Source organism: Oncorhynchus clarkii, chromosome 20, assembly GCF_045791955.1.
Source record: "Oncorhynchus clarkii lewisi isolate Uvic-CL-2024 chromosome 20, UVic_Ocla_1.0, whole genome shotgun sequence".
NCBI classification, from domain to species: domain Eukaryota; kingdom Metazoa; phylum Chordata; class Actinopteri; order Salmoniformes; family Salmonidae; genus Oncorhynchus; species Oncorhynchus clarkii.
In genome coordinates this window covers 24,849,344-24,971,239 of record NC_092166.1, presented here as the reverse complement: position 1 = coordinate 24,971,239, position 121,896 = coordinate 24,849,344, and the positions used below count along the sequence as shown (strand labels likewise).

At 43.0% G+C, this 121,896-nt stretch overlaps 1 protein-coding gene across 3 annotated transcripts; it reads right to left on the bottom strand.

Annotated features, from left to right (window-relative positions):
- Positions 1-19,958: 19,958 nt before the first annotated feature.
- LOC139376121 (pre-B-cell leukemia transcription factor 1-like) lies at positions 19,959-97,549 on the bottom strand. 3 transcript variants are annotated; one of them, XM_071118325.1, is made up of 9 exons: positions 96,841-97,549; positions 95,781-95,854; positions 29,174-29,421; positions 28,013-28,203; positions 27,561-27,696; positions 27,061-27,220; positions 25,878-26,011; positions 24,747-24,836; positions 19,959-22,665 (listed from the first exon to the last, which is right to left on the bottom strand). In XM_071118325.1, the coding sequence occupies exons 1-9, from the start codon at positions 97,023-97,025 to the stop codon at positions 22,573-22,575; spliced, it is 1,311 nt and encodes a 436-aa protein (XP_070974426.1). In that variant the 5' UTR covers positions 97,026-97,549; the 3' UTR covers positions 19,959-22,572. The 3 variants fall into 3 exon arrangements, with proteins under 3 accessions (XP_070974426.1, XP_070974427.1, XP_070974428.1); XM_071118326.1 differs by having other exon boundaries at positions 25,899-26,011; positions 96,841-97,514; XM_071118327.1 differs by lacking the exon at positions 25,878-26,011 and having other exon boundaries at positions 96,841-97,455.
- Positions 97,550-121,896: the final 24,347 nt, after the last annotated feature.

Here is a 121,896-nt window from a genome sequence, read left to right as displayed (position 1 = left end):
CCATGGGCGGCTGCCCATGTCGCCTAAACCTAAATCTGCCACTGCACCCAAGTACTCTGCAGCTGCCACCACAACATCTATCCTCTGTGATTTATGTTCCATCCTGCGGTACAATTAACAACCATGGCCATGAACACAAAAAAACAACCTTACTGAAGCACGTTATTCCTTTCACTCTCTGTTCACCTCGGCCTACTCACAGGGATCTTCTTAGGATCCCTCACCCTGGACCCACCTTCCTCTACTACTCTCTTCACTGCCTCAGCATATGACACCTTCTGCACTACTCTGACAGGACACCTCTAATCTCCGGCAGCATGGGTACCCCTACAGTTTACACACATAACTTTTTCCACCAATACTACAAATTCCTTTGTCTGATGTCCTCCTGCACACGTCTCATATCTAGGAATCTCCCTCCTACACACTGCTGCCACATGACCATAAACTTGACACCTAAAACACCACAATGGGTTCTGGACAAAAGCGTTCACGGCTCCCGGCCAATCACAATCATCGTAGCAACTTCTGCTTTAAAATTCGACCAATCGTATGACTCCTTAAAAAGCCGTAAGAGGTGGTGTTTTTGTTATTCCACTAGCTAGGTTACCATCAAATTGGCTACAGATTTTAATGCAAATATGAACAAATCTGAATAAAGAAAATATGTGAATTTTGCCACCAGTGGTGTGTTTCCACCAAATAGACTTGTTGTAGATAAAAGTCCGTGTGTGATCATGTAGTGCACACAATGTACTTTTTCACTTACGTGTTCCAAATAAAAATCAACTCTGCCGATAGTTTTGCCACAAAAACTGTTGCGTCAAATAGCAAATGTGCCTACTCTGGTCTTGGCACGTGCTCTCTAGCCAACAGCTCGTAGATCCAGTGTGGGTAGGCTGTGTGGGTAAACTAGTCTGCATTATCCGAGTATTATGGATAAGAGTGAGAATATTTTTATTTGCCAAATGACAGTCAAGCGTCATGTCACCAGAATAAGACACCTCAATATTTTTGGGAAACGAGCATCAAGATCACCGTGCACTTTCACCACCCTGTGAAGTATATTATAACTTATTCCATATGTAGCCTAATAAACTGCATGGTTTCCGGAGTCATCGTAGGAGAACCACACACCATATCTTAATGTGACTCCAGTTAAACTTCCATATGATGGTTATTATATAAATATTTGCCCATAAAGGCCATTTCTTGCTAAATAAATTCTACTGACACAAAAGAATCCCACCATGTCGAACAAACACGTTATCTGTCTGCATTTATAAAATTGTACCGAAACTTCCTGTTTCCATCACATCTTGATTTTTTTAATGAATAAAAACTGTGGATGGAAACGTGGTTAATAAACCGTCAGTTTCGGTAGATTTTATAAATGCCGACAGATCATTTGTTCGTTCGACATGGTGGGATTTTTTTGTGTCTGTAAAATTAGTTTCCCACCGGTGGGAAAATGTGCATATTGTCTTTATGCAGATTTTAGAATATAGGCAGGAAAATCTGTCACCATTTGGATGGAAACCTAGCTAGTGAGGCAGAAACCTTTTGGACTTTTTCACTTTTGGGGCACTCAAAGTAATAAAACTCAGAGGACTAAAATAGTTCTGAAATGCTCTGGCACCCCCTGAAAAATCAGAATAAAAAAAGAATACATGAATACATTTTTTTTTTTTTATAAATATTTTTTCACAAAAGTAGTGCCCTGGGCCTTTACTAATACTGGCGGACCAACATTTTTTTTCAGCGTATCTGCTTTGGCAAAAAATGTAGTTGTATAATTAAGAACAATTGCAGGATTCTATAGTTGGAATTGTAATAGTTGTTGCCCCGTCCCTTTTTCTGCAATTGTCATTCTAATGGAATCAAAGGACAAAACCCTGTCCTCAAACATTTACATCAAAAGGAGCAAAGTTATGGGCAAAGACACAAAACATCCACATCAAATAAAATATTTTTCTTGATCAAATAAAATGGAAAAACAACCACTTGTTATGCAGTATTAATTTACCATCCTTACAAACCACTTAATGTAAATGTACAATCTTGTATTGTACATAGGCTGGTCATCTAGGTTTGTACCTGTATACTTTCCATCACCATGAAGAAAAACAATACACAGTACAGTAATTGAATACATTGAGACATCAATTGGTTTGTGATGATGTGGCTCATTTGGTAGACCATTGCAATGCTATGGTTGTGCGTTCGATTCCCACGGGGGACCAATATGAAAATGTATGTCTGTTTGTATCTATCTCTGTCACACAAACACCTATACAAACACTCATACACCTATACAACAACTGCTTGGTTAGATTACAATAGTCACATGGTGGCTGGTTCAGTGGGGTTGGCATGTGGATGGCAGGGGCTGTGGAATGTTTATTCCCACTGTATGAGCGATAGAGAGAATGAGAGAGAGGCATGCACAGTTTCCACCATCCAATACAATCATCATTACCCTCTTTGGTTTTCCTCCGTTGTAATATCTGGCACATACACTGGCTGGGGTCTCCGACTGAATTGAACTGGAATTATAGCATTTAGGTTCTACAATTTTGCTTTTTCAGAGTACTTTGATGTAGGTGCTAGTTTAACCTTTAATACTTAGATATGTTTGGGGGGGAATTAGAATGACATGGTCTGTGTTATAATTTGTTACATTTTACACACACTCACACTCACACACTTGCACGCACACACAAACCTGAAAGGAGGGACTTAAAAGTGCTGTTTTTCTCAGGGCCCAGACAAATGTCCCTTTCATTCCTTCCCAACAGAAGGGACCACCTGTTCCTGGGATTGGTGGCTTTTGTCAAGGAGGTCATCCTGGCCAAGGGACTTTCACAATGTTGCCCTGCCTGTCCAGTTCTACCGCCAACGGCTGCCAGTTCTACTTCCAACGGTTCTGCAAGGGGCTGTGGTGGCAAGAGGAGATACTTACATTTTATGGGCATGCAGGGCCAGCTCTATTTTAGAGGTGTAAGTAACATGACATAAACAAGAATATATACATCTGGAAAGTCTGCTGAGGCAAGTTCAAAGTTGTCTGTTTGACCCATTTCTCCACCACAAGGTGAAACAACCAGAACCATATAAAGCTTCCAGGAAGACCAGGTGTTTATGACCAAGAAACTGGGAAAGGACAGAAAATGATGACAACAATTTTAGAGTTGTGTTGTCATGTAATAGTCGCCCAGGTATATGAAATATGCTATGGTATACTATCTATGGTATACTATGGTATACTATCATCACACAATTATTTTGGTTGAATAAGGTAGGACTTTCGGATTTGAATGTATCAACAGCTTGATACATGGTTAGGCCTAAGTGAGACGTGATGAACACTGGGTTTTCAATCTTGTGAGCAGCTCTATAGTGACCAAAGTAAAGTACAAAAAGCATACATAAAGACACTTTATTTTCTATGAAGGAAAAGCAATGCATGGTTCTCTGTAGCTCAGTTGGTAGGGCATGGTGCTTGCAATGGCAGGGTAGTGGGTTCTATTCCCGGGACCACCCATATGTTTAAAAAATTAAGTTGTTTGGGATAAAAGTGCCTGCTAAATGGCATATAGATTTATGTGTTTGTATACAGTAAATCACAGAGTTGGTTATCTAATTGCAATGTTTCATACCCTGTTCTATAGCATGGATGAATGTAACTTGAGTAAATCCTGAAAATCAGATGAACAATGGCAGTGAAGTACATCTCCTCCCAAAACAGTGCAATTCCCTTTTATTAGAAAAGCAGAATTTGTTTAAATTCAATGGGCAATAGAAATATGAATTCACTGGGGAGCCAGGCCCACAAAAGGGCTTTATTACAGACAGAAATACTCCTCGGGCTGGGGTGGTTACATGTGGTCTGTGATTGTGAGGCCGCTTTGGACATATTGCCAAATTCTCTAAAACGATGTTGGAGGCAGCTTATGGTACAGAAATTAACATTACATTCTCTGGCAACAGCTCTGGTGGATATTACTGCAGTCAGCGTGCCAACTGCACGCTCCCTCAAAACTTGAGGCATCTGTGGCATTGTGTTGTGTGACAAAACTGCACATTTTAGAGTGGTCTTTTATTGTGGGGCGGCAGGGTAGCCTAGTGGTTAGAGCGTTGGACTAGTAACTGGAAGGTTGCAAGTTCAAACCCACTAGGCTGTCATTGAAAATAAGAATTTGTTCTTAACTAACTTGCCTGGTTAAATAAAGGTCAAATTAAAAATTGTCCCCACCACAAGGTGCACCTGTCTAATGGTAATGCTGTTTAATCAGTTTCTTGATATGCCACACCTGTCAGGTGAATGGATTATCTTGGCAAAGGAGAAATGCTCACTAACAGGGATATAAACACATTTGTGCGAAAATATGTGAGAGAAATAAGCTTTTTGTGCATATGGAACATTTCTAGGATTTTTTATTTCAGCTCAATACATGTTGCATTTCTATATATATTTTTTTATATTTCATCGTTTTTGATCACTTTCAAAATAAATGTACTTACTTGAATCGGTTCTCCCACTTCCTCCGTTTTCTGGGTCCAACTAAATAATGGTCAATCTTCCCAAAGTTTCCGGTGGCAGCGAAACGCAACCAGCTGTGTGGACGATTGGAGGGCACCCAACAGACTGAGTTTTGTCTTCCAACATGGCGCCTGGTGCAGTTGCTAGGTGATTTGTGATGCAACTGCAAGCCCTCTTTACAGGTAACTGCCAAAATAAAGGAAACATGGGTCTCAAAGGAGAATAAGGGTGTGTGTGCATGTCTCAGTCACCAGATCTCAACCCAAATTATGGAATTTCTCATGGAAGAATGACATTGCATCCCTCCAATAGAGTTCAAGACACTTGTAGAATCTATGCCAAGGCTTATTGAAGCTAACATATAATAATGAAAACATAAAAGAAAAATGTATAGAACTGCTACATTCAATCTGGGAGACAACCTGAACCGTTTGGCACTCTCTTCACCAGCAAACTCACAAAGAAAAACAGGAGGCACACTCAACACAAGCATATTATTGAAACATCTTCAATATTTCAACCTGTAGTACACTGAAACTAAGCCCCTTTCTTCCTTCCTTTCTGTCTAGACTGTAAACAGGAAATTGAGTGACTTGGCGTGGGTCACCTGGTATGTTATGGTGTTAGTGTTTCTATGCCAGGACTCACCCTGCTGCTTTGATCCTCTTGGGCCTAAAGGCCTCCACCTGTTTAAGGAGAGTCTTCATTGTCTTGCCTGTGTCTACAATGGCCTGTCAACACTCAAAGTCAAAAATACACCAAGCTGAGAGCTCACTGGTATCTCACACGAACAAAACAAATAAGAGTGCTCTAAAAAATAAACAATATGTGTGTGAGCATGCGCACAAGAGAGTGTGTGTTTGTGTGTGTGCATGTGTGTACAGTAGCTATGTGTGTAGCCCCAGTTGCACTGAACAGTCTGAACCCACAGTTAAAAAGGGGACAACCAAAGTGTGACCCAGGGTAACACAGAAACCCATCTGACCCTGAACACCACTAGTGACACAGGTCAAATCAAATCAAATGTATTTACAGTATATAGCTATTCTTACATCAGCTGATACCTCAAAGTGCTGTACAGAAACCCAGCCTAAAACCCCAAACCCCAGGTGGTTTAAGTCATTCAGCTTGCGATGAAGGGGAAGCTGCATTGTGTGGCTCTATTGTGTAGCCCCTCTATTCATAACACGTGTGTGTGTGTGTGTGTGTGTGTGTGTGTGTGTGTGTGTGTATGTTCATGTGTGTTGGGGGGTTGATTGTGAGGGGCATGACATTGAACACATTCCCCTGTAATCCATCAATGCAACAAATGCAATGGCAGCCATTCTTGTCATACAGTCATTTATGGCATTCGATGACATAGGCCAACTAGTTCATGACACATTAGGTGCATTATTAGATGACGGTGAGACTAGAAATGGGAGAGTGTATGTCCTTTTAATATGGAAACCTATTCTATGATACAAAGAACAGAACTGCACAGGACTTAAAGAGGCTCATATAATAACTTCCAATAACTGCTTCAGTATCTTCCACTATTAGAAGTGCCATTTGCTTTGATTCTGTACATTTTGTAAGAGTATTTTGGCATTTTATTAATGTTTCTGTATAGACTACTAATGGACACAGCTGTATTCATATGCTTGTTCTAAGGATGTCTGCTTATGGTAAGCACGGACTGTTTTCATTTGTTTCAAAGATAATCTTTCCCAATGCAAAGGTCCCTATAATAGGCACACAATTACTGTGCTAAGAGGAACGTTTCTGAATCAATTCTGAGAAGGGACAATCAAGCTTCCCTAATGGACAGACTCAGACAATCAATTAAAAAGTTGTGACTGTCCAATTCAGGATTGAATTCATTAGGACACACCACAGAATTTTTTTTTGCATTGGTAAATGATAAGGAGCATTTCTTATTGGATAAGTTTGTGTAGTCCTTCTTTGTTTCAGTCTGTTTTGTTCTGTTTGGTGCCTAATGAATATGACCCTGGTCTGGTAGAACTCACACCTACATACAGAGAATGAGAGCTATGAGGCAATGTCCTCCACTCCCCATGACTTTGATAAACATCTGGAGAAAGTTATGGAGTATTTGATGGATGTACTCCGAGACTCCAGTAGAGGAGAGGAAGGAAATAAGCATGTTGACTCACCTCCACGATTAGGATATTATTTTTTGTAAGAGAGAACGGAGAAAGGAAGCAGTTATGCATGGGTAGGAATAGTAAAGATGTATCTGCAATCTACCACATTGCTGCACATGCATACCAAGATAACATTGACTGAAAAACTTGGTTGAGACGGATTTGCAATAGGTGCATACAGTATGAAGAGTTTCTTTCCAAAACGCTAGATATCCATTTTCAGAAATGTTGGTAAATTCTCTTTATTGTTTAAATAAATAATTAAAGACTGGTGTATTTCTTCGCCATCTAATGATGGCATGGGGTTGTCGAATGACAAACATTCGCTTAAAATCTATCACTTGATGGTTTCATTTCAGAGAGACACATAATGAAGTTTTTTTGCAAAATGCAATATATCCGACTCACTCTCAGATTAATAAGTAGTACTACTAGGTTTTACACAGTCAAATGTAACAAATAACTACATTTGTAATAAAGAACTGTAAAAATTATACATTTGTGAAATCAGTATTTACAAAATGTTAAAGATAATAATTTAATATGACATCTGTATGTAAAACCTTTACATTAGACATTTTTCTCAATTACAACATGCTCTTATCCAGAACAAGTGCATTCATCTTAAGATAGCTAGGTGAGACAACCATGCATCACAGTCAAATATACAGGATGTGAACATTCCATTAAATCAAATCAAATCAAATTGTATTGGTCACATAGACATGGTTAGCAGATGTTATTGCGAGTGTAGCGAAATGCTTGTGCTTTTAGTTCTGACAGTGCAGCAATATCTAACAAGTAATCTAAGAATTACACAACAATTACCTAATAAACACACATCTAAGTAAAGGATCGGAATAAGAATATATACATATAAATAGTATATGGATGAGCAATGACCGAACGGCATAGGCAAAATGCAATAGATGGTATAAAATACAGTATATACATATGAGATGTGTAATGCAAGATATGTAAACATGATTAAAGTGGCATTATTAAAGTGACTATTTATTAAAGTGGCCAATGATTTCAGGTCTGTTTGTAGGCGGCAGCCTCGCTGTGTTAGTGATGGCTATTTAACAGTCTGATGGCCTTGAGATAGAAGCTGTTTTTCAGTCTCTCGGTCCCAGCTTTGATGCACCGGTACTGACCTCGCCTTCTGGATGGTAGCGGGGTGAACAGGCAGTGGCTCGGGTGGTTGTTGTCCTTGATGATCTTTTTGGCCTTCCTGTGACATTGGGTGCTGTAGGTGTCCTGGTGGGCAGGTAGTTTGCCCCCGGTGATGCGTTGTGCAGACTGCACCACCCTCTGGAGAGCCCTGCAGTTATGGGCAGTGCAGTTGCTGTACCAGGCGGTGATACAGCCCGACAGGATGCTCTCAATTGTACATCTGTAGAAGTTTGTGAGGGTTTTAGGTGACATGCAAAGTTTCTTCAGCTTCCTGAGGTTGAAGAGATGCTGTTGCACCCTTTTCACCACACTGTCTGTGTGGGTGGTCCATTTCAGTTTGTCCATGATGTGAACGCTGAGGAACTTAAAACTTTCCACCTTCTCCACTGCTGTCCCGTCGATGTGAATAGAGGGGTGGTCCCTCTGCTGTTTCCTGAAGTTCACGATCATCTCCTTTGTTTTGTTGACGTTGAGTGAGAGGTTGTTTTCCTGACACCACATTCTGAGTGTCCTCACCACCTCCCTATTGGCTGTCTCGTTGTTGTTGGTAATCAAGCCCACTACTGTTGTGTCGTCTGCAAACTTGATGATTGAGTTGGAGGCGTGCTTGGCCACCCAGTCATGCGTGAACAGGGAGTACAGGAAGGGGGCTGAGCACGCCCCTTGTGGGGCCCCAGTGTTGAGGATCAGCGAAGTGGAGATGTTGTTTCCTACCTTCACCACCTGGGGGTGGCCCATCAGGAAGTCCAGAACCCAGTTGCACAGGGCGGGTTGAGACCCAAGGCCCAGAGCTTAATGATGGGCTTGGAGAGTACTTTGGTGTTGAATCATCATTCATTCAGTGGTTTGCGCTTTCAGGTGTGCACGAATGCTGCCATCTATCTATCCATGGTTTCTGGTTAGGGTAGGTTTTAATAGTCAGAGCAGGTACAATTTCTCCTATATATTTCCTGATGAGTTCAGTCATCGTATCTGTGTTTTCGTCAATGTTATTCTCTGGGCGTGAAAAATAAAGGCTTTCTATGGTCAGGACGTGACACTAGGCTTGCCATAACAAAGGGGTTGAATACTTATTGGCATTTCAGCTTGTCATTTTTTATTAATTTGTGCAAATTTCGAAAAACATAATTCCATTTTGACATTAAGAGGTATTGTGTGTAGGCCAGTGAAGATCAGCAATGGAAGAGTAATAGTTTACACACACATGAAGGTGCCCATAAGCAATCATTTCTGATTAAAAACACACATTTGGATATAGCATTTTGGAAATAAAGTCTTCACATGGGGGCGACTCCATAACCACATGAAATGCAGGATACTGACAAAATAAAGGAAACACCAACGTGAAGTGTCATAGTAGGGCGTTAGACCACCACGAGCCAGAACAGCTTCAATGCACCTTGGCAAGTGCTTGAAACTCTATTGGAGGGATGCAACACCATTCTTCCAAAAATAAATATAATCATTAGGGGTTTTGTTGATGGTGGTGGAAAAGCTGTCTCAGCCGCTACTTCAAAATCTCTTGTAAGTGTTCAATTGGGTTGAGATCTGGTGACAGATGGCCATGGAATATGGTCTACACCATTTTCATGCTCATCAAACCATTCAGTATCCACTCGTGCCCTGTGGATGGGAGCATTGTCATCCTATGGGGCATAGCCATGGTAGCCAAAGTAAGGCCTGCCCAAAATGTTTATACATGACTCTAAGCATGATGGAATGTTAGTTGCTTAATTAACTCAGGAACCACGCCTATCTCTCATTTACTCAAGTGTTTCCATTATTTTGGCAGTTACCTGTAATTATGCACATCATATATTGAGTGTCAGAAAAATATCAATGTTAAAACAATGTTAAACAAACATATTTCGGACAATGGTAAGCATAAAAAAAGTACATGCCTATGCCCACACAAAGGCACTATGAAGTCTAACATGGCATGGGACATATGGATTTAGAGGTAGAATACTCAATAAGTGTTTTCCCTAGACAAAGTGATCCGTTATGAAAATGTTTTGTTTTCTTCTAGTTGCAGAGGAACGGAACATTCCTGATATTGCAGAAAGTCTATCAGAGGCATGCCTCCCACTGTTGACCTATTGCCCTATGCAGGCAGGGACAGCCAGCCAATACCAGACATCACATGTTGCAGAATAAATAAGGTGGCCAATCATATTGGACAAAACAAGGGCTTTCTACTCAGTCGTCCAGGGGCATGATCCAACTCTTCCTGATTATTAATGCTAGCGGTGTGTGACTTATTACTTTATATTGGTGATTACACAAGGCATGTCTAAATAATGCCTTGCTTATCTGACTAGAAAGTCTGTGTCTTCTCTCTCTCTGTGGCTCTCTGTCCACTTGCATTGTCTGCAATTTAGCATGGATGTGTATTTGAGGAACTTTTGACGCAAATATGAACTAAGGTATTCTCAAGACTCAAGAGAAGACAATAAACATCCCAATCCTAAACATGCTGCCTGAAAACAAACATATCTACGTACAGTGGTAGTGCTGTACTGTACTTTAATTTCATGTGAAGAATGCAGTCAAGCAGAAATTAAGCCATGCTGAGTTGATGCTTTGTCTGTCTTTCTGGGGCTCAGTAGTTCCATTAACTTCTTCAAGACAGTAAACAATTACTAATCTTAATCCTCAATCCAGATTCCAGACAGTGTAAACTATATGGGTAGAAACTGGAATCTCTCGCTAGTATCTACAATACATCAGTGGTAGATATTGTGTCAACTTTCCCTAGGCCTCAATTACTTAACAATCCACAGTTTTACTCTATGTACAATAGCCAGTACCTGTCTCAAAGAAACAATAAACCACATAGTAACTCTAAATGACTTCACACACAGTCCTAGCATTATCTGTGTATAAAAGCAACAGAGAAATGAGTTAAACTCACCATCCCATAACTCATCAGTGGTTCAGCATTTTCTTACACACTAATATCTGAGCCACGCCTCTCTAAAGGCTGTGTCAGTGTGTGTGTCTGATTTATGTCAGCAGCGTCTCCCTCGCTGACCTATGATCCCATTAATGGCTGGACACGCAGACACAGACAGACAGACAGACAGACAGACAGACAGACAGACAGACAGACAGACAGACAGGCAGACAGACAGGCAGGCAGGCAGGCAGACAGACAGACAGACAGACAGAGGCAGGCAGGCAGGCAGGCAGACAGACAGACAGACAGACAGACAGACAGACAGACAGACAGACAGACAGACAGACAGACAGACAGACAGACAGACAGACAGACAGACAGACAGACAGAGAGGCACTGCAGAATAGTGACAAATAAAGCCAATGTCTTGTTCTCCCAAGACAATGAGCAATGATGCTATGTTTCTAGTATGACATCAGCAGCTATTTAAGCAAACAAACGTTGTATGTCGCAAATATAATATACAGTATATACTTTAATGGGTGGAAGGAGAATTGGTAGCAGCAGTTTGCCAGAAATGGTGATAAATTCTAGTCCTGACAGAAGAGGAAAGATGTGGTCATAGCTTTGTCACATGTCCAGGTTGTGGATTAAATCTAATCAAGGCCATAACTAACCACGGTCTTTGAGTTCAGCTCCAAAATTTGGGGAGGCTGAATGTGGGGAAGACTGCCACCTTTTGGTTGTTTAGAGATACTGCCCAACTCTTTTTCAGTTCAGAATAACAACAACTACTACTGAGAAGCGCCACGATCATATCAACTGCTTTCAAGACACATCATTTACTTTTTAAGTGCGAACAGGTCATAGAACCGGTCATAGTAGGGGTGCTGCAGCACCCCCTGATAAGTAAAAAAACAACATATATATTAATTTAAACAAATCATTTTAATAAATCAATACAAATGATTTGCCAAGTCAGTGAACTAGGCCTTTATTACTCCTGTACTAGTGAAGAAAAACTCTCGTCAGCAGCTCTCGTCAGCAGCAGCCTTCTGCATTTATGCTAAATATTTGACCTGTCCATGATGATGCCATTTGGGATGCAAAAACCCTCTAGATCCCCAGAGTAGTGTTTTGGATAGTTAAACAGCTCTAAACTGTAACCTGGCCAGTCATGATCTTGGAGGGAAAATATAATAGTCATCCAAATATTTGCATGCAGTTTAAGTGACAAGTGAAGTCCATACCAGGCATCTAACAGGCATGTGTAATAATTATGTAACAAGCAACCAAAGTCATTTTGTTTGTTTGTAGTAGGTTGTTTTTTTGTAGTAGGCACATTTATATGTAACATATTTAACAGCAAGTATCCACGTCAAAGTGATCACTAATTCAGGGTACATCCCATGGCCAAGTATGCTTTCTTTTCCAAACAATGTTATTGTATTTACCACAATTCCTCCACATTTCTGGAACCCAAATTGGTTTTTATTTTAATTTGATTTTACCTTTATTTATACAGGTTTTTCTTATTGAGATAACATCTATTTTCCAAGAGAGACCTGGTCCAATAGCAAGAGGGGGAGCAACATTTTAGACAAAACAACTTACATACACTAACACAACATTAAACAAAACTATTAACACACGTTCAGTACAACAAAAACATGTTACGTTAAAAACACAAAAGTATTGACTAAAAACAGCTGTCCTAAAGACAATTACACTCTTCTATGATATATACATCGATCAAGTGTTTAAACTCCACCAACAAAACTAGATCATCAAATTTTAAAATGTTCAGGAGACAATTCCAGGACCATGGAGCAAAGTAACTAAAGCTATTTCTACCATGACCTGTTGGGATCGTAATTGATATTTATTTACCGACCTGACTAAAAAAGAACAGCAATAAAATGGCATTTTACCCAATATGGCCTTGTAAATCAGTGTATACCAGTGTTTAAGCCTACGCAAGGTCAGTGACGACCAGCCAACAGCGCTGTAGAGATCACAATGATGTGTTAGACGTTTTCAGAGAGGTAGTAGTTAGTTGGAGATCATGGCAGGGCGTCACCGCTGAGCTACCTCAGCGGTGGTGCACGAAACTATTTTGTAATGGAAGAATCCCCTATACAACCGTTAGAGAAAGTCATAGGTGAATGGCTAAACTTGAAAAAAACAAACACTAAAGTAACATTATTATTCAAATGATGTTATAACGTTCGTCGAAATGGGTAGACCAAGGCGAGGCGTGATTTGGGTTCCTCATATTTTATTTAAATGTGAACCAGCAACAAAACAATAAAGAGAAACAAACAAACAAACATACAGCCTTGTAGGGCTCAAAAGCAACAATACAAAAACAAGATCCCACATACCACAGGTGGGAAAAGGCTGCCTAAATATGATCCCCAATCAGAGACAACGATAGACAGCTGCCTCTGATTGGGAACCATACCAGGCCAACATAGAAATACAAAAACTAGACTACACATAGAAATAATGAACTAGAACACACCCCCAGTCACGCCCCGACCTACTCCACCATAGAAAATAAAGGCTTTCTATGGTCAGGACGTGACAGATGTATCAATAATCCATCCAATTGCTAGTATTTCAATCTTCAAGATCCCTGTAAACACCCAGAGCAATATTATTGGTGTCTTTTTTTAGGCACTAACTCTGCCATGATTTGTTGGGCAAAGCCTATTGGCAAATTAATCTAGTTTTTGTAGGGTTTTGGATAAACACCAAAAATATGGTCCTTGTCTGGAGTCCATTCATTTTCCCTATAGGAATGGCTGAACGAACCAATGGTAACTCATTTCCTGTTTTTAGGATTACAAACTGGCGTGCTCTGTACTGAGGGATTAACATTGCCATCTTGTGGTATGAAAACAAACTTGCACAGAGCCCCTCATGTAGTGGTGAATGTACACCCATTCACCACAAGAGGGAACTCTGCTAATAAAGGGCCACACCACACACACACACACACACACACACACACACACACACGCAACCAATGTGTAACCGATGTGAAATGGCTAGAGAGGGACGGAAGGTATACTGTTACACACGCACACACACACAAAACTGCAGTGCAAACCTCTGCTTAATGGTCCACAGGCCCCACACACGTACCAAACACTATTCTTCCATGATCCCTTTTAAACATTTCACCATATAAATCCACCTTTAATTTTATCTGTCTTTGTGATTACTCTAATGAGCCAGATTCTAAGATTCCAAGACCCCTCTCCCCTCCCATGAAACCGTACGGGATCCTTTTTGTTCATTTTGTGTAGCAGCATGAGATCCGTTGTGGAATAGCTCTGTCGCTCCACATTAGTGGCGTCTGCTGGGAGTTGTTTAGGAGGGTTGGACAAGGTGTCTGGGCCACCCTCCTGCGCCGTGCAGCGCGGAGTGGGCCCATCCACATCCACGGCAGCTGTAATTATTAAACAGGGGTGTAACAACAGCTGGAGAGCCAGATGTCAACAGAGAGAAACATTTGATTTCTATCAGACAGTTTAGTGTGTCACCTCTAAAGAATGGAGTAATTTAACACTCATCTAAAATGGTGTTGCAGCCAGGGTTTCTGAAAATGATTTAAATTACTCAAAGCTTGTAGTCTGTATGAGTTCACTTTTTCTACTTCACAAACAACATAACACAAAAACACCAAAACAAAATGCCCACTATACAAAACTTTATCTTCAAAATTCTATCAAATGTCTCAGATTTTTATTTAACTTATAATAATAATAACATACAGTGCCTTCAGAAATGATTCACACCCCTTGACTTTTTCCACATTGTTGTGTTACAGTCTGAATTGAACATGTATTAAATTGAGATTTTGTGTCACTGACCTACACACAATACTCCATAATGTCAAAGTGGAATTAAGTTTTTAGACATTTTTACAAATTAATAAAAAATGAAAAGCTGAAATGTCTTGAGTCAATAAGTATTCACCCCCTATCGTTCTGTCTAAATAAGTTCAGAAGGAAACATTTGCTTAACAGGTCACATAATTAGGGGCTCCCGAGTGGCGCAGCGGTCTAAGGCACTGCATCTCAGTACTAGAGGCATCACTGCAGACCCTGGTTTGATTCCAGGCTGTATTGGGAATCTCATAAGGCGACTCACAATTGGCCAAGCGTCGTCCAGGTTAGGGTTTGGCCGCGGTAGGCCGTCATTGTAAATTAGAATGTGTTCTTAACTGACTTGCCTAGTTAAATAAAAGTTAAATAATAAGTTGCATGGACTCACTGTGTGCAATAATAGTGTTTAACATGGTTTTTGAATGACTACCTCATCTCTGTACCCCAAACATACAATTGTCTCTAAGGTTCCTCAGTCGAGCAGTACATTTCAAACACAGATTCAACCACAAAGATGAGGCACCTGATAGATTAAAATAACAACAACAACAACAACAAAAACAGACATTGAATATCCCTTTGACCAAGGTGGAGCTATTAATTACACTTTGGATGGTGTATCAATACACCCACTCACTACAATACACCCGGGGCGGCAGGGTAGCCTAGTGGTTAGAGCGTTGGACTAGTAAATGGAAAGTTGCAACTTCAAATCCCTGAGCTGACAAGGTACAAATCTGTCGTTCTGCCCCTGAACAGGCAGTTAACCCACTGTTCCTAGGCCGTAATTGAAAATAAGAATTTGTTCTTAACTTACTTGCCTAGTTAAATAAAGGTTAAAAAATTAAAAAAAGATACAGACGTCCTAACTCAGTTGCTGGAGAGGAAGGAAACCGCTTGGGGATTTCACCATAAGGTCAATGGTGATAGGAGAAAACTGGGGATGGATCCACAACATTGTAGTTACTCCACAATACTAACCTAAATGACAGAGTGAAAAGAAGGAATCCTGAATAGAATACAAATATTCCAAAACATGTATCCTGTTTGCAATAAGGCACTAAAGTAAAACTGAAAAATTGTGGCAAATAAATTAACTTTATGTCCTGAATACAAAGCTTCTATGTTTGGGGCAAATCCAACACATCACTGAGTACCACTCTTCTTATTTTCAAGCATCATGTTATGGGTATGCTTGTCATCGGCAAGGACTAGGGAGTTTTTTTTAGGATAAAAAGAAATGGAATAGAGCTAAGCACAGGCAAAATCCAGAGGAAAACCTGCTTTCCAACAGACACTTGGAGACAAATTCACCTATCAGGACAAAAACCTAAAATACAAGGCCAAATATACACTGGAGTTGCTTACCAAGATGACATTGAATGTTCCTGAGTGGGTTAGTTACAGACGACGATGGGCCGATTGTGCGCCCCCTCATGGGTCTCCCGATCGCGGCCAGCTGCGACACAGCCTGGGATCAAACGCGGATCTGTAGTGACACCTCTAGCATTGTGATGCAGTGCCTTAGGCCACTGCACCACTCGGGAGGCCCGATCAGCAACCAACTTGACAGAGCTTTAAGAATTTTCAAAAGAATAAATGTGCAAATATTGTACAATCCAGGTGTGCAAAGCTCTTAGAGACTTACCCAGAAAGACTCACAGCTGTAATCGCTGGCAAAGGTGATTCTAACATGTATTGACTCAGGAGTGTGAATACTTACGTACAACAATATATTTCTGTATTTCCTTTTCAATACCTTTGCAAACATTTCTAAAAACATGTTTGTACTTTGTTATGGGTATTGTGTGTAGATGGGTGAGAAGAATATAACTTCTGAATTCAGGCTGTAACACAACAAAATGTGGAATAAGTCAAGGGGTATGAATACTTTCTGAAGGCACTGCATCTAAAGGGATGTAACTAGACAGCTCAGTCCTCCAGTTTGTTATAGAGGGTGAGTATGATGCTTTCCAATTCATGGCTACACATTTTTCTTGCCGAAATTAAGCCTAGATTACAAAACTTTCTCTGATATTGATCACCAATATTTACACTTCCCAACAGATATAATAGTGGAGATGGATGAATCCAAACTCCTAGACACAATGAAATGATAGTGCATAGGTTACATTATCCCAAAATGGTGTCAGTTTGTCACAGGACAACAGCATATGTAATAGGTTCCTTTGTACTTTTGCATCTCTAACAGAGATGCTACATTTCTGGGTGTGTTACATGTATTCTGGCAGGAGTGTAGTAAGACCTATGAATTATCTTAAATTGCAGTAGTTTATGTCTTAGGTTGTAGGAGCAGGTGTTAGCATTTTCACATATCTGTGACCAATGGTTCTCCTCAATTTCTTCCTTTAGATCGGTTTCCCATTTTGTCCTTACAGGTTCTGAAACATCAGGTAGAGTTTCAATCAACCGCTGATATAACTTGGCTGTCACGACTTCTGCCAAAGTTGGTCCCTCTCCTTGTTTGGGTAGACATCACCGACCTTCACTGATCCATTTTTCATTTTCCATTGGTTTTGTCTGGTCTTCCATCACACCTGGTTCCAATCCCATCCATTACATGTTGTGTATTTAACCCTCTGTTTCCCCTCATTTCCTTGTCAGTGATTGTTTATTGTAAGTGTTTGTGTACGTCTATACTGGTGTGTGTCGGGTTGTTACCCGTTGATTTGTATTATTCTGTTTTCCGGTGGGTTTTTGTTAATAAACTGCGCCGTTGGAAACACAGTTATTTCTCTCCTGCGTCTGACTTCTCTGCCACCAGTGAAACACCCTTACATGGGCAATCAACTTCTTTTGAGTAGCAGCATCTTTCAGTATTGTCTCTATGCTAGATGCATTAGGCTAATCCAGATTCTGCTGAAGCGATTTCATTTAATAAAATGAGTTGAAAGAATTTAAAGAAATCGGCCTTGGGTAATCCAAATCTTTCTTGTAATTGATTGAATGACAGTAGAGATCCATTATAGTACACATGTTTCAAATTCATGTTGCTACTTCGGAACCAGGACTTTAAACATTGGAGGTCAAGTGGGATTATTCCATATAGGGGTGCGTGATGATCCATCTCATGAATTGATTAACATTTTCCCAAATACAAATGGAATTGAGAATCATTGGATTGTCTCTTTTTTTCTTCAACGCCTTGGACCCGAAGTAGTGAATACAGTGTATTTTGGATCATAAGGTATTACTTTGGTGGCTTTGATACTTCTCCATGAGTTCATGAGTTCACTTCTTATATCTGGAAGGAATGAGTTGTGACATTCATTGCAGGCCATTGTCATTGAATGACCTAAATGAAATGATAGGGTTGTTGGGGGCCATGACAATTTTGGGATGTCAGCAAGCTGTCAAGTACGGTGCTGTGAAATGGACTTCAGACTATGATCATGTCACAAACAGTATACCATAATATGAACATCTGGTGAGGAGCAATGCTCTCCTTTTGTTTTCATTCTTTTAATTTTGCCTGAGTTGAGAGGGATCAAGGTTTGGACACTGATCAAGTGTGTGTGGTCAAATCATTTTGATGCCATCTCTGCTCTTAGAGAAAGAGTCCTGTTTCCTCTCAGCCCTGGGGCTGGTGAGCAGTCCGGCTCTGGCATTTCACCATCCCTCAGCAGTCAAGCCTAGTGTCTATCTATTCTACAGCCCTCTCTGCCTACTGTCCCTTTCTCCCACCATCACACACTATATTTAGGCAATTATGAATATGCAGCAGTTGTGAAAGTAATTCTGCCAGACATGCCACTGTCCAGCCAAATAATGTCTTCATTGGTAGTATAGAGGGTTTTACCCAACAACAACGTGGCCACTCCAGCTCCACTGTCTGTTTCATTCAAGGGTACGAGACAACAAGAGGAAGTGATTGAGTTCCTGGTTGACCTACTTACAGGAGATAACACCCTCCACATGCTAGTAAGCACACACACACACACGCGCGCGCACATGCACACGCACATGTCTTAAATGTCCCCTCTGTTTATTGGAAAGGGTCTCACAAGATTTGACTTGTGAGATGTTGCAGCCTTCCATCTGCCCGTCCTTATCCAATCAACCGTTTGTGGAGAGGAAAAATCCCTCACTATCTTCATAATGTCCACACCATAGTACTGGTATCCATAGCAGCACGGACATCAACAAAGCCATGGTTTACAGTTCTATTTTTCAAATTGCCCACATTGGCCAATTCAGATAAACTGTGAAATATCACTGCTTTAGATGACAATGGTCATCTTCCGTCTGTGTGACTCTCTGATGTCCATTGCCTGGCTACGGCTCAAATGACCTTTACCAGGGAAGCTCTCTGAAGAACACATGCTGCCTGACGCTTTGTACTGTGGGCGGCCCAGTTTATTTCTATGGAAGGAGCTGTGGAAATGTCAGATAACATGTGACAAAGGGGGACCGGACCATTGGTTGTCTAAACGGTGTGAGGATTTGACTGGCACAAAAGCTCTTGGAAAACACTGAAATTGAACGTCCTTCATGTTTGGCGTAACAAAACACTCCAGGGCTTCAACATTTCCATAACCTAAGGGTTATGCTCACATGCATATAAACTGTTAGAGCCAAAACCCTTCACAATGCCCTCGTTGTCAGATGTGACTCCTAAGGTCATATAACAAAGCATGCTGCAGGCCTTCACATCAACTAGTAATGAAAATGCCTGAACGATGATTAGATACATGTTTGACTATAAATAAGCGACAGAATGTTAAAAATAGAATACAAATATTTTTCTGATATCCGTAATCCTGGCATGTTATTTCATAACTTTGACAAGACCAAGTGAACCAGAATACTATCTGAAACATATATATAAATGTATAAATGTATATATATGTATATATATAATGTATATATATATGAACCTCTCCTTTCAGCTATCAAAACAAAAAAAGCTATTTAATATGGAGTGTGTTATCATATTGCATTTATTGGCAAACAAGCATACGTATTTCTAAATCTGGATCCGGAGCGAATGGGTTGTAGAGCTCAGGGTCCCTGTAGAGTATCAAGTAGTTGAGATTCACTTGTAGTTAATACGGGAGTTACAGACAGTTTTATTGAGAGTTATTCAAAAATGAATAAATTATGAATACTTCTACTTTGGCACAACAAATCAATTAATTAGAGGGGACATGGCAAGTGAGCTTTTTTGAACTTGTTAGTACATTGTTTGGGAAGCTGAATTTACAATTTACAATTTGCAAATATCAGTATATTATTCTTGTTTTCTCGCTCAAATATTCAATAATAAAATGCCATTGTTTTGTCTTGATGTATTATATAGTAGTATAATAAGTTTAATGTTGAAAATGTAGAAATGATGGTGCAACAAAGAAAGTCAAGTACAATGTGGCAATGTTCACAGAATCACATCATGAGAGAGCTAATTGACAAGAAAATGGGAACCATGAAATACAATAGCACACTATAAAAAGTAAATAACAAAATACTAAAGAATAACTATAGTCCACACAACATAAGGACAAGTATATCAAATGTCCAAATATCTTTGTTTGTCTGAAGGAATTTTCACATCTCTAGTTTTGCTATGGACATTACAGACCTTTTGGCACAACATTCAAAATACTCATGAATTCTGAGGACTGATAGAAGTCAATTTAAGAAGTGAACAGCAAGGACACAGGTGACATTCGTGATACGGTGAAAGAAAGAATGCTGTCATTTACTGTAACATTTTGTAATACAGATTCAAATGGCAAAACAAAAAAGAAGAGAAACAGAAATCAACTCTGGGTTTCAAGAACAATATAGTTCCATTGCAGGAGAGTGCCTTGGAACAGTGGCTGAACAATGAACACTGAATCACAGGAAAACAATGTATCTTCTGAGCTATGTCATGGGGTAAAAAGCATCTCATGACCTGCGCATCACGGCTACTGTTCAGTCCTGGTGTTACCTGCATCAGCGGAGCTAGGAGTAACTGAACCATTTTAACGTAACGACTTCCCTGTTTAACTACATTCTGATTCCATGTACTCAAAAACAAACTGTTACTACACAGATCCTTGACAGAGATTTTCTCCAGAAAGGGTTTCTTCTACAATGGCTTTTTAATTAGGCAGCATTGTTCAGTTGGTTATCGATTTCATTTTCCCCCAGTTAGGATTGCTGCACCAGAATTGGGACAGTTGGCAAAAGGTAAAGTGAGAAATCTAATATATAAGTATATGAGTGAATGTAGCTAGATGGGTTACGACCTCTAAAAAAAACAATAGATCAACAAATATAAGAGTTTTGGTTAACAGTAGCATTTGGCGACTAAAAAAACAAATTAATTTGAAGTGAGACAGCGAACGAGGAAATTACATTAGACAAGGACAAAATGACTTGATGTTTTCGCCACTTTGCCCATTATGTCTGCTCTTATTGGCCCCCATAGGCTCCAAAACAATCAGACACAGGAAGTGATTCCAAATGACTTTCAGATTGAGACGATGTGTTCTTTTGTTTAGTTTATTCTCACTGGAATGAATGACGTGATTCAAACTCGTCTGGGTTGTTGATGACAGGTGTTTATTTCCTTTTTTCTCCTTTTACACATGACATAACTGTAACTTCACACGTTTACCTCTGATGAGACACTGATACTCAATGAGGTGGTTGTTAAAAAGGAAGGCTTTCCTCTAGCCCTCAGACAATCAACAGCACATACTCTGTAGCTTTTTCCCAATATCCACACTAGCATACTTAGAATGAAGCATGTGTTGGGCATGCATTCTAAGTGGTGCGTAGCCTGGCTGACACGCGACCCACGTGCTGTGACGTCGAGAGCCTGGTGTTAGCAAGACTAAGTGGCACGCTAGTATAGATATCAGAACAGAGCCCTATGAGTGCTTGTGGGCCCACAGGTCTCCTGCGTTCTTATCAAAGGGGTCATGGGGCAGAAGTTTATAAATCAGGAAGACACACATCTACAATGTATATTCAATTGTCTACTCAATTTCCATTAAATCCTTTAGATTCGCCAATGAGCATTCTCGTACCAGCATGTTTTCCTTTTCTAATGCCTTCCACCCAGATTGAAGACCTGCTAGTCAGGGTGAAGGGTCCTCAGAGTTCACTAGGCTGACCTGCTTTCCCTAAAAGTCCTCTACGGAGAAACTAATAGAAAAACATTTAGTAAATCAAGTTCTAAATCTTCTTGGTTATTTCCCTGTGGGAGAGGGGAAAGCGAACACAGTTCATCAAGCACACACTGTAAACAGGGGAGCAACATTAAAAGCCTATATGGCGTACCATCGAATAGGCGACCCACTGGGCACAGATGTTAATTCAACGTCGGTTCCACATTGGTTCAACGTAATTTCCTTGAAATGACGTGGAAACAACGTTGATTCAACCAGAATGTGCCCAGTGAGGAGGGACCGCAAAACAAAGAATGGCGAAGTGCTTCTTCCTTACAATGACAAAGTTCATGTTTTACAAAACAAATCATGTTCTTTCATATTTGTTTACTTTTTAGTCGCTGAGAGGTAGAATTAAGCATTTGAATTGAAGTATACAGGTTTGGTTGTCTAAATTTATTTTATCACTTAATATCATCGATATGAGTAAACCCATCACAGGTAAGTAAGCAATCCAGCCCTCTGAATATCCTGTGAAATCTGTACAAACATTTGTATTAAGAATTTTTGTATCGTTTTGATTTTTGCTTTGAAATTCCTATTACTGTATGTATGCATCTCAAATGTCCCGTAGTACTGTAGCTGAGGAAAGGTTGCTATAGTTATGGTTTTCACAGCACCCCTGAAATCTACAGGACACTGTGTAGTATGCCGCTATGTTTAGTACTGTGATTGGCTCTGCCAGTTCATCGTTGGGTTGTGGTGATGGTGTGTGTGGAGGGTAAAATAATCAATTGGAGGTATCCGAGTGAACACTTCCAGGTCCTTCTATGGGCGAGGTCACTGACGAGGGGGTCGGAGCATCCTGCCATCCACCATTTGACTGTGGAGCAAAAATAAATCAATCACATTTCTAGAGATAAAATTGTGAGACAATTTGTTGTATGCCTCAGGACATATTTCCTCATAGATACAGGAATAATTTCACATACTGTGTATTATTTTAGCTATATCTGTAGCTAACATGAAACTCTTGAACTGACAAACATCCTTTTGCACTCTGCGGGATTATGCATCTTCCAAATATATTACAAGTACAATTACTCTATCAAGGCACTACAATATAAGACTCCATCTCCCATCTGTCTCAAAATGGCCTCATGTACAGACAATAAAGAGACATGTTATTGAAAACATATAGACAGCTCTTGCACACAACCTCCAAGAGGGTTGATGGGAGAATCAATTATATCAAATTATCACATCCGCTACTGGGATGAAAATATAATGGGTTTGTAAAATAGGAGGCAATTTCAATTCCCAGAAGATAGGTAGGCTAAAGAGCATTTGGGACATTAACGGCAATTTCCATGCCATCGGTGAAAGCTGTTGGAGATGGGCTTTGGCACCCTCTTATTTTCAAAACCTGTTATTTCACATAGAGCCAGTCTTTCATCACATTTGAACCGAGAGGAGAGAAAAGAAAACGTTTAAAATCTTCAGCTTTGGTGACACCCTCCGCCTATTTCACAGCCGTAATTACTGTTCAATGATAGAAGAGGAGAGGTCTGCCATGTGAACGCTGCTTCCTGCCTCAGCTCAGTCATTAGAAACCTCAGAATGAGTGGAAATTGTTTAGCTGCACAATGAAAAAGATCCATCCAGGATCGAAAGCTTCTACAGAAAAAATAATAACATGATTTCTACAATTTAAAAGAAGAAGTGTTTTAGAATGACATAATCTTTTCAGTGTTTGGATTTGGCATAGGCCTATTTATTAGGCCTATTTATTCACTGCAAGTTGATGTTCGAATACTTTCAAAAATAATTGCATTCAGATTCGGCTCAGATTTTGAGGTATGGGGCAGAAGGTCTCTGCAGAGACAGATGTGTGTTTTAGACTGATGAGCTGCAAATGTGAATGCCCGTACTGTTTGGCCAAAGGCTGCCTCCCAGAAACCACCTTCTATGCATCCATTGACTAACATACCGCAACCGACCGTGCTCTTATCATCGGCCATTTTCATCAGCCCTCATTTAGCTTAGTTCTAACATAGTTTACTGAGGAAGCTAATGGAGGGGTTGAATAGAGAACGTCTTCCTTCCACCACTACATCATTTTTTGGCATCTTGTCTAGGATATTACAGGGCGCGCTGCTGTCGGCGTCATTGTGGTTGTTGGACGAATGATGCGACCAATGCGCTCAGACTGCTGGCCCAGACCCCCTCTCAGCCTGCTGTGACTGTCTTATTGATTCCCCTCTCTACAACACAGCCTGTCACTGTAGATCTTAACACTACACCCACCCCCTCCAGTGTTCCCAGCCCTGCCCTGCCCTGACAAAATACCCCTTTCAGAACGTGCTGTTCTTAACATCAGCTTGTCGAGTTATTTTAGGGTGGTAAATAAATTGGACTGGAGCTTGTACTCCAGGGCAATTTTTTATTTTTTTATTTTGACCCCAAATGAGGTCTGTGCTTCTTTTCATTTGGTGCCATGTGAGCTGAGTGTTGGACAGGCAGGGGGACACCTGTGGCCTTGCTCCTGTCGGCTGCAGGTGCCTCGCTAACACTAATGTCACCAGACAGACGAGCTCTAAGAGCGTCCGTACGTCCAGCCGACCGGCTTCTCGCTCTGTCTGACTCCTGCCTTGTTGCCTGGCGCCCGGGGCATGACCGGCACAGGGGTCGTTGCCTGGACAACAGCCCAGCCACCAACAGGCCACTGCTAACTAAGTGGCATCCCACACCCGTTGGCTTTGAAATAATTGGGCAAAGGGACAAACTGAAACCTAATAAAGGTATTGCATCGGAAACAAAAGAATAATAGCTACAGAAGTATAGTATAGAAATAGTTAGCTTCTTTTTCTTTTTCTTTCAAAGAGACCAAAGTAAGAATAGAAAGGCAATATTGTGATGAAATGACAGACGGTTGTTGTTGTTTTTTGGTGGTAGTGTTCTTACGTTGATGCCCTGTGGACTGTACATCTGGCTGGCGGCGAGACTGTCACTGTATCCTCCTGTCTGGCTGATAACATGGCGAAGAGTATCCACCTGGACACACACACACACAGAGAGAGAAATGTGTGGGTCAGACAGACAAAAGCTAGACATGACAAAGACCTTCATGCATAAGGTCAGAGAGCAAAAGGGTATCCTGGGAAAGGTTACAGCATCGGTTTAGAATGATCAGGTTCAACACAAAAGATATCACAAATGAACAAAGACAAATGACCACAAACACCATCACGAGGGATCTTCTATGAATATCTGGTTAAAATTCAAAGAGGAACAAAACTGCAACAAATTGACTATTTCCAATTGCTTCTACGACTCAAAATTCATCTTCACTCCTCAGCGTCTGGGAAGACATTTTGAAGTGCGCAGCCAAATTACCTTTTGACAAGGACATTGTTTTTCAATGAAGTATCAACCCAGGAGACCTCTTATCCACCTTAGGGGGTTAATCCTATGCATATTTATGAAACACCTGAGCATTTGGAGAGTTGATTTAAAAAGAAAGGAGAGACGGATGGAGGGATAGGGCTGGGGGGCTAGAGGGGATTGAATCAAATGAGAATGTCACTGCGGGTGGTAATCCTCCCACCCAACCTATTGTGAGTGAGACTCCCTCCCAATCCCAACACTCAGAAACTCTGTGCTGGCCATAGTTGTCCAACAGGGCAAGGTCAGAGGACTGTTGTGCACCAGTGGCTACGACAACTGTTGTCAGGAGTGTTGACGAGTCTTGTATTGTTTCCAAAACTGTCTGCAGTCGTCTATTCATTCATGAGCCTGACAATGGCCGCCATATTAGTGCTATGGCTAAAGGCCACGTATAACCTCTGTCTCACGGACTAGGTCAAGTGACTCTGCTCTGGGCTTTTGATGATTTCAATGGAACATTTCTAGGCCGGACAGTGCCTGAACCACTGAGCAGGGAAATTCAGTCTTATAATATAAGACCTTATATGGCTGTCCGCCGTGGTTGGTTGACTTAGCATTCAACGGGCCACAAATTGGCCACTGTATGACTGCTAGCTGGGTTCCTATCTACATGACAACTAGTGTACCAATAATTCATGGGTTACGTACTAGTTTCTGCGAGGATCCTACCTGGGACTGAACGTTGGCCCCTACCCCAGCCCCCTGGTATGAGTCCCCATTCAGAGCCTGCACACTCATGAACAAGTCTCCGGAGTTTGACATGTTAAAAGAGCCAGCAGAACCTGGAAGGACAGACAGTGAAAGAGAGAACGAGAGAGAAGTGGGGAAGGACGGTGGAAAGAGAAGAGAGGAAAGAGGAGTTAACACGATCATGCAACCGAAAAAGTGCAGTCAGGTGGGTTAGTGGGAGAGGGTTGAAAGCCAAATGTGGTGTTGTGAACAGGGAACGACATCAGTGACCAATCACCATCTACACTGACTATATGTACCTATGGAAATGTACTGGCAAGGGATGTTCTAAGCATAATATACTGTACTAATACAACTATACCAACTACTACTTCTGTGGTAATTATGATGATAATCATATTATCAAGAATATTGACGTTAGGGGTTAAAACCGGGGTGAAACAAATGCAGAATAGATGGATTGTCTTGCAGTTTAAGTTCCTTGCTACCGGACCGGTTGGCTCATTAAGGAAGTGCTAATCGATCAGCAGGAAGTACTGAAAGAATCCTCTTTGTCCTTTAATGGAGCCAAACTCCCCAGATGTTAAAGGAGAACGCAGCCTAACTTGATTTCAAGGCAGAAAAAACACAAGACTAGACCATAGCCCAACACAGCTGAAGAGTCAACATGATGACAAAGGACTAGGCTGGGACACCACAGGATAGTTATTTCTCTAACCAAGACTCCAAGAGTTCAATATGTCTACTGTGTTCACCCGACAAACCCCAGAGAGAGAGGGACTAGGCCACAGGTTATTGGGCCAGTTTAGGAAGGGGGGGGGGGGGGGGGGTGCAGACAGTATTTTGTTATTCAAAAGGAACAGAGCCGAGACTGGATTCTTGAGTTGGGGCCCAGGGTTGGGTAAAGCCAGGTTTTCTAATCAGTGCTCTACACCTCTCTGCTCAACTGTGTCATATTTCTGAATTGAATTGTCCATACTACTGTAGTGTGGATACCTTTCAATGTAGCTTATATAATGCTTCAGCACTCTATATGATCTAGCATTGTTCAGTTGGGTATACTATGCAGTCAAACTAACATTAACAGTACTGACTTGGTACCATACTGGTCAAATCCGTTATGGCTGGTATTGATACTGACCTGCAGAGTTGGGGGTGGAGGGAGAGTTGGCCTGGCTGCCATGGGCTGATACATTGGTTGCACTGACAGCTGTCTTCGCGGCGTACATGTTGGCTTCCTCTTGGAACTTGCCAATGTTTTTCTTGTATCGGATCCTCTTGTTTCCAAACCAGTTCGATACCTGTAACATAAAGTACATATTATCATTATGTTTTACATGACAAGAAATTAAACTAAAGTTTATTACAACGATTGTTTGAGCAAGGTATTATGTAGAAAACACATCTTTCAAGAAACCAGATTGTCAAGAAACCAGATTCCCATTGAGAGTGACACGAGCTCTGGTCAAAAGCAGTGCACTATGTAGGGAATAGGGTGCCATTTTGGATGCAGTCTCTTCTAGCGGACTTCCTGTGACATAGCAGTGTGAATGCAATTGTTGAACAAAATGGCCATGCTAGCTAGATAGCTCATAGGTTTATGTGGGTCAAGAAAGAAGACTATGTGGCGGCATAGTGTACCTGTGACACTGTGATGGAGCACTTCTTGCCCAGCTCTTCCTTGGCCTCCTCACTGGGGTAGGGGTTGGACAGGTGGGAGTAGAAATACTCATTTAGGATCTCTGTTGCCTGCTTGTTGAAGTTCCTTCTCTTTCGTCTGCAGAGAGAGAGAGAGAAATATATAAAATATCACAATTACAGGTCATTTCCTTCATTACAGTATATTAGAGAGAGATAGCTGGACTACGTTGTCTCCATCATCGCACTCTACAAAAATCTGTTGTCTTTGGTGTAGAGCGACCCAGGATACACTCTGTTTTTTATTTATTTTTATCAGCAGACACACGCAGAGAGAGACACACACAGACACGTCACACACACACACACACACACACACACACACACACACACACACACACACACACACACACACACACACACACACACACACACACACACACACACACACACACCTGGCATCGAGGAAGCGTGAGCGTAGGATCATGACGGCCTCGCAGGTGCTCTGTTTGAGCTGCATCTGGATGGAGCTGAACTTGCGGTGGATGATGCCCACCATACGCTCGATCTCTTTGGGTGAGATGGGCCGTGTGCGGCTCTGCTCCCTCAGCAGGTTCATCACATGGGTGGTGAACTCGTTACATGCCTAAAGACAGACACACTCATATGAGGCAGATAGCAATCGCACGCACTTGGACACAGTAGAGAAGTAAGACACTGCTAGCATTGTGCGTATTACCAGTATCATAAGTAGTAGTAGTAATACTATCGATGTACAGTAATGTGGCAGTAATGCATTGCGGTGCTGTGGCAGAAACAACAGCAGTGGATGGGGTAGACAAGCAGTGAGAATGTCTTTGTCTATTGAGGAGACCTTTTCTTCAATCGTGAGGAAGAAAGTGACAAGTGAAGACGTCTAAAATGACAGGAGGCTTTCATTCCTGTTCAAGTTCAGCAGGTTTGAACTGTCTTCCTGTCTCTCTCTCGCTCCACTTCCCTCTCTGTCTTTTCACTCAGTGTCTCTCTCATTCTCTTTCTCTGTCAGAATCAGTCACTGGGAAGTGTCTGCTGTGTTTGGGGACAGGGGAGTCTGTTGATTGTCAGCACCAGGGTCGTGTCAGTTGAAACGAGACTCAGTTCATAGCAAACAGCCGTTCCGCTCGTACACTCAGTTGCAGTAGTACACATAGCGGTGACATGAGTATTCTCAGGTGCAAATGTAACACTGTGACAGGAAGTGATGACGGGCCTGCTTTGAGATGATGACAGGCGGTAATATATTTGACATCAATGGGAAGGACGGGATGCTCTCTTGGCATAGGACTTGTGTGTGACTGATAAAATGATTGCCAGCTGAAAAGGGATTTCTGAAAGCGTGGTTGTGTGCACTGACTTGTGTGCAGTCTGAGTGTAGTGAGATTGCAGTGGGGTCGTCTATTGGAAGGGAGAGAGGACAGTTACAAGGGTCCTCAATATGTAGTGAGATGGCAGAAATCAGAGCTTAGGCCGAAAGGGGTTACCTATAGGAAGTGAGAGGGGTTGTGAGGTTCTTCTTAGAGCAGAGAGGGCTTATGGGAAAGGAAAGAGCGTTTACGAGGGGCGTGGTCTGTCCTCACCTGTTCATACTTCTCCAGCTCTGTGTGGTAGATCCCGCGGATCTGAGTCAGCTTAGCCCGGTAGTCTGAGTGTTCTGTTGAGTTGTCCTGGCCCACCCCTCCTCCCGCTGCTGCCGCCGCTGCTGCTGCTGCCGCAGACCCGCCCCCTTTCTCTGGTCCGGACACGCCCTCCGCCAGCAGCATGTTGTCCAATCGCATGAGCTGGGCATCTGGAGCATCGTCCTCCTGGGTGCCACGGATACTGAGCACTGTAGAGACAATAGTTAGTAAGAAACTTCTCTAGTGATGTAAAAACGAACACAACACTGATGCATTGCAAAGTCCGATGATCAGCACTGCAAAGAAAAGAGGCCCAGTTAATATGAATGAACAGTGTTTGGGTGAGAAGTGGAGTGAGTGTACCAGTCACCAACGGTGAGAATGCAGTCTACTACTGTATTTTCTTCTTTCTATAGTCTTCAACCTGTTCTGTGTGAAATATGACCATATCTTTAATAGCCCATGACTGTGCCATAAAAACCTGGATGTTAGTGAGCCTGGCAGCACCCAAGATAATAAAACTATCATCTCATTGATTTTGAATATCATTTCATGTAAATAATTAACACAGACTTCCATGAGAGTTCATTTTCCTTTGCACTCCAGGAGAGCAGATTACGATATTTACTCAGTGGCTAAAACAATAACATTGTGTCATAAAAAGATTAGAATCTTCCCGGTCAGCAAACTAATAATATCATCGTTCATAACCTAACGGGTTAAAATGGTGTAATAAATTAAATGTCTAATATCAATATAGATCATCTCAGTGATAAGGGACAAAAACAATGTATCAACACCAGATTAAGAGAAAAAGCTAAGATGCTGCCTTAGTCTTATTTATGCATCACAGTCACATCATGATAATTGTTTTTTAACTTAAAGATGCACTATGCAGAAATCGCTCCGCCATTTTCTGGTGGCTAAAATTCTAAAATAGTTTGCCTAATTTCAGTTTAGTGTAGAGAATCAATGTACCATCTTAACCGCCGCAAAATATATTTTCCATAAACCAAAATATTGTATTTTCAGCTGTTTGAAGCTGGTGTACAAAACCAAAAGTAAAAATAGAAATAGGGCGCATAGAACAGATCTACAGCTTCTTAGACCTGCTTTCAATGAGAATGACAGATCTATATATCACATTTCTATGTGCATTTGGTCGAGTTGCCCAAAAAGTTACATATTGCGGCTTTAATAAATAAATACTAAGCTAGATTTTGAGTAACGCTAGAAAACAGCAAAATTCAAGGACTCCCTATGGCTGAAGAAACGGTGCTAACAAGGTAGTTGTCAGACATATTTAGGCGACTGGCCCTTCTGGCTACTGGCCCACTGCTGTCCGTGTTCACACAGTTTGGGGTGTCCAGTCACAGTGATGGGTGTAGTGGCCCTAGTTTGAACCTTGGCCTCACCCCTCACACCCCCACAGACACTGAGCTCTCTGCTACCTCCCCCCTCCAGCCAGTACCACAGAGTGCAGAAGGATGTTTCATGGCACATACCCCCCAATGCACACAGATACCAGGCTGTGTTTCACTATGGTACTGGACCAGGGCTGTGTTTCACTATGGTACTGGACCAACAGGGCTGATTCACTATGGTACTGGACCAACAGGGCTGTTTCACTATGGCACTGGACAAACAGCGCTGTGTTTCACTACGGTACTGGACCAGGCTGTGTTTCACTATAGTACTGGACCAACAGGGCTGTTTCACTATGGTCCTGGACCAACAGGGCTGTTTCACTATGGTACTGGACAAATAGGGCTGTGTTTCACTATGGTACTGGACCAGGGCTGTGTTTCACTATGGTACTGGACCAACAGGGCTGTGTTCCACTATGGTACTGGACCAACAGGTCTGATTTACTATGGTACTGGGCCAGGGCTGTGTTTCACTATGGTACTGGACCAACAGGGCTGTTTCACTATGGTACTGGACCAGGATGTGTTTCACTATGGTACTGGACCAACAGGGATGTGACCCACTATGGTACTGGACCAACAGGTCTGTTTCACTATGGTACTGGACCAGGGCTGTGTTCCACTATGGTACTGGACCAACAGGGCTGTTTCACTATGGTACTGGACCAGGGCTGTTTCACTATGGTACTGGACCAACAGGGCTGTTTCACTATGGTACTGGACCAGGGCTGTTTCACTATGGTACTGGGCCAACAGGGCTGTGTTTCACTATGGTACTGGACCAACAGGGCTGTGTTTCACTATGGTACTGGACCAGGGCTGTTTCACTATGGTACTGGACCAGGGCTGTTTCACTATGGTACTGGACCAACAGGGCTGTTTCACTATGGTACTGGACCAGGGCTGTTTCACTATGGTACTGGACAAACAGCGCTGTGTTTCACTATGGTACTGGACCAACAGGGCTGTGTTCCACTATGGTACTGGACCAACAGGTCTGATTTACTATGGTACTGGGCCAGGGCTGTGTTTCACTATGGTACTGGACCAACAGGGCTGTTTCACTATGGTACTGGACCAGGATGTGTTTCACTATGGTACTGGACCAGGGCTGTGTTTCACTATGGTACTGGACCAACAGGGATGTGACCCACTATGGTACTGGACCAACAGGTCTGTTTCACTATGGTACTGGACCAGGGCTGTGTTCCACTATGGTACTGGACCAACAGGGCTGTTTCACTATGGTACTGGACCAGGGCTGTTTCACTATGGTACTGGACCAACAGGGCTGTTTCACTATGGTACTGGGCCAACAGGGCTGTGTTTCACTATGGTACTGGACCAACAGGGCTGTGTTTCACTATGGTACTGGACCAACAGGGCTGTGTTTCCAACAGGGTACTGTGTTTCACTATGGTACTGGACCAACAGGGCTGTGTTTCACTATGGTACTGGACCAGGGCTGTACTGGTACCAACAGGGCTGTGTTTCACTATGGTACTGGACCTATGGTAACAGGGCTGTGTTTCACTATGGTACTGGACCAGGGCTGTTTCACTATGGTACTGGACCAACAGGGTTGTGTTTCACTATGGTACTGGACCAACAGGGCTGTGTTTCACTATGGTACTGGACCAGGCTGTGTTTCACTATGGTAATGAACCAACAAGGCTGTGTTTCACTATGGTACTGGACCAACAGGGCTGTGTTTCACTATGGTACTTGACCAGGGCTGTTTCACTATGGTACTGGACCAACAGGGCTGTGTTTCACTATGGTACTGGACCAGGGCTGTTTCACTATGGTACTGGACCAGGCTGTGTTTCACTATGGTACTGGACCAGGCTGTGTTTCACTATGGTACTGGACCAGGGCTGTGTTTCACTATGGTACTGGACCAGGGCTGTGTGTTGTGGACCACCCTGCTCTCCCTCTGTCTGCCACTAGAAGGCTCCCTAAGTAAAGGAGCAGAGCTTTCTGTCTCCTCACAGAGGTGGTGAAAACAACCAGGTGTAGCCTGTTCATTTCATCCACCATCTTTACCAACAAAGACAGGCAGCATACACTACACTATCAGGACAGAGTGTCCTGCATCGATTCATCTGTATACTAACCAACTATAAGGGCTAAATCATTCCCTGTAAACATGCAGCATTTACAATTGCTAAGAGTGACAATTTGACAGAATCTCGGTAAATGACAGTGGCTTGCTGAGAGAGAGATGTGCTGGAGTAGACTGTCTGTCTGGCACAGGTTTCAGTATGTTGCTATGCTCTGGTCTGTGGCTTTGTCCATGGGATGAGCTGCCTGCCTGCTGACCTCTCCAGTGAGAGAGACGTCAAGATGGATTCCTAGGCCGTCACGGAGAACCGGTCTCTCCCATGAACCCTCTCCCCTCCTCCTCCCCCTCCCCTCCCCCTCCCTCACCCCAATCAGCTCCACCATCCGAGCATGCAGACTCAGGAGGCAAATGTCAATGGCTATCAGACGACTGGAAAGGTCAGGGGTTCAGAAAGGAGAGTGAGTGTGTGTGTGTGTGTGTGTGTGTGTGTGTGTGTGTGTGTGTGTGTGTGTGTGTGTGTGTGTGTGCGCGCGTGCGTGTATGTGTGTGTGTGTGCGCGCGTGCGTGTGTGTGTGTTGCGGGCGTTGACTTCTGTCAATATTTCTCCTGCCTGCATTCCTTCAAAACTTAAAAAGCCCTAAAGCTACACATCATTTCCACCTCAGTCAGTCAACTCCTAACTCATCTCTCATTCCTCAGCCGTAGAACCCTCCCAACAGACCAACTCTCAGACACTGTCTCTCCAGTCACAGTCACTATCTCTAACCTCCATGTCCCCTCTGAATTTAAAAGACTGAGACGAGATATAGAGAACAACAATATCGCCTTGCTATTCCTCACAGTCCAGTAGGACAACTTGACTAGAATACTGCGGGGTTCTTCTGACAACAACATGTAGGCTACTTCCGACTGGAGAGGAAACCTAATGGACCAAACTGATTTTTTAATTCCCCGTATCTTCCAGTTCAAGACTAAAAGCATGAAATGGATTAAATAAACATAATTAATAAAAATAATCATACAATTCACTGTGCAGTGACATAATAACTCAAACCATAGCAATCAGCTTTATTTATTCCTGTTCAGTAAGGACAATGAAATCGATTAAAGGCCTTAATGCCAGTCCAGCATCAGTGAACTCTGTCACCATAAAACTTTACATTATCATAATTATCTGGCAATAGGAGGCAGATTCATAATGCTACACCATAAATAAAATAAGAAAATGGCTGCCGGAGAAGAAGGCTGACGTTTTACGTGTCACCAACCGATTGTGTTTTTGTTAGTTTATTTGCGTTGTTTGCAACTTATTTTCTACATAGTGTTGCTGCTACCGTCGCTTATGACCAAAAATACCTTCTGGACATCAGGACTGCGAATACTCACCAAGGACTGGCAGAATCCTTTTTTTCCTTTAACGAGTCCGACGAGCCCGACGTGAATGATAGACAGCTTTCTCGGGAACAGGCCCAGATCCCTGTGACTTGCATGAAGAGGAGGCGGAGAAAAAGGGGCCAGAGGGAGGGCTGCCTTCTAAGAATTTGAAGGCGATCGAATTAACCTCCAATTCCTTCCATTCTGCTAGCAAACGTGCAATCTTTGGAGAATAAAAAAGATGACCTACGCGGAAGATTAAACTACCAATGGGACATTCCAAACTGTAATATCGTATGCTTCACGGAGTCGTGACGACGACACTATCAACATACAGCTTGCTGGTTATAAAAAATAACAGTGGCGTCTGGTAAGACAAGGAGCGGCGGACTATGTATTTTTGTAAATAACAGCTGGTGCACGATATCTAACGAATTCACGAGCTATTGCTCGCCTGAGGTAGAGTATCTCATGATAAGCTGTAGACCACACTATCTACCTAGAGAGTTTTTTTTCGAAGCTGTTCGTAACCACCACAGACTGAGGCTGGCACTAAGACAGCATTGAATGAGCTGTATTCCGCCATAAGCAAACAAGAAAACGCTCACCCAGAGGCGGCGCTTCTAGTAGCCGGGGACTTTAATGCAGGGAAACTTAAATCCGTTTTACCAAATTTCTATCAGCATGTTAAATGTGCAACCAGAGGGGAAAAAACTCTGGACCACCTTTACTCCACACACAGAGACGCATACAAGGCTCTCCCTCACCCTCCATTTGGCAAGATAACCATAATTATATCCTCCTGATTCCTGCTTACAAGCTAAAATTAAAGCAGGAAGCACCAGTGACTAGATCAATAATGGTCAGATGAACCATGGTCAGATGAAGCAGATGCTAAGCTACGGGACTGTTTTGCTAGCACAGACTGGAATATGTTCCGCGATTCTTCCGATGGCATTGACTTCATCAATAAGTGCATCGATGACATCGTCCCCATAGTGACCGTACGTACATACCCCAACCAGAAGCCATGGATAACAGGCAACATCCGCACTGAGCTAAAGGCTAGAGCTGTCAGGTTCAAGGAGCGGGACTCTAACCCGGAAGCTTATAAGAAATTAGAGGTCGACCGATCATGATTTTTCAACGCAGATACCGATACCGATTGTTGGAAAACCAAAAAAAGCCAATACCAATTAATCGCCTGATTTTTATACATATATTTGTAATAATGACATTTACCGATTGTTGGAGAACCAAAAAAAGCCAATACAAATTAATCGCCCGATTTTTATACATATATTTGTAATAATGACATTTACAACAATACTGAATGAACAATGAACACTTTTATTTTAACTTAATATAATACATAAATCAAATCTATTTAGTCTTAAATAAATAATGAAACATGCTCAATTTGGTTTAAATAATGCAAAAACACAGTGTTGGAAAAGAAAGTAAAAGTGCAATATGTGCCATGTAAAAAAAGCTAACGTTTAAGTTCCTTACTTAACATGAGAACATATGAAAGCTGGTGGTTCAATATTCCCAGTTCTTCAATTTTCCCAGTTAAGAAGTTTTAGGTTGTAGTTATTATAGGAATTATGACGTGTCGACTATTTCTAACTATACCATTTGTATTTAATACACCTTTGACTAATGGATGTACTAATAGGCACTTTAGCATTGCCAGCCTAATCTCAGCAGTTGATAGGCTTGAAGTCATAAACAGAGCTGTGAAGCAAGCATTGCTAAGAGCTGCTGGCAAACACAGTAAAGTTTGAATTAATGCTTACGAGCCTGCTGCCGCCTACCATCGCTCAGTGAGACTGCTCTATCAAATCATAGACTTAATTATAATATAATAAACACAGAAATACAAGCCGTGGGTCATTAATATGGTCAAATCCAGAAACTATAATTTCAAAAACAAAACATTTATTCTTTCAGTGAAATACGGTATCGTTCCGTATTTTATCGAACGGGCGGCAACCCTAAGTCTAAATATTGCTGTTACATTGCACAACCTTCAATGTTATGTTATAATTATGTACAATTCTGCCAAATTAGTTTGCAATGAGCCAGACTGTTGCATATACCCTGATTCCGCGTGCAATGAACGCAAGAGAAGTAACACAATTTCCCTAGTTAAAATTGCCTACTAACATTCATTTATTTTAACTAAATACACAGGTTTAAAAAAATATACTTCTGTGTATTGATTTCAAGAAAGGCATTGATGTTAATGGTTAGGTACATTTGTGCAACGATTGTGCTTTTTTCGCAAATGCGCTTTTGTTAAATCATCCCCTGTTTGGCGAAGTAGGCTGGGATTCAATGACAAATTAACAGGCACCTTATTGATTATATGCAAAGCAGGACAAGCTAGTTAACCTAGTAATATCATCAACCATGTGTAGCTAACTAGTGATTATGTGAAGATTGATTGTTTCTTATAAGATAAGTTTAATGCTAGCTAGCAACTTACCTTGGCTCCTTACTGCACTCGCGTAATAGGTGGTCAGCCTGCCACACATTTTCCTTGTGGAATGCAATGTAATAGGCCGTAATCGGCGTCCAAAAATACAGATTACCGATTGTTATGAAAACTTGAAATCAGCCCTAATTAAATCGGCCATGCCGATTAAATCGGTCGACCTCTATAAGAAATCCCGTTATGCCCTCCAATGAACCATCAAACAGGCAAAGCATCAATACAGGACTAAGATCAAATCGTACTACACCGGCACTGACGCTCGTCGGATGTGGCAGGGCTTGCAAACCATTACAGACTACAAAGGGAAGCACAGCCGAGAGCTGCCCAGTGACACAAGCCTACCAGACGAGCAAAACTACTTCTATGCATGCTTCAAGGCAAATAACACTGAAACATGCATGAGAGCACCAGCTGTTCCGCAGCCGACCAGGACGTGAACTGCGATGCATGCGTTGACCAACTGGCAAGTGTCTTCACTGTCATGTTCAACCTCTCCCTGTCCGATTCTGTAATACAAACATGTTTCAAGCAGACCATCATAGTGCCTGTGCCCAAGAATACTAAGGTAACCTGCCTAAATTACTACCGACCCGTAGCACTCACGTCTGTAGCCATGAAGTGCTTTGAAAGGCTGGTCATGGCTCACATCAACACCGTTATCCTAGAAACCCAAGCCCCACTCCAATTTGCATACCGCCCCAACAGATCCACAGATGATGCAATCTCTATTGCACTGCACACTGCCGTTTCCCATATGGACAAAAGGAACACCTATGTGACAATGTCGTTCATTGACTACAGCTCAGCGTTCAACACCATAATGCCCTCAAAGCCCATTAATAAGCTAAGGTCCCTGGGACTAAACACCTCCCTCTGCAACTTGATCCTGGACTTCCTGACGGGCCGCCCCTTAGAGAGTGAGGGTAGACAACAACACATCCGCCAAGCTCACCCTCAACACAGGAGCCCCTCAGGGGTGCGTGTTCAGTCCCCTCCTGAACTCCTTGTTCACTCATGACTGCACAGACAGGCACGATTCCAACACCATCATTAAATTTGCCGATGACACAACAGTGGTAGGCCTGATCACCGACAATGACGAGACAGACGGCCGTGTGGTGCCAGGACAACAACCTCTCCCTCAATGTGATCAAGACAACAGAGAAGATTGTGGACTACAGGAAAAAGAGGACCAAGCACACCCCCATTCTCATCGATGGGGCTGCAGTGGAGCAGGTTGAGAGCTTCAAGTTCCTTGGTGTCCACATCACCAACAAACTAGAATGGTCCAAACACACCAAGACAGTCATAAAGAGGGCACGACAAAACCTATTCCCCTTCAGGAGACTGAAAAGATTTGGCATGGGTCCTCAGATCCTCAAAAGGTTCTACAGCTGCACTATCGAGAGCATCACTGCCTGGTATGGCAACTGCTCGGCCCAGTACATCACTGGGGCCAAGCTTCCTGCCATCCAGGACCTCTATACCAGGCGGTGTCAGAGGAAGACCCTGTCAAAGACTCCAGCCACCCTAGACATAGACTGTTCTCTCTGCTACCGCACGGCAAGCGGTACCGGAGCGCCAAGTCTAGGTCCAAGAGGCTTCTAAACAGCTTCTACCCCCAAGCCATAAGACTCCTGAACATCTAATCAAATGGCTACCCAGGCTATTTGCATTGCCCCCCCTTCCCCTACGCTGCTCTCTGTTATTATCTATGCATTGTCACTTTAATAACTCTACCTACATACTACCTCAATTACCTCAACTAACCGGTGCCCCCACACATCGATCGACTACCCCCTGTATATAGTCTTGCTATTGTTACTTTACTACTGCTATTTAACTACTTATTACTTTTTTTTCATATTATTATTAATATTTTTTAAACTGCATTGTTGGTTAGAAGCTTGTAAGTAAGCATTTCACTGTAAGGTGAAATTTGTTGTTGTATTCGGCGCATGTGAATAAGAAAATTTGATTTGATTTGAATTGTAGCAACAATGGTAATAGCGATATCTGGAAATACTGCAACAGTAAACCAATTTCCAGATATACATTAATGTTAGCAAGCAATATATAGGCCTATTGGGGCCCTTCTTTGTGTAGGTTTTAAAACGTCTTCGTGTTCCAAAGGTATTGAAACTCCTGAAGGGGCAAGTCTACTGACCCCCCCCCCCCCCCCCACTGCTACTCTCTATTGTCATCTATGCATAGTCACTTTAATAACTCTACCTACATGTACATATTACCTCAACTGACCGGTGCCCCCGGAGATTGACTCTGTACCGTTACTCCGTGTATGTAGTCTCGCTATTGTTATTTTACTGCTGCTCTTTAATTACTTGTTACTTTTATTTCTTATTCTTATCCATATTTTTTTTAAACTGCACTGTTGGTTCGGGGCTCGTAAGCAAGCATTTCACTGTAAGGTCCAAACCTGTTGTATTCGGCGCATGTAACTAAAACAATTTGATTTGATTTGAAATAAATGGCTGTTCCACAACATCAAATGAAAACCTTGGTATTGTTAGAATGGTGTTGTTTCCCATTGGTCCAACTCATTGATAGGTCTCTCAGGCCAGTATTCTCAGACCATCTGTGCGTGGAGGAACATGGTTGGTTTGCAGTGGGTCTTATTTCAGACTAACAATGTGTTTCTATAAAAAGACTGCCATCATTTCATCTTGACCGTTACAGACAGGCTTTAATTGAACAGTGAGAGGACTCACAATCTCCCTCCCTCTGTACTCATGTTTAATTCAACCTGTTTAATATATCTCTCTCTCTCTGAATTAAGACTATTGTTTTGTTTTCGTTCAAATGACAGCTCATAGTCCTAACTTTTCTGTCTTATTGGGTTGTAAGATGTTTGCAAAGCACAAGTCTGAACAGAAACACAAACCTACCACGCAGCCACCCATACAAACACACAGAAAATACAAATCCTTAAAACAGCCCTCTCTGCATATTGGCAGACTACCTCTCTCTCAGCCCCCAGCCACGGCTCCCAGTGAGCGCTTTTAAATGAAAGCATGTTTAATTAATGATGTTGAAGTATTCTGTCACAATTAGGAAGATGTACGGCCAAACAAGGCAGCAGTGATTTCCCTGACAGCCATGATGAAGGTTTACCCTCCTCGCCTCTGACTGGCAGCTAGCAGCCAACGCTGGACCGGTTCCATTTCACGTCGATACAGTAACGCAATACACTCCTCTGCAGTTCTGTGTGTATGTGTGTGTGCGTATGTCTGTATGTATGTGTGTATGTACTGTATGTCTGTGTGTGAGTGTGGGTGCGTGCGTGCACATATCCGTGTGTATGTGCTTCCTCTGCCTTGGTCTGGACGAAGTCACAGTGCCAGGCATATACGTAGGGTTTGTATTGATTCTGTGGGCACACGTCATCCAGGGTTTCAGCGATTCATAAATCAGCTGTGCTCCTGACACAGGAGCGCAGTGCTGTCTGTGTGGGCCTGTCTCTGTGTGTGTGTGTGTGTGTGTGTGTGTGTGTGTGTGTGTGTGTGTGTGTGTGTGTGTGTGTGTGTGTGTGTGTGTGTGTGTGTGTCTGTATTTGGGCCACAGTCAGCTGGAGTGGTTGCGACAGCAACATGCTAATGGAACATCACTACCATTCATCCCTGCCACACGGCATTCTGGGACAGAAAAAAACAACAACCTGAAATCCTGAAGAAGCAGTTTGATGATTTACAATGGACATGATGAGTATCACAAACAACTAAAACAAATGATCAACAATACCCCTAGACCTTAAAGGGAAATTCACCTCTGTTTCACTGTATATGCCCATTAATATGGAATCATCGCTCAAGGCATTAAACTCATCCACTGCTCTGCATGTGTTGGTATCATGGTATGAGGAATCTGTCAGCATAGAAAGAATAAATTATATTAATTTCTGAGTGGTTCATCTGATAGAAGCATAAAGCTACTGATGCTAAGCAGCGCAATATTTATTACATGTATGGGTATCTACTGGCATGGGTAGCACAGTGTCTATTAGAGTCAGTCTACAAGCATGTTATGTTCCTTATTTTAAATCATCAAGCAGTTTTGTCCTTAGAAATGTTTACTCCCCACTGTGTTCACGGGAAAGTCTCCTTGGCCCAAAATGTCCACTCCATCACCAGATAATGGGGACTAGAACAACTCCAGTACACAAGGGCAAAGCCATAAAGAACCTCTAAAACACTTGCTTTATGCTTTATCAGCCATCTCCAGAGTCATGTTTGAAAGCGGGCAGAACCCAGAGTGTTATAGCTGACAGAGGCCGGGCAGACGACAAGGACAATAAAAAAATAAGGGAACAAGAAAGAGAGAGAGAGGAGGAAGAAGGAAGGTTGGGAAAAAAAGTGGAGAGGGATGGATTTATGGAGGGAGGGAGAGAGGAAAGTCGAAAAATAAAAATGGAATATGAAAGCGAGGAGGTGTCAATTAAAAAAATGAACCCCAGTGCATTTGGGAAGTGACAGCTGGTGGGAGACGAGCTGACAGGCGTCACATTAGGCGGATTTGGTGGCCGCTCCCTCCCCTTCCTCCCCTCCTCTCCCCCTCCTCCGCACTGGTGACTGATCGACCGACCGATGGTTCCTCATGCAGTTAGATGCAGTGAAAGAGGCCAGATGAGGCATGGCAGCGCAGAGCAAGGGGAGCAGGGCAAGACAAGGTCCACACAAGGCACCAACTTGGTGGGTGTTTTTCAGCGAAACTTTCCCCTAAATTTACTCCTAATAACGGTAATGATGGTGCCGGTCATCTGAGGCTTAAGCAGGCCAGGCTGAGTCTTGAGGGGCCGGTCCCGATAACGAGGCAGCAGCAGCCAAACGCCTCCCTCCCGCCAGAGGAGGAAAGACCATTAAAGACCCCCCCACCCCCCACACAGTTAAAGGCCTCTCCATTAAAATAATGTATTATTCAAAATAGGCAATACATTAGCCCCCAAGCAATCGTCTGTCCTTTCTTAAGGTGTCTTAAAATATATCGTCTTGATCTAATCAAACCCATGCTCGGGTTCATGCAGTTTTAATCGCCCCGGGGCGTCAATGGAAATCATGATGGCTGAATATCCTCTTCTTGATAAGTTGCGGGTGTTGTTGAGCAGGGAGCTGTATAGTCAGCTAACTATGAAGTATTATAAAGTGCATTCGGAAAGTATTCAGACCCCTTCCCTTTTTCCACATTTTGTTATGTTACAGCCTTATTGTAAAATTGATTTTATTTAAAAATCCCCATCAATCTACACACAATACCATATCATGACAAATTGAAAACAGGTTTTTAGACATTTTTGCAAATGTATAAAAAATTATAAACAGAAATACCTTATTTACATAAGTATTCAGACCCTTTGATATGAGACTTGAAATTGAGCTCAGGTGCATCCTGTTTCCATTGATCATGCTTGAGATGTTTCTACAACTTGATTGGAGTACACCTGTGGTAAATTCAAATGATTGGACAAGATTTGTAAAGGCACACACCTGTCTATATATACAATTGATAGTGCATGTCAAAGCAAAAACCAAGCCATGAGGTTGAAGGAATATTCCTTAGAGGTTTGAGAGAGGATTGTGTCGAGGCACAGATCTGGGGAAGGGTAGCAAAAACTTTATGCAGCACTGAAGGTCCCCAAGAACACAGGGGCCTCCATCATTGTTAAATGTAAGAAGTTTGGAACCACCAAGACTTTTCCTAGAGCTGGTCCCCTGGCCAAACTGAGCAATCGGGGGAGAGGGCCTTGGTCAGGGAGGTGACCAAGAACCCAATGGTCACTCTGACAGAGCTCCAGAGTTCCACTGTGGAAAAGGAAGAACCTTCCAGAAGGACGGTGAAGGATGGTAGTGCTTCACCGAAATTCTCGGGACCTCAGACTGGGAGCGAAGGCTCACCTTCTAACAGGACAACAACCCTAAGCACACATCAAAAAAACAATGCAGGAGTGGCTTCGGGACAAGTCTCTGAATGTCCTTGAGTGGCCCAACCAGAGACTGGACTTGAACCCGATCAAACATCTCTGGAGAGATGAAAACCTGCTCCAGAGCGCTCTGGACCTCAGACTGGGGGCAAAGGTTCACCTTCCAACAGGACAACAACCCTAACCACACAACCAAGACAATGCAGGAGTGGCTTCGGGACAAGTCTCTGAATGCCCTTGAGTGGCTCAGCCAGAGCCAGGACTTGAACCCGATCAAACATTTCTGGAAAGACCTGAAAATAGCTATGCAGTGACGCTCCCCATCCAACCTGACAGAGCTTGAGAGGATCTGCAGAGGAAAATGGAAGAAACTCCCCAAATACAGGTGTGCCAAGCTTGTAGCGTCATACCCAAGAAGACTCAAGGCTGTAAATGCTGCCAAAGGTGCTTCAACTAAGTACTGAGTAAAGGGTCTGAATTCTAATGTAAATGTGATATTTCCGGGGTTTTTTAAATGTAAATTTGCTAACATTTCTAAAAACCTGTTTTTGCTTTGTCATTATGGGTTATTGTGTGTAGATTGATGAGGGAAATAAACAATTTAATCAATTTAGAATAAGGCAGTAACGTAACAAAATGTGGAAAAGTCAAGGGGTCTGAATACTTTCTGAATGCACTGTATACCCTAGGCAGGCTCACTTTTGGTGGGAACATCTTCTGATCACATACAGCACAACAAGTAATACAGTGTCTGGTAGATTTAATTCAGTTTTACCGGTCAGGAAACATAAGGCTTCATTCCCAGAACCAATGGGAAACCTAGCTGGGCTATTAGTAAAAACAAGTTAATAATGCTTAGTTTACTCATGGTCTCTCATCTCAGAGAGATGAAAACAGCTGTGCTCTTGAGTGTAGTGAGTCATGAAGCTGGTGAATTACTACAGGGATTGTTTACCTGTTATTTTTCTATGTTTTTGTGTTGACCTGTGTTGAAATGTCATATATTTGACCTGTTCTGTAACATGGTGTAGGGATGATTCATTTGGGGAAGACCATACATATTTAAATCACATTTAATTATCAACATCCCTCCCAACACTAGATCTCATCAATCAAATAACACTGACCCGAGGAGTCAATTTTCTTTTAATGTTGTTAATTGTGTGTGTGTGTGTTCGTCTGTGTGACACTGATGTACCAAAGGGACCGGGTCATTGTGACTTAATCTCCATTCCTGAGGGTGGAATCAGTTGGGGGTACGTTCATTACCTTTCATTAAAAATGCTGCCTCCGGCGTTTACCATCTACTCATCCAGGCTCTAACTAATTATAACCAACACACTGACTGTCAGCATGGAAATGGGAAAATGTTTTGGGGTTCCCTCATTAGATAAAAAAAGATGGGTGGGTGTTCTAAACTAGTAACGTAGTGGCAGGAGTGTTATCCTGGTGAGGTCACGAAAACCTCAAGGCCTTAAAAAAATATGCCCTGAATGGTTTCCCTAACTTTCGGCAAGGACTTGTTAGCCTGAAAGTCATGCAGCAAATGGCAGCAGCCACCAGAGACAGACGCAGTGCTCCAGGAGTTGGTGAAGCGATGGATAGTAGTTAGAACCGCATGGAGCTCAGAGGTGACTGTCCATGAGTAGCTGGAGTCCTGCCCTTTACTGTGCCCCTACTGTGGCTCTACACGGTGCCTCTCCGCAACACACTGATCCGGCATCCAACGAGAGGCCAACAACATGCTCCTTCTGGGGTCCCTGTGGTGTGTGTTCGTGTATATGGCACGTTTCATAAGACTCCGCTCTTTGACTGGTGATGAGTTTATGCGAGGTAATTAACAGTAATTAATCCTTAATTACAGTAATTAGCCGAGTCGCAGTAAATTAAGCCACATCTGGAGGCAGGCAGGGAACTAGGCTGTACAAGCCAGGGCGGGCAGGTTTATTTTTGGCAAAGGGGAGACGCTGACTCCATCTGACAGCATTTGGTTAGGCCTACCTGGGACGTTCCACAGCTCCCTCTGTAGTTTAGGGGGTGTTTACACCCCTGTGTGGGGGATCCTGGGACAAGACAAGGATGAGTAGAGGGTTTGTTGGTGGGAAACAGATTCATTACAGAACAACATCAGCTGATCTCCGGGGGGGAAAGTCTCCCTGCAGCTAGCAGGCAGAGGACATCCACCATATGGCCACTCGTAAACAACCACATTATTGCCACACTGTTCACACTCTGCCTTGCCATTAGAACACGTGAGACATGAATGTGACGTAAGGGGATGCGAGAACACAGATTTCCCACTAACCGTTGTTTCATTTTATTTCACAATGCATCTTGGTTGGTAACAAGTATTTAGCAGATCCACAGAAAGCAAAGAACAAGAGGAAAGGAAGCTTCAATGAATGCCTGAAGTTGTGATACCATGACTGTAAGTTCTCTGACTCCTGTTTAGATTCAGACTCCCTAAACCTACAGTGTATAGAGTGATAGAGTGTGATGACCATTAATATTGTAAATCTTGAGCACTATAGCTGCTCTGGGTGGAAAAATTGCCTCATTGCATTTATCAGGGAGTCTCCAATCCCATCAAGGCTGAAGTCAGTCGGGAGAAAAAGAAACGCAGCAGATTTCTGCCGAGTGTGCGATTTGTTTGCAGGCTGTCACTAGCTGCCTGAGATTCCCAGGAGGGTTACTGTTGTTGCGACTGAGTCCTGCTGTAAAAAAACACTGCCTGTGCAGTAAAACAATGTGAGCCATCACACTGGATTACAGGAGGCTATGCTCCACACACTGAGACCGGCATTTAAACCAGGAGAAAAGAGGAAACCATATCATAATGTACAATACTCTCCTCCCTTCAGAGTGTTGTCTGTCTATCTTACACCTTAAAACTACTTTCAGTCCGTTTACATTACTTAAAGGAGAAATTTGACACAACCCAACGTGCACTACCCCCTGACCCTTCATTTATTTTTTTGCATTAGTCTACCACCATTAGCAGAATTAGCAATCTACCCAATCACAGTAATTAGCTGCATGGATCATCATCCACAGAGGGAAGAGAGAGAGGGAGAGGGTGAGAGGGGGCTCCTAAGGACTGGAGAGATCAGTGCTGTTGAAGCTGGAGATGGGGCGGTGGATACTGGATATGCCTGCAGGCCCCACATAGTGAGTGTCTCAGTCTATAGCAGACAGTGGCATGGGGCACAGGCCCCTCACACACCCCACACCCTTACTAAAACTACCACCAACGTAGCGGACCCAGCTAGTCATTAATCGTAGCCACAGGCCTTTGGGGGGGTTGAATTGATGCAAGAATAGTGGGTCACAGGGAGCCCCTGCTGTCAATCATCAGTGTGTGTGTGTGTGTGTGTGTGTGGGGGGGCAAAATCATAGGATTAGCCTCCAGCCATGGTGAGGGGGCAAAAAGTGTTCATGCAAAACAGAGATATAAAATGCAGTGCTAGACATAATTTGCATGAGAGACAGATCAAGTCAACTGTAATTTTTGCACCAAAAGCAAATCATCCCTTTTGAGAAGAATAGTCCAAATATTTGTCTTTAACTGTCAGGGAAAGTTCAAGTCTCACACCGACAGTACAGCTAGCCCCGGAGAAATCAACAAACTGCAGTAACACCATACAGAGAAAGGCCTGTTACTTCTGCACATTACACAACTAAGGAGGACCTGGCCCTGTAAAAACTCTGTTATCACGCAATAATATACACAGGTCAACACTAGCCTGGTCCCAAGTCTGTTTGTATTGCCTTCCCAACTCGCTGTGACAATGACTACAATGACTACAGAAAGAGTACCGACTCCGGCCCTGCTTGCTATGTATTAGAATCTGAGTGAAGATGTCTTTAAGACAGTGGGATATAAGCAGGGTTGGGTAGGTTACAGTCTAAATGTAATCTATTACAGTTATTAGTTACCTGTCTAAAATTGTAATCGGTAACGTAACTTTTGGATTACCCAAACTCAGTAACGTAATCTGATTACATTCAGTTACTTTGAGATTACTTTCCCCTTAAGCGGCATTAGAAGGCAAAAATGTATGTTACCAATTGGACACTTATTGCAGGATAAAGCAATGTTAAAGTTTACATAGCTGGCCATATTGTCACGACCTGACCAGAGAGACTTTTTATTCTCTATTTTGGTTAGGTCGGGGTGTGACTAGGGTGGGTGATCTAGTGCATTTATTTCTATGTTGGCCTGGTATGGTTCCCAATCAGAGGCAGCTGTTTATCGTTGTCTCTGATTGGGGGATCATATTTAGGCAGCCATTTCCCCACTGGGTTTTGTGGGATCTTGTTGATGCCTGTGAGCTCTACAGAACGTCACATTTCGTTGCTCTTTATTGTTTTTGTGAGTTTCAATTTATTAAACATGTGGAACGCTATGTACACTGCGCCTTGGTCCGAGTATGATTACCACGACAATCGTGACACATATATGGATGGTACATTTTACTTTATGGGTTGGTAATGTTGGTTTCTTCTAACCCATCGCTTTCTACTACATATAATACGATTTAAATGATATATTTACATTAAAACCAAATTCTATCAGAAATACAGTCATTCCAATAAATGTTATACCCCTTGATCTTCAAGAATAGGACTTGGAAATATGGAAGTATAGATTAGCCAAATTGTTTTACATGAGCATAACCCCAAAACTAAGGACTTATTGGCCAGCCCTACTCTGTTGTTTATGATTTTGTTGTCATGGAGGACTGATTGGGCTCATTGATTCGAGTTGAAAAATAAATGTCACACTCATGGAATGGCATGGTTTTGAGCACTACTGAAAAGTGCTATTTACATGTGGAAAATGAATTCAATATGCTGCATTTACTATAGGCCTATTGTTTACCTTTTAGTTGGTGACACTTTGATATCCTGATAATATGCAGATGTTTGAAGGGAAAATCCACAGATGAAACAATAACAACACGGTCGCCCCGCCTCTGTTTTGGTAAAAATCTGAGGGATGGGCTTGGAGAAATGTAACCAGTCTCAAATCAAATCAAAGTTTATTTGTCATGTACGCCGAATACAACAGGTATAGAGACCTTACAGTGAAATGCTTACTTACAGGCTCTAACCAATGGTGCCAAAAAAAGGTATGTGTGTGTGTGTGTGTGTGTGTGTGTGTATGTAAAGAAATAAAATAACAGTAAAAAGACATTTGAATAAAGAGTAGCAAGGCTATATACAGACACCTGTTAGTCAGGCTTATTGAGGTAGTATGTACATGTAGGTATTGTTAAAGTGACTATGCATATATAATGAACAGAGAGTAGCAGAAGCGTAAAAAGAGGGGTTGGCGGGTGGTGGGACACAATGCCCGGTTAGCCAATGTGTGGGAGCATTTGTTGGTCGGGCAAATTTAGGTAGCATGTACATGAATGTATAGTTAAAGTGACTATGCATATAAGATAAACAGAGAGTAGCAGCAGCGTAAAAGATGGGTTGGAGGGTGGCACACAATGCAAATAGTCCGGGTAGACATTTGATTACCTGTTCAGGAGTCTTATGGCTTGGGGGTAAAAACTGTTGAGAAGCCTTTTTGTCCTAGACTTGGCACTCCGGTACCGCTTGCCATGCGGTAGTAGAGAGAACAGTCTATGACTGGCGTGGCTGGGGTCTTTGACAATTTTTAGGGCCTTCCTCCACCGCCTGGTGTAGAGGTCCTGGATGGCAGGCAGCTTTGCCCCAGTGATGTACTGGGCCGTACACACTACCCTCTGAAGTGCCTTGCGGTCGGAGGCCGAGCAATTGCCGTACTAGGCAGTGATGCAACTGGTCAGGATGCTCTCGATGTTGCAGCTGTAGAATCTTTTAAGGATCTCAGGACCCATGCCAAATGCAAATGCCCATGCAGTGTGGAGTGCAATAGAGATTGCATCATCTGTGGATCTCAGGTTAATAGACAGAGCTATGGATGCAAGGACTGACTCTCCATGTGTAACGATGTGCGCTGAGAGTCGGGAAGCAAGTTCAGGGAGTGAACACATTTAATAAAAACAAGAAACAGGAATCCAAAACAAGAAACAGGAACAACGCACAGCCATGAAGCTGAAACAGAAATACTAGCGCCTGGGGAAAGAACCAAAGGGACTAACATACAGTATATAGGGAAGGTAATCAAGGAGGTGATGGAGTCCAGGTGAGTGTCATGAGGTGCGTGACGATGGTGACAGGTGTGCGGGATAATCAGCAGCCTGATGGCCTAGAGGCCGGAGAGGGAGCACACGTGACACCATGCTATCAAAATTAAAATGTCTACAGTGTTGGTTGCACAATCCATCACTGAACCACCAGTCGTACTGTGTCTTCAAAGTACAGTATCTTAAAATACTATTGTACAGAACTATTGTTAGTGCTTTTCTGCCTTGCCCTGCCTTAAATGGTTTTTAAGGTAAAACATGAATTATGTTCAAACTATCATAACAACAGATCAATTTCAATTCTCCCAGTGAAGAAAACACAATCTCAAATGAAGCTTCTCAAGACACATGGAAATCACTTTAAAATACATATACGCACACAAAACCTTGGCAACAGCAGAATTAAAAGCACGGCCCATTAAATCAAACTAAAACAATTACTATGGCAATATGGAAAAGGAACAAAAGCAGGAACACGTCAGTCAGAGAGATAGTAAGTGAAGAAAAACAGAAACATAACAAAAGACATAGTATACACTAATGGGGAAAAAACGATGTGCAAGGAAAGCTCCCAGTCAATAGCAGAAAGCAATAATGAGAGTTGTAACTGTAAACTGAACAGACGGACAGGAGAGCAGAAATACAACTGTAAGGCCACAATGACTGCCAAGTTCAGTTTAGAAAAGGAAGGGGAAAGGGTACCCTACACCTTTAAATGGTTTTTATCATGAAACAAAACATAATTGATGTCAGATAAAAACCTGGTTGCCTCTGCCAGGAGGCTGAAACTTGGCCGCAAGTGGATCTTCCAGCAAGACTATAACCCCAAGCACACATCGACGTTCACAAAGAAATGGTTCATTGACCACAAATCCACATTTTGCAATGGCCATCAGTCTCGGGACTTGAACCCCATTGAAACCCTGTGGTTGGAATTGAAGAGGGCAGTCTATAATCGCAGACGAAGAATGTCAAGGATCTGGAAAGATTATGTGTAAAGGAATGGTTCAAGATCCCTCCCAATGTGTTCTCCAATCTAATAAAACATTTTTGAAAAAAGCTCCATTATCCTCACAAGGCAAGGTGTTGAAAGGTAAACAAAACCTCTTTCTCTGAGCAATTATTAGTATAAAATAATATACATTTCTAAATGTTTGAGCATACAATATAGCTCAGCATTTTAATTATTTATTTTATAGTCTTTTTTTGTGTGTTTTTATCAAGGGTGCCAATCATTTTGGACCTGATGGACATCAGTGGAGGCTGCTGACGGGAGGACGGATTATAATAATGGTCGGAATGGAGTGAATGGAATGGTAACATCTTTTTTGGAGGGGTTTTCATGTGTTTGATATCATTCCGTTCACTTCATTCCAGCCAACACACTCCATTTCAGCTATTACTATGAGCCGTCGTCCCCTCAGCAGCCTCCGCTGCTGTACATAAATATATGGAACATCGATTCATCTTTACAGACGGGGTGTAGAGGGTGAAGTAGCTGTGTCTATTTGGGTCAAGCCCATCTCCTCTTTGTGACAGAGTCGCCAATGTTCTTTTCTGTGAGAATTTGGGGTGCCTATGTGTGGTGCTAATGGAGAGGGATGAGGGGAGTTGGGGGGGGATGTGCTCCTGCCAGATTAGGGCTTGGTCTGTGCCAAGGTTATAAACGGGCTGTTATCAGCCTTCCAAACAGAATAACCCTCCCTGTATCAGCACCCAAACATATGGGTGCACACAAAGACCCAGTCGCCCTGACAGACACCCCCATTTAATTACACACAAAGCAAGGCCCAGTACCCCTCTCTCGCGTGCACACGCACGCACACACGCACACACACACAACGTGAGAGAAAGGTGGATATTTTTTAGGTAGGATATATTCTCTAATGCCCAAAATAAGTATTATACCACAACACCCTGTGTTCAGCACTCCCAATTCATGAAGGAGTTTATTAGATCTGAACAGCAGACAGCCACATCAACCAACTTCACAGTCCGTTTCAGTTAGGTCTCAACTTCCTGAGACTGGGACACTCATCCCTTTCCCTCACTTGATATATACTGCCGACCATATTCTCGTTCAATAAAGTAGAAAATGTCACAGAGGTGCAATAACCGCAATCACATAAAATCGTGACGGCTTGGACAAGCTATGCAAAAATGACAGTGTCCCCTTCCACTGGTGCAATAAAGTTTTATTTGGATACATCTGGGGTTTTGAAGGTTGTCAATGGGGAATAATTGGTCTGGTTTATTGGTGTGATCATATTTCTCACCAGCTTTTTTCCCTGTCAACAGTATGACTAAGTCTTGAATAAGACGTGGAGGATCTGTAAAACAGCTGTTGTCTTTAACCCTTTAACCTCTATAACTGAGTGGATAGAAAATAAATATGAAGAAAAAAAAACCCAGAGATGCTATGATATGACAATCAACTGCTTTAGTACTGCAGTTTTCCAAACTCCCGTAATCTTAGATATAGAGGACAATGTCACAATGTCTATCCACCTCATTGGCTGATGTTGCTATGGGCACAAAGCAAATAACGGAAGTGATGGAGTCAAGTGGTTTGCAAGTGATTTCAGTTTTTCTAATTGTTGTCAATTCCTTTTCGGTCTTCTTTTGCACTGTGCTCATCTCTCTGCCTGTCCTGTTTGCAAGGCATCAGCGCAACAATGTTATCATAACCAGCCAAAAGTGATCACACCAATGTACTTTCTCTCCTCAACTTTCCCCGACAGTTAAAGTGGCCTATGCTGTCGGCCTGTTTTACATTCAGCAATTAGCAAGAGTCTATATCTTTACCTTGCATTTCACAAGAAGAGGAAGGGCCTATTGTGGAGAGGCCTGCGTAGGCTATAGCCTATTGTGGAGAGGCCTGCGTAGGCTATAGCCTATTGTGGAGAGGCTTGCGTAGGCTATAGCCTATTGTGGAGAGACCTGCGTAGGCTATAGCCTATTGTGGAGAGACCTGCGTAGGCTATAGCCCATTGTGGAGAGGCTTGCGTAGGCTATAGCCCATTGTGGAGAAGCTTGCGTAGGATATAGCCTATTGTGGAGAAGCTTGCATAGGCTATAGCCTATTGTGGAGAGACCTGCGTAGGCTATAGCCCATTGTGGAGAGGCTTGCGTAGGCTATAGCCCATTGTGGAGAAGCTTGCGTAGACTATAGCCTATTGCGCACAGCTGGAAGAGCTGATGTGAAGCCAAAGTAATGATGTGATGTGAACCCAAAGTCAGAAGGAAAATATAAGGTAGATATTAAGCCATTCATTAGCTAAATATTATGCAACCATTTGGATCAGTTTGGGCTTAAGGGCAACAAAGTCAAGGTATTGGAGTGGCCATCACAAAGCCCTGACCTCAGTCCTATAGAAAATTTGTGGGCAGAATTGAAAAGGCGTGTGCGAGCAAGGAGGCCTACAAACCTGACTCAGTTACACCAGCTCTGTCGGGAGGAGTGGGCCAGAAACCAGAAACGTTTGACCCAAGTTAAACAATTTAAAGGCAATGCTACCAAATACTGTGTATGTAAACTTCTGACCCACTGGGAATGTGATGAAAGTAATAAAAGCTGAAATAAATAATTCTCTCTGCTATTATTCTGACATTCCACATTCTTAAAATAATGTGGTGATCTTAACTGACCTAAAACAGGGAATTTTTACTTTAAAAAAACAACTAAATGTCAGGAATTGTGAAAAACGGAGTTTAAATGTATTTGGCTAAGGTGTATGTAAACTTCCGACTTCAATTGTATTCTTGGGAAAAAAATATGTCCACATTTATTTATATGCCAACAGAATGCAACAATGGCTAATTTATCATAACCATTACAGATAACAAATCCTAATTGCTAAATTGCCCCATATACACTGAGTGTACAAGGCATTAGTAACACCTTCCTAATATTGAGTTGCACCCCTCTTTGGGCTCACAACAGCCTCAATTCGTCGGGGCATGGACTCTACAAGGTGTAGAAAGCGTTCCACAGGGATGCTGTCCCATGTTGACTCCAACTCTTCCCACAGTTGTGTAAAGTTGGCTGGATGTCCTTAGGCTGGGGGACCATTCTTGATACACACAGAAAACAGTTGAGAATGAAAAACCCAGCAGCCTTGCAGTTTTTGACACACTCAAACCAGTGCACTTCTTAGGCACTAAAATATTCTGTCCTGCCCATTCAACCTCTGAATGGCGCACACACAATCCATATCTCAATTGTCTCAAGGCTTAAAAATCCTTCTTTAACCTGTCTCCTCCCCTTCATCTACACTGATTGAAGTGGATCTCACAGGTTACATCAATAAGGGATCATAGCTTTCACCTGGATTCACCTGGTCAGTCTATTTTGTTTGTATGTCATGAAGAGCAGGTGTTCCTAATGTTTTGTACATTCAGTTAATAAAAAAGGAAGTGACATTTAAGATGAATTTATTGAAACCATAATATCAACTGGTTACATTATGTTGTGGAACACAATCTTCAAAGAGTAACCTCAGCAGTGGTGCTTGCTTGTCGAAGCCTATGGCTGTGCAATGGCATAGCCTCGTTTTTTTAATTTAGCAGATAAGACGCTCTTTTTCCAGAGCCTTTATCGCAGTCAAGATACACCTATTTTATAATAAAAAACAACAACATTATGTTATATAACAGAATAAAACAGAACAGAAGATTTGGTCCAAAATTAAAAAAAAGTTGCCAGTGCGAAGTGACGAGCATCTTGTGCCTGGAACCGTTATTCTACAAGAGGGAACATTTGAAATGGGCCTCAATTTGGCGAGTTGAAATACATTTTTTAAGTGTTACAAACAAAATCGGTCTTCTTTTCAATATACAGACATTTGATTTACACTGAACAGAAATATATATGCAACATGTAAATGTTACGGTCCATGTTTCATGAGCTGAAATAAAAGATCCCAGAAATGTTCCATACGCAGAAAAACATTTTCTCTCTCAAAAGTTGGGCACAAATTTGTTTACGTCCCTGGTAGTGAGCATTTCTCCTTTGAGAAAACAATCCATCCACCTGACAGGTGTGGCATATGAAGAAACTGATTAAACAGCATGATTATTACACAGGTGCACAGTGTGCTGGGGACAATAACAGGCCACTCTAAAATGTGCAGTTTTGTCACACAACACAAATTTCACTTGCCCATTCGGGCAGCCACAAAGCACATCCCACCAAATAGTTTTACAGTATTTGAAAACAATTTGATCTCTGGTTCAAGATTGGGCTTTGGCGTCCGTTCGAGTAGTCGATTACTCATGCCCATTCAGATGCAGTAGCTTATTTTACATTCAGCGAGCAAGAGTGCATCTCTCCTCCAATAGGCTATTAATAATGAAAATACGTCTACAAGCTTTTATAGTCTGCCTTTTTCCTGGGACTCAATGTAAATTCAACAGCATCACGTTGCACCGTGTGTATTGCCAGTAATACGTCTATAGGGAACAGAGAATTATCCTCAGTAATACCTGGTTAACATTTTTTGTGAGGAGCCAAATTAACTGTTGAATCCTACAAAAGAGAGTGCGGTGGAGTCAATAGGTATTTGTGTCTGCCTGTCTATGTGGGAGTCCTACACGCTTAGAAACACCGAACACCTAAAAGGGTTCTTCGGCTGTCCCCATAGGAGAACCCTTTGAAGAACCCTTTTGTGTACCATGAAGAACCTTTTATACCAAAAAGGGTTCTCCTATGGGGACAGCCGAAGAACCTTATTGGAACCCTTTTTTTCTAAGAGTGTACTGAAACAAAGTATGTGGGCTATCCATCCTTCTGAGGGAGCATACTACGATGAGCTACTCATCAGATCACTATCGCCTCCTTGGAGCGGCACTCTGCCAATTTGCTTCTGCTACGGTGGGCTAGCACCACAGAAACACACTGACATCGTTTGTCTCCCCCTCTCCCTGTTGCACCACACAAGCACTGTGTCTCCCACTCCCTGTCCCTCCACACAAACACTGTGTGTCTATCTCCCTGTCTCCCCACCCTGATGGGGGCCTATGGTGAGGTGAGGGGGGTAAATGGCGTCAAGGCACAGCACAGGGATGGTGACGGTGGCTAATGATCTCCCCTCTGTTCCAGTGGGCTGAGAGAAACCATTACCTCTCGCCACATTACCCTGCCATCCCTCACATCCCCCTCTCCCTCTACCTCTCTCTTTGTTATTTCTCTTCTCTACCTTGTCTCTGTTTCCTCCCTCCCTCCCTCCCTCCCTCCCTCCCTCCCTCCCTCCCTCCCTCCCTCCCTCCCTCCCTCCCTCCCTCCCTCCCTCCCTCCCTCCCTCCCTCTATTTCTCTTCTCTACCTCGTCTCTCTATGCTCTCTCTCTTCTCTACATCATCTCTCTTCCTTTCTCCATCTCTCTCTCGCTTTGCTTTCTCAGGAGCACCTTGCTGCTGCAGTCACGGCTGCCTGGCGGTGCCATTGCTCACCTCCTTACCTCCCCCTCCTCCTCATCCCCTCCACCTGCTCCTCCTCCCTCTGAACCCCCAGCTATATACATCACATTTAACACTTTGACAGTAACAGTCTATAATGTTTCTATTCTACAAAATCACTCTGCCAACTCTGGGATACCAGAGCAGAGACTGAGGAAAATAAATACCACTCTCAGCCGTTGGCAGTAAATTCTAAGGGAAAAGGAACAAAAAGATACTCTTATAGCCTCTTACAATGGCTCTGTCTGTCTCTGTCCTGGCCTTTAGCGCAAACGCAGGGTAATTCCAATCAATATATTTATCAACCTTCACTGACAACAACAACAGCATCCATCGCGAGGCTTGTGACAGGACACGTTTAAGTGTTACAATGTGTCACACACTGGAGGGCACTTACAGGTGAAGAAAGAAACATTTCACCACATTCAATTATTCAATTCAAAACTAACATGAATAAAATACAAATAAATGTTGTAAATAAATGATGTGCCTTGATGCATGACCTCTGCACATGTCTTAACATGTCAGTAGCACCAGAGATGGAAAGGGACATGTGAACATTAAATATGTAGCATTAAAGTATGAAATGACCATAAATGCAATGAACGGCTAGGACAGGAGACAGAAAGAACTGAAAACAGATTGCAAAGAAAGGGAGTGATGAAGAATGATCTACACCATGACATTCCACAAGTTAGAAAAGGAACACGATGTTGTACGACATTTTGTTTTTCCTCCTCCGTGATTTGTGTTCTGAGGCAAAATGGATTTTGGTGAAATACAATCTTTCCATTCGTTTTACGTTCCCGGAGTATTAGCTTAAATGTATCGTCAGCAGTATTGGCTTTGAGGGGGCATTCATTTCAATTCGCCGATTTAAGCACTTCAGTTTGTCGCCATCCTTCATCGCAGCCCGCCACGAAGTCAACAGACACAATGAGCCTATTTTTCAATCTAATAGCGGAGCTTACTTGCCATTAACAGAAAAAATTGCATGTGCCTTTGAATGAGCCACTCCAAATTTGACTTGTGTTTCAAAATGAATTTGAATAATTAATTACACGTTAAAACAGACATGAAACCAAGAAACGAGCTCGGGATGGGAGCAGGAAATATATTTGCCCCGGGGCCAGTTGATTTCTCATCCTAGCCGAGCAGCGCAGGGCAGAGCAGGCCCCAGACCAGCCAGGCTTAGTAGGTAAGAAGAGCCAGAGTGTTCAATCTCCAGTGAATCTAATGAAACCAAGTAAAAGATAATGTCACCATTCATCACGTCAAAACCAGAGTACTGAACTTCCTCTGAGTGACCCTGGAAGTGACAGAAATCCAGAACACTGGGTACATCTGCCTTTTCAAAATTGCAGGCAGTATTTCAACTAGGCCTACACCGGATTCGGGCCGGACTTGCATGGTAATTGGTTGACGAGTAAATCCCGAGTGAACTTTGGCAATTTCAAAAGGCGAAAAGTGGTTGCGCATTCATATAAATGTTACATTTCATCATATTGCATCAGCCAGAATGACACCAGTAGTTTTACATCCATTCTAATACTTGATCATCCTTTTATCATATTCGTTTTGGGTGGATACAGTATTCACCAACACTGAAGTCCCCTTGTTTATTTTCTGCCTCATTTTATCGCATACGACTTTTGGCAAAGCTACCTCCTTCCGTGACGTGTCCTTGTCCCATTCCTTTGCAGGGAGGGAGGTTGTCTTTATTATTTAAGTCGCTACGGCCGTTACATTAATAATTGAGTGTGTGAGAGGAGACCCTGAGCAGCCGCGAGCGGGCAGTAGGCTCTGCCAGGCTCCCTCTGCATTGGGCTTCCTGGTGAGGAGTGTATTAAAAATGTGTGTGTTTATGTCCCCAGGGCATCTGTCCTGGCTGCATAAAATTGAATTGGTTATATCTAATATATCATCCCCTAAGGGGGAGTAGAGAAAGGGAGAGGGAGAGGGAGGGGAGGAGGTGGGGGGGGGGGGGGGGGTTGAGATGGTTCCATCCTGCCATCAGGGGAATGAAAGCCTCGTCCGCCTGGGCTTGAGGATCCAGAGAGAGAGAGACAGAGAGAGAGAGAGAGACAGAGTGAGAGAGAGAGACAGAGAGGGAGAGAGACAGAGAGGGGGAGAGACAGATAGAGATAGAGGGAGAGAGACAGAGAGAGAGACAGAGAGAGACAGAGAGAGACAGAGAGTGAGATGGAGAGAGAGAGAGAGAGAGGGAGGGAGAGAGAGAGAGAGAGAGAGAGAGAGACAGAGAGAGAGAGAGAGAGAGACGCATGGGGCCTTGACATTAATGTCCCCGAATCAAATCGATGGATGTCCGAATTCTCAATGTGTATGGCCTTAAGGCTCAGAGAAGAAAACAAGCTCCAGAACCAGATTAAAGCCACTCGTTACAGCTCTCTCTCTTTGTTCAGTACCGGTATCTCTGACTGGGTGAAGTATTCTAAAGCATCACTGTATAAAATGAAGGGAAGGATTTTTCATGGAACAGATTACCTCCAACACCACCAGACAAAAAGCCTATGACAGCATTCATTTAAAACACTAAGAAGATGAATGTTTGGAACAATGTATGTGGATGTAGTAGATCATTCTAAATCCATGATCCCCCCTTTCATAGACTGAGCCACTGTTGAAAGACGCTCATACCGCTCTCCTCCTCTGTTGTCTATCCTCTGTGCTCCCACCATCCCCCACTCCTCCACCTACCTATGGCCCCAGCTAGCTCCCCAGCCTCAATTTATTCTGCGCCGCACCTTTAAGGGCCTGAGTCTCCAGACTCCAGACAGATGAGCTTTTTAACACTACCATTAAGGTCAGGGCCTAAATTATTGATCCCCTGCCTCTATCAGCATAGCGGTCACGTAGCCAGTATCACAATCTAACCCCCCCCGGCCTCCCTCACCCCCGCCCGCACACCGCACCGCTGCCCGCACACCACACATCCACCCGCTCACACAATTAGAGAGTGATTCTCATTAAGGATGAGAGAGAGAGAGAGAGAGAGGGATGAGAGAGAGTCCATCTCACAGACAGTGCGGCAGGGTTGACAGGGGCACTTTATACTCTCTCCCTTCCACCCGCTCCACCCCTCCCTTTCTCCTCCACCCCCTCCAGACCTAAAATAGCTCCCCCATCCCTCGGCAGGGCCAAAAAGGACAGGTCTTATCCACGCACAAAAAACACCTGATAAGGTGGCTGTAATTTAGTTTTTATAAAAGAATAATGCATGGAGAATAAAAGAGGAGAGGCTGAGCCACACAGGAGGAAGGAGGAGAGGAGAGGGGGAAGCATCATAAATAAAGATGTGGTGAGGTGGAGGGTGGGTGGGTGGGGTGGGGGCAGTTCCACCAGCAGCTCTCATAATGAATCCAGAGGTCCTGGATCAATAACGTCAGCACGCTGCTGACTACACATCAGAAATGCCAAAGGATCTCTCTTTCCCTTGTGTTTCTGCTCCTGCTTTGATTCTAGCCAGCACTAACATAGGACTTATTACTCCATGTCTATTCCACAACTCCTATTTGAAACAATAAACCCGCAGTTGGCTAATTTCTTCATCTAGCTATCTATGTCGTAAAAGCTCTCGTAATGCAACGCTAAAAAGTTATGCACATTGGCTATGAATATAAATAAGAGTTTTGCACAATTTCATGACAAATTAGTTTGTGTTTATGACAAGACTGATTTTATTCACAACAAAGAAAAGACAAAAGATCCCCACGCTTGGCCAGGTACACCAGGGCTGTAGGTTTATGTAAATGAGTCTACTGGAAAGGTATCAAGCAGCCGCAGCACTGGCATTGACTTGGTCTGTGAAAACGTGCCCTCTCTCCCCAATTGCTCATACAGAATCATGGCCTAATGGCAAGCCATTAACATAATTGCCAACACAACTAGTGTTCCGTGTCTGAGAGTCATTCCCTTTACTCTAGAAAAAAGGAACAGAGGAGATGAAATTAAGCCAATCAGGGACACCCCCAACAACACACACTACACACTAGACCCACCCCCCCCCCAAAGCTAGCATGCTGTTATGTGGAGACCCCCTGGGAAGGCCTTGGCGGCTCCAGGAGTGTGTGTGTGCGTACGTGTGTGTATGTGTGCAAGCGAGAGAGGGAGAGAGCGAGCAAAAGAGAGAGGTGCTTCCTTCATGTTTTGGTATAGCTTGGTTCAACAGTCAGACACTGGGCGAGACGTGCGCTTCACACCTAACATAACCTGCCAGGCGAAATGAAATTCCCATTCTATTTAATGAATCCCTAATTAAAATATATTACGCCACAGATTCCAGAAATCTCTGTTAATATGGAAATGCAGCCAATTCAAAAGGATATTTACATATCATTAATTAAGGCGGCGGATTCTTAGTCTAATGAGCTGTGGCCTGAGCCTGCCAAGGAAAACTAAACACAGTGCTCAGGCAGAGTGCGTAAGAGTCAGACGGTACGCTGGATCACACACCTCTGTTGAGTCAGGAATGTCAGCCATCAAACCATTATTGAACTAAATAACAACATCAGGTAGCCCATATATGGGGCGGCAGGGTAACCTAGTGGTTAGAGCGTTGGACTAGCAACCGGAAGGTTGCAAGTTCAAACCCACAAACAAATCTGTCGTTCTGCCCTTGAACAGGCAGTTAACCCACTGTTCCTAGGCCGTCATTGAAAATAAGAATTTGTTCTTAACTGACTTGCCTGGTAAAATAAAATATAATACTGTGATCAGTGTTGGTTAGGCTAGTCAAGTATGCTAGCTTTCTAGTTCCAGGAGATAATAGTGATACCATGACTATACTGTACAGTCGCGGCCAAAGGTTTTGAGAATGACACAAATATACATTTTCAAAAAGTTTGCTGCCTCAGTTTGTATGATGGCAATTTGCATATCCTCCAGAATGTTATGAAAAGTGATCAGATGAATTGCAATTAATTGCAAAGTCCCTCTTTGCCATGCAAATGAACTGAAGCCCCAAAAAACATTTTCACTGCATTTCAGCCCTGCCACAAAAGGACCAGCTGACATCATGTCAGTGATTCTCTCGTTAACACAGTTGTGAGTGTTGACGAGGACAAGGCTGGAGATCACTCTGTCATGCTGATTGAGTTCGAATAACAGACTGGAAGCTTCAAAAGAAGGGTGGTGCTTGGAATCATTGTTCTTCCTCTGTCAACCATGGTTACCTGCAAGGAAACACGTGCCGTCATCATTGCTTTGCACAAAAAGGGCTTCACAGGCAAGGATATTGCTGCCAGTAAGATTGCACCTCAATCAACCATTTATCGGATCATCATGAACTTCAAGGAGAGCGGTTCAATTGTTGTGAAGAAGGCTTCAGGGCGCCCAAGAAAGTCCAGCAAGCACCAGGACCGTCTCCTAAAGTTGATTCAGCTGCGGGATCAGGGCACCACCAGTACAGAGCTTGCTCAGGAATGGCAGCAGGCAGGTGTGAGTGCATCTGCACACACAGTGAGACAAAGACTTTTGGAGGATGGCCTGGTGTCACGAAGGGCAGCAAAGAATCCACTTCTCTCCAGGAAAAACAGAGACAGACTGATATTCTGCAAAAGGTACTGGTGAGGACTGGGGTAAAGTCATTTTCTCTGATGAATCCCCTTTCCGATTGTTTGGGGCATCCGGAAAAAAGCTTGTCCGGAGAAGACAAGGTGAGCGCTACCATCAGTCTTGTGTCATGCCAACAGTAAAGCATCCTGAGACCATTCATGTGTGGGGTTGCTTCTCAGCCAAGGGAGTGGGCTCACTTACAATTTTGCCTAAGAACACAGCCATGAATAAAGAATGATACCAACACATCCTCCGAGAGCAACTTCTCCCAACCATCCAGGAACAGTTTGGTGACAATCAATGCCTTTTCCAGCATGATGGAGCACCTTGCCATAAGGCAAAAGTGATAACTAAGTGGCTCGGGGAAAAAAACATAGATATTTTGGGTCCATGGCCAGGAAACTCCCCAGACCTTAATCCCATTGAGAACTTGTGGTCAATCCTCAAGAGGCGGGTGGACAAACAAAACCCCACAAATTCTGACAAACTCCAAGCTTTGAATATGCAAGAATGGGCTGCCATCAGTCAGGATGTGGCCCAGAAGCTAATTAACAGCATGCCAGGGCGGATTGCAGAGGTCTTGAAAAAGAAGGGTTAACACTGCAAATATTGACTATTTGCATCAACTTCATGTAATTGTCAATAAAAGCCTTTGACACTTATGAAATGCTTGTAATTATACTTCAGCATTCCATAGTAACATCTGACAAAAATATTTAAAGACACTGAAGCAGCAAACTTTGTGAAATTTAATATTTGTGTCATTCTCAAAACTTTTGGCCATGACTCTACTTGTACAGTAGTAGGTATACTAAGCTGTGCAGCTCCCCCAGGACTGCCACGCAGAAAAAACACCTCTAAGGTGGGAATGGTGATCGAATCAACTTAATATTAGCCCATTTCAAACAAAGCAAATCTAACTATGCAAGACTTAGCCTGTGATTTTGATTAAGCAGAGCGAATCGGAGTTGGATTTTATTGCATTGACAGGAATGAGCGCTAGCGAGTAGATGCGTTTGCTTTCAGATCTTAACTCGCGTGTAGCCGCATGTACACATTTGTTAATATTCTTTGTTAGTTAGTGAGTTATTAGCCCAGTTATAGATCATTTCTGGTCAACAATGGGGGATTGATTTCTTCCTACAACAGCAAAAAGTATGTAGATTTCTAGCCATCTTTGTAAAGCGAGTCAGGTAAATAACTTTTTTTAATGTCGTAAAGGGGCAGTGTTGTATTTTGAGACAGACCTATATTAACGTAAAACTCCAATTAAACGCCAAGTCTCAAATAGCTGCCTGTCCCTTTAAATAGCCTGGCAATGGCGCAGATTTCAGCAAATAAACACCTGTTTCAAATAAACGCCGGGTCGAAATGAATTACCATGAATTGATTGCAGGGTTTAATGTTTGATTTGTTACATTAAATAATTCTGTAATGACTCTAATTATGGTAATCATCAGTATTTCGACAGTAGGAACTGCTAGCCATTGCCTGGTAACAGCTGAGAACTGCTAGCCATTGGCTGCTAACAGATGAGAACTGCTAGCCATTGGCTGCTAACAGCTGAGAACTGCTAGCTAACTGGCAAGCATAAAAACAATCAACAGCTTTAGGATTACAGACGACTAACGTCTGATGGCCAACGGAGATGGCAGCATTGCGACTAGCTCTTAAGGAACTCTGCAGTATTTTGTTGTTTATGTACTATTTTTTACGTTATTAGCTCAGGAATTGTTTTGTGTCATTACATACAGCCGGGAAGAACTATTGGATATTATAGCGACGGTTACTCACCAGAATTTCCAGCATTACGACCAGGATGACGACCTCCCTGGAGCGGATCCTTTGTTTGCTCTCCCCAGAGCAATTTAACTTATTCCAGAGGCTGACCCAGAACAATGCCGGTGGAGGAGAGGTACTCGAGGCTGTCTTCTGGTCCAAAATAGGAAGCGTGCACACCACCCACTCCCGAGTGTTTTACTCGCTAACGTCCAATCTCTGGATAATAAAATAGATGAGCTCAAGGCGAGAGTTGCTTTTCAGAGAGACGCCGGGGATTGTAACATACTCTGCTTCACCGAAACATGGCTCTCTCGAGATATACTGTCTGACTCTGTAAATCCAGTTGGGTTCTCAGTAAAGCATGCTGACAAGAACAAACATCTCTCCGGGTAGCAGTAGGGTGGAGGTATACGTTTTATGATTAACAACTTATGGTGTAACTGTGATAACATACAGGAACGCAAGTCCTTCTGTTCACCTGACCTAGAATATCTCACAATCAAATGCCGACCGTACTATCTCCCAAGAGAATTTCATCAATAATAACCACTGTCGTGGTATCCCCCCAATGCGGATACCACGACAGCCCTCAAAGAACTTCACTAGACTTTATGCAAACTGGAAACCACATATCCTGAGGCTGCATTTACTGTAGCTGGGGATTTTAACAAAGCAAATTTGAGGAAAAGGCTCCCGAAATTCTATCAACATATTGATTGTTGTACTCGCGCTGCTAAAACTCTCAACCATTGTTATACTACCTTCCAGAATGCATATAAGGCCATCCCCGCCCTCCAAATCGGACCACGAATCCATCTTGCTCCTCCCCTCCTATAGGCAGAAACTCAAACAGGAAGCACTCGTGGTGAGGACTATTCAACGCTGGTCTGACCAATTGGAATCCACACTTCAAGATTGTTTTGATCACGCGGCCTGGGATATGTTCAGAGTAGCTTCAGAAAATAATATTGACACATATACCGATACGGTGAATGAGTTTATCAGGAAGTTCATATGAGATGTTGTACCCACTGTGACTATTAAAACCTTCCACCACCAGAAACCATGGATAGATGTGAGAATTCGCGCATAACGGAAAGCACAAACCACCATATTTAACCAGGGCAAGAAGACTGGGAATATTCCCTCTGCAAAGCAATCAAGCTGGCTAAATGTCGGTATAGGGACAAAGTTAAGTCCCAGTTCAACGGCTCAGACACGAGACGTATGCGACAGGGTCTACAGACAATCACGGATCATAAAAGGAAAACAAGCTACGTCGCGGACACCGACTCTTGCTTCCGCACAGGCTGAACCCCTTCTTCACTCGCTTTGAAGATAATACAGTGCCACCGACGCAGCCCGCTATCAAGGAGCAAGGGCTCTCCTTCTCTGTGGCCGAAGTAAGTAGGACATTTAAGTGTGTTAACACTCGCAAGGCTGCCGGCCCAGATGGTATACCTAGCGCCATCCTCGGAGCATGCGCAAACCAGCTGGCTGGTGTGTTTACAGATATATTCAATCTCTCCCTATCTCAGTCTGTTGTCCCCACATGCTTCAAGATGGCCACCATTGTCCCTGTACCTAAGAAAGCAAAGGTAAATTAACTAAATGACTATCACTCACCTCTGTCATCATGAAGTGTTTTGAGAGACTAGTCAAGGATCATATCACCTCCACCTTACCTACCAACCTAGACCCACTTCAATTTGCTTACCGCCCCAATAGATCCACAGACGACGCAATCGCCATAACACTGCACACTGCCCTGTCCCATCTGGACAAGAGGCATACCTATGTTAGAATGCTGTTCATTGACTATAGCTCAGCATTCAACACCATAGTACCCTCTAAGCTCATCATCAAGCTCGAGGCCCTGGGTCTGAACCCCGCCATGTGCAACTGGGTCCTGGATCCCTGACGGGTCGCCCCCAGGTGGTGAAAGTCGGAAAACAACACCTCCTCTTCGCTGATCCTCAACACTGGGGCCTCACAAGGGTATGTGCTCAGCCCCCTCCTGTACTCCCTGTTCACCCATGACTGCGTGGCCAAGCACGCCTCCAACTCAATCATCAAGTTTGCAGATGACACAACAGTAGTAGGTTTGATTACCAACAAGGATGAAACAGCCTACAGGGAGTAGGTGATGGCTCTGGGAGTGTGGTGCCAGGAAATGTTGTGAAACTGCTAGATATTACTTGTTAGATAGTACTGTACTGTCGGAGCTAGAAGCACAAGCATTTCGCTACACCCGCAATAACATCTGCTAAACACGTGTATGTGACTAATACAATTTGATTTGATTTGATTTAGAAATCGGCTGATCACCTTCTAGTGGTGAAAGTAATAACTGCCGAAAAAGCACAAAAAGGATGAGAAATTATTTTTAAGACAAAAGAAATGTGACACAGTGTGTAAATGATAACACATTAGTGCCACAAATGAAGAAATGTATTAAAATGCTGGAAGTGTATGCTGGGTTTAAACAATAAACTATGCAAATTAGCAAAATTGGTGTGTATTAAGGAAATAGATGCCTGTCTCAAATAGAAGCCTGTCTCTAATGAGCGCCTATTGTGTTCAGAGATTTGAGGAAATAAATGCCTGGGCTACTCATTAAGTTTTAAATGCCTGGGCTACTCATTAAGTTTTACGGTAAGCAGCCACTAAGTAGGTAGAGGGTACCATCGATTCGTGTCAGATTTTCTGTAACAATAATGGTATGGGAATAATATGTCATTAAAATTGTATAATGTGGTTTCTTACTTCCTACAACACAAAACAACAACAATTTCAGTCACCTACTTGCCTGAAGGTCAAGTGGCATTTCAAGCCCTACATTGAACACCACACATTGACTGCTAATGTAGGCTTTATCATAGAATGGCTATTTCAATACCTATTTCCATGTGAAGATGTTATGATGGTAGTCCACTCTGATAGTCCTACATTATGATCAAATAGCCACAGTAGCCTACTTGGCCACTGTTATAACTGGAACTTAAAGCAGGTACAGCCTCAGTGTTCACAGTAAACTCGCACCGGAAGCTGCACAGAATGTTCACAAAGTTGAAGTCTCCGCTCAGCAGTCCGAAAATTTGCTCAGTGACCCCCCCCCCCTAAAATGGAAGGAACATTATGACTTGGCCGCGTGAATGGTAATGAAATCAGTTTTACTGTAGCTCTGTAGGTATTCTTTATGAATTTCATGTTCCATTAGGTGATTTGAAGGTGATTCAGAGGCCTGGATGAGAGAGGAGACGCTCCATCCCCATCTCCTTGCTCTCTCCTTCCCAGGCTGTTCTAATTTGACACCCTGAGCATAGGAGAGGGTCGGGTTATCTAGGTGGGGGAATGGGAGGACACATCAGAATTCATTAAGACTAGAAGCCTCTCCCCTCATCCAATGCTAATGGCATCAGAGGTTAGCAGAGAGGAGGCGAGCAGAGAGAGAGGGAGGGGAGAGAGATAGTAAGAGAAAGAGAGGGAAGAGAGAGAGAGATAGTAAGAGAAAGAGAGGGAAGAGAGATAGAACGAGACAGGGTTCATGGTCTTGATACTATTCCTTACGACTACGTGATATAACAGACCACCGTTTGCTCAGTACAAATATATTTCTGAATGTCCCTTTAAAATGCTAATTCTGAGTAGGTTGCAGTGTGAAAGAAGACCACTCTGCCTTTGCCAGTCGTAATGCACTATGACAACCCGAGCACTTTCCTGCAGTAGGCTATACGATGGTGAACTGCACTGCTGAAACGCAGAATCAAGTTGCTTGTGTTGCTTGCGTTGCTTGCGTTGCTTGTGTTGCTTGTGCAATCAGACCTTTTGAGTGTTTAATTACCCTACGCGGCTCCAGTAATCTACGGCCTCCAAGACCACTGAGAGGAGTCGTGTGTCAACGGCAGCCTCACGTCACCTATCTAAAAAAGGACCTGTCAGCCAGGTAAAGTGGCAGCTGGAGTGTATTGAAATAGCCTTGGTATTTTCACCACCAGGGCCTGAGCAGTTACCTGCCGCAACAACTAAGAAAATTGCGGGGGCAAAAGTGAATATCACTATTAAAATAACAGGGTTATCTAAAACATCATACACTTTCTTGTTTCCCCATTGAGCCACTGAGGAGATGGTGGAAATATTTTACAGCTTGATGACAGAAGGAAAAGGACTGAAAGAGGCATAATGATGAGAAAGCGTGTTCAATCTACACTGAGTGTACAAAACATTAGGAACTATTCGAGTTGCACCCCGCTTTGCCCTCAGAACAGCCTTAATTTGTGTAGTCCTGGACTACTAGGTGTCGAAAGCATTCCACAGGGATGCTGGTCCATGTTGACTCCAATACTTCGCACAGTTGTGTCATGTGGCTGGATGTCCTTTGTGTGGTGGACCATTCTTGACACACACAGGAAACTGTTGAGCGTGGAAAAACCCAGCAGCCTTGTGGTTTTTGACACACTCAAACCGGTGCACTCTTTTGTCTTGCCCATTCACCCTCTGAATGACACACATACACAATCCATGTCTCAATTGTCTCAAGGCTTAAACATCCTTCTTTAACCCATCTCCTCCCATTCATCTACATTGATTGAAGTGGATTTACCAAGTAACATCAATAAGCAATCATAGTTTTCACCTGGATTTAGCTGGTCAGTCTATGTCATGGAAAGAGCAGGTGTTCCCTTCAAATCGATGTTTCAGGGGGTTAAATGCCTCTTTCCCATCCATCCACCACAACCATTAATCACAACGTCTCTCCAGCCATCCGTCTGACTCATAAATTTAATTCCAGCCTATTACTAGTGAACTTTTAAAGCCATCCTTCATTAATGTTAATGTTTTTTTTAGTGGAGGCCAATGGTGGTTAGAACTACATGGCTGCTTTCCCAAGCTTGTTTAACAGGCTCCAGACAGAGATGGATGCTCTGTGCCACCTGATAGGCTCTGGGAGCCATCCATCACCCTGAGGACCAACCCACACAACCAGCAAGCCATAACAGGGCCAGGCGGTAGTGTGGTTGATTGACAGCTTTATATGTGTGGTGGCTGGAGTGATGGAGGCGAGACTAGATGTGTGGTTTGTGTTCCAGAACTCTCCGCTGGCCTACTTTCTGAAATGAGTTGTAAAGTGGAGAACAAAATCAAATCAAATCAAAATCAAGAGTGAGAGAGGAAATCAATCACAATGCTGCCATGTGAGCATACATGAGTGATATCAAACACACAAACAAAACACTTACACAACTTATAAGGCAGATGACACTAAAACAAACAAATAAAACATAGTGGCGCAGTGGTCCAAGGCACTGCATCTCAGTCACTACAGTCCCTGGTTCAAATCCAGGCTGTATCACATCCAGCTGTGATTGGGAGTCCTAGAGGGCAGCGCACAATCAGTAGGCCGTCATTGTAAATAAGAATTTGTTCTTAACTAACTTGCTTAGTTAAATAGAGGTTAACTATGTAGCATTTTCATAAGACCAGGAAAAAAAAGAGAAAACCCATGTCTGTCTGTCTATTGCTTCTAATGACACTCCGAATGAATTCAACGTCAACCGAATATTTCCTCACTTCCAGTGGTTGTAACACCTAACAGTACAAGCAAATATACAGTGCCTTGCGAAAGTATTCGGCCCCCTTGAACTTTGCGACCTTTTGCCACATTTCAGGCTTCAAACATAAAGATATAAAACTGTATTTTTTTGTGAAGAATCAACAACAAGTGGGACACAATCATGAAGTGGAACGACATTTATTGGATATTTCAAACTTTTTTAACAAATCAAAAACTGAAAAATTGGGCGTGCAAAATTATTCAGCCCCCTTAAGTTAATACTTTGTAGCGCCACCTTTTGCTGCGATTACAGCTGTAAGTCGCTTGGGGTATGTCTCTATCAGTTTTGCACATCGAGAGACTGACATTTTTTCCCATTCCTCCTTGCAAAACAGCTCGAGCTCAGTGAGGTTGGATGGAGAGCATTTGTGAACAGCAGTTTTCAGTTCTTTCCACAGATTCTCGATTGGATTCAGGTCTGGACTTTGACTTGGCCATTCTAACACCTGGATATGTTTATTTTTGAACCATTCCATTGTAGATTTTGCTTTATGTTTTGGATCATTGTCTTGTTGGAAGACAAATCTCCGTCCCAGTCTCAGGTCTTTTGCAGACTCCATCAGGTTTTCTTCCAGAATGGTCCTGTATTTGGCTCCATCCATCTTCCCATCAATTTTAACCATCTTCCCTGTCCCTGCTGAAGAAAAGCAGGCCCCAAACCATGATGCTGCCACCACCATGTTTGACAGTGGGGATGGTGTGTTCAGCTGTGTTGTTTTTACGCCAAACATAACGTTTTGCATTGTTGCCAAAAAGTTCCATTTTGGTTCCATCTGACCAGAGCACCTTCTTCCACATGTTTGGTGTGTCTCCCAGGTGGCTTGTGGCAAACTTTAAACAACACTTTAATGGATATCTTTAAGAAATGGCTTTCTTCTTGCCACTCTTCCATAAAGGCCAGATTTGTGCAATATACGACTGATTGTTGTCCTATGAACAGAGTCTCCCACCTCAGCTGTAGATCTCTGCAGTTCATCCAGAGTGATCATGGGCCTCTTGGCTGCATCTCTGATCAGTCTTCTCCTTGTATGAGCTGAAAGTTTAGAGGGACGGCCAGGTCTTGGTAGATTTGCAGTGGTCTGATACTCCTTCCATTTCAATATTATCGCTTGCACAGTGCTCCTTGGGATGTTTAAAGCTTGGGAAATCTTTTTGTATCCAAATCCGGCTTTAAACTTCTTCACAACAGTATCTCGGACCTGCCTGGTGTGTTCCTTGTTCTTCATGATGCTCTCTGCGCTTTTAACGGACCTCTGAGACTATCACAGTGCAGGTGCATTTATACGGAGACTTGATTACACACAGGTGGATTCTATTTATCATCATTAGTCATTTAGGTCAACATTGGATCATTCAGAGATCCTCACTGAACTTCTGGAGAGAGTTTGCTGCACTGAAAGTAAAGGGGCTGAATAATTTTGCACGCCCAATTTTTCAGTTTTTGATTTGTTAAAAAAGTTTGAAATATCCAATAAATGTCGTTCCACTTCATGATTGTGTCCCACTTGTTGTTGATTCTTCACAAAAAAATACAGTTTTATATCTTTATGTTTGAAGCCTGAAATGTGGCAAAAGGTCGCAAAGTTCAAGGGGGCCGAATACTTTCGCAAGGCACTGTATATCAAACAACCATAAATCATTAAACATGATTGATTGGTCATATTTAGTATGTTTTATGTGTTTTTAATGGTGTCCAGAAGCTCATTGTACTGCATTTAGTTTTCAAACATCAACAGTTATTATCATAAACATTATTATTACACTCCCATACTCCCCAATTAACTGTATAAATAGACATATTCCTGAAATGGCTCAATAAAACAGACCAAACTGAACACGCACACACACACACACACACACACACACGCACGCACACACACACGTATGTACACACACACACACACATATTCTGTATTCTCTCACACACATAAACACAAATGTCAGCGCACAAAACATTAAAAAGCTATAACATGAACAAGTACGTGGGAAGTGTAAAATTCTTTACATGGTACTAATGTTTTATGAGAGGCCCTATATCTACCCAGGGGCTGTATATTCTGGATGTGGAGCCGTCAAGGAATAGAAAGGGGGGTTCAGTTCGTTCACAGAAGACATAGTAAATTTGGACAGTAAGTAGTATCACCCCAGCGGCGCGGTACACCGCACATTCGCAACGCCCCATTTAACCGCACACGGCGCTCCCCTCTGCTGGCTTCATTTGCATACTTCAGCAGGGCCTTGTCGGATGAAGACGGATGGAAGAAAATCAGGCTCACTGAAACAACTGTTTTATCAAGGTTAAACTATCCACAGAGCTCTTAGGCCCCTTCCTTTATCCCGCAGAGGCTCTCCCAATATCAATAGGATGGAATTGGTGGAGAGGAGGGAAACGCTCTATAAAAGGAAGTCATGGGGACATAAAGGGTCTTTATGTATTTGTGGGAGGAGACTGCTAGACATGTTGTCCAAGGCCATCTCCTATAAAACTAGGGGTTAAGAGCGGGTCTGAAAAGGTCAAAAGTCAAATATCACAATAGAAGAGTTATCTTCAGATCAACAGTGACACATTATTGCCCACAATAACTTTCGATATTAGTGTTGACATTTGAAAGGCTAGAGGTCTGGAAAATGCATTATCATTTTGTGCTGCAGGACAACTCTACTTGTATGTCAAAATCTTTATGGCTACATTTGAGCCTCCCAAATGTCCTTTGATGAGTGTTGGCTACACCCATCAAAATAAAATGGAATCTCTTTTAATGGACGGTGCTCACTTTCATATGGTTTAAATTAATGGACATTCCCTTAATGTCTAAATTTACTTCCTAGTCACCGTGGTGTGTGTGCAGGAGTTAGCAAGCCGTCAATATGATCACAACATCTATTTACGTCCCTGTGTCATAAAACAGCCGTGTTTACCACGGAGCAGCGCAGTGACGACGAGAGAGGAAAGGAAACCAAGGAGAAATGACACACGGGCAAATGAAGAACAACACGGGATGATCAATCATCGACATTGAAACGTATACGGAGAGTCAGCTAGAGAAACAGGACCTGCAAAATGTCAGCTTAACACTTGACGGGGACATAGTCATGTGAAGTCTCGTTAAATTCGCAACACATGCCTCTCGACTCACTTTCCATTTTGTTATGCAATGCAGGATCTTGCCCCCTCCTCAAATAGTACATGACATACACACACATAAACCTGCCACCTGTGCCTTTCCCAACTGTGCTCCAAGGGTAAGGGGATGTGGTCTAATACTACATGTTAGAGAAGTCTATAATTTGCTGATTATGCTAAAAAAGGAAAATGACAGCAATTAACATCATATCAGTGGGAGTTAACTGTCCAGAACTAACACTGCCAAAGGCAAGCTGGTAGACAGCAGGGACGGGGAAACCAACAGCTCTACATCTTTGGGGTATATGGAGTACAGCTGGGGAGAATCATAGTGAGAATAAGCTGCATGATCCAAAGTGTATTTAATCACTTTCATCCTATAGGTCGTTGTCATGGTCAACAGGTATGGCTTGGTGCATATCACACACACCACCATTTTTAAAATTTTACCTTTATTTAACTTGGCAAGTCAGTTTAAGAACAAATTCTTATTTTCAACGACAGCCTAGGAACAGTGGGTTAACTGCCTTGTTCAGGGGCAGAATGACAGTTTTAACCTTGTCAGCTCGGGGATTCGATTGTGCAACCTTTCAGTTACTAGTCCAACGCTCTAACCACTAGGCTACCTGCCCTCCCAAAACATATCAGATTATACATTCCTATCATTCATTCTAACAACGGAACTCTGGAAATTGGTATAACACACAACACACTTAAACTACACCAAATATAATTTGTCCTCCTGATCCACCATCTGAAACGGTTTTCTTACTATAAAGTCTACGTCACAGGACACTCTTCAAATTCAGGTCATTGGGTTTCCATTCCCCTTTGAAGAACCCTCCCTGGGTATTTTAAGGGGACTTCAGAGGACCTCTACTATCTGGCACCCAGAGATGGCCTTTACTATGATCTGTAGTCAAGGAGCCAAGCCAAGTGCTGACCTGTGCTAACACTGCTGCTCTCACCCCACAGTGCTAAACACAACCTGGGATGTCACTCTTGTCCGCCCTGGGAAGTGATCCAAAACCACAGCTCTACTTCCTCCCCCACCTCACCCACGCCCCCACAGACTCACCAGCTAGCTAGCTATCACAAGAGACTGGGAGCTGAGCTTATTTCAATTCCACAGCTATACACACACACACTTACACACACTTACAACACACACACACACACACACACACACACACACACACACACACACACACACACACACACACACACACACACACACACACACACACAAACACACACACACATAAACTGAGTACAGAGACACACACACACACACACCGGGGATTGTGGATGTGAGGCGGTTTGATTCTGCAGACCCCAAATGATTCAGAATGGATACTAAATATATCATCTCTCTCTTTTCACCTACCTTCCAGACTCTCTCTCTCTTTCTTTCTCTCTCTCACTACATTATTCTTCGTATGTTCCTATCCTCCTGCTGAAGGTAGTGGGGTGACAGAGACTCATCTGTGGGCCTTTTGTCTCTCACAGCAACGGCGAGGTTTATTAACATGAATTAGAATAGCTCACAGAGACTCCCTCGTCGTTATGCGTTACCCACGGCAACCTCTCCCCCACTCTCAATCCACCTGAACATGTGTGTGAGTGTGTGTGTGTGTGTGTGTTTGTGTGTGCATGTGTGTGCTAGTTGCGGTCGGTGCTGTTTAAGATTAGGAAGGACTTTTTTTTAATGAGCATGGCCTTATTTCTATTACACCATATTGGATGACTGTCATTCATATTCCAATCACCCAGTAACATCGATAGGTTTAGTCTACTACATGATACTTGAATTTTCCCTGTACCCATCATGAGGTTGCTATAACCTACTCTATGAATGAAAGATTATAACGTAGGTGCGCACAGGTCGAGAGACAAATTGGAATAATCAAGGTGACAGATCGTGACACGTTCAACACCACCTTACACACTCTTGCCTGCTTCTAGCTGATCTAGGGTGTAATCATTAGTCCAAACAGTTGGACTCACCTTTTCCCTTCGCTTGTGGACTTCAGTGCACAACACAACAGCTGTCGGTAACTAGGCGAAAAAAACCTTTCCAAGCCAAACCTTCATACCTTAACCGCTAACCGCTACACAGCCTACATTGTTGTCACCATATTAGCTAACACAGAAGAACTAACGCGTTAGTAAACCCGCTTAAATCTCGCAGTACAGTGTACAGCAATCAGTTTAACAGTTACACCGGCGGGCTGCATTGCCAATAAATTAATAAAACCGAAAGCTTACCTTGACTTGGAAGAGTTCCAGTGTTGGATAGTCTTAGCCAGCTAGCTAACATAGCATCCCTCTCTGTTTGAGCCAGGTGTTTGAGTTGGCTAAATTAGCTAGCTGGATTAGCTAGCTAAGTAAGTGAAAAAAATGCAACGATATATAGATAGCTCTCTCTCGCTCCACCTCTCTCTGCTGCTTCTCCTTAATTTTTAAGAAATACATTTGTTCAAAACTGTTCAACTATTGTCTTGCTCTCTCTTTGAATCAACTACTCACAACATTTTATGCACTGCAGTGCTAGCTAGCTACAGTTTATGCTTTCAGTGATCCTTTGATTGAGTGGACAATATATCAGTTCATGCTGCACGAGCTTTGATAGGTTGGAGGATATCCTCCGGAAGTCATCATAATTACTGTGTAAGTCTATGGAAGGGGGTGAGAACCATGAGCCTCCTAGGTTTTGTATTGAAGTCAATGTAACCAGAGGAGGATGCAAATTAGCTGTCCTCCGGCTACACCATGGCAGTGGTGGGAAAAGTGCCCAATTGTCATACTTGAGTAAAAGTAAAGATACATTAATAGAAAGTGACTCAAGTAAAAGTGAAAGTCACCCAGTAAAATACTATTTGAGTAAAAGTCTAAAAGTGGTTTTAAATATACTTAAGTATGAAAAGTATAAGTATAAATCATTTCAAATTCCTTATATTAAGCAAACCAGATGGCACCATTTTCTTTTCTTTTTTTCAGATAGCCAGGGGCACACTCCAACACTCAGACATAATTTACAAATGAAGCATGTGTTTAGTGAGTCCTCCAGATCAGAGGCAGTAGACGACCAGGGATGTTGTCTTGATAAGTGCGTGAATTGGACCATTTTCCTGTCCTGCTAAGCATAACGAGTACTTTTGGGTGTCAGGGAAAAATGTTTGGAGTATAACGTACATAATATTCTTTAGGAATGTAGTGGAGTAAAAGTTAAAAGTACTTAAATAGTACTTTAAAGTGTTTTTATTTAAGTACTTTATTTCACTGCACCATGATGCTAACCGAGAGAGTGCTGTTAAAACTGTAGACCATCATTACAAAACAGTATGTTTTAGTCAGTTATTTTGCGACATTAATATATTTAGTATAGTTGTTTATATAGAAAAACAGAAAATTCACTGAGTAGGATGGTCCTCCCCTTCCTCCTCCTCGGAGTCTCCACCAGTGTGTGCGCATGTATCTCTGTGTGTAAGTTTGTATTTGTGTGTATGTGTGTGCGTGTTCGTATGTGTAGAGGCCCTAAAAATTGCCAAAGACTCCAGCCACCCTAGTCATAGACTGTTCCTTCTACTACCAGAACCCTCCTTTACGCTGCTGCTACTCTCTGTTTATAATCTAGTCACTTTACATGTACATATTACCTCATTTACCTCGACTAACCTGTGCCTCCACACATAACCTGTGCCCCCGACTCTGTACCAGTACCCCCCTCACTACTATTATTTTATTGTTGCTCTTTAATTATTAATTGTTTTTCTATTTCCTTATTTTCTTCCTTATTTCATTTGCATTTTTTTTTTAAACATTTTTTTTTGTTTTTTTTTTGAATTTTTTACCCCTTTTTCTCCCCAATTTCGTAGTATCCAATTGTTGTAGTAGCTACTATCTTGTCTCATCGCTACAACTCCCGTACGGGCTCGGGAGAGACGAAGGTTGAAAGTCATGCGTCCTCCGATACACAACCAACCAAGCCGCTGCTTCTTTAACACAGCGCACATCCAACCCGGAAGCCAGCCGCACCAATGCGCCGGAGGAAACACCGTGCACCTGGCCACCTTGGCTAGCGTACACTGCGCCCAGCCCGCCACAGGAGTCGCTGGTGCGCGATGAGACAAGGACACCCCTACCGACCAAGCCCTCCCTAACCCGGGCGACGCTAGGCCAATTGTGCGTCGCCCCACGGACCTCCCGGTCGCGGCCGGTTACGACAGAGCCTGGGCGCGAACCCAGGACTCTGATGGCACAGCTGGCGCTGCAGTACAGCGCACTTAACCACTGCGCCACCCGGGAGGCCCTTTTCATTTGCATTTTTATATATTTATTATTGTCTTCAGTTTACTTAGTAAATACTTTCTTAAAACTGGTTTAGATCTTGTAAGTAAGCATTTCACTGTAAGGTCTGTTGAAATCGGTTCATGTGGCAAATAACATTTGATTTGATTTTTGGATTTGATGTGTGTGTGTGCATGGCACGCGCACCTGTATGTGTGAACACCTGACAGCATTTAAATGGAAAACTACTCTGCGATGAGGGAGACATATCAACACTCATCTAACCCCCCTGTCCTGATTAAAATAAATGGTGCTATCTGCACTGCATGAGTCACTACACCAAGGCATTACTGTGAGTAACTGAAACATCCAATCACTGCTCTTCTCCATCTGATATGTAGCAACTGATTAATAATATAGAATACACTGCCTAGCTTTCATCTGTGGTGAACACCGCACTACAGTACATAAGAAAAATATGATGCATATGCAGACACAAACATTGATTTAACACTTTTACATCCTTCTTCATAGTATAGCTATTTCATGTTCTGTGCACTGGGATTTGTGTGTGTGTGAGAGAATACAGTGTGTGTGTGTGTGTGTGTGTGTGTATATATATATGTATGTCTGTGTGTGCATTTGTGTGTGCACGCACATTTACTGCAGTCCTGTTACCATCCTAACCAGCTCCAGTGAGAGTAGAGCCGGAGAGGGAGCAGCAACATCGATTGGTGTTGATTCCGTCTGGGCAGTGAGCAGCGACTGACAGTGCTCCTAAATCGCAGCGAAAGGCAACCATTAATCTTGGTCTGGTTTAAGTAGCGTGTATTAATTTGTGTCATTTTTACTAAGTTGGGCAGGGAAGGGCCTCTCGCCATTTCATGTTTGACTGTTCACCGCAGCCGAGGGGGTTTCTTTATACAGCATGCTGCTGGCTGACGCACTCGTCAAATGTGAGCAACGGGGCGCGAGAGAACCGTGATCCAAGACCCTTGAATTAAACGATATCAAGTCCCAGGGTGTTTAAATGGCAACCAACCAAGATATTGAAGAAAAATCTGAATGATAAGTAACATTTCAGGTTGAAATGCATGGTGGTACAGTACAGAGGCCTACATTACTACATTTTAGTAGCCTACAAACTACAGAAATAAATCATAAAAACTGACTTGTTCCACAGCTGTGAATAAGAACCCTCATTCACCCTCAACAACTAATTTACTGAACAATTATTTGAATTCCATTTCGTTCTGTTTTTTTTTTCTGTGAGCGCAATGTGCAGTTCCTCTAGAGTTAAATCAGATCAAGCCCGAACTGTGCGATGTAGTAGGGAATTGTAGTTTCCAACAGGCCAATATTCTACATAGTTTAGAGCAGAAAATGTGGTAGTTAACTACAAAGACCATAATTCACTGTGCGCCTACTTGTCTCATCGGTGCAGACACGGAGACAGAGAGTATGGACAGAATGATGCACCAATCGAGAGGGATAGAGAGCAGCTGCTTCGTGAGGTATCTCTACCTGAATATACATGATCTAATTGAGTGATAGCTAGTATTCAGCAGTCATAAAGGTATGCCTTATTTACTTTGAAGAACTACTAAAATAGTGGTTTTGTCAGACAGCAACTCTATAGAGATGAGAATAATAAAGTTGTAAGTGTAATATAAACATCAACTGAAATATTTTATTAAAGTAAAGAAATGTGAATAAATGATTGTTAATAAGATATAAGCAGTAATGGGCAATTACTACCATCATGGGACTTTAATGAATTGTTTTATTCTTGTTGTTACAGCATTCAACCCATATAATGCATTTAATGTCCCCCAAAAATAATCGAAAACCAAATCGAAAACTTGATTATTTTTGAATAATCAAACCGAAATCGAACTGACCTCAAAAAGCACTAATCGCTCACGACTATTAGTTACTGTGTAGTGACACTACACCTACTACCGATGACATTTTCATTCCACATATTAACTCCACGTTATCACAGAAACTGAGTGTGATTTGAACCTCTTTTCATCGAGAAATAAAGCGGATGGGATTTTCAGACAAGCTTGAAGGAACATTACATCTACCGTAAGAAAACCACTACACATTGCTCCCAAAATAAGAACAATAGTCGAGGAGGCTCTCCACTGCAATTATGTCGTTATTGTTTTCTAGGACTGAAAACTGCACTCGAAACAAACATCAGATAAAACAGAAAACTCCACTGCGCTGTGGAACAAATTTCCTCTATAAAGCAATTTAGTGTCAGATAAGTGGGAAGGCATTCTTACCGTAATGGTTCTGAATATGATATATGTCAGACAAGTAAGAACAAAGCCTTTTATAAAAGCCGCGTTTGCAGAATGGCCGATACGATACTGCTGTATCAGATAACCAAATTGAGAGGAGTGCAGTAAACATAGACTGTAAATAGAAATACAATACATTCATACTTTTTGTTGAATAAGTGCAATGAAATCTCTGTCTCTCGCGCTCTCTCTCGCGCTCTCTCTCGCGCTCTCTCTCGCGCTCTCTCCCAATTGCCGCAGGAAGTAGGGGAGAGTGCTGCAGCACCCTCTGAAAAATCTGAATTAATTAAAAAAAAATGTATATATACATATATATATATATATATATATACACACGTAAATATATAATACATTTATTTATTTTATTAGTGGACTGAACCTTTATTAGTAATGTACTATTGGACCAATATATGTGTCTCTGTGTCTCTCTTTTTGCACGGGCAAAAACAATTATTCTGAACAGTAGGCTACATGTAGATGCAGAGATAATGGAGTATTTCAAGAGGCAAGATCAATCGGAACCACTTCACCTTTAGCTTTATGAAATACTCCCAATATCTAGGTGATTTATGCACACTTACATTCACCTGAGGAATCGATACTGAAAAATATTCCTCCCAAAGGGAAATTACTCGTACTGGTTGATGACCCAGAGGAGGTACAGTACACACTACCTCCCACACACACACACACACACACACACACACACACACACACACACACACACAGACACACACACACACACACACACACACACACACACACACTTTATGTTCTTCTATCCTTGTGGGGAACTAAAATTATATTGAACAAAAATATAAACCCAACATGCAACAATTTCCACAATTTTACAGAGTTACAGATCATATAAGGAAATCAGTCAATTGAAATAAATAAATGAGGCCCTAATCTATGGATTTCACATGACTGGGCACAGACACAGCCATGGGTGGGCCTGGGAGGGCCCACCCACCCACCCACTTGGGAGCCAGGCCCAGCCAATCAGAATATGTTTTTGCCCAACAAAAGGGCTTTATTACAGACATAAATACTCCTCAGTTTCTGGGTGGCTGGTCTCAGACGATCCCGCAGGTGAAGAAGCCAGATGTGGAGGTCCTGGGCTGACATGGTTACACGTGGTCTGCGGTTGTGAGGCTGGTTGGACGTAAATGTCTTAAACAACATTGGAGGCGGCTTATGGTAGAGAAATTAACATGAAATTCTCTGGCAACAGCTCTGGTGGACATTCCTACAGTCAGCATGCCAATTGCGCGCTCCCTCAAAACTTGAGACATCTGTGGCATTGTGTTGTTTGACAAAACTGCACATTTTAGAGTGGCCTTATCCCCAGCACATGGTGGACCTGTGTAATGATCATGCTGTTTAATCAGCTTCTTGATATGTCACACCTGTCAGGTGGATGGATTATCTTGGCAAAGAGAAAATCTCACTAATAGGGTTGTAAACAAATTTGTTCACAAAATTTAAGAGAAATAAGCTTTTGTGCTAATGAAAAATGTCTGTGATCTTTTATTTCAGCTCACGAAATATGGGACCATAACTTTCATGTTGCGTTTATATTTTTGTTCAGTATAATTTCCATTCAAAAGTATATGTTCCCTAACCCCTAACTCTAACTCAAAGCCTAACCCTAACTCCTAACTCCTAATTCAAAATCTAACCATAATCCTAAACCTAAAACTCTCATAGGGACATTTCTCTCATGGGGATGTGTGAAATGTCCCCAAGAGGGAGACTTTTCCTTGTTTTACTATGCTTGTGGGGACATTTGGGGAACCAATGCACGCACGCACACACACACACACACACACACAAACACACACGAACGAGCACGCGAACACGCACACTATTCCACCATATGACCATTCCAACAGCCAGACCTGTTATCATAGCAAATTAACAACTCCCACCTCAGATATACAGGGTGTAATTAGCCTCTTTAAACATGATTAGCATGTCTCAATTACCACACTCACCATTTGCATAATTTAGAAGCTGTCCTAATTGCAAGTGTGGGTTCATATGATGGGAAAATAGGGAACAGGAGAAACACTGGGCATGTCTTGTCGGTTCTGAACAACTGAAGTGATTCTGAAGTGTGTCTGTCTGTTTGCACTGTCAAAGTGCTAACAATGTCGATAGGAAGAGAATATTCTTCAGGAAGGACCCAGATGGGAAAGACATTGTACTCATTTTCCCACCAGTAAAGGGGTCTAGGCTATTTCTGTAGAACATTTTATGAAAGTTAACGTCTTTTGTCAGGAGAATCAGCGCGGCCAATTATCGACCATTTACATTTCTAGGAAGCAGTGTCATGAGGTTTGTTAAAACTACTAATCAATTGAGAAACTTCAAAGACTTTTGGGAAACGTTATTTATGAAAGAACAGAGATAGTCGCGGTCACTCGTATTTCCATGGGAACTGAAATCCTGGCTAGAATAAAATGCTGCTTCTGCACTTCCAACCGGCCAGGCTAGATATACTGTCTGCCTGCTAACACGGTGGGGAAACCAAGGACATAGCCATTAGTTTCAGGACAGAACATGGCACATCGGAGACAAATGACTCCATCTGTCAAAAAAGACTGAAAACTAACCTCTGAACTCATCATGGACAACCGTGTCAATTAAATACTGAAAAACAGCAGCAGCAACAACACAACACTAGTGTCCAGTCCAGTCTCTCTCCATGGCTAAAATAAGTAGACCATCATTCACAATACTGATGTAAGTGATGTGTTTACTAGCTTACTGGGCTATAAAACCAACTGAATAGTTATCTGACATTCCATTATCACTAAATTTACTCCAAGTCCACCACTAAATCATTAACTAGCAAAAACATAGCCATCAAAGCAAATTTGTCAAAGAAAATATGTGCAGGTTTGCTCTATTCTAATGAAAGGATCCCAGTGTTCTCCAGATGTGTGCTACAGTATATAAGAACCACACCAGACTTCGACTTTGATCACAGGTACAATCTGCAATGCTGCAATATGCTCAACATCACAGCATTTCTATTATCTAGTATGTGAAAATTAGTAGCTTGATGACATGGGTCACTGAGTTCACCAGGTCCTTAGGTCTGACAACTACCAGTGGTATAATATAGTCTACATCTGATCATATTTGACATGCAGGAGCTATACATTTGACCTGAGTCTGGAGTAATGAGTGGCTGTCGACATACACTGGCCTGGTGAACAGTGAGAGAAAGGGAGAGAGAGAGATTGAAAGTGTTTTTGTAAGAGAGAGAGAGAGAGACAGAGAGAGAGAGAGAGAGAGCTCTGGCCTGTAATCTGACACCTAGAAACGTTGACTTGGTGTCTGGCTTTTCTTGCTCTGTCAACCTGTACGTGCCAGCTCCACTATCCGTAATGGTTCCACACAGACACACACTCTCACTCTTTCACATGCAAAAAAAAACACACACTCACACACACACACACACAAACACACACACACACACACACACACACACACACACACACACACACACACACACACACACACACACACACACACACACACACACACACACACACACACACACACACACACACACACACACACACAGGATGTATGGCAAATGAAACACAGTGCTAAGCACTTACATTAATTTTACAACTAAAGACACGCTTTCCTGAAATTGCTGGAGACACTGAGGGAAACCAGACAAACAATACTGGACAATTATATGTAGTCTATACCACTAAGTATTTCTAATGAGAAAAGTTGTAGTTCATCTATGGTAATCCTCTGTAAAACAGTAAGATAGATGTGCTGGAGGCAAAAAATGAGAGCGCACACAAATGTGCACACAGACACACACACACACGTGTGTGTGTGCGTGTGTGTGTGTCTGTGTGCGTTCGTCTGTGTGCACATTTGTGTGCACTGTCATTTTATGCCTCCAGCACGTCTATCTTACTGTTTTACAAGTATGTGTGTGAACGCACACACACACACACACACACACACACACACACACACACACACACACACACACACACACACACACACACACACACACACACACAAACACACACACACACACACACACCAATAGGCACATGATGCAGTATGCCTAGGTGATTTTACCTTTAAAAACATAACTTTTCCTTTAAACATTAAATCAAATCTATAAAAGGAAAGCCAACCTACAGTGCCATATCTATGAACCTCTTAGTGCTGTCACAGAAGGGGACACAACAGTCGCATAAACCAGGCTGCCTGCCGATTTAATAGTCTCTCCTTTGCAATCCTCCAGAGACTCTGGCTGCAACAATGTAAAACTGAGGAGAGGCTGAGTCTTTATAAAATAATATAAAAAAGACCTGACAAATTACGGGCTTGTTCTCTTTTTGCACACTCTGCTCTCAGCACATTTGGCTGTAAATGTCATGGTGAAGGTTTGAGTCATTTTTTGCTGTTGCTGCAGTGGATTTCTGGGCTTCTGTCTGCTCTTCACAGGGGGAAAATGATCTATGCCCACAAGATGAACAGCAACTAGATACATAGAAAGAAGGAATGGTATGATACCATGTGATTTTAGGTCTTTGTGTTCTATAAATCTCATCCAAACTACAATTTGTATACCGCCCAAACAGATCCACGACCAACGCAAACACTGTTGCACTGCACACTGCCCTATCCCACCTGGACAAGAGGAATAGCTATTTAAGAAAGCTGTTCACCAAATACAGCTCTGCTTTCAACACCATAGTGTCCTCTAAGCCCATCACTAAGCTCAGGGCCCTGGGTCTGAACCCCTCCTTGCGCAACTGGGTCCTGGACTTCCTGATGGGCCAACCCCAGGTGGTGAGGGTAGGCAATAGCACCTCCGCCACACTGCTCCTCAACCAGTAGGTGTGTGCTCAGCCCCCTCCTGTATCCCCTGTTCACCCATAACTGCGTGGTTATGCACGACTCCAGCTCAATCACCAAGTTTCCTGACGACACGATAGTAATAGGCCTGATTACCAACAACAACTAGTAAGCCTACAGGGAGGAGGTGAGGACCCTGGCGGATTGATGCCAGGAAAATAACCTCTCCCTCAATGTAAAGAAAAGAAATTCGGCATGGCCCCTAAGACCCTCACAAACTTTTACAGATGCACCATTGAGAGCCTTTTGTCGGGCTGCATCCCCGCCTTGGAAGGCAATTGCACCGCCCTCAACCAAATGGCTCTCCAGGCAGTTGTGCGGTCAACCCAACGCATCACAGGGGGCACGCTGCCTGCCCTCCAGCACATTTACAGCACACAGTGTCAAAGGAAGGCCAAGTACATCATCAAGGACCTCAGCCACCCAAGCCACGCTCTGTTCACTCTGCTATCATCTAGCAGACAGAGACGGTACAGGTGCATCAAAGCCAGGACCGAAAGATTGAAAAACAGTTTCTATCTCCAGGCTATCATACTGTTGAACAGCCATCGCACCATCTCTTGTAGTAAGAGACAAAAATACTCACTCACACAAGCTCACACACACTTCTGTACTCACATATACACTCAGACACGCATACGTCCATACTCACTCACACACACACACGCCCACCCGCACGCACGCACAGCCAACGCTGCTGTCCCATGTTGAGTGCATTCAGAAAGTATTCACACCCCTTGACTTTTTCCACATTTTGTTGTGTTACAGCCAGAATTGAAAATGGAGTAAATTCAGATTTTGTGTCACTGGCCTACATACAATAACCCATAATGTCAAAGTATAAAAGTTTAACAAATTAAATCAACCCCGTTGTTATGGCAAGTCTAAATAAGTTCAGGAGTAAAAATGTGCTTAACAAGTCACATAATAAATGGCATGGACTCAATCTGTGTGCAATCATAGTTTGATTTTTGAATGACTACCTCATCTATGTACCCCACCCATATAATAATCTGTAAGGTCCTTCAGTCTAGCATTGAATTTCAAATACAGATTCAACCACAAAGACCAGGGAAGATTTCCAATGCCTCGCAAAGATTGGCACCTATTGGTAAACAGGGTTGGGGAGTAACGTATTAAACCGGTAACTGTAATCCGTTACGTTACCAGCAAAAAATATTGTAATGCTGTCACGAGTCCGACCGAGGGTGTTTCCCTTTCCCGGGCAGGTGGCGCTCGGCGGTCGTCGTCACCGGCCTATTAGCTGCCACTGATTGTTTTTCCTTCCCCTCCTTGTATGTTGAGTGGTAGCACCTGTGGATGTTTAATTAGTTTGTCTTTATTAGACAGCCGGCCCGCCTGGTTGTTGTGCGGGATTATTTCTATGTAACCTTCGGCTCTGTGGTATAGGCACGTGTTAGTGTCCGGTCGGGATTGTTTCCCATTGTACATTTTGATTCCCTGTGTTTTGGGAACGTAACGTTTTTGTGAGCACCCTGTGGTGCGTTGGTGCGATTAAAAGACGCGCAGCATTGAACTCTCTGTCTCCTGCATTTGACTCCACACCCACGACACCCGGAGCATTACAGAATCCCGCACCTATCAAATTGAATGGAGTCAGCAGGAGCAGCAGCCAACCCTCTCCCATCGATGGAGGAACGGGTTCTCCACCACACCACCGTCCTTCATCGGATCGGATCCGCGATGGATCAAGTGATGGAGAGAATGGACAGATGGGAGAGGAGTGGGCTCCTCTCTCCACCTTCGGCACCCACGGTTCCGGACTCCCCATCTCCCGACTCCAGCACCCTCCGTCTGACGCTACCGAGGGCTTATGATGGAGCGGCGGCGGGTTGCCAGGGGTTTCTGCTCCAGCTGGAGCTATACCTGGCCACCATCAGACCCACTCCCTCAGGAGCAGAGAGGGTGAGTGTCCTCATCTCCTGCCTCACGGGTCGTGCCCTGGAATGGGCGAACGCGGTCTGGAATGGTCCAGACTCAGCGCAGGAGCACTACCCAGAGTTTTCCCGCCGCTTCCGTGCCGTGTTTGATCACCATCTAGACGGCCGAGCGGCGGGAGAACGACTATTTCACATCAGGCAGGAGAGGAGGAGCGCCCAGGATTACGCGCTGGAGTTCCGGACCTTGGCAGCCGGATCTGGGTGGAACGACAGGGCCCTCATGGACCACTACAGGTGTAGTCTCCGAGAGGACGTCCGCCGGGAGTTAGCGTGTCGGGACACCACTCTGTCACTGGATCAGCTGATTGACATGTCCATTCGACTGGATAATCTGCTGGCTGCCCGCGGGCGTTCAGAGAGGGTCCTGTGCGTTCCACCACCCAGCCCCTCCGCTCCCATTCCGATGGAGTTGGGAGGGGCTGCGCCGACGGGTACCGGAGGGGGAGGCCTTCCCTGCACCAACTGTGGTCGGAGAGGACACACGTCTGATCGGTGCTGGGGGGGTCCGTCTGGGAGTAGAGATGGCAGGCGGAACGCTTCTCGGTCACCCCAGGTGAGTCAGCATCAAACTCACCCAAAACCCCCTGTTGGCCACATGTTTGTCTTAACTTTTTTCCTTCGCTTTTTTCCCTCTTCCCAGCATAGGGCGCTAGTCGATTCAGGCGCAGCTGGGAACTTTATGGATCGCGGACTCGCCCTTAAGTTAGGGGTTCCGCTGGTGCCGATAGATTCTCCTTTCCCCGTGCACTCCCTAGATAGCTGGCCATTAGGGTCAGGGATGGTCAGGGAGACCACGGTCCCACTGGACATGGTGACGCAGGGGAATCATAGGGAGCGTATCAGTTTCTTTATTATTGATTCGCCTGCGTTTCCAGTGGTGCTGGGGACTCCCTGGCTGGCCCGGCACAATCCTAAAATTTCGTGGAGACAGGGGGTTCTCCAGGGGTGGTCAGAGGAGTGTTCTGGAAGGTGTTTGGGAGTTTCCATCGGTGCCACGTCGGTGGAGAGTCCAGACCAGGGTTCCACGGTGTGCATTCCCCCCGAGTATGCCGATTTGGCAATCGCTTTCATTAAAGTGAAAGCGACTAAATTACCACCTTATCGACCGGGAAGGGATTGTACGATAGATCTCCAGGTAGACGCTGCGCTTCCCAAGAGTCACGTGTACCCGCTGTCCCAGGAGGAGACGTTGGCAATGGAGACATATGTCACGGAGGCGCTGGGACAGGGGTACATTCGGCCCTCCATTTCACCCGTCTCCTCAAGTTTCTTTTTTGTGAGGAAAAAGGAGGGAGGCTTGCGTCCGTGTATCGATTATAGAGGTCTAAACGCCATCACAGTGGGGTATAGTTACCCTCTACCTCTCATCGCTACGGCGGTGGAATCGTTCCACGGAGCGCAGTTCTTCACAAAACTGGATCTCAGGAGCGCGTATAGTTTGGTGCGTATTCGGAAGGGAGACGAGTGGAAAACCGCATTTAGTACTACATCAGGCCACTATGAGTACCTCGTCATGCCGTATGGGTTAAAGAATGCTTCAGCCGTTTTCCAATCCTTTGTAGACGAGATTCTCAGGGACCTGTGCGGGCAGGGAGTGGTGGTTTATATCGATGACATTCTGATCTACTCGGCCACTCACACCGCGCATGTGTCTCTGGTGCGCAAGGTGCTTGGTAGACTGCTGGAGCATAACCTATACGTCAAGGCTGAGAAATGTGTGTTCTCTAAACGAGCCGTCTCTTTTCTGGGATATCGCATTTCCACCTCGGGGGTAGTGATGGAGGGTGACCGCATTAGGGCCGTGCGTAATTGGCCGACTCCGACCACGGTAAAGGAGGTGCAGCGGTTTCTGGGTTTTGCCAACTACTACCGGAGGTTTATCCGGGGTTTTGGCCAGGTAGCGGCTCCCATCACCTCACTGCTGAAGGGGGGCCCGGTGCGTTTGCAGTGGTCAGCAGAGGCAGACGGAGCATTCAACAAGTTGAAGGCGCTGTTTACTGATGCGCCCGTGTTGGCGCATCCGGACCCCTCTCTAGCATTCATAGTGGAGGTGGACGCGTCCGAGGCTGGGGTGGGTGCCGTGCTATCACAGCGCTCGGGTACGCCACCAAAACTCCGCCCCTGCGCTTTCTTCTCAAGGAAGCTCAGCCCAGCGGAGCGTAACTATGATGTGGGGGACCGGGAGTTGCTAGCGGTGGTTAGAGCTCTGAAGGTGTGGAGACACTGGCTTGAGGGGGCTAAACACCCCTTTCTCATCTGGACCGACCACCAGAATCTGGAGTATATTCGGGCAGCTAGGAGACTTAACCCACGTCAGGCAAGGTGGGCCATGTTCTTCACCCGGTTCCGATTTACTTTGTCTTATAGACCGGGCTCCCAGAACGTGAAGGCTGACGCACTGTCCCGCCTTTATGACACGGAGGATGGGTCCACCGAACCTACTCCCATCCTTCCCGCCTCGAAGCTGGTAGCCCCAGTGGTATGGGAGGTGGACTCGGACATCGAGCGGGCGTTACGGGCTGAACCCGCGCCTCCTCAGTGTCCAGCGGGGCGAAGGTACGTGCCGCTTGGTGTTCGGGACAAACTGATTCGGTGGGCTCACATCCTACCCTCCTCGGTCACCCTGGGGTGACGAGGACAGTGGGGAGCCTTCAGGGGAGGTATTGGTGGCCTACGTTGGCTAAGGACGTTAAGGGTTATGTCTCCTCCTGTTCAGTGTGCGCTCAGAGTAAGGCTCCTAGGCACCTTCCTAGAGGGAAGCTACAACCCCTCCCTGTTCCACAGCGGCCATGGTCACATCTGTCCATAGATTTCCTAACCAATCTCCCGCCGTCTCAGGGGAACACCATGGTTCTGGTGATTGTGGATCGGTTCTCTAAGTCCTGCCATCTCCTCCCGTTGCCCGGTATCCCTACAGCCCTACAGACTGCGGAGGCGTTATTCACCCATGTCTTCCGGCACTACGGGGTGCCGGAGGACATCGTTTCTGATCGGGGCCCCCAATTCACGTCCCGGGTATGGAGAGCGTTCATGGGACGTTTGGGGGTCTCTGTCAGCCTGACCTCCGGTTATCACCCCGAGAGTAATGGGCAGGTGGAGAGAGTGAACCAGGAGGTGGGTAGGTTTCTGCGGTCGTATTGCCAGGATCGGCCAGGGGAGTGGGCACGATACATTCCCTGGGCTGAAATGGCTCAGAACTCACTACGCCACTCCTCTACTAACGTGTCCCCTTTTCAGTGTGTGTTGGGGTACCAGCCGGTCCTGGCACCATGGCATCCGAGCCAGACCGAGGCTCCTGCGGTGGAGGAATGGGTACAGCGCTCCAAGGAGACCTGGAGGGCCGTCCAGGAATCTCTACGACAAGCGAGTGGACGGCAGAAGAGGAGTGCTGACCGCCACCGCAGTGAGGCCCCCGTGTTTGTACCGGGGACAGGGTCTGGCTCTCGACCCGAAACCTACCTCTCCGCTTGCCCTGCCGGAAGCTGGGTCCGCAGTGTGTAGGGCCCTTTAAAGTCCTGAGGAGGATAAACGAGGTGTGTTATCGATTACAACTCCCTTCCTATTATCGTATTAACCCCTCGTTTCATGTGTCTCTCCTCAGGCCGGTGGTAGCTGGTCCCCTGCAGGACAGTGAGGTACCGGAGGTCCCCCCCCCGCTGGACATCGAGGGGTCCCCGGCGTACACGATCCGGGCCATTCTGGACTCAAGACGCCGGGTGAGGGGCCTGCAGTACCTCGTGGACTGGGAGGGGTACGGTCCGGAGGAGAGGTGCTGGGTACCGGTGGGGGACATCTTGGATCCCTCCATGTTGAGGGATTTCCATCGCCTCCATCCGGATCGCCCTGCGCCTCGTCCTCCGGGGCGACCTCGAGGCCGGTGTCGGCGCGCTGCGGGAGCCGCGCGTCAGGGGGGGGGTACTGTCACGAGTCCGACCGAGGGTGTTTCCCTTTCCCGGGCAGGTGGCGCTCGGCGGTCGTCGTCACCGGCCTATTAGCTGCCACTGATTGTTTTTCCTTCCCCTCCTTGTATGTTGAGTGGTAGCACCTGTGGATGTTTAATTAGTTTGTCTTTATTAGACAGCCGGCCCGCCTGGTTGTTGTGCGGGATTATTTCTATGTAACCTTCGGCTCTGTGGTATAGGCAAGTGTTAGTGTCCGGTCGGGATTGTTTCCCATTGTACATTTTGATTCCCTGTGTTTTGGGAACGTAACGTTTTTGTGAGCACCCTGTGGTGCGTTGGTGCGATTAAAAGACGCGCAGCATTGAACTCTCTGTCTCCTGCATTTGACTCCACACCCACGACACCCGGAGCATTACAAATGCGATTACAGATACTTTTGAAAAACTAGATGATTACTTCGAGGATTACTTTTAAATTCAGAAAGGATGTTTGCGGAAAAAACATGATTGACACTTCTCTGTTTTCTCAATAACATTCAAATCAGCAGTGAAAAAAGGCGCAAGTTTAAGTTTGTTCCACCTGAGCGAGTCTGACCACAAGTCAGAGAACACTATTGCGGGAAAAGAGCAGGAAGAGGATTTTGTAGGCTATAGTTCAAGCTATGTCTTCCAATGGTGCGACTGTTGTCGGAATTCAAAGATTATCCAAATTGAACGCTTGGAGGTAAGGATGACAGTGGTGGTGTAGTCCACGGCAATAAGGATACCACTTATTCTTGATATCAACATAGCGCATTGATGTGAATCACACTGCTGCTCTCTCATTTAGCTATTTGCGCCTTACGGATTGTGTTTGTTGTGAATGGCTGTTCACAAATCTAAACATGTATTTGAACCCAATAATGGTTGAACTCAAGAAATTTAAGCTGCCTATCAATCATTGTTTTTGTGTGAAAAAATGCTGTGAAAAATGCATACTTGCAACAGCTGTATAGTGTGGATCCCAGACTACAGAATAAAAGTGGGGCTTTTATTGCTCAATCTAATTCATGCTGATAGAAAAATAAATCCATAGGCCTAATGGACACAGTCTCAAACTCGCACACTTTAGATAAACTTAAAGGGGCAATCTGTAGATGCTACATCCATTTTTGGACATCTAAACTATACATACAGAAGTTTACATACACTTACATACACTTCAACAATTCCACAAATTTCTTGTTAACAGACTATAGTTTTGGCAAGTCGGTTAGGACATCTACTTTGTGCATGACACAAGTAATTTTCCAACAATTGTTTACAGAGATTATTTCACTTATAATTCACTGTATCACAATTCCAGTGGGTCAGAAGTTTACATACACTAAGTTGACTGTGTCTTTAAACAGCTTGGAAAATTCCAGAAAATGATATCATGGCTTTAGAAGCTTCTGATAGGCTAAATGACATCATTTGAGTCAATTGGAGGTGTACCTGTGGATGTATTTCAAGGCCTACCTTCAAACTCAGTGCCTCTTTGCTTGACATCATGGGAAAATCAAAAGAAATCAGCAAGGACTCCAGAAAAATATTGTAGACCTCCACAAGTCTGGTTCAACTGCAAGAAGGTACCACATTCATCTGTACAAACAATAATACACAAGTATAAACACCATGGGACCACTCAGCCGTCATACCGCTCATGAAGGAGACACATTCTGTCTCCTAGAGATGAACGTACCTTGGTGCGAATCAATCCCAGAACAACAGCAAAGGACCTTGTGAAGGAGGACACCAGTACAAAAGTATCTATATCCACAGTAAAAAAGAGTCCTATATCGACATAACCTGAAAGGCCTCTCAGCGAGGAAGAAGCCACTGCTCCAAAACCGCCATAAAAAAGCCAGACTACGGTTTGCAACTGCACATGGGGACAAAGATCATACTTTTTGGAGAAATGTCCTCTGGTCTGATGAAAAAAAAATAGAACTGTTTTTGGCCATAATGACCACCATTATGTTGAGAGGAAAAAGGGGGAGGCTTGCAAGCCGAAGAACACCATCCTAACCGTGAAGAACGGGGGTGGCAGCATCATGTTGTGGGCGTGCTTTTCTGCAGGAGGGACTGGTGCACTTCACAAAATAGATGGCATCATGAAGGAGGAAAATTATGTGGATATATTGAAGCCACATCTCAAGACATCAGTCAGGAAGTTAAAGCTTGGTCGCAAACGTGTCTTCCAAATGGACAATGACCCCAAGCAAAATGGCAAAATGGCTTAAGGACAACAAAGTCAAGGTATTGGAGTGGCCATCACAAAACCCTGACCTCAATGCAATAGAAAATGTGTGGGCAGAACTGAAAAAGTGTGTGCGAGCAAGGAGGCCTACTACAAACCTGACTCAGTTACACCAGCTCTGTCAGGAGGAATGGACCAAAATTCACCCAACTTATTGTGGGAAGCTTGTGGAAGGTTACCCGAAACGTTCGACCCAAGTTAAAGAATTTAAAGGCAATGCTACTAAATACTAATTGAGTGTATGTAAACGTATGACCCACTGGGAATGTGATGAAAGAAATAAAAGCTGAAATAAATCATTCTCTCTACTATTATTCTGACATTTCACGTTCAGAAAATAAAGTGGTGATCCTAACTGACCTAAGACAGGGCATTTTTACTCGGATTAAATGTCAGGAATTATGAAAAACTGAGTTGAAATGTATTTGGCTAAGGTGTATGTAAACTTCTGACTTCAACTGTATACATATCCATTGATTCTTGAAGAATATAACTTATAAATGCCTCATGGGCGTAGTTCAACTGTCACACTCCATGAGAACCCAAAATATAAGCTTGTTTTCTCCTATGTTTGTAAACATTGTAATTGTAAACAAACACTGTATAGCCTCATAACATGGTTAAAACAATTATGTTGATATCATGGATGGACAGTCCTTGCATCCATAGCCCTGAATATTATTAATCTGAGTGGTTACATTTCTCCAGGCCCATACCTCAGCTTTTTTTTTATCAAAACTTGTTTCATCTGTGGATTTTCCCTTTAAACATCTTCATATTATAAAGATTTCAAAGTGTCACCATCTAAAAGGTAAACAATAGGCCTATAGTAAATGCAGCATATTGAATTCATTTTCCACATGTAAATAGCACTTTTCAGTAGTGCTCAAAGCATGCCATTCCATGAGCGTGACATTTATTTTTCAACTCGAATCAATGAGCCCAATCAGTCCTCCATGACAACAAAATCATAAACAACAGAGTAGGGCTGGCCAATAAGTCCTTAGTTTTGGGGTTATGCCCAGGTAAAACAATATGACTGATCTATACTTCCATATTTCCAAGTCCTATTCTTGAAGATCAAGGGGTATAACATTTATTGGAATGACAAGAATTATGATAGAATTAGATTTTAATGTAAATATATCATTTAATTGTATTATATTATATGTAGTAGAAAGCGATGGATTTGAAAAAGCCCACACAACCAGCCCATAGAGTAAAATGTAACATCTATATATGGCCAGCTATGTAAACTAACATTGATTTATCCTGCAATAGATATTCAATTGGTAACACTATATATTCTTTCTCATGTCTCTTAAGGGGAAGGAAATCTAAAACTGAGTTACTGAGTTTGGGTAATCAAAAAGTTACGTTAGTGATTACAATTCTGGACAGGTAACCAGTAACTGTAACAGATCGCATTTAAAAAGTAGCCTACCCAACCATGTTGGTAAAAGGGTAAAAATAAAAAAGCAGACATTGAAAATCCCTTTGAGCATGGTAAAGTTAATAATTACACTTCGGATGGTGTATCAATACACCCAGTCAACACAAAGATATGTCCTTCCTAACTCAGTTGCCGGAAACCGCTCTGGGATTTCATGAGGCCAATGAGGCCAATGGTGACTTTAAAACAGTTACAGTTTAATGGCTGTGGTACTGTAGTTAATCCACAATAACTAACCTAATTGACAGAGTGAAAAGAAGGAAGCCTATACAGAATAAAAAATAAAATAAGGCACAAAAGTAAAAATGCTAAAGATTTTGCAAATAAATTAACTTTATGTCCCTAATACAAAGCGTTATGTTGGGGCAAATCCAACACAAAACATCACTGAGTACTAATCTTCATATTTTCAAGCACGGTGGGGGCTGCATCATGTTATGAGTATGCTTGTCATCTGCAATGAGTAGGGAGTTTTTGGGGGGTAAAAAGAAACAGAATAGAGCTAAGCACAGGCAAAATCCTAAAGGAAAACCTGTTTCAATCTGGGAGACAAACTCACCTTTCAGCAGGACAATAACCTAAAACACATGGCCAAATATACACTGGAGTTGCTTACCAGGTGACATTGAATTTTCCTGAGTGGCCTAGTTACAGTATTGACTTAAATTGGCTTTAAAATCTATGGCAAGGCTTGAAAATGGCTGTCTAGCAATGATCAACAACCAACTTGACAGAGCTTGAATAATGTGGAAATATTGTACAATCCAGGTGTGCAAAGCTCTTAGAGACTTACCCCGAAAGACTCACAGCTGGAATCGCTGCCAAAGGTGATTCTAACATGTATTGAGTCAAAGGTGTGGATACTTATGTAAATTAGATATGTTTGTATTTAATTTTCAACACATCTGCAAAAAATTCTAAATACAGATTTTCACTTTATCATTATGGGTTATTGTGTGTAGATGGGTGAGAAAATAATTACTTTGGATTTCTGACTGTAACACAAAGAAATGTGTAATAAGTCAAGGGGTATGAAAACTTTCTGAAGGCCCTGTATATAAGAGACATTAAACCCTGGACACTTCCTGTTTCTTTTATACAGTTTTTTACACTGTGCATTGATACACTGTATTCTCACATAGCTCATTCGAATATACCTTTTTTTACACTGTTTATACACACTGCATATTTATATACAGGACTCTTGACACAGCTCTCTGTAAAATATCTATATCTATATCCTGACATTCTTGATTTTTCGTTTTAATTTTTTTGATGATTTATTATTCGCGTACATGTTTGACATTTTACTGCACTGTTAGGAGCTTGTAATACAAGCAGTCCGCTTCACCCGCTATAACATCTGCTAAACTGGGTTCTCGACCAATAACATTTTATTTTTTGCACTAAAATACATTTGCCACATGCTTATGTTGACGCTGATAACACATCTACATTTATAGAGTGAAGCACAGCTCATAGCTTGGACTTGATGACTATAACGTGACAAAGCATCCGGATAAAATGTAACAACAGAATACTGAGAATTTAGTATGGCTTCCCCCAGCAACACAAGGCATGCAGCGCTTGAGTAACAACAACACCTCAATGGACATTGTGTGCTTGCGTGCATGGGTGAGTTTGCGTGTGCGAACCAGTAAACTCTTCAAAAGGGATTCCCCCATGGTGCTTTTATCTTGAGGGGCCAAGTACATTGAATTCAGCCCACCCAACTGAAACCCTGTCAAAGGAAGCTAATACTGGATAGAGGCCAAAACATTAGCAGAACTAAATCCACTCAAGAGATAGGAGTAGAAACCTACAAAAACAACATGGCAAATCTATGTTGAAACGTTACCTTCAACAGCATTTTTTACCTCTAAATTAAGACGGAGAGAGTAAGCAGGCAAAGATGAGCCATTATAGTCAGAATCCCCTATGTTCCTGCCAGGAACGGTGGGAAGAGAAGAAAAGCAAGGGGGGGGGGGGGCATGAAAAGGTCCAAGTTACTTTGTTCTTCTTCATTTTGGAAACGAACTCTGGTTGAACCCAGAACGACGCCAGGCAGTTTGAAAAAAAGCAGGCATAACTCTCTCCCTACTCTAAGCATACTCCTCTGAGAAGGAAGGGGGCCGGGGCCAAACCTCACTGGCTTCTCACAAACGGGACTTAATTTCTTCTCCCTCCTTTTTTCTAAAATGAAAACCACACAGGGTTTCGCTGCTAAGAACCCGTCTTTTTTTGAAGCACTGTACCAGAGTGACTCACAGTAATGAAATGTTCGTAAATTAACCTTTAGAGGCAAATTAGGAAGACGATAACATGGCCTCCTTTACTGAATCCATTTGTTTTCTTATTTCTTTGGCCGGCTACAGACAGTCATGATAGTCGCTGGAAACATTTTTTCCACTTTACAGTCAGAGTGAGTGATAACATCCTCTAACAATTTCAAAAGAGTATCCCGTTAAAAGGCATGTTCTGAGATATGTCTTCAGAGATATGTCTTCAGAGATATGTCTTCAGAGATATATCTTCTGAGATATGTCTTCTGAGATATGTCTTCAGAGATATGTCTTCAGAGATATGTCTTCTGAGATATGTCTTCAGAGATATGTCTTCAGAGATATGTCTTCTGAGATATGTCTTCAGAGATATGTCTTCTGAGATATGTCTTCAGAGATATGTCTTCAGAGATATGTCTTCAGAGATATGTATTAGATTGCGGATTGACTTCCATTTTCTACATATCTCTTTAGTAGGCTAGAACTTGGACTTTTCCCAAGAATAGTCACATACTGTACTTTCTTCTATAAACAGAGACAAGTGCTTCTTCTTTTTAATATGGTGTTAAGTGCCTATATTTCACAGATTCTTATACATGCCTTTGACCCTCGCTTCAAACCCAAACAGAGAAAATCCCTCTGGCCAGCATCAGCATGTAGAAACACTCACAGCGTGTCACAAACAAACAGCATCACACTTGGCAAGGAAAAATATGATGACACAGAACGAAGTGAATTAGTACAGCCCTAATACATGTCTCAGTGACACCACCTTGGTCGTACAGTAAAGACCTTTCTTCTCTGCAGTCTGGTCCGAATGTGTGTGTCTGCTTTTGGCTCACTGACTGACACACATAAGGTTGTTTGGTTGTGTGGTAATGTTTGGATGTGTGGTAATATACGTAGATACAGTAGGATGCCACAAAGCACCATGTTGCATTGTAGAACCATATTGTTATGAATATGGGTTAACTTCCTGAACACATACAGTATGTTTAGAAATATAATATAAATATTATAATGTTCAAAATATGGTTGTTATAAATAATAATGTGGGCTATAAGTCGTTTTGGCCATAATAACTTAAAAAAAAGGTTTGAGGAAAAAAAGATTGATACAAGTCATTCTTTCAATGTGGTAGAATTTCACCTTACCTGTTTTCTCTTTTATATCACACAAGACGTTGAAGAGAGCCGGTTTCATCCTGTGACAGTTCAGTGCATGTTTCCTAGAAAAAAAAGGGGAAACACACACAACTTTACAACCAAATTCAATAAGACGAGGAAATCGCAATTGTTGCAAAAGTGTTCTGCATGGAATTGTATCATATCTAAAATGAGGAGACTTGATCACTGTCAATTTGATAAGGAAGAATAAAGCTCATCCTTGCTGTTGATATTAACAATGCATATTATTCTGAATTTAGTCTTGAACAACCCTTCAATCACAGTGATCTAAACTAAAGAACTAATGTATAGCATAGTCTTATTCTTTAATAGAGAAAACACTTTGGCGTAAAAATGTACTTTTATAGTGTCTCCATTGTCTCAACAAACCACACTTGGAACACTTGTCGTCCCACTACACTTAATCTATAACCGCAAAAATTAATTAACATGAATAGCACGGGTCATTTCAATGTTACGTCACGGTGGGATATCAATAATGAATATGATCCAATCTATCCTATATAATCTATTCTTGCACAGGAACACGAATAGATGTGATCGTTGTCTCAATTTCGAGGCGCAGCACCGGTGCTGTGATAACCTTTATTGCCGTTGGCTAAAAAGAAACAAAGTAACCAAAAGGAGTGCATCCACAACATGTAACACAGCGGGGAATTACTGTGTTATCTCATATGTAACAAGATACAAGGCGATTGGAAATTGGGAAGAGGATGCACCCCGCTCAGTTGTAGCCGCAGTAGTTTAATATCGTCATACATGATTTTTTTAAACATTTTGATGACACTGTTAATTTAAAAGTTAACTTTCACAAAATAAAAACTGGTCGGTTGAAGGTAGATTAACGTTACGCACTTTATCCCCTACGAGCAGTTGTTGCGTTCGGGTGGGCGTAATTGTTTTCGTTGGATAGCATGAATGCAAATCACATTATTACAACGTAGGCCTACCGTAGTTATTTCTTAATTCATAAATATGCTATTTTGGTATTACTTTGAAAATAATATAATTTTCTATGCCACCGTACCTGGCCTGCGCTTCGTCCAGGCTTTGGTCTGTGATTGTCATTATTTGCTGTAATATGTCTCCAATGTCCTGCTTTCTTCCATCTCCGTCCGTCCCTCCTGTGCCATCCTGCATATTTTGCGCCATGCCGGGGTGTCGGGCCATTCCCACGCCGTGGGAGTGCATCAACCGAGGCTGCTCGTCCATCCTTGACCGCGCTCTTCGCCTCGCCCCCAACTGACCAACACTTTTTTTTCACGGCAACAGAAGAAATATCCTTAGAAATTCCTTTGGATCCCTCTCTCTCCTCCTCTCTCACCCTCTCTCTCTCCCTCTATTTTCTCTATTTTCTCTCTCCCTAAGCTTTCCTGGATCGGAAAGGGAAAGATAATGACAGACGCTCGCTCTCTCCGCTCTCTCTCTCCCAGCTGGTTTGGTTGAAATCTGATATGAATAGCTGCTTTAGGCTCTTGCCACTCCTGCACAGCTACTGTAGAAAAAAAGTAGATTCAACTTTAAAGGGTTTCAAATCGTGTCAAACCTGACGTGCACAGAGCACGTTATATGCCTTTCCCAATTTCCTTAAAAGCTTGATGGACGGAACATGTAACAGTCACTCTCTCAGAGGGTTAGTGAAAGTAACACCAATTGTTATTGTTTCGCTTATGTCTGTAGCAACTGACACACAACCAGAGTATGGAATAAAAGCCTCCGCCCCCTGAGCCACGATTGGAGAAGAAGGGGGCATAAGTCCCACCTCCGTCTCCTCAAGAAAAGTCAATCATCTTTTTCGGGACGCGGCAATAAACATAAAATGTGAGCGTTAACACAGGGTCTGGACCTTCTTTAACAGCTCAGTGGTCTGGACGTGGTGGCTGAATATGTAATAAATAATTGGGCTTGGCACCAACGCTCTGTACCTGATGTCACAAGGAACAGGCACCCCATCTGAAATAAATGAATTGTCTTCTTTCAGTACAGATACACCTGGCTATTGCTTATTAAAACAAGGCAACTGTAAATATGTCTCCCCCACAAATTATACAGCGCCCCCCATGGGCCAACCAGTGCAATTTTGTAAACAACAGATCTCTATGGCACTACATATCATTCACCCAAGTTTTGTCAAATTCGGGCAAGTGGAGTCCGAGATATCGCGTGGGTTAGCTAGACTCTTATCCATGAGCATGTGTACCAAATTTCATCACTCTGAGTCAAACAGATCGAGAGATATGAACATGTTCCCATTATAGCGCCACTGTTAGGTTGATATGAATGTTCTTGTATATGTTAAGTCTTGACAGTATTTACAACATGTGTACCAAATGTTGTTACGATATAAATATCTTTGACTGATTTATATGAATGTATGTGCCAGACCACACCCACTTGAATGTTTATTGGTCAATCACGGTCTAGCTGTTTTAGGTAGTAGTCTGTAAAATATTGCATTGAGAGACCTTTGTCTTTAACGTAGATTTGGCTTTAACGTTGATCAGTTGTCTACAGATATTCGCTACAAAACTATTTATTTAAGTCTATACAGATATAGACTGAGCTGTTATGATGTTATTACCATGTTATAAAGACTACTGAAAGAACATGGTTATAATCTTGGAAACAGTATTTGTTTTAACACAGGTTGCTGGTGTTTTAGATGTCTTGGATACCTCACAGCAGCACAATTGATCTATGCTATCACCGTACTGGCCTCCTCTCGTGTTATGGCTGGAGTTAAATCGATCAGTCCGTTTTCTCATTAAGTCCTGAATAGAAGGTGAGGCAGTAATTGTCCCAGGGGGCAGGGGGAAGTGGTGTGTGTGTGTGTGTGTGTGTATATATATATATATATGCGTGTGTGTGTGTGTGTGTGTGTATGTGTGTGTGTGTGTGTGTGTGTGTGTGTGTATGTGTGTGTGTGTGTGTGTGTGTGTGTGTGTATGTGTGTGTGTGTGTGTGTGTGTGTGTGTATGTATGCATGTGTGTGTGGGTCTGGTCTCTATACTGCAGGACCACACACCCAGTTTAGACTCATGCTCTAACCTTGCACCCTGACACTACACTACACGAGTTTGCCCTCTCTTTACACATATGCCCCTTTATGTGAACAAAACTGTGATGGATTTCAGCCATATGAACATAACGCACCTTTATAATCTCTTCCTAAAGAGCCTTGAGGTGGAGTAATAGTGTTGTATAAATCTATTGTGTAATATTGTGCATAATAGCCTTTCAATTTAAATGGAATTTGATCCCATAATGGTGAACCACGTATGTCACTCAGTCACTCACAGATTCCACTCAAATTCATACAACGGGTGGGTCTAATCCTGAATGCTGATTGGTTAAAAGCGCATTCCAGCCGGTGTCTATTCCACAAATTACCACCGGCTAAATCTATGACGTTAAAATGCCTTTTTACTCTTTTCCATCTGATTGCAGAATCCACTGTCTCATCAGCAGAGGCAGAGAAGTTATAAACTTGATCTTCACTATAAAAAGCATCTAGACATTATCTCACATTTCTTTATACTAACATTTAGTTTTCAACAGCAGTGCTGTCTGTCTCTCCGACATTTGCAAGATTGTTTCAATATTCAAATTCGATCTCCAACTGTCCAATAGTAATGAACGTGTAGGGGTTGGGAGTCAGGACGAGAGAGAGGCAGGCAGAATGTCTCAGCTAGTCAAAATCAAATCAAATCAAATGTTATTAGTCACATGCTGTCACACCCTGACCTGAGATATCTCTGTTTTCTTTATATTTTGGTTAGGTCAGGGTGTGACCAGGGTGGGTACGCTAGTTTTGTATTGTCTAGGGTTTTTGTATTGTCTAGGGTTTTTGTATGTCTAGGGTTTTGTAGGTCTACGGGTTTTTGTAATTCTATGTTGCCTGATATGGTTCCCAATCAGAGACAGCTGTTTATCGTTGTCTCTGATTGGGGATCATATTTAGGTAACCATTTCCCTTTGGTGTTTGTGGGATCTTGTTCTATGTTTCATTGCCTGTCTGCACTATTCGTATAGCTTCACGTTTCGTTTTTTTGTTTTGTCTTGCTGAGTTTCAGTTTTATTAAAAACATGTGGAACTCTACTTACGCTGCGCCTTGGTCCGATCTTTATAACGAAAGTGACAGAAGATCCCACCACAAAAAGACCAAGCAGCGTGTTCAGGAGGAGTGGACATCCTGGGCTCGGGAGAAAGATGAGTGGAGGACATCCTGGACCTGGGAGGAGGTAATGGCAGGGGACAAGTCCCTGCCATGGAAGCAGTTGGAGATAGCGCAGGAGGAACGGCGATGATACGAGGGGACACGGCTAGCACAGAAGAGGCAGCTCCTTTTTTGGGGGGGCACATGGGGAGATTGGCAGAGTCAGGGGTTAGACCTGAGCCAACTCCCCATGCTTACCGTGGGGAGCGTGTGACTGGTCAGACACCTTGTTACGCAGTGATGCGCACGGTGTCTCCAGTTCGCATTCATAGCCCGGTGCACTCTATTCCAGCTCCTCGCATTTGCCGGGCTAGAATGGGCATCCAGCCAGGACGGATGGTGCCGGCTCAGCGCTCCTGGTCTCCAGTACACATCCTTGGACAAGGATATCCTGCGCCGGCTCTGCGTACTGTGTCTCCAGTGCGTCTGCACAGCCCAGTGCGTCCTGTGCTAGCGCCCCGCACTTGCCGGGCTCAAGTGAGCATCCAGCCAGGACGCATTGTGCCAGCTCTACGCTCCAGATCTCCAGTGCGCCTCCACAGTCCAGTACGTCCTGTGCCTCCTCCCCGCACTCGCCCTGAGGTGCATTTCTTCAGCCCGGTGCCACCTGTACCGGTCCCACGCACCAGGCCTCCAGTGCGCCTCCAGAGTCCAGTATGTCCTGTGCCTGCTCCCTGCACTCGCCCTGAGATGCGTGTCTTCAGCCTGGTACCACCAGCGCCGGCACCAAGCATCAGGTCTCCAGTGCGCCTCCACAGTCCAGAGCTTCCGGTGACAGTTCCCAGTCCAGAGATTCCGGCGACAGTTCCCAGTCTAGAGTTTCCGGCGACAGTTCCCAGTCCAAAGCTTCCGGCGACGGGCCATTGTCCGGAAACTCCAACGATGGGCCACAGTCCGGAACCTCCAACGACGGGCCATAGTCCGGAACCTCCAATGAGCGTCCACAGTCCGGAACCTCCAACGACGGTCCACAGTCCGGCACCTCCAACGACGGCCCACAGTCCGGAACCTCCACCGACGGTCCACAGTCCGGAACCTCCAACGACGTGCCACAGTCCGGAACCTCCAGCGACGGGACATAGTCCGGAACTTCCAACGAGGGTCCACAGTCCGGAACCTCCAACGACGGGCCACAGTCCGGAACCTCCAACGACGGGCCATAGTTCGGAACTTCCAACGAAGGTCCACAGTCCGAACCTCCAACAACGGTCCACAGTCCGGAACCTCCAGCGACGGTCCCCCACCCGGACCCTCCCATATAGGTTCAGGTTTGCAGCCGGGAGTCCTCACCTTTAGGGGGGGGGAGGGGGAGGGGGGGGGGGGGGGGGGCGTACTGTCACGCCCTGACCTGAGATATCTCTGTTTTCTTTTTTGGTTAGGTCAGGGTGTGACTAGGGTGGGTACGCTAGTTTTGTATTGTCAAGGGTTTTTGTATTGTCTAGGGTTTTGTAGGTCTAGGGGTTTTGTAATTCTATGTTGGCCTGATATGGTTCCCAATCAGAGACAGCTGTTTATCGTTGTCTCTGATTGGGGATCATATTTCTGTAGCCATTTCCCTTTGGTGTTTGTGGGATCTTGTTCTATGTGTAGTTGCCTGTCTGCACTATTCATATAGCTTCACGTTTCATTTGTGCTTGTTTGTTTTGTTTTGCTGAGTTTCGGTTTTATTAAAAACATGTGGAACTCTACTCACGCTGCGCCTTGGTCCGATCTTTATAACGAACGTGACATGTGCTGAATACAACAGGTTCCTTACAGTGAAATGCTTACCTACAAGCTCCTAACCAACAATGCAGTTTAAAAAAAATATGAATAAGAATAAAAGTAACAAAGTCATGAAGAGCAGCAGTAAAATAATAATAGCTACAATAGCAGTCAAAATTATGAATCAGCTGGCATCATTTTTATGGATATCTACAAAGAAATGTCAATTGACAAAAAGCTAGTTTGCAGTCTTTCCAGCTTGAGTTTAAAGTTATTGTGTTCGCTGTGTTGTTGGCTAGCTCCTCTGAACAACAGTGTCCTGAGGAGTGAGCACATTTTCTATGCCAGGCGAAATTGTGCCTCATTAGCTCATTGTTATGGATGTATCCAAATAAATGTCACTAGAAAACAACTTAAACAAATGCATCTACTGTTGTTATCCTGTCTGTGCTGTTTGATGTGACTAAGTTAGCTGTAGTTGGCAAGCTAGCAAGCAAGGGATAAGAATGTTGCCAGCCAGTATGGCAATGGAACATTTAGAATAAACAACTGGGTCGCATCACGTAGATACAGAACAAAAAGACTGAACGACTAGGTCACGTCTCTGGCAACCGAACCAATAGAACAAACGACCAGCCGGCTTGGGTAGCAACCCTAGATTTGTTTTGGGACTATATCTTGTGGATTAAATTAAAGGATTAAATAGTATGAATAAACTCATCAAAATAATGTTTTTAATGAAAATATGTCAATCATTATTTAAATATGTTGGTAAATGATAATCCCCTCAAAGTCGGTGTTTGGAGGATATATTGGCACGGTTTGCCGGCCCTCTACAAACCTGTGCCAATATATCCTCCAAACCTTGGCTTTGAGGGCATTATCACTTAATCAGAATTCTCAATTGACCCAGACTTTTTGGCAACCAATCGAAGCGCTCCAATTGATAGCAAATGTCTTTGAGGCCAACACCTCTGTCAAGCTCAGTTTGAAACACATGAAAGTCAGTGAGACCATGGGAAAAACTGAGTTTTCTTCAGAAAATACATTGTTTAAATGGCTAAATAATTGAATTGTGCACTAGGGGTACTTGCTATTGTGATTATTGAAATACAGAGCCTGTTGGAGTATTTTTCAAATCCGAAATTATACTTTTGTTATATTATTTGATAGCTCAGCTTTTTAGCTAGCTCCTAGTCTCATTGACCACCAAACGTTGCCAATGCTAGCTATCTAGCTAGCAACTTAATATAACTTGTTTTCTCAAAATGTATATTAGCTAGCAAAGTTATTAATGTTATTAATACAACTCCTATCTGCTGTCAACATCAGGATAGGATTTAAGGGCACTAGTTTGCTCCAAAAGTGGTTGTAGGTTTGACTGCATGCTGACAGTGAATTCAGAGCCATTCCGTGGTTAGCCACACTACAAACATAATTTTACCAGGTTACCATGAAGCAATTGTAATGAGAGTCCACCACATAGTTTCCTGATTAGGAAAGGGTTTTCTGTGTTTAATTTCATTATGTATTAAAAACATAATTTGAGATCATTGTGAGGGGATTTTGGCAGTGGTTAGAAGTGGGAATTGGGCTTCCTGGGAAAATGTTGTCTGAGGTTGCAACAGTAATCTAGAGGGGTAGTGCTTATTGAAGGGTCTATTCTCAGTATTTACTAATGTACAACAGAAAATAATGCCTTTCAGTTATGTGTTTCATCTCCCTCCTGTCAGGTCTCCTTCGTAAAAGAGGTCTCCTGACATCAATGGCACTTCCTGGATAAACAAAGGTTAAAATGTATGTTTTAAGTAAGTCAGTAGGATCCATTTTCAAAAGATAATAACTTCAATGTTTTCAGAATAAATCAGACAGAATGACTGGAGCTATAGGCCAGTTGTAGAGTTAGTTAGCTACAATACATATCTCTCTGAAAAGCATCTTATCCACCTACAGTATACTGTAACAATGATCTTAAAACAGGAACTGAATAAACAAGACCTTGTTTGTGGCACTACCCTACTTACAAATTCAGGAAAACAGCAGTGGAGCCGTAATTATTTTTTTTACTGACATTGCGCATTCCCCGCTATTAAAACCTAATGTGCTGCTGCAGCGTTCGTAAGCTCACCAAAAATATTCAGCCGGATTTGATTAGAATTGCAAATGAAGCTCACTGAAAATAACATTCTTATAAATATTAGATATTTCCTTCCTACATAACTGGGGAGAGTTGTTTTTGTAATACAACTTTTTTTTCTTCATATTCAAGCAGTTCTACATTCCCAACAGTAATAGGATCTAGTTTAATATACTATTAGTATACAAAATCATCTCCAGCCAAATAATGTGATTATGTTCGGAAAAAAAGACCATAAAGATTCTGATAGTTGGTTGGTATTGAATCATCCTGAACAAAATCCCTATGATTTTGAGCTACACAACCAAATGGATGCTGACTCTACATATACCCACCTAACATTACCACGGTCAAACAACTCACTGCACAGAACTGCAGGTCAGGACAGTACTAGACAAGTTATAAGCAGGATTATGTAGAAAGCCATGACTGTAAAGTACATAACAATACATCTCTCCAGGAAGTAACATTGATGAAAAAATATGTTGTTTGCAGCTTCCAGCATTCCTCAGGCATGAATAAAGTGGGGCCCATAGAGGGAGAGCGAAAGAGAGAGACCTGGGCTCAATTTGTAACTACCCACCGACCCAGCAATGAAGAACACAGCCACATCTTAATGTACACAAGACACAAATTCTAAGCTTTAATTCTAAGTTTTCAAATGGAATTACAAAAAGGTTAAATATACTACATGACCAAAAGTATTCTCATCGAACATCTCATATCAAAATCATGTCCATTAATATGGAGTTGGTCCCCCCTTTGCTGCATCCTCCACTCATCTGCGAAGGCTTTCCACTAGATGTTAGAACATTGCTGCAGGGACTTGCTTCCATTCAGCCACAAGAGCAGTAGTGAGGTTGGGCACTGATGTTGGCCGATTAAGCTTCGCTCGCAGTCGGCGTTCCAATTCATCCCTAAGGCGTTTGATGGAGTTGAGGTCAGGGTTTCTTGCAGGCCAGTCAAGTTCTTCCACACCGACAAACCATTTCTGTATTGACCTTGCTTTGTGCATTGGGGCACTGTCATGCTGAAACAGTAAAGGGCCTTCCCCAAACTATTGCCACAAAGTTGAAAGCACAGAATCGTTTAGAATGACATTATACTGTAGCATTAAGATTTCCCTTCACTGGAACTAAGGGGCCTAGCCCGAACCATGAAAAACAACCACAGACCATTATTTATCCTCCACCAAACTTTACAGTTGGCACTATGCATTGGGGCAGGTAGAGTTCTCCTGGCATACGCCATACCCAGATTAGTCCGTCAGACTGCCAGATGGTGAAGCGTGATTCATCACACCAGAGAATGCGTTTCCACTGCTCCAGAGTCCAATGGCGGTGAGCTTTACACCACTCCAGCCGACGCTTGGCATTGCGCATGGTGATCTTAGGCTTGTATGTGGCTGCTTGGCCATGGAAACCCATTCCATGAAGCTCCCGACAAACAGTTATTGTGGTGATGTTGCTTCCAGAGGCAGTTTGGAACTCAGTAATGAGTGTTGCAACCAAAGAAAGACGCGCTTCAGCACTCGGGGGTCCCGTTCTGTGAGCTTGTGTGGCCTACCATCTAGGAGCCTTTGTTGCTCCTAGATGTTTCTACTTCACAATAACAGCACTTACAGTTGACCGGGGCAGCTCTAGCATGGCAGAAATTTGATGAACTGACTTGTTGGAAAGGTGGCATCCTATGATGGTGCCACGTTGAAAGTCAAAGAGCTTTTCAGTAAAGCAATTTTACTGCCAATGTCTATGGAGATTGCATTGCTGTGTGCTCGATTTTATACACCTGTCAGCAACCGGTGTGGTTGAAGTAGCTAAAACCACGAATTTGAAGGGGTGTTCACATACTTTTGTATATATAGTGTATCTAGGGGTAAACCTAACACAGGATATTTCAAAGCTATATATACATAAACCAATTATTCTACATATTCATAAAGATATACAATATACAAGATATACAATACAATAAACCATTCTCCCTTTAGATTTCAGCTCTAAAATAGAGAGTGTTAAAATTAATATCCTCCCCAGATTGCTTTACCTATTCCAGTCTCTACCAGTTGAGGTCCCCCTGAAACAATTCAATCTGTTGGACAAGTCAATATCATGGTTAATTTGGAATGGCAGGAAACCAAGGATTAGATATTCAACTCTACAGTTACCTAAAGACAAACGGGGGATGGCACTACCATTCATCGAAGTGGCACAGCGGTCTAAGGCACTGCATCTCAGTGCAAGAGGCGTCACTACAGTTCCTGGTTTGAATCCAGGCTGTATCACATCCGGTCGTGACTGGGAGTCCCATAGGGTGGTGCACAATTGGCCCAGCTTCGTCCGGGGTAGGCAGTCATTGTAAATAACAATTTGTTCTTAACCGACTTGCCTAGTTAATAAAACATCTTAGGGAATATTACTTAGCTGCACAATTTAGGCCACTAGAGTGTTGGTGTGACTCACAATACAGTGCTACATGGAAAGATATTGAGGCTGCAGTTCAAGGTCACCCAATCCAGTCTGTACTGTAGCTGGGGATATAGCCACATTTGGGACATTAACAGGAATACTTAACCTTATATCATTATTTACATTAGACCTCCGGTTTCAGATGGTGAAACAACACAAGAAGGAATAAGAAACAGGAATGTTGAAATGGTTTGTGTTTGATCCAACATTTTAACCAGGTATCTATGATAAAGCATGTAGGGAATGGGCTAAGAGAGGCATGACAGCATTTTGTACCATTGTAGAGGAAGCAGCAGTCTTAAGTTTTCAGAATTTAAAGGATAATTATGGTATGAAAAACCAAGATTTCTTAAGATACTTAGAGTTAAGGGACTATTTTGAAAAATAGTTCAAAATTACAGAACCTTCTTCAATACCAATGACTATCCATGTGAAACGAAATGCATATTAACAGAAAGTGTCCACGACAATCTCTTCACTCTGTCATAGCCTGATAGCCTCTAGACAAGACAACTCTTTATATTATAATGGGGAAAAGAAACTGAATATGGAGGAAGACTGTGACAATGTATATGCAGTACTCAACATACTTCTACAAACTCTCTCCATGTTCTTGAGTTTTGTTGGAAAAATATGACCAGTTATTTTTTGTATGACTCCTAGAATGAAAAGTCAAAAGCTAAGCGTACAACAGCAGATCCTGGCGGCTGTGTGGCCATGTAGATGTCAAACACACCCATGTTTTTTGAAACGTCAGAAGATGTCATTGTTTTGGGATAATGTATGTTCGGTGTTAAAAGATGTCCTAGGATATGAAATCCCTAGAAATGGCCCTGTAATGTGCCTTGGTAATGTTCCAGAGAATGTGAGGGGCAGTGGCAGATACCTGATAAACGCTCTCCTTGCTGCAAGAAGAAAAGCCATTACCAGGAACTGGTATAAAGTAGATGTTCCAAAATTGGAAGGATGAAAAAGTATAATCCAATAGAACTTTAATATGGAAAGCTTGACATATGCCTAAAGACTCCAAAAACCTGAAGTTGAAAGTAACTGGAAGAAATGGATATCATTCACAAACCAGAAAGACTTTAATTAACTAATATCTTGTTAACAAAACAACATCCCCACTCTATGTATTAGTGTGTACCTATTGAATGGCAACTTCTGTTCGCTTTTATTTATTCTTTAATTTCATTGTTTCTGTTGTTGCTTTTTCCTGTTTTTGTTGTATTGTTTTGATAAAGACTAAACACACACGGTCATTGATAATAGGTCACGGTGGGCAGGAATGACATTTTAATCAAGCCTCAGATAGATTAGAAGATTATAGGGCAGGAGTTGACTCAGCCTTGCATAGGGTCTAAACTGCATTGACCCTCTCCTCCAGTACAAGAGATGCAAAATACAGAATGCCGGATATGGCAATGTTACATGGCTGCTAATGCCGTATACAAAGCCAGTCATGGCCCTTTACTTCCCATGTTAAAAGTAGAAAGGGATTATTATAATTTTGTGAAACAGTCCAGAGAAGCAGACACCAGTGATATATACACAGTAATTGTCAGCCAACCAGCCACCAGACTTCCATGCCTGTTTACATTAGCTATAGGCTCTTTAGCTGTAAGGCTGTAAGCACCCCAACCTCATAGAGCTCTGTGCTTTCATTTTGCCTGCTGGGCAGAGGGAGACTGATGAGCCCACTAGCTGCTCCTTGAATTTTCACAAATGAATTTGCATTCATAAAAAGACAACTCCTCTCCTTGTCACGAGATTGTTTTCCTTTTTTTCATGTCTGCCTCCCTCCAAAAAATCCCTGGGTGGGAGTGCGCTGGGAAAATCTGACTGTCAGGGACGACAAGACAAATGAACGCCGGATTCAGACGTGTGTGGCTTCAACAATGACAGATGGAGAAGAGCTGTCCCTCTGTCAACAGGCATGCTTCATTTTTGAATTAATACATCTGAATCTTCCCCTTCATAACAAGTGGTGCCTTATTTGACAGATTTACTTCATGTTTTTGTGAGTGGGTGTGTGTGGTGGGTGGGTGACTAGCAGGACAAGGGGTACAGCTTGTTCCAATTCCACCTGGGTGTATCTCAGCTGCTTAGCATGTGTGTGTCTGTGTGTGTGTGTATCCTTCCTCTTTATCATGCCAATACTAATCTACACAAGGTCCACCTGTGATCGTTTAACCAGTGAGGACCAGAGCACAGTAAAAAATGCTACCACAATAATGTGGTTGGTAACCCGTTGTACCCTGTTGTTGCACCCAGAAAGATCACATCAAATAAAGAATACTATAGGACGAGATACTGTAGGCAGGCCTCACATGACAGGTAGGCTGATTAAAACAGGAATAGTCAGATATATTTATTTAACCTATTTTTATCATGACATGGTCAATTACTATTATTCCATATAAAAAAAATGTTTTATAAACACATGTAAACTGCTCTATGGGTCCACATTATAAAATGACAAAAAAATTAAGTCTCTTATGAATCGTTGGCGAAATTTATTTTTCTACAAAGCAAGACTACAATGAAAAGAAAAAACGCAGGTTGTATATGAGCAGCCAGCGGGATGCTCTTAACACAGCACAACTGTCCCCTGAAACATGTAGCGCTGGAGGACCATGATAAAACAGGGGAACATCTGGTGAGCCGAGCATGGTGCCAGGACAAGACAAAGCCATGTGTCTAGGCATGGATGAGCACGTACCACCTAGCTGCACACACACACACATACACACAAACACACAAGTGCGTACCATCTAGCTGCACGCACGCACACACACACACACATTCATTGTACAAAAGGGTGCACACAAAAGCACACACGCAAACAAAAACCAGCGGGACACGGTAAGAGAGTCCACTTTGGAGACATGACTAATCTGCAAGCTCAGAGGCTTATGTTAATAAGTGAATATGCAATGATCTGCCTTGGAACAGGCAACCAGTTCTTTTAGGATTACTTTCCCTCCAAGCATTCTATCTGTTGGCAGTTAGCAAGCAACACGACACAAGCAGGCTGATTTCTATAGGCTGATGAGATACAGTAATGCTAAAGGAATATTAATCTGTAAAAAAACTGTTTGGCCAAAAAGTCTGTTCTAATCATGGTACAGACAGACATGCAGTACGATGCAATAGGATGGACGTCAGTCATGAGCAGTTCCTTGAAGTTCTCTTTAGAAGGATATTCTAAGTTGACCATGTACACTTTACCCAACCCACAGACAGTATTTTGTTACTGAGGCTGTTCATATAAGGTGTTGCTTTGTGCACTTAGATTGAAAATACTCAGACATAGAGGTCTTCATGGGTCCAGCCGAGCCTGATTATCCAGTGCCGACCTAGGATCCGAGTGGGTGGGTTGGGTCCAAAATTCTGTAGTGTACCTTCAGATCCGGGTCAGATCTGATTTGATTGTCACGGGTCTCCGGTATGTGTTATTATAACTGTTTGGCCCAGAGAAAGAGAGAAAATTGTCTCCTTTATGCTCAGGCTTTTCACGACATAGGCATGTGTAGCTTGTTGTTGTTGTTGGCCAATCATCAAAGCAGCGATAGGTTCTGGCTCTATGGGTGCAATGGCAAGCAAGTTAGGAGCTCAATGGAGGATGGAATTAAAATGACGGGCCAAGAGCCAACAGGTAGGCTGCTACTTCATACTCTGAATAGAGTTGTTGTTGTAATTGTGTAGGATGGGGGAAAGTGTGGCTTATATAGCCTTAATTAGCATACCCAAACTAGCTATTCTTCTCAGTTTGAAGTCAAGGTACTACGTAATCAGATTGGATGATAAATAACCTAGCTTTAGCAGCTAAAAGTTAGCAACTATTCCTTCCTAACTGGCAGGGATAAGACAGAAGTGTTGGGTGCTGCTGACTCATAACCATAAGGCTCCCTCATAAAGCAGAAGCTAGATTACCAAGAACAGGGGTGGTGTTACGTCACGAGCCCCATACCTTCATCCCTTCTCCACCACTGCAGTATTTTCTCCCCACTAAGCAGGGAATCACAGAGACAGAATAGAGAAACAGAACAGAGAGAGAGAGAGAGAGATTTGAGATGTATTTGGTGGGAAAGCAGTTAAAGCCATAAAGACATACAGTGCCTCAGCCCTGACCTCTTGGCCTCCTAGGTATCCCCTTGCACAGAATTTTTATTCCCCACCAAACTGACAAAGTGTTTTTAATCTTTTCTTTCCCTCTCTACTGGAGGTTGGGGAAACAAAAATCAATAGCTGCTGGCAGGCGATTTAGCAGCAGGGTGAATTACAGGCCTAGGCCGCGCTGCAGCCATAGCATCGGTGCATCAGAAAGGCCTTGGAACCAGGAACCTTGGGAGAGGCGTTGGAGACACTGAGGTTGCAGGGTCACATCGGGTCCGTGGTCTGAGGAGCATGGTATTTACTGCCCAGCCTCGCCGAGACAGAAAAATAACTACTGCACAACACACACAGAGAGAGAGTGGAAGACAGGGAGGGAGGGAGAGAGAGGGGAAGAGGGGGGAGGGAGGTAGGTAGGAGGTGGAGGAGAGTGGCTCTTATTTCAGATATCTTTTCTCTGTGTCACAATTCCATTGGTTTAGTCTTTTCTCTCTCTCATTCCAGACGCTGAAAGTGAACAAGAAGGCATCTAGACTACAAAACCTGTGGAGAGAACACTACTGTAAGCAACCATTATAGTGTATACAAACCATACATGTAATGAAAATTACATTGTCACAAAATATACATATGGTACGTCAAAACTAGTCTGGCGCGAGATTTGGTCCAAACAGTCCAAACAAACACAAACAGGAACATCAGGACTAAGTTCAGCTGTTTAGATGCTTAGTTGTCACTATGAAACATCATTGGTGTATGTACAGCCAGGTATGGTGTCAAACGAAATAAAATAAAATGTAGTTCTCCCAACAGGAAAATTATTCATTAGTGTTTGGTGATTTAGAACCTGGCAGTGCTTGGCTCTGCAATCAATATGCATGCGGTCACCTTTCAATACTTGATTTCTTGTATAATTAGCTTATGTGCACCAGCGGTTCTGTTGTGAGCAGGGCCTGGTTACGGAGAGTCCTTCTATTTCTGACATCACTGTTAGACTGTTAAATTAAAAAGAAAGATTCAAACAGTAGGCAATTAAAAAAGTTATGTTACAATACATGAAAGTGCAAAATCAATATGATAGTTTCAGCATCATAGTCAAAGAATCTAGGATTGAAACATTCCCCTTTAGTGATATCATGAAGCACACAAGGCTGTTTCTCTCCCTCCACAAGCTAGACTCCAACTGAAATGGTAACAGTGAATGGCAGATTTGAGTTAATGTCTTAAAAACCAACTATGTGAATCACAGCTTTCTAAATTGTGCCTTTCTGTAAATAAGAGCTCACTGGTGATGGAGTTTGTTTCGGGAAAGCTGTTGTAAAAATGTGTCAAATCACTCAATTATCACAACTCTAGACAGCTGGCAGGCAAACCATTTGGAATGTGAGGATGATAATGAACAAAATTCTTAATTGCTTTGTTTAAATTCTGACTAGGGCACAGCCAGACATACCTTTGTTGACTCTTCTGATGCTCTTCTCACTCTCCTGAGTTGGTCAGAATCAGTTAGTATGTTGGGGATATTTTCCCAGACCCCCGCAACCCTTTCCTCAAACTGAACCCACTGCAATCAATTTAAATGTCCATCACACTTCCTTATGTTATATTTCTTCCTTTTTGATGCACCTCTGTGCTAAGCTCAATTAAACCCAAAACACAACAAATGATCTGAAACTGCTCCAAAACCCCTGCAGAAGGGCACCTATCCGTCTCTTCTCTGGTTTGTATTTGCATTTTAGAGTATTTTCTGGGGGAAAATGAGCTGTAGAAATTAATTCAGGATTAATTGGTGCCTTCATCTCATTAGGACAATCTAATTTAGGGGATGATGGAATTGTTTAGGCTCCTTTTGCATAATTGGATTGCGTTGAATGGCTTGTCATTAGCGTCTTTTTAGCGTCGTCTGAGGGCCCTCTCTCTCTTCCTGGCCCCAGACTCATAAAGAGCGATCATGTGTTACGCCACTGTTTTGCTAACCTCTGGAACACATCGGCGTGATGATGTAGCAATAGACGAGCATGTGGCAAACAGCGCAGCAGTGATTAACGCTTTTTTAACTTCATTAGCATAAAGCTAACAGCATGCCATTGAGGAGCTCTGATATAATATAAACACATTAGCATGTGGCTAACAACACAGCAATGATCGACCGTTAGGGGAAGCCATTAGCATGTAGTCAAAGCTGTATTCATGCACTCTGTTGTTTCGTAATGACAGACTGACAGTTTTATACGACTTTCATTGGATGAGATGACACCTTGTCATTCTGCCAATCCTAAATTCAACAACAAGTCAAGTGCAGTATGCTTCTTTATGAAATTATGTATTTGAATTAGTTTAAAAACACAATACAACTACACGTGGATACAATATGTTTAAAAACCATTTAGGAAAGCGTAAAAAAAGTTTGGACATTTATTTAAATGATGGTCCTCTTGTTAACAAAAAACATCATTCTTCAATGAACAAGAAATGAAAGATGGAAAACTAATAGTGTTGAGGCAGTTTGGAAAAGTCAGTATGGTGTTAGCGGAGGGCGCATCAATGATACAGTACAGCGAGGGAGAAAGACAGCCTGCCAGACAAGCCAGGAGCTCTTCATCAGGGCCCATCGCCTTGACCGACGTTTACAGATCCTCCATAGTATCCACACCTCCGTAGGTAGCGGATCCTCCATTACCGACAGTGTAGCACCCACCTGGGTGATGCTTCAGCTGCTGTAAAGCACCAGAAAATCATCCACACATCAGCAGTGGTCAGGAAAATAAAAAGAGGAAGTGACATGTAGAAGTCCATGTAACGCTCACATAACACATCTTTTAAAGTCCCTGCATTGTTTGCCTGTTAGTTTTAGAATTGATTTTAAAATCACTTTATTGATCTTTAAAGCACTACATGGCCTTGCACCCAAATACATGTCTGATATGCTTTGAAGATATGTGCTCTCAGCTGTTCCTCAGATGCTCTGGCACTGGTATTTTGGTTGTTCTAAAGGTCAGAACCAAAACGTTTGCTGAGGCTGCTTTCAGCCACAATGGTACTGGCCATTGGATCAGCCTGCAGGAGGATCTGAGGGCCTCAGAAACTGTAGCCATTTTTGAGAACAATCTTAAGACACAACTTTTTAGCCGTGCTTTTACTTAGGGTGCTTTTAATCATACTATCTATTTGATTATTTTATTCCATTCTATATACAGTACCAGTCAAAGTTTGGACACACCTGCTCATTCAAGGGTTTTTCTTTATTTTTACTCTTTTCTACATTGTAGAATAATAGTGAAGAAATCAAAACTATGAAATAACACATATGGAATCTCATAGTAACCAAAAAAGTGTAAAACAAATCAAAATACATTTTATATTTGAGATTCTTCAAAGTAGCCACCCTTTGCCTTGATGACAGCTTTTCACACTCTTGGAAATCTCTCAACCAGCTTCATGAGGTAGTCACCTGGAATACATTTCAAGTAACAGGTGTGCCTTGTTAAAAGTTAATTTGTGGAATTTCTTTCCTTCTTAATACGTTTGAGCCAATCAGTTGTGTTGTGGCAAGGTAGGGGTGGTATACAGAAGATAGCCTTATTTGGTAAAATATCAAGTCCATATTATGCAAGAACAGCTCAAATAAGCAAAGAGAAATGACAGCCCATCATTACTTTAAGACATGAAGATCAATATGGAACATTTCAAGAACTTTGAAAGTTCCTTCAATTGAAGTCGCAAAAACCATCAAGCGCTATGATGAAACTGGCTCTAATGAGGACCGCCACAAGAAAGGAAGACCCAGAGTTTCCCCTGCTGCAGAGGATAAATTCATTAGCGTTAACTGCACCTTAAATTGCAGCCCAAATAAATGCTCAGAGTTCAAGTAACAGACACATCTCAACATCAACTGTTCAGAGGAGACCGCGTGAATCAGGCCTTCATGGTCGAATTGCTGCAAGAAACCACTACTAAAGGACACCAATAAGAAGAATAGACTTGATTGGGGCAATAAACACGAGCAATGGACATTAGAGCGGTGGAAATCTGTCCTTTGGTCGGATGAGTCCAAATTTGAGAATTTTGGTCCCAACCGCTATGTCTTTGTGAGAGACGCAGAGTAGGTGAACAGATGATATCCGCATGTGTGGTTCCCACTGTGAAGCATGAAGGAAGAGGTGTGATGGTGTGGGGGTGCTTAGTGGGACTATCATTTGATTTTCAACAGGACAATGACCCAACACACCTCCAGGCCTTGTAAGGGCTATTTGACCAAGAAGGAGAGTGATGGAGTGCTGCATCAGACGACCTGGCCTCCACAATCACCAGACCTCAACCCAATTGACATGGTTCGGGATGAGTTGCACGGCAGAGTGAAGGAAAAGCAGCCAACAAGTGCTCACCATATGTGGGAACTCCTTCAAGACTGTTGGAAAAGCATTCCAGGGGAAGCTGGTTGAGAGAATGCCAAGAGTGTGCAAAGCAGTCATCAAGGCAATCTTAAATATAAAATACATCTTGATTTGTTTGACACTTTTCTGGTTACTACATGATTCCATATGTGTTACTTCATAGTTTTGATGTCTTCACGACTATTCTACAACGTTGAAAATAGTAAAAATAAAGAAAAACCCTTGAATGAGTAGGTGTGTTCAAACCTGGTACTGTATAATGTTTTATTTATTAGTCTCTCATGTCCACATTTTTTTTTATTATTGTTTTATTATTTAAATTAATCTAATTTAGAAAACGTATTGCTTTGAAATCCTTTCAGTGTAACAAATGTGCTATATAAAAAAAAGTTTGATTTGAAAAGTCCATCAGCCACATGATCTGGTTCCCACCAGTTCAAAAGCACTTACGTAACCATGGAGACAAGATCACAACTTTCCCCAGTGTACAGTAGAGGAATGTAGGTATAAACCCTACTACGACAAAAGGTTGACTTTTTACTTCTTCAAGCCCCTACAGACATTATCACTTAGCCAGACGCAGGAGCAAGTCTTTTTGTGTGTGGCATTTGACAAAAATCAGACAGGCATACTTCACATACAGAAATAACATTTCCTTCAATAAACAGACTGAGCAAACTTGTACAAACAAAGAAGAAATAAAAGAACATAATAATAACAAAACTTTTTATTTTAAAGCAGGAGTAGGTCTATCTTTATTGTTCTGTGCTACGATAACATCATCACTTTTCTCTAACACAAATTGTAAAGATATTATTCTACGAACCACTCTTCTCCGGTAAACAACGCACACTGAAATCTAATCTCTGATGGTAATACTCAGGCGGTGCCCAGTTAATTGAGTTGATGTAGGCTTTGTGTGTCCCTAGAGGACCTCTGCATACAGTGAAGAGAGGGAGGAGATCAGTTAAGTCATATACAGTACATATAGGCTACTGTATGGGTCACTTTTCTGGACACGTTTAAGCCTATAGACTATGTAAAAAGCATGTTCAATGCAAAACCGGCCCAATATGTTATAGATACAGTACAGGACCAGGAGTTTTTCCTCAGCACGTGACCGAACCAGAATAAAACGTTATTAATAAAAGTGGAGATAGTTCCCGGCTTGTGTTAAGACGATACTATAATGCCAATATGGGGATGACATGATGACACCAAATTCCCAGGTATGAAGAATAGGGCTCTTTGTAGAACGACCTTCTCTCCTTGCTCCTACATATTATATTTATAGAGCTTACTTATTGATCCAGTCAACAGGCCTTCTCTTGACGCAGTAAGTTCTCAATTTCTTACGGTTTCACATACATTTTCAATGCACTTGTTTTCAGTGCATTTCAAACCACCCTGCTCCACATCAAATGCCATTTCCATTATTTGCATACTTGCAGTATTAAAACATTAACTATTCATGACTTTTGGGAAGGGAGGAAGGGACAGGCTGTCCTTAAGGGTGAGTGTCAGCCAGCGTTCGCTGCAGAGAGAATGCTCCTGGGAGAAGAACATTAGGAACCATCAGGCTGACAGACAAATCCTTCTCTCATGTAAACATAAATATGAGAGTATGTTTCCAACAACCATCACGGTATCTGTTGCTAGGCTACGTTGCATTAAGCAGTGTAGCTGTCCCTGTTCATTTGGCTCCTGGGATTTCAGGCTGTACCATATAACCTGCTGACTCTTAATATGACTCCCCTGATTATATGGCTGCTGGTTATAAGTATGGTGGCACCTCTGCCTCTAACATAAAGGTACCTACAGGATAATGACCCCTAAATATGAATAATTGTTTCACAAGAAAATGGGTTTTTTAAAGGTTATTTGACTCTAATGTCTTCACACCTGGTCTGGACTGTATTTTCCTAGGTAGGATTGTGCACGCACACGCACGCACGCACGCGCACACACACAAAACAATACGATGCACAGAGCTCCATAAAGGTCATTCATTGCCGACAGAACAGTGATCCCAAAACGGCTCAACAAAAAAGTCAATTATCTATTCTCACAAAGGAAGAAAGAAACCCATCTCGAACAAAAAAAGAGCCCCAAATGATGTCCAAAACCAACACAATTGCAACAAGCAGTCTTCCCTAGATAATTATGTGAGGCATGGATGAGGAGAGAAAGATGGTGGAAGGTGGTGGTCACTGAGAAGAAAAGAGAGAGGTAAATTAGGAGAGGGAGAGAGGAGAGCCGCCAACAGCTGGTTTCAATAGATTGCGTGTGGGATGAATTAAAAAGTTGAACCTTTCCCGGACCGTATTCAGATGTCTGCCGCTGGGTGATTAATCATGGCCGTCAGGATCTGTAATCCTTTTCAATGGGAAACAAATGCTGCGGCCAGCTAGTGACTATCTGTCTGTTCCCTCAGCACCCACGGCCTATGGGCTGCAAGGCAAGCCAGTTACCTTTTTCACACTACTCAGCCGAACCAAGCAGAGTCTAACTGTATTGTGCCGGCCTGGTTACGCAACCACCATAGTTACTGGAACTGTGCTGGAATGGAACTGTGCTGTGAAAGGAATATAACCAAGCCAGCACAGTACAGTTTGGTCTGGCATGATAGTGTGAAAAGGGTATGTTTGCCTGCCTGGCCAGGACACAATACCTGAACCACAGAGAAGACAGAGCCAGGGGAGGAGGGGCTGTGGACAGATACACTGTAATCTGCTCCAAACATGATGGGACATACAAACATGCTGAATATCAACAAAACTGTTTAGCTCTGTGTCAGTGGTGCAGGCAGATATTGCCGTGTGGCTGGACCTAAATAAAAGTGACTGGGCCAACAGAAATACAGCAGAAATACCTCAACATATTTAAGTGAACATTTGTTTCAATCACATTGGATCATGTAACATATAACACATGATAAATGTGACCATGAAACAACACAAATTCCCCTTGGAAAACAAGCCCGTTGTTAGGCCTTATTAGGTGCTAAATAGGCAGCGCAACTACACAAGTTACAACCGCTTACAACAACACCGCTGACAAAACAGGCCGACTGTCCGAGTCCGACAGTAAACAAACAATGAAATACACAACTTTATAGGCGGCGTGTGAGGTTCATGTTTTAGGGATTAGCTCAGCTTCATCTAGAATATATATTTTTTATGAACACATTATGTAAAGTGTCGTAGAAATGTGTCGGAGACATTATCAGACTCTTTGATAGGCTACTACAAAAATGACAGGGTGGGCTTAGGCTACTCCACTGACACTGACAAACTGAGATCAATAAAAACGACCTTGTTTTGAATGTAACCATCTAATCTAGGCCTGCACAAAGGGGAGGCGCGTTGTACCTTATGACGTCCATCTTGACTGGAGGAGGAAATTACTGTCCTAAACTTTCCAGTGGCACCGACTCACCCAATAATAAAGACATTGAATACGTGCACTCACAGAGGATATGGCCGACACTCTCTGATAGTGCCAAGAGATTAGTCCTGGTGTAGACTAGGCCTAGAAAAAATAATCAACTACACTACACTTCACGCTTAAATAATTATACTGCAATTGGATTTTGAAATATTGCAATAGGTCGGCTTTCCCAACTGTAGGCTATCCGCTTGCGATTTGCCATATGATTGAGATATAGCCAATTAGATCCCATGATCTTCCTACTGCATTTTCTAAATGTCTAATTAGCCAGGAGACAATACAACAAATAATTGATTTAAATGTTTTATATATTTTAAACCAGCCTGATTGGGTAGGCCGTGACTTCGATTCTGCTCTGTGTTTTGGTTTTGTGTATCCTTTGTGTCCTTTATCAATAGAGCTAATCAAGCCACACACAGGACTATAAAGAGTCAAATCAATAGGGCTAACCAAGCCACACACAGAACTATAAAGAGTCAAATCAATAGGGCTAATCAAGCCACACACAGGACTATAAAGAGTCAAATCAATAGGGCTAATCAAGCCACACACAGGACTATAAAGAGTCAAATCAATAGGGATAATCAAGCCTCACACAGGACTATAAAGAGTCAAATCAATAGGGCTAATCAAGCCTCACACAGGACTATAAAGAGTCAAATCAATAGGTCTAATCAAGCCTCACACAGGACTATAAAGAGTCAAATCAATAGGGATAATCAAGCCTCACACAGGACTATAAAGAGTCAAATCAATAGGGCTAATCAAGCCACACACAGGTCTATAAAGAGACAAATCAAAAGGGCTAATCAAGCCTCACACAGGACAATAAAGAGTCAAATCTAAATTATATCTGTATGTGGTTTGTAGCTGTTTCTTATTTTAAAAATTCAAGCTCATGAATGAAGTCAACATGTGTGACCAGACTAGATGAAAGAAAGTGCCTTTTTTTCCTTCTCCATTCCCCATTTCCTCAGTTCTACTGGTATCACTCTGCACCTCTGTGTACTTTGAGTCAGTGAACTTCATGTCACGTTTCAACATTGTGGTAAAGAGCTGATCTAGTTTTAGAAAGACGGTGAGAAAGTCAAGAGCCAGCAACATCGGGAGCCCGGGAGGAGAAAGTGTGTCATCAGCATAAAAATAGAAGCCTGCTAACGAATTCCTAATCATATCTCCCATTTCCTCAAGGGGCTGCGCTAAGAAGGTTAGAACGCCGGGTCTTAGATGAGAATTTGTGGCACATTAGCCTCAGATATTATTTCTTGCTATTTTAAATGGCTTTCAGTATTATTGATTGTTAAATCCATGCACCATCGTCCCCCTAAACTACAATACATGGCTTTTCTCAGCAAGAATTAGATTCGCATTTCTTTGCAGGAAAATGGTAAAAGCATATAATGGAGGAGAAGCATTATCCATTATTTCTGACAGAAAACGTGTAGAGCTACATGACAGGAATACTTTGATCTGGCACTGTCAATCAAACAATTGAAAATCATCTTAAATCATTACAATTACATTTATCTACATTCACAATACAGGCCTATAGTGTTTACCACTGACACAGATAAAAAACAAATAGCTATTTCTTATGGGAAGTAAATTGCTTAATTAAAATGTTGACACTTTGTTGTCATTTGAAGGAAAGTGTCACAAATAATCCGATAGTATGAAATACTTATTTTTAATGGTTTTCTTTTTATTCAATGAATAACTTAATTCAGTTGTACAGATTTTGTGGACACCTGCTCTTTGAACATCTCATTCCAAAATCATAGGCGTTAATATGGAGTTGGTCCCCCATTTGCTGCTATAACAGCCTCCACTCTTCTGGTAAAGCGTTCAACTAGATGTTGGAACATTGCTGCAGGGACTTGCTTCCATTCAGCCACAAGAGCATTAGTGAGGTCGGGCACTGGTGTTGGGCAATTAGGCCTGGCTCGCAGTAGGCGTTCCAATTTATCCCAAAGGTGTTCGATGCGGTGGTGGTCAGGGCTTTGTGCAAGCCAAACAAGTTCTTCCACACTGATCTCGGAAAACTATTTCCATATAGACCTTGCTTTGTGCACGGGGGCATTGTCATGCTGAAACAGGAAAGGGCCTTCTCCAAACTGTTGCCACAAAGTTGGAATCCCAGAATCGTCTAGAATGTCAATGTATGCTGCAGCGTTAAGATTCCCCTTCACTGGAACTAAGGGACCAAGCCTGAACCATGAAAAACAGCCCCAGAAACGTATTCCTCCTCCACCAAACTTTACAGTTGACACTATGCATTGGGGCAGGTAGCGTTCTCCTGGCATCTGCCAAACCCAGATTCTTCCTTGTGCTGAAGTTGCTTCCCGTGGCAGTTTGGAACTTGGTAGTGAGTGTCGCTACGTGCTTCAGCACTCAGTGGTCCCGTTCTGGGAGCTTGTGTGGCCTACCACTTCGCAACTGAGCCGTTGTTGCTCCTAGACGTCTCCAGTTCACAATAAACAGCACTTACAGTTGACCGGGGCAGCTCTAGCAGGGCAGAAATTTGACGAACTGTCTATTTGGAAAGGTGGCATCCTATGACGGTGCCATTTCGAAAGTCACTGAGCTCTTCTGTCAGGCCATTCTACTGGCAATATTTGTCTTTGGAGATTGCATGGCTGTATGCTCGATTTTATACACCTTTCAGCAACAGGTGTGGCTGAAAAAGCTGAATCCACTAATTTGAAGGGGTGTCCACATACTTATGTATATAGTGTATGTTTTCACACTGTTGTCATGCAGTGTAATCACCTACAAAATGTATTCCAAATGCTTTCTATTCAACACTAGGCAAATGTCACTGTGCCCGCTGCCTGCTGAGTGAAAGGACCCTTTGATACAGTATGTGGGTAACGGTTGGGAGGGCAGTACTTTAGCTTGGGCACAGAACGTACTGTATGGCATGCTGGTAGACTGTGGGAAATGGGCAATGCAGACGCAGAGAGGTTCCCAAAGCTTTTGTGTTGCTGTGGCTTCTGTTTGACCATACGTCTCCAAAATGTTCCGAATTGGCTGTCCCACAGACAGGAATACATCGAACAGAGTCACAAAGCAAACAAGCACCGTAGGCAGGCACTGCTCTCTCCCCATCTGACCCCCACCCACCCTATATAGTGCCTTACTTTTAACCAGAGCCCTATGAATTAATGGCAAACAGTGTAATTAAAAGGCTTTAGAGGCTAAGATGGGGCCTCAAAGACAAAGCTGCGCTGGGGGTGATCAAACACGAAGGCAACACCTTAGCAGTGGACAAACTAACACCAACACAATGGCATGCACTGGTGGTTGCCTTGGAGATGGAGAAAAACTGAGCACAGCACCAGTAAGGACAAAAGAGGACAGGGTCAGAAACTGTGGGTTGCTGGCAACACAACAGGCTCTGTAAACCAGCCTGAGTTTACCATCTGAGCCCAGTACAAACATACTCTGCCTATACAAATGAAAATAACTGAAGACATTGGAATTCGTAGGGAGCAAATTACACCTAAAGTTATTCCCTCAAGGACATAACTACTGTCCTTCAATTACCAACAAGATAACCATGTCATCATTTAGGATGTTGAGATGTAATACACAAAA

What these genes read in the sequence shown, in the direction of transcription:
- LOC139376121 (XM_071118325.1), bottom strand. Translation starts at nt 97,025, where the DNA reads ATGGACGAGCAGCCTCGGTTGATGCACTCCCACGGCGTGGGAATGGCC. An exon ending in TCACGCTTCCTCGATGCCAG is followed by an intron (nt 27,697 to 28,012) that starts GTGTGTGTGTGT and finishes CTCTCTCTGCAG; the next exon opens with ACGAAAGAGAAGGAACTTCA. An exon ending in TAGGATCCTCGCAGAAACTA is followed by an intron (nt 24,837 to 25,877) that starts GTACGTAACCCA and finishes GTGTGTGTCCAG; the next exon opens with GTGGATACTCTTCGCCATGT.